We start from the raw sequence: 144179 nt of genomic DNA on the forward strand, positions 1-144179 counted from the left end.
AGAAGAAAGATTGAAAGCTATATGAATGTTGTATGCTCTTGTTGTTATAAATTTGAAGATCTCAATTGGGCTATTTATAGGCATATGTAACTTCATTTTCAAATTTAAAAAGATTCACATGTCAAAGACAATAATATCATTCACCTTTCAAAAAATTCAAATAAAAATTTCTCTTTTTTGCAATTATCAAAGATAACATCATTTACTTTTCAAAATATTCTAACCTAATATTTTTACTTTTCGCATATGATAAAAGGAGTATTATTTACTTTTCAAATTTTTTCAAACAAAATCATCTGTCTTTTGCATATGTCAAAAAGAGCATCGATCACTTTTGAAAATATTCAAACAAAATATGCACATGTTAAGTATGACAATTAAGCATCTTTCAATTTGTTGAACCCAAGGTTTCAAGTTTTGTGTAATTATATATCTACACATGGATTTTGATGATAACAAATGAATTCAAAGAATAAAGGAGTCTCAAGCTCAAGTTGTCTACACAATGGAGTCAAGCACATCAAGGAAACAAGCATGAGCAAGAAGGAAACAAGTTCACATTAAAGTCATAGAGTAATGTTGTAAATCTCTTAAAAATTCAAAATTATGATTAAGTCTCAAAATTAATATTTTATCATAAAGCATTAAAATACATTTTCCACATGTGCATGAATATTTTGAAAATTATATTTGAAAATTTTGAAAGATGATTGATTGTCATCTTTTACATGTGCATGCCTTGATTAAAGGTTTGAACTTTGAAAATATTAAAGATGATTAATTGTCATCTTTCACATGTGCATGTTTTATTTGAATATTTTCAAAAGTGATTGATACTTTTTTTGACTTATGCAAAAGGTAAATGTTTTTGTTTGAAATATTTGAAAAGTAAAGTGTGCTCATTTTGTCATATGCAAAAAGTAAAAAGATTAAATTTGAAAAATTTGAAAAGTAAAGTGTGTTCCTTTTGTCATATGCAAAAAGTAAAAGATTAGGTTTGAAATATTTGAAAAGTAAAGTGTACTCCTTTTGTCATATGTCAAAAGTAAAAGATTAGGTTTGAAATTTTTGAAAAATGAATGATGTTGTCTTTGACAATTGAAAAAGAATAACCTTTTATTTGAATTTTTTGAAAAAGTGAATGATGTTGTCTTTGACATATGAATCTTTTTAAATTTGAATATGAAGTTTCATATGCCTATAAATAGATCATTTGAGAGCTTCACATTCATAACATCCAGAGCATACAACATTCATTCAAAGTTTTCATTCTCTCTTCTCTAAGCATTGATTGAGCCTTAATCCTTATTCATTTTGAGAGATATAGTTTGCGCTGTATTATTCTTATTTCACTCATTGAGGAGTGTTTTTTGATAACATACCCACTATCAGCTCTTGTATCAGTAAAAGGGTGTGTATAACCCTTGTTCGTGTAGAAAGTGTTCTACACAGGGAATAGTTGAATCACCACGTGTAAGGTGATTGCAAGTGTAGAGGGTGTTCTACACTGATCCTTTGTAGCGGTGTTGTTCAAAGGTGTAATAGGTTTCTATCTCCACCTAAAGGAGATTGAATAATGAATTTGGAAATCCTCAAGGGGTAGCTTGAGGCGAGGACGTAGGCAGTGGGGCCGAACATCGTTAACATACTGAGTTTGCTTCTCTCTTACCCTTACTCTTTATATTTATTGCTATTTCGTATTTTGTTTATATTTTATATTGTATATTTGATTTATAATTGTTATTTTTTTTTAATACAACTCAATTCACCCCCCCTCTTGTATTAGTCATCTGGGCAACACAATTTTTCAAAATTCAAACTTTTAATCATGTCATACACATGTAAAAGATGTCAATCAATTATCTTTCAAAAATTTAAATTTAAGTTTTAGAAATATCATGCACATGTGGAAAATGTAATTTAATGTTTTATGAAAAAATATTAATTTTGAATTTTAATCCTAATTTCGAAATTTTCAAGAAATGTACAAAATTACTCTATGAGCTTTAATATGAGTTTGTTCCCTTTCTTGCTCATATTTGGTTTGTTGATGTACTTGACTCCATTATATAAAAAACTTGAATTTGAGACTTCTTTATGCTTGAACTCATCTATTATCATCAAAATTCATATGTACATATATAATTACATGAAACTTGAAACATATCTTAGATTCAACATCATGCCAAGAGCCTAATGACCTTATGACATATGATCCGGTTTTCTAAATGAAAAACTAGAGTTCAAAACCCCCACCCCTTTATCAAAAATAAAAATAAAATAAAATAAAAGACTTCAATATCATTCTTAGTATTATTAAAAGAACTCAAGTAATTAACAAACGGTATCATCATTAATTATTAGAATTAGTTGTGTGATACACTAAAAAAATTATTAATTATGTTTATATTTGATGGTGAAACTCTATGTGCCATTTAAAAAATTAAATATAGAGGAAAGAGGACAAAAAATATAAAAGAATATGAAATGTTTCATCTCTTAAGATTTTGGGTTATTTAATATTTATTTGTATAACCTTTTAAATGTTTATAAACTTAAAATATTCTAAATCAAGATTATTTAATATAAGGCTAGCTAGATGGCATGGCTTAACAAAAACAAAACTCCTACTTCATGTGTTAACATCAAGTTGCAGTTGCTGGATTCTACCCAACTTTGGTTTGGTACCTTTGGAGGTTTTTTTTTTTTTTAAAAAAAAAAAAAGAAAAAAGAAAAATCAGTTTAGCTGCCTAATTGTTGCTTTTATTTAACTATGCTCTATTTGTGGCACATGTGCCATGAAGGTAGAATCCTTCTATACACAATCATGACATTTTCATGTAGAGTTGGTAGGAGTACACCTGACAAGGGCTGCTTTTGGCTCTGTATATAATGTAACATTATGTAAAGATGGTGGATCTAATGACATGATATAGGTCTTAATTTGAATTCAAGTTGATTCAGAGGCAATAACTTCATTCCCCAGACTACAGAGTACTAGGTTATTGGACCTGATTTGTAATTTACTCAATCCACCTTTTTTTCGGCTACTTAAATCCAAGTACTTTTGTGTTTAGTTTTGTGACACAGAATGAAGCCGATATTGAGCATACCAAATCAGTTTGATATTGTTGCAATCAAGAGTGAGAGTGTGTTGTTGAAATCTTTTTAGAAAATAACCTAGCACTCACATTTTTGAAAAATAAAATCGAAATTTTTTTACCTGACCCAAATGGGCCAGGTTGGATCGGTTTGTTTTCAGTATGCATGAGCTGTGGGCCTAGTCAGGTCGGGCCCAAAATTGGCTTGGGTGGGTCATGTTGCAAGCCTATAATTCTTACCATGTACCATTCTTGTTTAGAAAATCCGTGAGCTTAGAATCTTTGATAATTCCTAATAGCTAGTGACATAGAAAATGGGAGAGAATCGCTGAGAACTTATTCTGCTGGAATGGATGTTTTACACCCCTACCGGGTTGGGCCTAATTTACCCAAGAGGCCCAACGACTAAAGTATAATCAGCCCACTAGTTAGAGAAAAGAGAAGGAAGCCGAGTGCCTACATGGGAAAGAAGTAGATGCGGAGTGATGGGACACCGACATTTCTGACACCTTCCTGCACACACACGTAATGATAGGGTCACATCACCCTTAAGGACTAACACGAAGCATGGGCAGGGATCACAATGAGGCACCTTATCCATGACAGTGTGTGTGACACTAACCCTGTCCCAGACAGAATGCACGGAAGCTGGCTGCACTCACCAACCTGCCAAAGAGATGTGACTCGGGAAGGCCACACCACATCAAAGGCGACAGCGTGGGGCCCCCATACCAAAGACTGGCACCTTTGACACGGGATACAAGGACAACCTTAGCAAGCCGTATAAAGCTGAGTACCAGGTTAAAATTACTCTCTAACTTGGTATAAGAATTTTCTCTAAGGAGTAAGAAACTAACTTAGGCATCGGAGGTATTTCATTAATCCCAAGCCCCCCACTTTCCTTGTATTGCTGGTGATTGAGTTCGATAACGAGTGTGCAAAACATCATTAACAATTGCCTTCAGAATAAATTCAGTAGTACTAGTGACTTGAAACTTTCTTGTAAAGAAAATGACTTGCTAAGATTTAGGGCATACAAATCTTATGCAATCCCTTAGTTAAAAACCAAAAAAAAAAAAAAAAAAAAAAAAAAAAAAAAAAAAAAAAAAAATGAGAGAGGAAGACAAACCCTAAGATTGATATTCAACGTCGAAGGTAGGATGGAGGCTTAGGTCAGATTGGAGAAGATTTTTTTTTTTTTTAATGCCATTAGTGCTATAACGCAACTTTAAGAAAATATACTACTTAACTGTTACTATTTATCAGGAAAAAGATTTAAAAAAAAATTATTGAATCCAAGGTTTCAAGATTCATGTAATTATATATCTACACATTGATTTTGATGATAACAAATGAACTCAAAGAATAAAGGAGTCTCAAACTCAAGTTGTCTATACAATAGAGTCAAGCACATCAAGAAATCAAACATGAACAAGAAGGGAACAATCTCACATTAAAACTCATAGAGTAATATTGTACATCTCTTGAAAAATTCGAAATTAGGATTAAGGCTCAAAATTAATATTTTATCATAAAACATCAAAATACATTTTCCACATGTGCATGAATATTTTGAAAATTAAATTTGAAAATTTTGAAAAATGATTGATTGTCATCTTTCACATGTGCATGACATGATTAAAAATTTGAATTTTGAAAATAATAAAGATAATTGATTGTCATCTTTCATATGTGCATGATTTATTTAAATATTTTCAAACGTGATTGATGTTCTTCTTTACTTATGCAAAAGGTAGATGATTTTATTTGAAAATTTTGAAAAGTAAATAATACTCATTTTGTCATATACGAAAAGTAAAAAGATTAGATTTGAAATTTTTGAAAAGTGAATAATGTTATCTTTGACAATTGAAAAAAGAAGAAACTTTTATTTGAATTTTTTTGAAAAAGTGAATGATGTTGTCTTTGACATGTGAATCTTTTTAAATTTGAATATGAAGTCTCATATGCATATAAATAAATCATTTTGAGAATTTCAAATTTACAACACCAAGAGCATACGCATATCATTACAAGTTTTATAACATTCATTCAAAACTTTCAATCTCTTTTCTCTAAACATTGAGCTTTAACCCCTTGTTCATTTTGAGAGAGATATAGTATGCGTTGTATTGTTCTTATTTCACTCATTGAGAAGTGTTCCCTGATAACCTACCCACTATCAACTCTTATATCAGTAAAAAGGTGTGTATAACCATTGTGCGTGTAGAAAGTGTTCTATACAGGGAATAGTTGAATCACCACGTGTAAGGTGATTGCAAGTGTAGATGGTGTTCTACACGGATCTTTTGTAGCGGTGTTATTCAAATGTGTAATAAGTTTCTATCTCCACCTGAAAAAGGTTGAATAGTGAATTTGGAGATTCTTAAGGGGTAGCTTTAGGCGAGGACATAGGCAGTGGGGCCGAACCTCGTTAACATACTGAATTTGCTTCTCTCTTACCCTTACTTTTTATATTTATTGTTACTTCGTATTTTGTTTATATTTTATATTATGTATTTGATTTATAATTGTTAATTTTTAAATGCAACCCAATTCACCCACTCTTGTGTTAGTCATCTGAGTAACAAATACTATGATGAAAATAGATCTTCTTGTGAAGGAAACCATATTAGCAACCTGGTTTGGGAAACATACACCAAATTAAGGGAGTAAAAGGGCATTAAAATTTCTAATTACAATTTTCGTTCAAATTTATTTATAATTTATCAAAACTAATTAGTCATATTTTATTATATAAATATGCGGTCATGTATTCCTAAATTGATAAGATTTTTTATAAAACAATAATTATTTTCATAACCTTTTTGTATTATATAAAACGATATAATTATTTACTGTAATATTTACTCACCCCATTTTAGGATTAAAGTTGCCTCAAATTCGTGTGGAAACAATTCCAATATCAAGTTTGCCAATTTGTTCATGATATGTTGATTGAAGGGCTCAGATTAAACACATTTGCTTCAATGAACTTTTACTAGCAATTGACATACATACATGAGTAATGATACATGTATAATCTTTTTTTTTTTTTTTATAATTCTTTATACAACCATATTTGAATGTTCGGTCTGTAATTACTACTTATGTCGCCTTCATTCAACAAAGTGCCTTTATGAAGACACAAACTTGAGACAAACCGGTTCTAAAGATGGAGTATTAATAAAGTTTAAAATGTCTTCTAAGATGAGGAACAGTGACTTCGAATCTCGTTAAGAAACAGTGGCTCGATTTTTAATACATGTTGAGAAATGATATTATCATATTAGCAGTCTTTAAGTTATCTCATTTGAAAAAAGAAACAACTTTCGAAAATAAATTTTATTTAGGATATTGTTAATAATGTTTTATAAGCAACACATAAATATTTAGATCTCCTTTAAAAATATGTAGAATTTTGATTAAAAAAAAAAAAGTGGAAGTAGAATTGAGAAGCAGGCCTCCTTGGGCCCCCCCAAGTGTGGGGCTAATTGGGCCGCCCACCTTAACTAGAAATCGCAGCAGTAACAAATCACTAATTAGGCCGCGAAGTACATGTCGGCTAAAGGGAGAATAGCAAGATGTGAGAGAGGCCGCGAAGTAACAAATCGCAAACCGCTCTGCGATTTGATGAAGGCCAGCGACAGAGGGCGACCCTCTCACATCTTCAGGCCCGTCTTCTTCTTACTATTCTCCGTAGTACATGGCGGGGTCGCACCTCTCACCAGGAAGCACCTCTCACCAGGTAGTATGAAAGTGGCCGGGGACAAATCATTCTTAACCAAACCCTTGGCTATCAAAATCTGAATAACTGAACATCTAGGCATAATCCTCTTCTCCAAGCTGAAAAATAGAACTGTAGGATTTCTAGCAATGTTTGTTGATGAACAACCCATTTTGTTCACAAGGAAGTCCATTGCTTTTGTGATCTTCTTATCTGATAAAAGCATACAATTTGGATGCCTTTTAAAGGCTAAGAGAGCAACATCTTTTGACCAACCCCATCTCCTATAAAACTCCAACTTCGATTCCAACTCTGGTTCACTCATCCTCAATAAAACTTGGATCGCATAGACAATAACCGTTTTGGAGGTATCATATCCCATTTCCTTCAACTCGTGGATAGCCTCAGCAAACCTAGTATGCTTAACAAACGCTGTAGAAGGAAAATTAGTTACCAAGAAAGAGATTATGGATTGAGGCACTCCAACTTCTCTCAAAAGTGCTATATTGGGAACCATATTATGCATTAAAACAACCCATGGTGAGCGCTTGAAAACGGTAACAACTTTCTCGTCAAGAATAAGCACACTCTTGAGGAAATCATAACAGGGTATAAGATGTTTCTCCAAGCTCCTTCTTAACAGAGAAGGGTTTGAAGAGAGGATCCTAGAGAGGTCGGAGCTTGAAGCCCCCATAGAACGGAAAAACTCAATCTTGGGCAAAAGGGTCTTCTCAGGATTAGATAAAAGCAGCCGCGGTTCTATCTTGACAAGCCGGGAGATTTGGGTATTGGTGAACCCATTCTCTTTGAGGAGATTAAGCACTGAGTCTGGTTTCTCCGGAGTTCGAAATCGTACCCTCTGGGATGCTAAAATAGCAGATTTTGTGGACAACCCACAATAGTTTATGAAGTAAGACACCGCAAAAGAATGCTCTTCTTCTTCTAGTTTTTCATTAGATTCAGATAAACCGACTGAAGCAAATGATTTGCCAATAAAGAAACCATTTTTCGGAAGAAAACCCAAATTGGTCCTCCAGTGTTTGCCTAGTAATAGATGTCTTGAACAGAGGTAACCAAACATTATCGACTCACCTTGTTTTCATCAATCAGCTTCAACTGGGTTCCCTTTATAGTTTGATTAATCCTTCAGAGAAGCCAGGCCTCTGAACTATTCTCCATGCGCTTCGAATCTGCGGGGCGCTAGAGATCCATACAGAAATAAAATTAAAAATAAAAGCAAAAAAACCTATTTAGAGAAGCGTTATAGCATTTCTCAACTAGTTATTGGCAACTGAAATATGTATCTTGCCGGCACCTGACATAAGCATGCCAATGCAGAAAGTAGAGAGTATGTGAGGGTCTGCCTCTTTTTTTTTTTCTTTTTTCTTTTTTAACATTTGAAATCGTGAGGGACTGCTTTGGTTATCGTACAATTGGAGGGAGCAACTTTGATAAACCTAGGGTGCCACTGTGCCGCTTAGGTTGCCATAAAGGAAAAGAGTTTGCTATTTTTCAAAGGGAAGAACAAAGGAAAAGAAATTTATTATTTGCCATTTCCATACTTCACATCTCATATTTATTTTTTTTCAATTCTTTGAGTCTTTGACTAATGAAATGCCCAAATGTGTACCCTTTTTTGTTTTAATTTTTGAAAAAATATAGTTGCAAGTACAATTGTGTACTAATTTGTACATCAATGTGATGTGATTGGTCAAAAAATAGATTTTATTAAAAACAATGTTAATTTAAATTTTAAGTATGAATAAATCAGTATTGGTATACAGATTAGTGCGTAACTGTGCTTATATATAGCAAAACTCTTAATTTTTTACCTGAATTACGGATTTTATAGAAGCTTGTAGCGAATAAAAGGTCAAATGAATTTATTCACTTCTAAACAAAATTGAATTTTTCAAACATGACTCGTTTGACTTATTTAATTATTTTATTTCACATCTAATTATAAAAATGATAGTACAAAAGATTAAACATTTTAATTCTACACTTTATTTGTATATGTTCTTATTTTTGTTTTGATTTTTTTATATTAAACATAGTGCATTGTAACGACTCAATCCAAATAATGAAATGGGTCAAACCAGATTTGTCGAGTCAAGTAGGAAAATAAGCAAATTTGGGTGAATCATCATCCAAACCTAATTAGTTTTATCATGAAAAGAAATGTATAGTGACTTTAAAGAGACAAGAATTATTTAGGGCAGGTTTGATAAAAGCATCTCAATTTAAAATTTTCATCTTATCATTACAATTTTTCTAAATTTTCACACAAAATACTATAAATAATTTAACTTTTTCAAATCCTAAAACAATAATAATACTCAAAAATAATATTTTAAACTTTCATCTCAATTCAAAATTCTCATCTTACTTACCAAAACTCCCCTTAAGCATCTTGCGATATGGATGAATTCATTTATCTATTTATAGAAAAATTAATTTAAGATATAATTGACCGTCAAAAAATTAATAGCATTGTCATTGTGAATTCAAAAATCATCTAAAATGAGTGTGCACCTTTCCAAAAAAAGAAGGGTAGAAAGATCTATAACATTTCTTACCATATGCCATTCTTGTTTAGAAAATTTGTGAGCTTAGAATCTTTAATAATTCTCAATGGCTAGTAACATAGAAAATGAGAAAGAATATATGAGATGTTATTCCGCTTGAACGAATGTTTACACCCCTATTGGGCTGTGCCTAACTTACGCAAGAGGCCCAACAACCAAAGTGTAATTAGCCCACTAGTTAGAAAAAAGAAAAGGAGGCCCCAATGCTTACGCGAGAAAGAAGTAGACGTAGAGTGATGGGACACTGACATTTCTAACACCATCCTGCACATGCACATAATGATAGGGTCACACCGCTCTTAAAGACTGACACGAAGCATGGGCAAGGATCAAAGTGAGGCACCCTATCCCTGACAATGTGTGCAACACTACCCTTATCCCTAACAGAACACGTGGAAGGTGGCCACACTCTACCGCAAGAATTGTGACCTAGGAAGGCCACTCCACATCATTTTTCGTTGTGAATGAAACATACACCAAATTAAGAAAGTAAAAGGGCATTAAAATTTCTAATTACAATTTTCATTCAAATTTTTGTCATATTTATCAAAACTAATTTGTCATATTTTACTATTTTAAATATGCTGCCAGCATTTCCTAAATTGATAAGATTTTATATAAAACAATAATTATTTTCATAACCTCTTTGTTGAAGGGCCCAGGTATGAGACTTCGAGAGCTAGGGCTAATCTGCAAGTCCAATGATTGAACTTACTAATATGTGTTGGATAATATTGACTATAGAGAATAATATATAACACTTATAATTGATTAGAAAACTTACCATCTTTATATTCTTATAAATAATACCTAAACGTAACGTATTTCCTTATCACCAATGTGCGAATGGTTGTGCAAAACACAATATCAATGTTGCGGCATCATCATTGTGAGATTCAAAAGCACCAATTAAAAAAAGGTAGAAGTAGAATTGAGAAGCGGGCCTTCCATAGGTGGTTCCCAAGTGTGTGGGGCTAATTGGGCTGCCCACCTTAACAAGAAATCGCAAGCAGTAACAAATCGCTGCTCTGATAAAGTCAGCGACAGAGGGGGGGAGTACACGATATCCAACCCCCGCAAGGATATCTCATCAGGCCCCTCTTCCTTATGTACCTGGTTCCTTCAACCGACATGTACTCCGCAGCCCTCAATAGTGCAACTTAGGGCCCACCATAGACTCCACCCCTCGATTCTCCCAAATTCCCCTTAATGCCCCCAAACTGGGTCACAGGCCCGCGCTACCCAGGCCCGGCACTACTTTTAGTATTTCTACCGCTATATGGAGCAATATAATCTCATTTCTTTCCGATGTGGGACTCGTTTCCTCAGGTGCCCTCTTCCCCCAAATTCTTTAACCATTCCGTACGTCGAGTCGCGCCGAAGGAGACTGAGCCAGTCACTGAGGATGACGGAAATAATTCCAAAGAACAACCTGATGGTGATTTTGTAATATTCAAACTATTTTTCGTGCGGATTTGGCATTAGAACGATCAAAGAAAATTAATGCATCGGCACGGGGCACCCCAGTTTTCGTTCCATTAATGTGGGGGGATCTATTCTTAGGGAATCTTGCTTCTAATCATGGAATTTATTTTTTAATACCTTCTTTTTACCATAGGTTCCGAATGTGAAGTGGGAATATGTCGGTGGGCTTCTACCGGAGAATAGAGAAATGCAACTACCGGAGAAGGTAGGAGCTTCTGGTATGTTTTTCTGTTCAGCAATTGAAACTGAGTACACTTTTTTTAGTTTTTGTGCATTAACTGAGTCAAACTTTCATAACATATTCGAAACTAATATATTGGATCATGTTAGTTTGTGGGGAACATTCGCAAGCAGATGATGAGCACTATCTTTTTCAATACTTTATTCCAATGGTCAAGTGTAATAGAATTCAATGGATTGAGATTCATTGCTTTCTTGTATCCGTCGTTAATCATGCTTAGGTTATTCTCTTGTAGTCCTACAATTCGTGTACATGGGCTATGGCAATAAAAGTTCTTGCTTATCTATCAAAAAAGAAAAGAAAAGGTTAGTGTGGGAAACATTGACCAAACAGAGTGCAGCACCTCAAAATTTGAATACTTTTATTCACCACCCATTTTTAGGTTAGCCCTTTTTTACCTTACTGCCCTGAAAAAGAGATTGTATCTTTGGGCTTGTGAATTGTCATGGATAGTCTACTTCCACGTGCCTATCAAACTTGGTGGTTTTTCAACAATATCATAAGAATGCTTATTCTCCCTCAATTAGGTTTCTAATGTTCATACTTCAGTGAAAAAGGTTACTCGGTAGTAGAATTCTTCAACACTGACCCTTATAGCTAAGTGGTACCTCCCTTTGCAGCCTACCGCAACAATTGATTAAAAGAAATTAATACAGGTTATTGGATGTCTAATCAAAAAAAATTTATTAGCTCTGGCTCAAATGGAACTTTCTGCACCCATAAGAGTACCCCTAATTAGGTCATGAGTTCCAGACCCATTGGGCATGTGTAATTTACGGGGGGGAAAAAAGACAAAAAGAGAATATTTGATCAGAAGAGGATGATGGATTAGTCTATCGATTGGAATGATGATGAATAAGTTCTGAACAACTTTCTGAGAAATAGGTTTAGAAAACTTTCGGAGAGGCCTTTTTTTTACCTGTTCATTTAGTTTTCTTGACTAAAAAAATCTCCCCGGTTTATGAAAAGACCACATTGAATTTTATAACTAGTATTTCCTATCAAATAGCATCTCTGCGTTTTGCTGGAAATATAATACATCAATATCTTGGACTGATCAACAAATTGTACATGAAGTACATGACTTATCAAAGAAAGTCATGCGTTTGCATGAGACTGACATGTTTCAAGATTTTGATTAGCGTGTAAATATTTTAGCTTCTGCTGCTTGGTTTTCCATCTAAACCATAAAAAAAAGGTTGTAAAACCAGTCTCTGGAATTCAATGTTTGAATGCTTTTGCCATAATTTATCAGGACTTAGAAGAGCTTTCTCCTTCCATCTCCATAGCTGAGCTTAAGAGATTGATATGAGTTGCTACGAGCACAGTTTGAAGGTGCCTCACAACGAAATCCTGATAAAGGGCTACCTCAATTTTCTCTTCATTTGCTCATGTTTTTGCAATAATATATATAAACCTGTGCTTGTGCTTGTTTTTCATACGAGGAGGAACGGTTTTAGTAAATGACTCTTGTTCCAGTACATCATGAATGACTCTCATTATTATTATTTTAGAAACCAGTGATCGCATCTTTTTTGTCACATAGCAATCTCAATATTATTTATTTACGCATGTGCTGAGAATTGATTTCAAGGCTCTAGTAGTGATATGGTTAAAGATTAATTAGAATATTATGTTTGTCAATGAAAAAAATCTATATTTTTCCTTTTTAACTTTTTTAATTCCAAAATACTTATCTTCAAAAAAAAAAAAGTATAATTTATATAAATCTAGAAAAAAAAAAATTATAAACTTTATATTGCAAGTTCATGTCATCACTTTCACAAACGTTACAATCATTTCAATGGAATCTACACACCTCCATAGTTTTTTGTGTACGAGCTATATGGCCCAATCCGCTCTCATTTCGGTTGTGTTTTCGTATAGGAAAATGCTAGTTTTTCTTCTGAATTTATATTTTGGTTTTGATCGTTAGTGTATTTTAATTTTATTTTTTTAAAATATTTTAAAAAATTACTACTAGTGAATTTGCATGTATTTCTTTAATGTTTAAAAATATATATATTTAAAAAAAAAAAAAAAAAAAAAAAAAAAAAAAAAAAAAGAAGCTTGTGTACTCGTGTCTTTTGTGCTCCATTAAAGCTGCAGCCCAAGTAATAGTGGAGCAAGAGTTAAAAGGGAATTCTAAATTTCTAACCCAATGGCCAACATCGTTGATGAAACAATCCAACAAACTCATAATTATATTATTTTTAGAAGAATCGGAAAGCATTAACCTCAAGCAAAATAAGTAGATACACCCACAAAAGTTTCAAGGGAATGAGGTTTGGATAAAGAAATAAATCATCAGCTAGAGGGGAAAACTCCTAGCATATTCTCTCTTTTAGCTTGGAGGATATTCTTAAAGCCCATCACAAAAGATAAGATTAGGCATGGGGGGATCCATCTTCAAAATGGGCTCCACCCATTACTTCTTCATTGATGAAGATTTTTGTTAGTGGATAATAATCATGAATTTCAACAATAAAACATTAAATTAGACCTCAATTACCTCCCTAAATTAATAATTATATCAATTTAATCTTTGATATCTTGAAAATATTACAATGCACGTGGCACACTAGGTGAATTGCTTTAAGAAAAATGATGGATGCAGGAGAGTTTGCACAGGGATTGCGCACGAAAAGTTGATTTTTTTTTTTTTAACGTAGAAAGTGATGCGGTGCGTTTTGGTTTCACATGTTTTGCCTGTCTGTTTCCCTCCTTCATCTTCCTCCTCCATTTTCGTTCAGAAACCCATTAAATGACAAGAGAGGGCTAAAACTAACAAAGAAAAATGGCACACTGTAAAACTACCTTGTCAAGCTCTTCCCGAGAGATAGAGAGGTTCTCACAGTTTTTGTATTGCTTTAATCACGTCTCATGGTACTTATCTCTTGTAAAATTAAGCCTCTCCCACGGTATTTCCTGTATGTCCTTCTCATTTCTAGCCTCCAAAGCAGAAGTATCAGTCTTTGGCTTGCTTTATAGATCCAAAACCAAATCAAGCGTAATCTCTATCATCATCATTCCCACTCTTCAATAAACTAGAACTTGCATACGTAGCAACTAGCAAGTCTCCAACAGGTAAAAAGAAAAAAGAATTTACCGCTTGGAAGTCGTCCTCAAAGTTAGAGTCCAGAGAATCAGCGTCGTGAATTATATACGAGCATGCACAAGAGTATTAACAATGAAGCGATAAAATGTTGAGTTGTTGAACAACTTCAACATTATGCCAGTGGTATAGACGATTAAAATGAAAAACCAAACCAAAAGAAAAATGAAAAGCATCTGATACTTCATTCATAATAAACTCTGTGGGTCATATGAGAAACTACCTCCAAAATTTGGAAAAATCTAGCAAAAAGAGCTAGAGGAATGATAGATCGGGGTTGGAACAAAGACCTCCAAAGCGAAGGACAAAACAGAATGCAACAGCACAACCGGAAAGCGAAGCGGCAAAAGAAAAAAAGAGTTCTGGAAAAAGATTTTCCCTAGAAACAAAGGAGAAACCGTGTTAAATAAGTAAGAGGGTTTAAGGATCTAAAAAGGTAATTACAGAAATTACAATACAAAAAATTAGAAAAAGAAGAAAAGTGAAAGGAAATGGACAAAAAAGGTGAGAAGACGAGGCGAGAGAGATGAGTTTTGTGTTTTTCATTTCATTTTTTTTTTGTTTTAATTTCTTTATTTATAGTTGGCATGGCAGGCGTGCGCAATCCCTGAGCCAAGTCTCCTGCCCATAGAAGAGCTATTGCTTTAAATAGATTGCCGCGTTGGAATCCACTATTTAATGAGTCATAATTAAATATATCATTTCGTCTTTTCATGAATTTGTTTTTTGGTTAAAATATTTAAATAGATAAGAATGTTTTTTGATTTGTCAAATTATAAAATAGATCTGACAAATCACATGAAATCAAATCAATTTTAAAATTATTTTTTTATAATTATTTTGTGGCTCTAGCACTCATTCCCAAAAATGTATTATTGTTCTCTTCTGTAAGGTAGAAAACCAACCAATCTCTACTTTAGAGCCAATAAATTTTGTGTTTCAATTTAACAGGCAGGACGTTACAACGAATATATATTTACTCTATAATAAAAGAGAGAGTTAGATGTTATATTGGACTGAAATATCTTTTCTGTAAGAGTAATATTACATATAGTCATTTTTGTGTACTCCCTGCGCACTCCACTAATATGATTAGTTAGATTATTTTTTTTAATACACAATCAATCATATCACTAGAATGCACAAAAGAGTCCGTAAAAATGATTATACATAAAATTTTTGTTCCTGTAAATGCTGTTTGGATCAAAATGCCTAAATTAGACTAAAATGCCCCTACCACAGAGCCCCCTAAAAGGATTTGGTCACGTCTAGTCAATCGTGTAGAGGTATTGTGGTATATGGTTTATATTAATCGTGAAGGAATTAGAATAATGGGTAAAAATTGACTTACATTGAAAAATAGTAATAATAATAATCATGTGAATCTTGGCCCTATCTTTGAAGATAAGGAAAAATACTGAAAAACAAATACAGAATTTAGACTGCCCCCTCGTCTCCAGAACCACATAAACATAAAAAGGACAGTTCCCAAACAGAAAAGGCAAAATTATAAATGGTATTTGGATCATATGGGAGTTGATATTTCTTTTTTAATTATAGAGATTTCAAAATCATGCAGGAAATATTTTATTTATTTATTTTGAAGGATTATCCAAAAATTTAGAGAGAGTATTTTGAATTAAAAGATATATTCAGCCGTATAATAGATAAGTATTGTATAATTTTTTTAAAAAAGATAAATTTATTATTAAAAAATTAAAATTTTTCATATATTTTATATTTATTTATTTAAAAAAATTGTATAATATTTAATAATTTATTATGAATCAAATTGTGTTGATTTTTTTTTTATATTTTTCTAAAAGAATTAATAAAATTATAGAGGACAACTTTTTTTTGGGGGGGGGGGGGTCGGAATTATCCAAGAATTTTTATAAATAAATGTTGTCGGGTGAGAGATATAACATGATTGCTGGATTCCTCCGCCACCTGATACGTGGGTTTTGTTGAGTTGTTAGTTGGTACACGCGCTCGCTATTGGAGTACGGCTTTTCAATACCAACCTGCACATTAAACTCATGTTCCAAGTGTTGTCAGTAACGACAATCATTTGTTGAAGTGGTTGACTTTTCAAATATCCTACCCAACATAAAATAAAAATTAAAACAAAAACATTCTTATTTTTAGTGCTGTTTAAATAAAATTTTAGGTGCAGATTTAAATTGAAAAAATTATCTCATTTTATTATTTTATTTTTTAAAATATTTTATATAAAATATAATAATTAATTAATTTTTTTAAATTTTAAAATAATAATATTTTATTTAATTTTTATTTCTTCTTATCTGACAATAAAAACAATCTAAGAATAACTTAAACTTTGAAAAAAAATTCAGGACGCCATACCTCTAAAGCATGACATAAGCTTGAAGATAGTTTTTAGAGCTAACAGTTGAGTTAGCTAAGCATTGAAATTGAAAGTACAACCGTTAAAGAACTTGCTAGAGCAGCAAGCAAAGAAACTATTACAACTCCCTGCCATCATCTTCAAGGATCAAACATCATTTACATTACATAATTTAATTAATATTTATTTAATTTTTCTCTGAATTTAAAAATCTCTAAACTCATGAAGTTGGTAAGAGCTCCAAATAATCCGCCAAAAATTACCACCTTTGGGTACTGGAAATCTAACATAGAATCTTGCATTTGTATCAGCATCAACAAATGATAATGGATTAGACTAGAAAAAAACACTGAAAATAGAAGGAAAAAAAAAATACATGTGCGTACGCGCCGAAGAAGGCGGTTGATAATACCATGTCCTTGTACCGTCGAGAGTCTCGAGACAGGCTACTGTAGACATAAAACTAGGGGGGCAAAAATAGTAAATCTGAAAGAAAAAATAGATTCTCGCAGATATGCTTTGGGTTCTTTGTCCTTTCTTTCAATTTCTCTGCTCTGCGTAACATTTTGCCTCAGAGATATAAAAGAGAGGAGAAAATAAATAAAGAAAATTAAAAAAAAAAAAACGCGGCTGCTGTATGCACCAAAAACCAGGGGAAGAGAGAGAGAGAGAGAGAGAGAGAGAGAGTGCTAATGCGATTCCAGCTACAGAAATCGCAGCAAAGCGATTCGGAAGCTCTAAGCATGCGAGGAAAGAAAGAAGGAAAAACACAAAATCAAAGCGGTCTTTTTTGTTTTTGTTTTTTTATTTAATCAAATAGTTTGATATTGAAGACTTGAATTATTCAAGTTGTCAAATTTAGGGGTGTGATTGGTGATCGGGGTTCAGTCTGATGGTTTTAGCTGAAATCCTTGGTAAGTTTTTGGTTCTGTGAAATGGGTTGGCGAGAGTTTTGGATTTGGACGTGGGGTTGTGAAGGTGAACCTTTGGGTTTGAGGGTTTGATTGAAAAAATTTTAGTACTTTTTTTTTTAATGATTTTCGTTGGGGATGCAAGGAAGGGGGGGCTAGGGTTAGGTTTTGAGGGTGGGGGTGGCGGGAGAAGGATGGAAGAGACCGAGCTTGAAGAAGGCGAGGCTTGTTCTTACCCGAACGACAACGGTGATTACGATGCCAGTGTCGACCCCGATATCGCTCTATCTTACATTGTAAGGGTTTTTTAACATGCTCTTTTGCTTTCGGACAAGTATGATGACTTCATGTGAGTTTTGTTGTAGAGATGCTTAATATGGCTTTGTTTGACTTTATTTGGTGAGCTAGATCCGAGATTGGTTCGTGTGTGATCGTTTTACGCGCTTATTCAGAACACCGTATTTGTTACAATAAATTCTTCTCGATTCTTTAATGGGGTTCGATTCAAGAATGTTTGGCCAGGAGAAAAATTTAAAAGAAAAAAAGGAAACTATGTTACACGACCTTCTTATGAAAACTTAACTTTTGTTTGTTGATTCCAAATATGGGTTTGCCAATTCAGCTTGATCAATTATTAAGAGTGCTATCCTCCTATTTAATGACAATGCTGTTTGAGTTGTTAAGTTAATGCAAAGACCTGATTCTGTATAAGTAATTGGTGAGGAAAGGATGATGAATAGTTTAGAAGTAATGGTTTTAAAATCTTTCATTAGGCCGGAATGAAGTGTGTCATCAGAGAACCTATATTTTAAGCTTCTTTAGATTTACCCATGGAAACTTTAAATGCATTATGAGATATTTCTGGAGATGGATTTTGAGTTTGATTGTGATTTAGATACTTGATGTATTGAAGGGTGTTGAAGTGTAATTCTTTAGGAAAGTAATAGCTGCTTGCTTTGGAAACTATCTAAACATCTTATAATGTATTTTTCCCAGTGTTACTCTCATTTTTAGTCATGTATCTTTTTTATGGGTGCTTGTATGATATGAAACTTTTATATCTTCTTAAGGATGAGAAACTTCAAAATGTTTTGGGACACTTTCAGAAAGACTTTGAAGGTGGGGTATCTGCAGAGAATTTGGGTAAGTCAAGAAAAACCATTTAAAAAGTTTGAGGGCCAGATTACTTTGGAGTTTCTGTTAAATTGATGAATTTGGCATTATTTCATTTTGACAGGGGCAAAATTTGGAGGGTATGGCTCATTTTTGCCTGCCTATCCGCGATCTCCAGTTCATCCAAGGACTTCTCCAAAAGTTCAGAATTTCAGCATAGCCGGATCTCCAGACAATAGGTTGTTGGAGGTAGACTATAAAGACTGTGATTCATTTAATTTCCATATACCATTTTTATTATATATTTTTTATCAGTAAGTAAGAGATTTATAAATGAGAAAAGTAGGCAACTATTTTCATTCTATTTAAATGAGAATTCCACAACTCACGAGCAAGGACTCGGTTTCCTTGATCTCTCGTCTTCCCTTGCATACTTGTGTAGTCCCCATTTGCTCATTGATTAAAGAGAACTGCTATAGCCACAAAAGGATTGCACAAAAACAATTTCACAAACTAACATGTCTTCATGTGATCCATTAGATCTACTATACAATAAAAGTAACTTTACAATTTGACGAACCACATCAAGCATGTCAGTTTGTGAGATTATTTTTGCATAATCTCGTTGTACCTAAAGTATTTCTCTTGATTAAAATATCTTGTCAAAGAAATTATACTTTAAGAAGAGATTTGTGAATGGGTATTGTTGATTGGAGAATTTCTAGTTGAGCATTTAATTTTACATTCCTACACAGGGTGGACAGCAAAATTCTTTAGTTTCTTCAAATGCATCTCAGCCAGTGAGAGTTGAACTGACTTCTACTAGTTCCACATCATTGCCTGTATTGAAGGCACCATCCAAGAAGGATTCTTTCAAACTAGATATTGCTGAGGAAGTCACTCCTAGATATGAATCTGAGAACCAGAGACTGACTAATTTATCAGATCAGAAAATGCTGAAGGTTCGAATTAAAGTGGGTTCTGATAACTTGTCAACACGAAAAAACGCTGCAATTTACAGTGGTCTTGGTCTTGATGTCTCACCATCATCATCATTGAATGACAGCCCTTCAGGAAGTGAAGGGATGTCCCGAGAGCCCCAAGATATCCCGTTTGAATCTCCCACAACTATTCTCCAGGTGAAATACATCCTGTATCCATCGCACTCTACTTTCTTGTCCTTATTATGCATGAAAAAAATTATAATGTGTTTGTTTGGATGTGTTGGAGCAGATTATGACATCCTTTCCAGTGCCTGGGGATACACTCTTATCACCTCTTTCCCATAATCTTATTCACTTGACCAAGAAGGAAAAGCTTATGAAAGTTTATACATCTATGCCTGTGTCCAGGGATGGCTTGGAAAGTACTAACACAATACCTTATGGACCTGATTCCAGAAAGGTTGGTGGGAAAGTGGTAGGGGAGAAGAAAATGAAATCTCTGAAGCGAAGTGATGTGATAGCAGAATTGAAGAGTGACAATTGTAAGGATGCACAGAAGGGCAATGGGTTACTATCAAGGAAGGAGCCAGATATTGACATATTGGCTTGTGAGGAGCCTGTTTCTAAGAATCTGAAGCTATCACTTCTATCTAATTCAAATTCTGCTGTTGGGGGCATGGAAAAAGGTAAAGATAAAGCTTCTGATATATCAAGGGAAGCTGATAAGGGTTTACTAAAGGACAAAGACTTCTCTGATCTAGCAGAAGAGGACCATATGGGGCCAACATTCTCTCAAGAGAATGGATTTTTTGAGAAGTCAAAGGCTGGTTCAGCAGGAAAGGTTTCGGAAGATAATAGAGAAAGTTCTCTTGATGATATTCCAGTATTTCCTAGAAAAGCTGCCCAGCCCAATGGAGAGATGAGTAGCAACTCAGTCAAATCCGATTCAAAGGTTTCCAAGGGAACAAAAGCTCTAAACACCGAACTCACAGATCCTTTCAAGGAGAATCCTAATCAGAAAGGTACTGTCTATGAACAAGACAGTATGAGATTGGCGCCTGAGAAAGAACATTCATTTTCTGGGAGTAAGAAGAAATCTAATGGAAGTCAAAGTAATGGCACCCTAGCTGTAGATGTACCAAAAGTAAGCTTGAGGGTTGGTTCTTCTTCAGTTAGCAAAACAAAAAAGAGCACTCATGCAGACCATCATACATCTAAAAGTGAGTTTGAAGACTTCAAAATACAAAAGGATCTTGGAACAGCTGGAGATAGGTATAGAGATTTTTTTGGGGAATTGGAAGAAGAAGAGAACGAAATGGATTCGTTGGAAGTGCCTTCTGAGGATAAGGACTGTGAGGTAGTTGAGAAAAGCATAAGTGCCATTAACAATGCATTGGGTGAAAGATCAAGTGTTAAGAAATTTGATAAACTTTCAGTAACGGATACTTATCCTAAAGCAGAACCAAATATAGGTCCATACTCTGGGAATAGGCCCATTTCTGATGCAGCTCCTGCAATGGGGGCTCCTTCAGTAATGGAACTTGATACTTGGGTCTCGTGTGACAGGTGTCATAAATGGCGGCTTCTTCCATTTCCTAAAGACCTACCTGAGAAGTGGCTATGTAGCATGCTTGACTGGCTGTAAGTCTTCAAGTCTTATTCCAGTAGTATTTCTATGCTCTCTCTCTCTCTCTCTCTCTCTCTCTCTCTCTCTCTCTCGTTTTACCTATCCATAAATGTTTTCAGGCCTGGAATGAACCGTTGTAGTGTTGCTGAGGAAGAAACCACAAAAGCTCTCATCGCCCTTCACCAAATTCCTGCTCCTGAAAGTCAAACTAATTTGCATGGTAATCCTGGTGGGGTTTTAACTGGAGCAATGTTGGCTAATGTTCGGCGTCCTGACCAAAACCACCAAAATATTGGTTCAGACTCTATGCCTTGGGGTGGACAGAAGAAAGATGGGTTAACAGAAGCACCAGATGTATCATATAAAGATGGTCTTTCTCAGTTGTCAAACTCAGTGAAGAAGAACTTGCAGGCATCAGTGAAAGATAGGAGCCTAAATGATGTGAACCAATCTCCTGATTCTCAGCAGCTAAGCAAGTCCAGTGACTTACCTGTTAAAAAACATAAAGAGAAGCAAAAAGTACGTCATAGCTATTCTGAAGGAGGTATTGTATTTGACGTCAGAATTTTTTTCGGTTGTGAAACCTGCTTTTTCTTTATTATGGAGAAATTAATATCTCTATATTTATGAAACATGTGCACAGGTTATGTCAATAATTTAAAGATGAAAAGAATAAGGGATGATAGCGATCTAGATTGTTCTAGAGCTTCCAGGAAAATGAAGACTGAAGGTACTGATGAAGATGGGATGTTGGACCACAGTGAGCCCGCTAGGAAAATAGGTCCAAGCTCAAGTAATGGTTTTCCTGCTGCCTCTGAGAAGGATCAAGCAAGATACAGTGAACGCTTTTCATTTAAGGACTCAAGGAATGGGGTAAACGACGGTCCACATGTTTCTGTTAAGAATGCAAAACACAAATTTCTGGTGTCCTTGGATGGTGGATCTTTGGAAACGGGAAACTCTGATTCTAGAGAAAGTTCTGAAAAGAGGAAAGGGAAGGATGAGTTCAATGATGATGACTACAGGAAGGAAAAAAAAGTGAGGGTATCCAAGTCCGAGGGGAAAGAATCCAGGGCAAGTAGAGATAGTGGTAGAACAGACAAAAAAGGTGGTCAAGCAAAGAACCAGCAACTTGAACAAGATCCAGGGAGCAATCTGTCTCAGCGAAGCTTGGATGGTGTGGATTCTTTGAGAAGGGATTTAGGATCTCTACAGCCTTCCATGGCAGCAACTTCAAGCTCTTCTAAGGTGTCTGGTTCCCATAAAACAAAGGCCAGCTTCCAGGAAGTGAAAGGCTCGCCAGTGGAATCAGTTTCTTCATCACCCATGAGAATTTCTAATACAGATAAGCTTACATCAGAAAGTAGGGACATCCAGGGAAAAGATGACCTTCAGGATGCTGGTCCCTTTGCTCTGGGTAGTCCAAGAAATTGCTCATATGGTGAGGATGATAATGGGAGTGGTCGACCTGGGACAGCAAGGAAGGAAAAAGCATTCAATATAGCTTCTCACAGGTCCTTTGGGTCCACTGGGCCTGATTTTCAGGAGAGGGATTTTTGTCACATATCAGGTGGTAAAGCTAGACCTCATATTGTGCCTTCTCCTGTTGTTGCCAATCCCCATTGTGCAGATGGTGGTGTCTATAATTTTGGCCAGGATACTCCAAATCCCAGTAAACCACCGTCTTCAAATCAATGCCATGATGAAGAAAGAAAGACTGATAGTCCCTGTGCCCATGAGTCTCGTCCAAGGAAGTCTGGAAAGGGGTCCTCTTCACTGTTGAAGGACAAGAACCGAATTATCAGAAATGAATTTGATATCGGTAAGGTCAAGATTCCTCAGTCTCTCAATGATGTTCAAGATGATTCAACTTCGCATGAAGTAAAACCTAGGGATGATAAAAATGACTTTCAAGAGAAGTTTGGAATCAAGTTTAAAGAAGCTCAGAACAAATATGTTGCGAAGAAAGATCCTGCAAAAAAATTGTTGAGTGAGAGTAGCAAAAGAGAGAGCCAATTAAAGTGTGAAGAGCATGATGGTTCACATACCAAAGTGGATTCTATCTGCAGACAGGATGTTGCGTCTACAACAAAGCAAACTCTGCTGCAAGACTCCGATGGTGAAAGGTCTTCAAAAAGGTTCCCTTCTGACAGGACTGATCAAATTGGACTAGTTTCTGGGAGAGAGAAGTCACTACCATTACCACCCTCTAGAGGATCTCAAATTGAGACAGTTAATCGCTGTCCCAGACCTGTTACTGGCTCCCACAATGCAAATGGAATACATAGTCCAGCAGTTGTCGCCTCCGAAAGTGACACTGCATTAATGGCACAAAAGCAGGCAAGAAAGGCCGATCATCAGAATGGAACTCAGCACAATAGTTCAAGAAATCCTGCACCCAATGGGCAGAAAGCCAGGGAACTCAATGCCCCTAGTCCAGCTAGAAGAGATTCCTCCAGCCAGGCTGCTACCAATGCTCTGAAAGAAGCAACAGATCTTAAACATTGTGCTGATCGTCTCAAGGTTTTTACAATCTTTGCTCGATTCAGCTATTGCTGCTATTATTCTGTCCTATTTCTTTGCATTTAGCAGTAGTGGCTATCTTCTGCAGAACTCTGGATCAAGTCATGAGAGCACGGGATTCTATTTTGAGGCAGCCCTCAAGTTTCTTTATGGAGCCTCTCTATTGGAGTCCGGTAGCTGTGAGAGCTCCAAGCACAGTGAGATGATTCAATCAAAGCAAGTGTATAGTAGCACTGCTAAACTATGCGAGTAAGTCAAGGCATAAAGCATTAAATTTGGGGTATACTTGTTCTCTTATTGCTTACCTTTTTCTTGGTTGGGGGGTTTATGATTTTGGTTGTTAGGGTCGCAATTTGGGTAGTCATGATTTAAGGAATAAGCACTGTTCATGGAAGACATAATTCCAGGCACCATCAGGAATGTGAACATGTTTTCCATTCCTAAAAGTAAATTACAATTTCTTATACCAACTTGGGTTAAAGCAGCTGTATTATGCCACCTAACCTGGATTGTAGCATCACTTGATTTTTCCAAAACTGCAGTTCCACGTGATTGTCTATCAGACCATCATGGCCTTCTCCTTGTTAGTCTTGACATTTGTTTATATAAATTTTGGGCAAACTACAAGAACCCGCACAAACTATTATCCCAATCTCACTTGCACACCCAAACTATGACTCTTCACAACTACCCTCCAAATCGTACCTTTTCTTGTGACTTGCCCCCTGGTTTATAATAAAATGACATTATTTTCCTCCATTAAAACAATAAAAGAAATTAATGGCTGTGTGAGCACTGATAGTGGAGGGAAACTATGTTATTTTCGTTATAAATGGGAGATAACGTCATCATTTAACCCCCCCCCCCCCCCCCCCCCCCCCCAAAAAAAAAAAAAAAAAGAAAAAACAAATTTAACACTCCAATTTGACTTGGGGGGGCAAATCACACCAAAAAACTTGATTTAGGGGGTGACTTCATAATCCAGTGTGGTAGTTTGTTTACCATAATTCTGTTATTTCTAAAGATGGATAGAGAGAATATTATTTTGAATCACACCCTTTGCATGTGTGCACCCACTGTGCTAATGGTGGGACCCCTGTTGATTTAAGACCAGACTGAACATGGAAGGAGTCTGATGAGACGATTCAGGGGGTATTTTGGCTTGTAAACTATGAATGCTTTCTCTCATTTATTGTCATGTAAACCATGAATGCTTTCTCTACATGCAACTCACAATAATTTGTTTTTTTGATGGGTAAATGGAAAACCCATCAACCAATTAGCCATCAAAAAATAAAATTGTAAGTTGTATGTAGATGTTTTTCGGGAGATGAGATGGAGAGAAATTTTTCATTCAAATTCTTAAGAGTTTCTATTGGGTTTAGGGATTGTGTGTGTGTGTGTGTGTGTGAGAGAGAGAGAGAGAGAGAGAGAGAGAGAGAGAGAGAGAGAGAGAGAGAGAGAGAGAGAGAGAGAGAGACTTTGGGATTCATCTTTTGTGGTTTTCTTCATTCTTAGTGAAAGCTTTCTTAACCATGTAGGTTCATTTTTCTCCATACCGATCAAAAATAAAAAGTTCTCCCTTCGGTTGTAGCCTTTTAGATTTAATGATAAAGATCCATAGTAATTGTATCTCTTTCTTTGTCTATTTTATCCATCATTAGAACTGGAGTTCAGAAGTTTTTTGATGGACTGGATAATATTGCAGCTATCTGGAACTTATCGTCATTTCTTGAATTTGTTTTAGATGCGTTCAATTTCTTGAAAACCTTATAAGCATTTGGAGCTTTCCTATTCTTGTCCATTTGACCATCTGTTGTATAAAATAGCTTTTGTGCCCATGAATATGAGAAATTGAAAGACATGGCTGCTGCTGCTCTGGCCTACAAATGCATGGAGGTGGCTTATTTGAGGGTAATTTATTTTTCACAAACTAGTGCGAGCAGAGATCGCCATGAGTTGCAGACCGCTCTACAAATGGTTCCTCCTGGTAATTTGAACAATGTCCCCTGTGTACTCAGACTTTGCCCAATTACATGGATCAATAAAATCTCTTCTACTTACCAAAATATTTTTTTTTTAACAATGTCATGATCTGGTAAAAATTTTAACAAATTCTATGATATTTCTTAAAGATATTATGAGCCCTTAGCATGAAATCCACCGAGCTCTCCACAATTTAAAGTTCAGTTGGCATCGATAGAAAAATTTAAGTTCATCTGCACACAACTCAATGGTCACACCTTAAAATCTGATAGTTGTGCAATGATCCCATGGCCAAAATTTGTTGACCCACAGCTGGTCAATCTGTTCTGGCTTTTTGTAGAAAGGGATTTTGTAAATTTGACCTGTCTGAGTGATCGAGTGTCACATGCCTCATTTTACTTGCCTAAAACTCCCACGTTGGAAATGTATGTGTTTTTTCTGTGAGCTAAAAGAAGAGCTTGTGACTGTCCATAAGGGTGCCCTCCTGGTGACTTGGTATCTTTATCAACCTCCTCTCCTCTCTTCCTCCTCTTTAATGATTTTGCTATCTTTTGCTTTAGCTATTACCTTTCTTCATCATTATATATGCTACTGAACTGATGCTAAAGGGAAGTTTAGTAACATTTTTCTTATTATGAGGTGTCATTTTCCTTGTTGCATTATTCAGGTGAGTCTCCTTCTTCATCTGCTTCTGATCTTGACAACTTAAACAACCCTACCACAGTAGACAAGGTTACCTTATGTAAGGGTGTTAGCTCTCCCCAAGTTGCTGGAAGCCATGCGATTGCTGCACGAAGCCGTCCCAACTTTATGCGGTTACTCAATTTTGTAAGTATACCTTGTTAATCCTCTATATAGCTTTAATTGTAGCAAAATATTCGAAAAAGGTTTTTGTATGCAAATTGGGCTTCAGAGGTACATTGTTGGTAGGAGAAGAAAATCATATACATATGGTGTATCTTTCCTCACATACCCTTGGTGCAAAAGCATTCTGCTTATTTTTGCACCAAATGTCTTGCGTCTTGGAACAGTTTTTATGCATGGGTAGCACAATTTGCATCTGAAACACGTCCAGTTTATAATGTGGTCTTGCCATAATAGAATTGTCATCACATCTTACTGGGATGCATTTCTGCAATATTTTGTATTTATATTATTTATACATAAGCATAATCATATGTGACAATATCAGGCACAGGATGTAAATTTTGCAATGGAAGCGTCAAGGAAATCGCGGATTGCTTTTACGGCTGCTAGTGTAAGCTTGGGCGAGACTGAGAGTATCTCTTCTATTAAGAGAGCTCTAGATTTCAACTTCCAAGATGTTGAGGGATTCCTGCGTTTGGTACGGCTTGCAATGGAGGCCATTAGCCGTTAAACAACCGCAAGTGGTTTTGAAGACAATTCAACCCTTGGAAGAAAGTTATTTTGGTTGGTGTATCATGTGCATTAAGCCTTAAAGGAACAAAAGAAAAGAGGCTGAGCTGGATCTCTCTCTTCGACACTGCATATTAGTTTCTTGAGAGACTGATCACCACTAACCTGCGAGGTTGGTGTTCTCTGTACACGTATTTGAGACAAGATGAACGGTGGCAGGCTGTGCCTGCTTTCTGAGTCAGACAAGGAATAAATGAAGTGTGATTCATTATCATTTAAGGTGCTGCCAAAATGATTCCGAGATTTTAGATGTATGTGGGGATATGATGCTTCTGATTGTGGCTGAGGTGTGGGGTATTTGCATCTTGACACTGGAACTTTCTATCATTGGCTTTTTTATTCAAAGGAAGTTCGGGTTTTATTTTAATTTGATATTTACTTCAGAACAAGTGTGGGGAGCTGCCAGTATGTGCTTGAACTTCATAATGTTGGTTTTACAAGCAGAGACACTTCAGGACTTTATCCTATAAAGAGTTGAAGAAATGGCAGTCTCATGCAGGCAGCTTTTTACATAACTCCTTTCTTTTCCATCAATATTTTGTTTTCAATTGTCTTCTATTTTCTGACTTTGTTTCTTATGCATATGTGCAGGTCATAGGCAGGAACAGTTTCTCTTTGTTATTGATGTACACAATCAGAAATATGTCAGCAAAAATTATGTAAGAGAAAGGAGAATTACAGTGATAACCATGTAGCTCTCAGAACTGCATTTGCCAAGTATCTTCCTATAAAAGGTTCGTGGCGGTGGCACTCCGTTGTGAAATTTTTGCTTTGGCTACTGTTCTATATTCACATCATAACTCATTTTATTTCTCTATTGGCAGAGTATGTCTGTAAATATACAAGGCATTGATGTCCGTTTATACCAGGAACAGCTTATGCTTCTTTTTGTTTTTCAAAAGGATTGACAGTGTAATATCATCTCATCAACTAGCACATCTGTATCTAAACAGGTGAAGTTACTCTTTTCACTACTTTAATAAACTTGGAGTATAAAGCTTCACTTATATGTCAATGAAGTGGTAGTTTCCTCCCAATTGATATTGTCAAGACGGTTAAGCATTAGTGATGTTAATATTGCACTTCCAGGCTTTGGTAGTATTCATGAAGGAGCCAGCCACTGTTTTGTGATGTCCCTGGAATAAAACATTGTATGTAACTCTGGACTCATTGAAAGGTTAAGCCTTCCATGAACAAATTCTTCATACTAATAAATCTTGCTCTGTACTGTGTGGGAGAGTTTGAATAAAAAGAAAGAACTAGCGTAGGAACTCACAGCATTCTTACAAACACGGGGTGGTACGGTCCATTGGTCAAGATGGTGAGAGCTTTAGAGAATGTTCAAATTCTCCCTGAGAAGACCACCACTTTAAACCCTTTGGTTAGTATTTACTAGTGATGGATGGTGATGCTTAAATATTGAACTAGCATGTATGGGAATGGGCTGCTGCCTCAACATCTTGGAAGTTGAAGACAGTTTCTTTTATGTATCCAGAGTTTCTTTTTGCGCTTTATATATATATATATATATATATATATATATATATTTAGAGTTATTTCTTTAAAACAAAAAGAAGAGAGCTTTTAAACTGTTAAAAGAACTTGTCAAGCCGTCAAACTCAATCTGATTGCCACTAACTTAATCGCATATGTGGTTGTAGATTGAGCAATTGAGGCAGTTGCAGGCAGCAGGGCTCGCTCGCTTGCTGGTTACTGATTATTTGTATTCTTTCTTTCCTGATGGTTTGTAAACAGCAAGTGAATAATGATGTGATTTTTGACCCCTCCCTTATTCATCTAGTTTTACATAATAAAATCCTCAAGGATGGATGCCCTTTTTTAATCTTTCCCGTCTCAGCCCAAGAAATCGCCTTGGTTAATGCCCCGATTCAGCTATAGGAACAGGCTGTAACAGGCTCATGGTATTGCTCACTGGGACTTTTAGGTACTGTTTGGCCATTGGAATTTTTCATCTCAAATAGAAAATTCTCACCTCATCATTACAACTTTCTCAAATCCTTATATAAAATATAATAAACAATTCAACTTTTTCTTAACTTTTTCAAATCTTAAAATAATAATAATATTAAAATATAATATTTTAATATTTAATTTTAAAATTCAAAATTCTCATCTGAAAATTTTCATCTTAAAGATTGGATTACGAACGTCATCGGGTAATTATTTTTGGATGTTTCAGTTTATCTGTTTGAAACTTATTAGCTGTTCCCACGGTTTTCTTTTATGCTGTCTATAATCTATTCTTTGTTGACCAGAGTTCTTGTGGTTCCAGTAAAAATACAAAGCACCATGGAAGTAGGGTTTTGTTTAGAACGAGTGATGGGTTTTGCATGTGGGAGAATAACAATGCCGGTATTTTGATTTTTGTTACATATCAAAGTTCAACATGCTCAAGGCCACAAAATTCCCATCAGAGTGTCAAGACTCCAATCTCTCTAGATCTCGCCTAAAGTCATCATAATACGTCACTTGCCACAACGTCAAGAACATGAAAGCTCCACAGCTTTCATTTGAAGGTCCCATCACCTCAAATTTGGTCTATTTTGTGCCATTCATCACCATGCAGAATACAAAAGGCAGCAAAATTTTGAATTTACGGATCACAACGTAGTTGTCTTCCACACAGATGAATTAAAAAAAGATCAAAAATTCTATTTGTAATCATTTTTGTGGATTCCTTTGTGCACTCCAATGATATGATTGGTTGTGTATTAAAAAAAAATTAATCCAACCAATTATATCAGTGGAGTGCGCAGGGAATACGCAAAAGTGACTGTATGTAGCATTACTAAAAAAAGATATGAAGAAAAAAAATGTAAAGCTAAGCATGCAACATCAAGATCAACAGCATTTTTTTTTTACCATCCTCGAAATCGGTATTCGTATGATTTTTTTTTTTATTATTATTATTATTTTTTCTTTTTTTATAGAAGTCGTATGGGTTAATCCCAAAGAATACATTTGCTCCTAAAGTTGTAGTACACAAATCCTGTACTGAATTTAACTTCCTAAAGCCACTGAAGCAAGTTGTAATGAAAAAGTACTTACAGAAATTGCGATGTGTGTATATATATTGCTGACCTTTATTCATCAAAAAAAATATATATATTGCTGACCCTACTCCTTTCCAGAACATTACAAGTTCACGCCTAAGCCCCCAAGACGACTACTGTGCTTTAAACATCAGCAGCTCAGACGGTAGTAGCAGTCATGCCAAGTACTTAAAGATGTTTTGATTGTCCTTGTCTCTCTCAAGATAGTCGCGGGTGATTAAATCTTCCATTCTTTTCTTTATTGCTTTGATATCAGGCTGCACGTAGAATGATATCCGGGAAAATAATAGTACAGCAAAAAAGGCATTATCTGACATATATAGAAAACTCCCAACACTTTGGTTTATAACCAATTGCCCCCTAAACCCATTCTCCCCGTATATTATATGAAATCTAAAAAATTAAATAGACTAAACTCATGTAGTTTACAAAATAAGATGCATACTTAAACTCATGATAAAATTAATGGCCAACTAATTAAATTGACCATATATCTAGTGGTCAAGAGTTCAATGGTGGGTCAATCTTTTTACTCAAATATCAATTACAGGAAACCAAAAAATTCAAACTACCTAAATAGCTAATATCTTATGGCTCAAGTTTTAGTGACTGGTGAATCATTCTAATTCATTTCAATATTTCATGGAGGTGTCAAATCAATTAACATCTTAAAAAAGCAGTCTCAAGACAGGAAACAGCCAATGAAGGTGCATCTTCATTAATATATTTTTTAAAGAGAAATACTTTAGGCACACATGGATTATACAAAAGTAATCCCACAAACTTACATGTCTTCATGTGATTTGTCAGATTGTAAAATTATTTTTATTGTAAAGTAAATCTAACAGATCACATGAAACTACGTCAATTTGTGGGATTGTTTTTGTGTAATCTTTTTGTGGCTATAGCAGTCCTCTTTTTTAAATAGTTTCCATGGCCAAACTTTTGGCATTTTTCATATGTAGTATCATAGAGAAAAGATATATATATATAGAGAGAGAGAGAGAGGGAGAGAGACCTTAAACATTCGGCCCAACTGCTCAACACACTCCATAACCAACTGTTGGTGGCCCAAAACTTTACGACTTTTCATAATGCGGACAAGTGCAGCATCAATAGCATATCGCCTGTCCTTGTCAACATCTTCAATTACCCTCTTCCTTTCATCCACTGGCGGTAGAGGTACCTACGATAGAAGAATTCAAAATTTTTTCATCTTTAATACAAAACAAACAGATAAAAGAAAACGTAAAAAGCACTGGGGAAGTAAGGGTAAGCTAAAAGTACGAAAGCTGAAGACCTTAATCCTCCTCATTCTGTCTGTGAACTTGGAGTTAAATTCAAAGTTGTCCGTTTGCAAGATAGTCTTTGTGTTGGGTTCCTTATTCAGGATTTTATACTTTGCACATGATAGAGAATGGAGCAATCTAACTAAGTCATCATGGGTCAAGTTCAACTGGGTCATCATTTCTGAATAGCTCAATCTATCAGCATTATTAAAAAGCAAGAGGGCAGCAGCCTGTAAGATAAAATCAACAGAAGATTACTATACCATACTCAGAATCAATACATGTCAATCTCATAGGCGGGTTCCAACCCCCAAAAAGATGTAGCATGGTTTTTGCGGAATAAAATTACCTGATAGGTTGACACAATCAGTTCAATGGTTTTTGAATCAAACTTTCCAATGACATTGCAACTTCCCAATGAGTAAATCCATGTAAGTTTTCTGTGTTTTGTTTTTGTTTCATAAAATTCCTTGAAGACTTCTACACACCTTACCTGAAACAAACGCTCAAAACGTTTGTTGCAGAACAAACATTAATGGTGGAATATTTACATGCCCACCATCTAAAGAACCAGTAAATCTTACCATTTCCTGTGGGAGGCTAAGATCACAAGATTTATAACTTGGCCAAAACCCAGTAGTTAGAACAGTAACTGTCAAATCAAGCCCAGGATTTACATTCGTGTTATTATGAAGATATTCCTCAAAGCTATTCTGATTTTCCCGTGCCAGTGTCAAATCTGTGACCTGGAGAGGGAAAAAAAAAAAGAATAAAAACATTCCAAGCATAATCTCAACTGACAGCACAATAATATTAACAGATGTAAAACTAATGCCAAATAATCATGGCTAACTCACCATGCCTTCCATCTTCGATGTGAATTGCGCACCACACTGCTGCTTCAGCTTAGTTAGAATACTCTTTTCATGGTCTTCATTAGCACTCCGATCAAAAAGGAGCCGACGAGCAAGCTTTTTCCTGCAGAATCAACATAATATCAGCAGAGACTTTAAAAAAGACAAAGCAAAATTCCAACCAATGATAAAAAATTAATATAAAACCATATCAAAACCAACTTAATTACCGGTAAAATTCTGCAAAGAGGTCTTTGTCGCTAATATATGCAAGCAACTTCACTACCTGCATAAATCAATAACATAGCTTAGTATGACTACTGAAGGCAGTAATATGATATTGACTTTAACATGACATGAAACTTATAATGCCACCTTCTCGAGTGTTTCTTCTATGGCTTCATCACTCAACTTCTCACTCCCCCCCTTCTTGAGGATATTATCACAGAATGTAGCCAGCAGTTCTGCACTTGAACTGCCAGAAACAGCTTTGTTGCAAAATACCTCAAAAGCCTCTTTTAGAGCCTAATGGACAAAGAGATAAAAAAAACTTGATGAAAGCAGAAAGTGAAAAGACAGGTTTAAACAACTAGTATCTTCCAGCACAAACCTTGTGAAACAGACTGTGATTAAGAAAGCAATCGTTCACATATGCCACATACTTGTCATGCAGCTCAATTATTTTCCTCACAAGAACCTGAAGACCACACATCTAAATCAATCTTCAACCTCTTACCATTCCTAAACCTTCAAAAGACACAGGTAGAAGATTTACCAGTTCCTGCATGCCAACCCCCCCATTTGCAGTCTGCAAGAACATGGTAATTATGACTTAGAACCAAAATCAACTAAGAAACAGAGATGAAAAGCTGATAATCTACTAGTGGAATTGTACCAATTACGGTACAAAAATGCATAGAAGAACCGAGATAGCACCATAACTGCTATAAAGAACTTATTCCACAATGACCAGGGAAGGAGAAACAACACAAAAATGATACACTTAAAGCCTGCAACAGCTAGTGTAACATAAATCCATAAAAATATTTCATTTTATTGATGGACCATGTAGTAATAAAATGAACTCAAGACTCCCAATGCAGGATTTAAATTGCATGCTGAAAGAGTTGCCACCAAATCTGAAAAATTGCATGCCGGGCCAGCTTGCGCGTATCTCGATTAATTCCATGGGGCTCTGAAATTAATGGCCAAGTAAACCTCCAGTGGCCCTAAGGGGATTATTTTTTTATTTTTTTATTTTTCTGAAAAATGAATTCATAAGAAAAGAAAATATCACACATAGTTAACATATGATGAAATTATTCTGCTCCAGCTCCCAATTGCTAGAACCAGTTTCTCTTCGTTGTACTTCTGTATGTACAATAAATTGCACATAACACCAATTGATCATACCCCAATACAAGAAAATCTACTCCAATAAGTTGCATGTAAAACCAATCAATTGTACCACAACATATCACAATCTACTCTAACAGAATACAATAACAAATGTAAGCTTAATTTCTAGTGCCAAGATCTTCTGAGAATTAGTGAAGAATTCATATGTAACAAGATTTATATCCAGTCAAACTACACGCCCATAAGGAAACATCTTGTTTGAAACTCACTATTTGCATGGCACTAATGATCTTGTATCTTTGGAAGAATTCAAATATAAGTACCTAAAAGCTAGCCAATCAAGATGGACAGCGAGTAACAGTGATACTTGGGTCTACAGAGCTCCTGAGATCATCGAATCATACTGTATTTGTGCTAAAATACAGAGTATTGATGCAGGACAAAGATAGAAAGAAGACAATGAAGAAAAGAGAGGAAGAAAGGGGAGGAGGCGAACCAAATCACTAGAGTCCAAAGGACGAATAAAGGGAAAAAGGGGACCGTAGCACCACAAAAGGATGCACAACCAGATGGAGCAAAGTAAACTTCATTTGCAAATCTTGTTAATGCTGAACAGTTTCATTTTTACTTATCAAGAAAAAAAAAATCTTGTTAATGCTGACCAATGACAAATCATGTGAACTCTCTTCTTTTTGTAGTTGATGTTGGCCAAAAATAACCATTACTTCCTTTCCTTTTAGGTTAGGCTTTCTCGGCCACACACTCCACTCTAGACAAAATAGCAACACAGACACTAGGGGTGGCATGCAGGTGATACGATGCAAGGGATCTCATGGTTGCAGTTGCAGTGTGTTCTGGGCAGTGGACTAACTACAGGGAGGGCCGTAAGGTGGCTACATGGTGATCTGCGGTCAGTTGTGCCCTCTGGGATATCAGGTCTCAATACAGTCCATGAAAATGGTTCTGCGGCAAAGTGAAGCTTATTTGTTGAGTGGCAATGTGATGGCAGGTGGATACTGGATTCTGATGTGGATGTCCTTGGTGGCAATGCCATTGGTGAAAGAAGGTTAGTGAGAGTTGTCCAATTGGGTTTTTGATGTACCAGTTTTGTTTATCTTTTAAAAAGTTCTCAATGTCTAAAATTAGGGAGGGGGACTGAATCACCAATCCGGAGGAAGAAGAAAGGGAAGGAGGGGGCTGAATCACCACAGTCCAAAGGAAGAATAAGAGCGAGAAGGGAAATGAAAAAAATCACTTTCTCAAATAGTTTTTTATTCCTTTCAAAGTCTGCTTCCAAATGGACTACGAAAGACGTTCCTAAAGAGAGAAAATCTCAACTAACTCCTAATCCTAACTCGACTTTCACTGAAGCCTAATCCCAATAGGACTTTGACTCCATTTATTGTATTACAAAATAACTTTTTAAATAAAACATAAAATGCTATGCTAATAACCTACAGAAACTGAAACTCAATTGATTATCCATTCATCCCATTCCCCATCAAGAAAAATTATTAATTCATCCTGCTTTTTTCCCACAATGACTATATGATAAAGGAATACAAAACATGTGTGTGAATACGTAGTTTACCACATTGGATAAGAATAAATCAGAATACTAAACCTGACTACTCGCAACATCCTCAGCCTGTTGGACCAGGGCCATACCTTCAGCAGTAACATGCTGCAACAGGAAAACCCTCAAAAGTGTCAGTCCCGAGTGTATGTATACTGAATCTGAGAGGTTCCTTTTCATCATGTGAATATACTGTATCTGAGAGGTTCCTTTTCATCATAAAAATGAATACAAACAGGAGACAATTTACCTGCTTAAAAATAGTAGAAACGGGATCCAGGCCCTTAGGTATTTTATGGTAAAGTCTATACATTCTAGAAAGATCCTCCACCTTTAACAGCAAGGTAAACAAAATAGATAAAGCATTAATAACATTGTAAAAGCAAAGAAGAAAAAAATGAATATTGCCAATCACATTATTTGGAGCATAATACCTTATCATCTCTCAGCAAAGCACGACATCCAGAATACTCCTTTTCAAGCAGTTGCATTTCATACACCACCAACAGCTCATGTTGCACTTTCTATAAGATCAAGAATGCAACTATAAATTGAGTGAAAGAGAAATGGCAGAAACTCCTTTCCGAATAGCCAAATAATATTATTATCAATTGATAACCTCCAGAAAATATGAGATGAAATGATACCGAAGCTTCCATGAAAGGGGACACTTGGGTATGAAATTAATTCCACAATTCTCCATAATAATGTTTTTTATTTGGGAAATCAAAAGCACTTGTCAAATAATGAAGAAATCAAAAGTGAAACGCTATCTTCATCGGGAGTCCTCTAAACTTTTTATGTGAGATTGAGTGTTGCCATAAAAATAACACTTCATAGAATCATATAGTCACACAAACTAAGAAACCAGCTATTCAAGGATCTGATATGTATATAGATGAACATTAACAAACCTCCACCAACTTCTGCTCACTGCTTATATGCAAATAATGAGAAACTCTGTCTCTCTCCCTTTTCAAGCACTCCTCAGCCTATACAATTTGATGAGATAATAGATGTTATAATCTCAAAGGTTATTGACATAAAGTACAACGCAATCAAGAAACATCGTGTGCATAGATTTGCCTTCAACATATAATCCGGACAAGAATCATCGGAAATCCAACTTGATGCTTTACGAGAATAGTAAGCACCAGAGTCTTGAAGCATATGCACTTCAAAATCTTGTTCATAAAGCTCCATTTGTCCCATTCCTATTGCAACAAATATATCTATAACATTCTTCAGCAATGCTCTGTCAATCTGCTCTCCTTCACGTTCTTTATCAATCTGTTGGTCCACAAGCATTGGTGCAAACTGTTTTGGACGAAGATTTATATAATCTTAAAGAAATCTAGGGTAAAGAAGCAATGAACTTACCAGAGAAATTACAGCATCTCTGGCATTAGCTTTTACCTCTTGGTAAACCTGAATTTGTAAGGAAATTTACGTTGTTACATGACCCAAAGTAACTTTGAAGCAGATGGCAGACAGAGGAATCATATGGAAAGTAGTAAGATAAGTAGACCAATGGGATGTTAAAGATAATGGAAGACGACACTAGATGGACTTGTAGCAAACCAGGTCACGGAAGCAGGTTAGTCCAACTTCATAAAGAGCGGGAAGTGACCTCCTTGCAACGAAATATCGATCAAGATAATGGAAGAAGCGCGACTGCCACCTCACCATAACCTTGTGGTTTAACCATCTTTGCACAAGCTCACTCAGCATAAATTCATCATGCTTTTCCTTTAGAGAGGGTAAGACCTGACAAATACCAAAAAACAACCAAATAGTGACTCCATAGCCACTGCAATGTTAAGACAAGTAACGAGGCTAGCAAAGATAAATCAGTTTCATAAAGTATAATGTGATAACAGAATTTGTGTGCAAACCAAAGCTCTTGGTACAAATACTAGATTTTGAGCCAAAAGTACCACCTCAGAGAATAATCCTTTATAAAAGCATAGATTTTGCACAAAAAAGAATTTCCAAAAACTCTAGACCTTCCGAGGATAAGTCCTTCCCCACACACAACATGGGGCTTCCTCAAACCATAGCAATCAGAATCAGATTCAAATTAGAGAATATAAATTTCCTATTGGCTAGTAGAGTAGCAATAAATCGACATGGTAACCAACAACTCTGCTCTTTATGTTACTTATTATGACATAACGAAGTAAGCCAACATTCCTCACCATGGAAGCAATATATTCATCAAACACCTCACGGTACATGTCATAAAGCTGTTGAGAGTAATCGTGAGGGGGCTTCTGGGTACACATGTTGTAGATAGTTCTATACTTGGAATTAAAGAAACAGAATCTCAAGCAAACACCAGTTGAACACCAAAAAAAAAAAAAAAAAAACGATACATTCACTAACTAATTGCAAAAGGATACGTGTAGAGGAAAATGTAGTCCTCGGAGCTGAATGGATCCTCCGTCAACCCTTCAAGAATCCTCTTCAGTTTTGTGATCCCCTTCAGCATGTACGCCCAACCTTGGTCCAACTCAATAATCTTGCGCTCCATTGCAATTTGTAGTAAAGGCTGCTTAAAGCCACCCTCACGCCACAAACTATAATAACCTGAAAAAGAAAACACTAGTGTCTGTACCGACACCAATACAATAACTGCTTCATAAAAGGATGCAGCAATAAATAAATAAAAACTAAAATACTCTATATAGACATGCAAACGCATAAACATACATACTTAATACTCTTAATCTATGGTCAAGAATTACATCCAAAACAAACTATATACATTCGCAAGAACTTTAAAGCATTGTTAGTGTAACAAAAAACTTTGAAATTCGAAGAAATAAAAGCGCTCACCGCAAAAACAGAGAAACAGAGACCCTAGAAAACGATTCCAGACGATTCCGCATTGACAAACATTACTATAACAAAATTAGATAATAGTACTGAACAGGATCTAGCTGCAACGCAGAGAATATTGAGGATACTTGATCGGAAACAGTAATCTGAACTAAAAGATCGAGATCATTAGAAACTCGCCTGTGTATTCGGTCGGAGTACGGAGACACCAGCGGAACAAAGTAAAAAAGAATTGAGCAGAAACACAAGAATTAAAAATTCATTTTCCAAATTTATCTATGTGGTTATTCAAGGCACGAGGGGAATAACGCAATATAGTAAATATATTTGGTCGACTGCAATTATAAATGTAAAATAAAAGGTGAAAAATAACATCACTCATGCTAACTTTCAACAAATAAAACTTTGAACTCTTCAAGCAAATTCCTTTGAAAGGTAAGTTTTTAGATAGCTTATAAGAAAGCCATCCTCCATTTATCTTGTTTTAACAATGTCTACGACCAAAAGAATCATTCAGTTTATCTTATTTCAAAACTTTATTTTAATAATATTTTGTTTTTGTTTTAATTAACGACATGGGACTTTTAGGTCAAGGGGCAAGCTATTACGGATTGGGTTTGGGTATTGAAAATTGTTAAGATATATTGTGAATAGTAGTAAAAAAATAAGTGAAAAGTAATAATAGAATATTGAATAGTAATAAAAAGTAATGAATAATAGTAAAAAATAGGTGAAAAGTAATAATAAAGTAATGAATAGTTACGTTTTCAGAACGTTCTAGTAGAATCATATTCCTCGGTAGTTATGAATTGGCTCGCTTCCGAAATTTATCGGCTTTGGTTTCTTTGAGACTTTTGGGAGGAGATAAAAGAGATTGCCATGGAAATTAATGCAAGGTTTAGGCATATTTTTCGAGAAGCAAATATGGTAACTGATTTTTTGGTAAAGGAATGAACATAGGGTGTAAATTCGAATTTTGTTGGCTTGGGAGTTGAGCACACACAGTTGAGAGGTTTGATCCGTATGGATCGGTTGGAGATGGCTTTTATTAGGGAGAAATGATTTTTTGTTCTTTTTTGAGATTCTTTATGGTATTCATCTGCTACAAGTGAGTGTTTATTAATAAACTTGGGACAAGACAGCTATGTGGGTAACTACCAGCTCTTCATTAAAAAAAAAAAAGTAATAAATAGTAATATAATATTTTGAGAAGTGTTGAGATACTCTCAACACCCAAACACATTTTATTAGGTGGCCCGGTAGCATTTCTTTCTCCTTTTAGAAACGTAGAGGAAGGAGAAATTATCCTTGGATCTCCTAATGGTTAATGCTTAATTGAATGCAAACATAGCCAAAGCCTTTGGAGGTAATCACTTTATTGAGTGTTGACTCCCCATTGAAATTCTCATTTTTTATAGTAGCATTCTTTGTTGAGAAGCACTGCGAGACAGTTGAGTTGTTGTTGATAGAAGAGCAGCCTTCCATTGAGACAGTGACACGTAGGAAAAAATACAATAGAATAGTTAGACCTCAACACACAGAATCACCCCATGCAAAAGAGGCATGTTATTTGGACAACACCGTCTAGATCTCTTTGCACTGCCACAGGGCCTGCCGCCCTAGACCGGATGTGGAAAACTCTAGTCAAACTCAAAACCCTTACATTGGCGTTCACTCTCCCCTTCTCTCAATGGAAACCCACAAATAACAGACTACAACCCACAACGGAAACCCACAAATAACAGACCACAACCCACGGCAACGCCCCCCTCTCCACTTACAAAATCCAAATCGATTCAGCCCCCTCACACATAAAGAAATCTCTTCTAGACTAAATGATCCAACGAGACCTTCACGGCCATGGAGTGAACTAACCGTCAGAAGCCTTTCCACCTAGTGAGACCAAGTTGAGAGAGTTTTGGATATTCTTCATGGCGGGAAGGGGCTAAGATCTTGGATGCTTGTATGTGTAATCTTTTTCATTTTCAGATTTATAGATCATGAATGTATCTATAGGCTTTCATGTTTGAAATGTAAAACACTGGTTTGAAAAAGAAATAAAAAACTCGTGAAATCACCAAGAAATATTGCAAACCATAACCCACTCTCGCACAACCACCATCTAACCAAAACCCAACAATGCCCCAGCCTACACGGTCTCGCCTAGAAAGCCCCCATGCTCTCTATGAAAGCCAAACTCGTCGTCCTCCATGGGTATGGATATTGATGAGCATTGCTTGGGTTTTTTTCCCCCCTGCAACATTTGATGACAAATCAAAGAAAACATGGCGGGCGATGGAAGTTTTGGGCGACGGAGATGGTGGGCAAAAGAATGGTGGTAGTGGAACTGGGTCGAGCTCCGTCCTTGCCACCATCTAGGTCAAGCATCGTCGGGGATGAGTGTGGGGTGGGATTTCATTTGGGTTGGGATGGCATGGAAGACAAATGAGTGAGGGAAGGGCTGTATGGGTCTCTAATCAGGTGTATGCAAGTGTAAACTAAACACTATAAAATGCTTACGTGGCACACAACCATTAGAGGGCTGCTTAATGAGGGGGAGTAGCTTGACCGTTCTCTAGGTTTTCTCTTCCTTGTTTAGGTGGAAGCATTAGGAAAATCCATCATGTGGAAAAATTTGAGGAGGTGACAAGTTATTATGGATCATCTATTACTCCATTAACATGTAGTTAGTGTTTTATAGCAACTATTCTTTAGCCTCTTTAGTTGAAGTTGGGTGCTGCCTTATATTTAAATCAGACTCTTAAAATCAAAATGTACTAAAAACACGAGCAGTTTGTCCTTATTTCCTTGGTAATTATGCAAAATACATACCAACTATTAAATGAAGCAGTTATGAAAAGTAAACCTTGTGATAGATGGCATTGTTATAGATGACATGCATTTGAGCAGATATCATAACCAACTTGATAACATGTCTTGTTATTATGGTTTTCTTTCACTATTCTTATTTTTATAGTTTGGGTCAATAACAATATAGTTGGTTGCTTGTCCTATTGTATGTATTTAGTGAAATTTGATTTGTTTTGTGGAAATTTGCTATTGTAAATAGTGATATAAGTTTGGTCTTACTATATGAAGTATACTAAGTATAAGAGGTTTAAGGTGCATAGAAGGAATTCTAAGCAGTGTGAAGATGAGAAGCTTAGATGGTTTACCTTGATCTATGAATGACAAGACACATAAAAGAATCAGGCTACCAATGTTCTCAAGCTAAGATAAACAGATCAATTCTGCTACAGGTACACGTCCCTGTGTACCTTTTGCAGACTCGCTGAAGTGGGTTAGCCGATATATTATTTAAAAAAAAAAAAAAAAAAAAAAAATTGAAAATAGATTTCTTTTCCTGAAAGAGAAGCATATCAAACTAGGGAGTGCCAAAATCCATCCTGCTTTGAAGAATCGATTTGGTTTCTAGGTTTCTATGCTTTTGTTGGAGAAAACGAGATCATCGACTAGAACTTGTTGTCCTTCTCCCTTCGCTTTTGCTCCTGAGAAAGTCTTTTAAGAAAACACACCTCTTTGAGCTCCTTCCAGTCGAAGAAGATCGAAGCAGAGACTGAAGGAGTAGTTGTCTCTGAACAGAACCCTTTGATCTTTTCCCTCTCATTCTCTTCTACTTCCAAACAACCATTATTGTTTTCAAAGCTTGTATTTTTATCTCTATCCTCGTCCTTTATTTTTGCATTTCTACCATTCATCAGTTTTACAATCACATTTAGAGAGGGAGGGGGTTTTGAAAGTTGAAACTAGAGAGAGTGACAGAAAGGGAAGGGAGAGAGTCTTCGAGACATTGAACCCCCATCGTGCCATTGTCTGAAATAACTCCTATCGTGCCGTCGAACCCCATCTGCGTAGGTGGTTTTTTGTTTCCATTTTTCTATATCTTTGGCTTCTTTGTAATGAAGTTTCTTGTTGTATCCCTCGAAGGCCAATCTTGTTTTTATAAAGTATCTTGTAACTCACAGTTGACTTATTGTTTAATTTTTTCCTGCTAAACATTTCAAGTTGTTTTAAACATATTTTTCTTGCTCACTCCATGACAGGGAGCTATTGTATTCTCTTTGATGCAGTGGCAGAAGTTGAAGCCACACTGTTGATGGCTAATTATTATTGCATTTTTGGCATAAGGTGACTGGAGTACATGCATACATTCCATGCATACATACTTGGAAGACTATGTTTCATTCCTTTTTTCTGAGGAACAAAACGGTGTGTTTCAATATTATCCCTCTCCTTCTCTCTCTCTCTCTCTCTCTCTCTCTCTCTCTCTCTAAATATATATATATATATATATATATATATAAAAGCTGCAAACCTTTGAAGATTGACTTATGGAGCTGCTAGACTTAAAAGGAAAAAGACCCAGATCCATGTCTCTAATTTTCTGGGTAATATTATTCAATTACTATCTTGGTGTGCTTTGTTCTTTTTTCCCCTTATTTCACACAGATTTGCAAAATTTGGAAGTTGTTTCGGTCAATTCTTAATATGTTTATTTCATAAATCTGTTTTGTAGTTTTTTTCTTCCTGTATCTTCTGGGTATGATGATTTTTAAGGATATGGGGCTTTATTCGAGGATATGGGCCTTTGTTTAGATATGGATTTCATATCTGCATTGATTGGGGGAGGAGAGGTGGCTGTCCTACCACCTGAACTTGAAGCAATGATGGAGGATGATTATATTGATGAAGAGGTAGATGTAGATTAGCTTGAGAGAAGGATATGGAGGGATAAAATGCGCCTCAATCAGCTCAAAGAACAGAATAAATGTAAGGAAGGAATTGATATGGCAAACGGTCCTAAGAATAGGCAAGGAGGAAGATGATGTCGAGGGTACAAGATGGAATCTTGAAATGCATGTTGAAGATGATGGAAGTTTGTAAATCTCACGGCTTTGTAAAACGATTGTGTTTCATCCCATTTTGGGTTTGGGAGTGCTCACAACCCACCAACATCAGCAAAAAGAGAAATCTATTATCTGGAAAGATTAACAAGCAATAATAGAAATGGATTTGGAGAAAATCGTGGAAATGAGTTTGGGAAAAATCTAGGAAATGGGTTTGGGAGAAATGTGTTAGTCATGGAATCTAAGAGATGTGTTTGTTTTTCTTGGTGGAGAAATGCTTCAACGTCCCATTTTGTTGGTTGTGCTCTGGCTCGCCGGCCGGCTTTCTTTTCATTGGTTATGCTCTAGTTTGGTCTGTTTCTCGCCTTTCACTTTTTGATTTTTGTTTTTAGTATCCTTACATAAGTTGTGCCACATCTCCCGGTTACTAGGAGTGTTAAAATAAATCTAAAAATCGATTGAACTGGACCGGATCGAACCCACCAATGTGGTCCGGTTTGTAAGCAGTCAAGTGCAGTACTGGTTCTTAAGAATCGAAATCGATCATACACCGGGACGGTACCGGTTTTCATATTTTGAAAACCAGTTTAAACCGAACCGGACATGTATATATTTATAATTTATTATATTATGTATAATTTCTTGTATTATATTATACATATTATATACTAAATTTTTAATTAATATAACATGGAATTCTATTCTTATTATTTAAGTCTATTATTCTTATAACATAAAATTAATATAATATGTCACGTAACATAAAATTAATTTAATAAATTTAAATATAACATTTGATATAACATATAAATTTCAATCTTATAATATAAAATTAATAAAACAAAAAATTTAATCTTAAACATAAACATTAATATTAAGTTATTAACATAAACTTATTTTTGATATATATATATATAATGTATTTATACTATAATATAAATAGACTAATAATTTAGTATATATAAACACATATTATTACTAAAATAGATAATTCGTAAAATAGGAAAGACCGAACTGAAATCTAAAAAACTAGAAGTTTTGGTTTCGACTGTGAATTAATCCAGTATCGATTTTTAAATTTTTAAAATCAATATAAACCGGTTTAGTTCTAAAAATTGAACAAAATTAGACCGAACGCTACTGGTTACATCTCGTTTGTGCAGCGGTGCTTGTCCTTAGTAGAATTAATCAAATAATCCATGACAAATAATATTAATAAAAATATATATAAAATTGACCAATGTAAATTTGTCTTAAAATTATTTCATGTATTTGTAAATAAACTTGAAATTCTTATAATTTTAAAAACGATTAAATGAGTTTCTGTCCCAATTTTGTTAATAAATCGTTAAAAGTTTATAGCCTTTTGTTATTAATGACGTGCTTAGGGAAAAAAAAAAGATTGGCAGGCGAGAAATCGATTCAATCGGGGGTGAATTTATGACGATTCGGATGTGCCAGGATGAAAACCCGCCAACATTAGTTAGCGCTCGTTGCGATTTTATCCACGTGCGAGTGCGTCTGGGCTTTACTTTCCTGCGTCGCTCGCACCTTTTTCCCAACACTTCTTATTTTGGTTGTGTGATTATCAAACCCTAACCCTAAATTTTGAATATTTTTCTATAGCCACAGTTTAATCCTTGGATTCAGGTCCTTAATGCTTATTTCTTACCATTTTGATACACTGAGCTTCGAGGTCGATAATGGAGGTCTTGAAGGACGAATTCTCGGAGCTAGAGATTGGGAACTCCGTCGACTCGTTCCAGAGGTTTATGGACTCGCAGAGGGAGCTCTTCCACAGCCAGATCGACCAGCTCCAGAAAATCGTTGTCACGCAATGCAAACTCACCGGCGTTAATCCTCTCTCTCAAGAGATGGTGAGCTTTCGATGATTCAACTCGTGTCTTGTATTTTGGTTGCACGAGGAAATAAAGGATCATTAATCTTAATTGGAGTTTCTCCTGCTTCTCAGCAACCAAACGTTGGGACAAAATAGAAGTATATATGTGTCTATATATAATTCGCAAAAGCTATTATTCAGTTAACAATTTAGGTTACGGTTTTACATTTTATGTTGGTAGGTACATTAGCCCTTAATTTTGGACATTTGCTAAAGAACTTTTCACTTTTTTTTTTTCCTTTTTGCTGTGAAAGAGTTGAGGTTAGGTTACCAAATGTCTACTAGATGCTATTCTAAGTTTCATTGTCACATTGTGCGTTGGGACTTCTTGTTTTGTACAATTCGTGTTGTAAGTAAATATGCTTGGTGGTACATATTCTAATATACCGTGACTGATTATTTGTTTCATATCATTCTTACTGGTTTTCTTCAGGAACAAACTTGTAGTTGCATTTTTTTTTTTTTTTCCATTTGCTCATAAATGTTTTTTTCCTTTTTACAGGCAGCTGGTGCTTTGTCAATAAAAATTGGTAAGTAATCATTGTGGGATTGATAATAGTGCACTACAAATTTGAGTCCTTTAATGTTTGAGCTACTGGTAATTTTCTCTTGAAATTTTGAGGCAGATATGCCGAGAATGTATCCTAATTCTGACCTAATTCTTGTACTTATGATTGACATGATACCTTTCATTTTACAAGGGCTTCAATGAATGCTTGTTTATATTTGTACGATCTTGTACATATGCCTTATGCGTGCATGCTGGTTGCAGTCTATTTATCCTTTGATTCAATAAATGAGAGAATTATCCAGTTTGTACACCCAATTTTCAGTGAAATAAATTCTTTTTTTTTTTATAAGAAAATTAATTCACAAGAAAAGTAACAGTGGAGGACTCAAACTAGTGCCCTCCCTTCTGCAAGGGAGGCGCCTATCCATTTGACTAGGCATGCCCTTTAAAATATTTGAAACACAACCAGCATCAAAATATTGAAACAGGAACTTTATTTATACCTTTTTAATTTGATTTTTTTGTTCTCTCCTATTAGATAAAAGACTTTAGACCAAAAGGCATCATTTATTGCTGATTTCGGGTTAATTTTTTCCCTAGATGCATTAAGATATCTGAAATGGATTTTATTGAATATTGATCTCTGCTGGGTGTTGAGCTTGCCTTATTTGATCAATGGGTTAAACAATTATTGGAGTGTTTCAAAATGTATTGTTGTTACAATGGGTTATCATTATTTTCTTTTATCATAGGAGGTGAATGAGCTATAAAAGTTAGGTTTGTGCTCATTGATTTTTCCTATTAATTGAATTTGCTTTTTTTGCTTATGAATTATTGTTTTCCTGGCACATATATGGTTGCTGTTCGACTAAAAAATTGTTGATTTTGCAGGAAAAAGGCCTAGGGATTTGCTAAACCCTAAGGCTGTAAAGTATATGCAATCGGTTTTCTCTATTAAAGATGCTATTAGTAAGAAGGAATCCCGCGAGATCAGTGCTCTTTTTGGAGTCACAGTCACACAGGTTTTTTTAGTTCTAATTTTCATGCTTTGGTTTTGCATTTAAATGCTTTCTGAACAGCATGTGTGGATATTGAACTTCCCATACCTGTCCTGAACTCTGCCTGATATTAATATATTTCATTGATGGATTTTCTTTCCGAATATAACCATCTTTCAAAGGAGCTGATCTAGCAACTTATTTATGAATGAAAATGTTTTTGTTTGAATCCCTCCATTTTTGAAAGTCATTTCTTTGCACCTGGGTGTTGTGTTGATTTATAGGTACGTGATTTTTTTAATAGTCAACGGTCAAGGGTAAGGAAATTAGTCCGGTTGTCAAGGGAGAAGGCCATGAGATCCGGCGCATGTAAAGAACCACATGATGGTGCCCTAATAAGTTCTGATCCTACGATACCTATTGATTTGGTTCCCTTAGACTCTGTTGGTCCTGCTCGTGTCGAAGAAGCCCCATCTTGTTCAACACAGGATGATGCTTTACCAGGCTTAGATGACGAAGACAAACATTTTGTTGAAAATATTTTCATTTTAATGCGGAAAGAAGAAACTTTTTCCGGGCAGGTGAAACTGATGGAGTGGATCTTGCAGATACAAAATTCTTCAGTATTATGTTGGTACTCGTCGAATCAATTTTTGAGGCTGTTGGTATATTTGTTATATTTTGTCTTGCTTGCTTGATCCAACCATCCTCTACTATATTTACAGGTTTTTAAGTAAAGGTGGTGTTATGATTTTGGCTACTTGGTTGAGTCAAGCAGCTGTCGAAGAGCAAACAAGTGTTCTTCTTGTAATTCTTAAGGTAGACACATATTTGTGCTGTTAATCAACTGTCTGTACTTATTTATTTACTTATCAAAAAAAAAATTAACTGTGTGTACTTGCTTTATATACATTTCTCAGGATTTCAATGGTTACTTTTTTTCTAGGTTCTTTGTCATATGCCTCTCCATAAAGCTCTTCCTGTACATATGTCAGCCATTCTGCAAAGTGTTAACAGACTGCGATTTTATAGGACATCAGGTGTGTTCTTTTTGCAGTAACTATTCTGCACCCATACTCTCCTCCGTCGCCAATTATTTTTCTGCTGCTTACCTCATATGATTGAACTGCTGCTTGATAATTAAATCCAGTATCATGTTTGATACTTAATAGAGTTAACCATGTTGATAAGCTTGCTACTCTGGTGGAATGGAGAATGCATCAAGTATATGAATTTTGAAGTCTTCTTTTCCCTTTTATATGATAACTCAGGGTTTGTTAATGCCAGAACAAGGCACTGACTTCATAATTCTTTCTAAATAATTTTTTTTGATATAATTATCTTTATTGAATCGAAAGAAACTAGGAAATGCCCAAGTACACAGGAAGTATACAAAGTGAGACACCTAGTTACATTCTAGTAGCAGAAAACCATTGGAAAAGAGAGAATACAAAAAAATTCCAGATTTCCCCCACTACACACTCGTTGTTAAAGCACCTATCATTCCTTTCCGACTATAGACACCACATTAAGCACAAAGGTATCATCCGCCACTCTGCTACCAGTTGAGTGCTATTGTGAGGCCTATTCCAGCATGCTAGTAGATCCGCCACACTCTTAGGCATAACCCAATTCAGCCTGGCTCTACTAAGGATACCAGCCCATAACTCCCCAGCCACCTCACAATGTAAAAGCAAATGATCTATCGATTCCCTACTCCTTTTACACATATAGCACCACTCCATGACAATCATACCTCCCTTTCTTAGATTATCAAACGTTAAAATCTTCCCATGTGCAGCTGTCCAGGTAAAAAAAGCAACTTTAGACGGTACTAAAACCTTCCATATACTCTTCCACGGAAAGAAAGTGGGCTGTTGGATTGTCAAAACCTTGTAAAAAGATTTAACAGTAAGCTTTTTTCTCCCCGTGTGAGTCCACAACATACGGTCACCCCCATTGCTTTTGGATATATATATATATATTTATATATAAATATATATATATACACATGTGAAGTCTTGTGTGCTTTTGGATGCTAGATGATTAGGAGGTAAATTTATTGAAAAATGTACAGGTGGAAATATCATCAAAGCATTGGTTTTTCCATTTTCTTTGTAGATGATTTTAACCTTTCGAAGCATTGAAGACTGTTTTTTAGGATGCTGCTGTTGTATTTCTTTTTGCACCTTGTGATACTTTTGAATCTCATTTATCTGATTTGAAGATCAGACATATCAAACAGGGCAAGAGTTTTGTTATCAAGATGGAGCAAATTATTAGCAAGAAGCCAAGCATTGAAGAAACCTAATGGCATGAAATCTTCCAGTGACATTCATAATGATATAATGCTGAAGCAGAGGCAAGTCATATCTTCACCTCTTATCCTTGGAAGATTTGTAAAATTAGTTTTTAATAATTGCACTCTATTTTTTGCAGTATTGAGGATATAGTGGTTGAAGAATCATGGCACTCCGGTCTCGATATTCCTGTAAGCGCTACTAAGGATTTACTACCTATTTTCTAAATGGGGGTTTTTGTTGTGCAATGTTTCAACTCTTATTTTAAAAAAATGTTTCAACTCTTATTTTCTTTCTTTTTTTTGGGCTGTACAGGAAGACATTCTTGCTCCCCCTTATGGAAATTTAGAGAATTCAAGGTGGGTTTTTTTTTTTTTTTTTTTTTTTTTCTGTGACATAATTTTGGTCAGTTGGCCATTTTTTGGTAGTTGTGGAACTATTAAGCACAGATTGCTTTTCAGAAAATTGGAATCTCCACAAGCACTGAAACTTTTACCAGCATCTTCAGATGACTCAAATAGGAAGCAAATTCTCGGCGTGTCTTCATCTCGTATCCTTGGTGTTGCTAATTTCTCTCTCTCATTCTCTCTCTCTAAATTTTAATTTGTAAAAAAAGCAATGACTTTAACATATTTGGAGGGCTTACAAGAGAATACTCAAAAACAAAATCATTAGTATAGGAATGACATCTCTTATTAATATTGACTTCTAACTTTATATGAAGTCTGGTTACTCAGGCTGTTTTACCTTTTATATCTTTGCATCAGCATCTATTTAGTCTGTGTTTTTTTCTGCTGAAAATATTTTCTGGGAAAACATTTTCATCTCTTTGCCCTTTTGGAAAGGGCGGAAAAAAGAGGTTGATGGAAAATGGCTAGTGAGTCAATGGGAAAATCATGTGCATGTGGTGGAAAATGACTTCTTACCCCTCTTCAGGGCAGCAAGTCATTTTCCACCCCTTGCTTTACACATTTTTCTTCACGTAGGTAATAAATAGACTTTTTTGCTCAAATAAAAAACAAAGAATCTTCTGCTGAAAGAATTTTATTATTGCAAATAATCTTAAAGATTATTAGGTATGATGTTTTCTCCCTATACATTCTCTCTCTCTCTCTCTCTCTCTCTCTCTCTCTCTCTCTCTCTCTCTCACTTTGCATTTATAGTGAATCTAAAAAATTATAATTGCAAATAAATAATTATAAAAATCATTAGATTGATTTTCTATTTTTCTAGAGTAAATTAATATTATGATTAAAAATTATTAATATGACAGTCATAAATACAGTCATGTTTTCAATGCAACCAAACACCAAACATTATTTTCTGTATCTTTTTCAGGGTGTCAACTAAACATCGGAAAATTAGTTGTTCTTCCCGAAAATATTTTCATCTGAACTCATTTTCCTATTTTCCTCATTTTATATTGAAACAAATGTAGCAGTGATAGTTATAATTATATATATATATTTATATCAGTGGATCTTTTTCATGAAGTAGTAGTCATTGCATAAAAAATGCATATTCTACATACAACGAGCTGTGTACAAGAAAGCCATCTTTCTGGAAATAAAAAGGATACAGGAAAATCATGTAGACTATGCCTGTTAGATCCTTAGCTGCTAACAGAAACCAGAGAACGCAGAAAAGTTCAGATGGTGGAACAGCCGGTTCAAAAAATGGGAGGCAGAAGCCAACAGGCCACAAGAGCAGCACCTGTAAGTCAAGGCCGTCCAATGTCTGCCGATGACATTCAAAAGGCAAAAATGCGTGCTCTATTCATGCAAAGCAAGTATGGGAAAACCGGTTCTTCTAATGATAGTAAAGAAGCAAAAACTGAAGGTCTTAACAAACCTTCAAACACTCAGCCCAACACTTCAAATCCAGTATCTAAAGTTGCTCTTCGACCTAAAACTGAGGAAGAAAAGAAACCAGTCATACACCCATTGAAAATTTCTAAGAGGTCAGAAACTCCTCTTGATACAATGCTGAAAATGAATTCAAAGGAGCCTTTATGGGAGAAGTGCGGGAGGGTTCAGATCCCATGGCAGATGCCACCAGGTAGATCTGCTTTTAGTGCTTTATTGGTTTCTTAAATGTTTGCCAATAATATTATTTGTTGAAAGAATAGCTGTCTTGACAGCAAAATTAACTGAGCAGTTGAAAAGTTCCCTGAGTCTTATGCTATAGAGAGGAAAAACTTGAGTGGTCCCACATTTTTCATTGGAGGGAGATTCATATGGTCATTGTCAACTGCAGATGTTAAGTCCATATCCTCTCTCCTTTCCGCTTTCCCCTTCAACTATTTTCATTTTTACTTTTATGATTTGGATTGGAATTTGTGTATAGAACTTGGGTGTTGGACATTGTTTCAGTTGTATAGCTTTCTTTTGTTCCCTTGTTCGTCTTAGGTAATTATTGAAATTACTCGCAAGAAAAGTTATTGTAGAAAGCAAATGATATTATTTAACTGTGTCTTGATATCAATGAAATTAGAGTATTAGGACCATTTGGGGGCTGGACGCTAGGTTGTTCACAAATTTGATGACACCCTGTACCCCCTTCTTAATTTTTTGGCAATGGTGATTCTGTTGTTTATTCACTGTGGCTTTCACTTTGGGTAGCCTTTTCAATGCTTGTGCTTGTCTACCATTATATAGGACTTTGCAAATTGTTTCCCAGGAATCATAATGACTGTGCATCTGACGATTTTGGTAGAATGGATGAGATATCATTAATACTTTCAAGCTGATGTATCATCCAAGATTTAATAAATCATTGTAATTTTTTTGGATTCTTATACAAAAGATTTTCATTTGTATAGCAATTGAATATGGCCCTTAAACTTTGCCTTAGATCTTCAGCATGAGTATCATTTGTACATTGCAATTGGAGTGGGAATTCTGCCCCTTCAGTACATTATTCACTGCTGCAACCCTTTTTATGGAGCAAACTCTATTGGGAGCATGCCTTTTCTTCAATGAGTCATTACCAGGAGTTCGATTGGAGAAGATGCGTTGACTGGAGGCAGAAATTTGTAAAAGGATCTTCATATGCTGTTGAAAATAAAATCATTCTGTTCTGTTTGTCCTGGTATATATAACAGCATTTAATTAACAGACATTATGAGCTTATTTTCACATCTTCAGGGCCTCATTCCCACCTTATTCATTATCCCTTCTTATCATTGATCTGGTTATATCCACGGGGATTTTTGTTTTAACTCGGGATCAAATAATTCAAAGCTATGGAATTTGAAAATTTTCAATTTTCCTTTTCAATGTGGTGTTTGAATGCCTTCTCAATCACTTTGCTGCCCAATAATGAGCGTGCCTTCTATTTTCGTTAATTTTAAACACATTATTGTATGTGAGCAGCTAAATCACGTGGCTGCTGTATATAAAGTGGTGAAAAACTAGAAGCCTGCATGACTAGTAGGCACAAAGTAATGATTAGAGAGTTTGGTATGGATGTCTTTGGATTTCTAGTAGATTGTAAGATTGATCGCACTCAAAATAGAATTGACTTACCACTTTCTCCTATGTGGTGAAATTACTATTGAATTTATATGGCTTGCTTGCAGCTCAGAATCAATTTGTTAGATTCTAAAGGCAGTTTTGAAAGTGAACTTTTATCTGGCTGGCAATCTTCAGTTTGTCAAATATATTTGTTAGGCCATTTATCACCATTGTATGCCAGGTATACTGTGGGAAGCAGTCATTTGATTCTGGTCGTGGAACTTCTATGGGGTGCAAGTGGTTAATTGACTGACTGCAGAAATAAGTCAACCCCCTTTAATCTTCATTTGATTTTATTGTTTTTCTTCCAAACATTGTAGGAAAAAGGGGTCTGATCACCTGATTATCAATTTAGTATATAGCGAACTCCAAGATGCTCCACATGTATGTTGTGCAGTAATAATGAACCGCAACACTTGCAATATTTGAAATTAGCTTGGTTTTTCTCGCCCTCTCCTGGATTCCTTTGAAAGTTCTTAAGTTTTTCTTAGTGGAGGACTCTTTTCTGTGTTTCAATAAACTTTCTGCCGACTGCAGCCATTTATGCCCTCTTCCTTTCTGCAGAAATGATACATGATGATGTTTGGAGAGTCGGTGCCGGTGAGAATAGCAAAGAGGTAGAATTCCAGAAAAACAGAAACCGCCGTGAGAAGGAAACTATTTACCAGACAGTCTTGGAGATCCCATCCAATCCCAAGGAACCATGGGACATTGAAATTGACTATGATGACACACTGACCCCAGAAATCCCAACTGAACAGCTGCCCGATGCTGATGGTTCAGAACCACAGGTTGCTTCTAATCAAGATGTAAACAATGTTGTTTCTTTGGAACCCACCTCGTCTCAAGTTGGTAATGCAAGCACAGCCGAACCAGATCTTGAGTTGCTTGCAGTTCTGCTGAAAAACCCTGAATTGGTATATGCGTTGACTTCTGGGCAAGCTGGAAATTTATCAGGTGAACAAACAGTGAAACTGCTCGATATGATCAAGGCTGGTGGGGCCGGTTTTAACATATTAGGTGGAAAAGCGGAGGAGCAGGTCCAAGTTTCACTTCCATCCCCGACTCCCTCCAGCAATCCTGGAACGGTGTGTTACTTTGGGTCCATGCCTGCAACTTTTGCCTGATATCTCACGTATTTACTCCAAAGTTGCGAGGGTGTCTCCATTTGCCCTCCACTTTGCCATTCATTACCAAGGATAGTAAATAATGCACCTCTTTCAAGCTACTAATTTAAAATTTAAAAAAAAATTGAAAACCCATGCATTTGGTGATCATCCCCACAGCAGAAGGTTATTTCACGGTCTCTTTCGCTGGTGGGAGTCTATACACGTCCGTCCATACATACATACATACATACATACATACATATATATATATTAAATATTTTAAACAACCAAAAATGTCATTGCCACTCGGACGTGTCTTTAGAATATGAATCTGACGTCAGATTTCTAGTGCCATGGAAGATTCTTGTGTCCTATGCATAGCTTCGAAACCAGTGCCCGACTAACAATTTGTCCGTCCTTGGTAATGCTATTTGGTAAATAATATACTTTCTTGGTACAAAAATTAAACGGTTATTATTGAAGAACTACTCTTGGTTTTGTGTTTTTTCTTTCTTTGACCTCTTTTCTAATCTGCCTTTCCCTGATAAATTTTACAGAGTGGATGGGGACCAGAAGTTGCAAAGAATCCATTCTCGCAACAAACGTCAATGGCTAACAGAGCTGCCTACACTTCGCCAGGATTAGCTACCACCGGCTTGGTGTTCTCTCAAGCCACAACATCTAACCTTGTTCAACCACAGCAGCAGCCCGCAATAATGACTACTTATTCATTGCCTCAGACTGCTACAACCATACCCGAAAACCAGCTGCCTTCAATTGTTCACCACAATCTACCTACCAATTCTCCAATATTGCAAACACCATCCTCAGAAGTAGTCGTAACCACAAAGAATGTGTCTGCCATGGGCGTTTCCTTGCATAACTTGTCAACTGCAGCTGTCACACCAAATGCACCCGCTTCCTTCCCATCACTTCCTCTAATGCGAACTCCAGCACGGCCCCAAACAGTATCTCAATCACTGCATCCATCACCCCTCTTGTCTGAGGCTCGGATACCTGCAGCTCAATACTCTAGACCGCCAATTGGAAAACTAGACCCCGTTTCTGACTCTTGGAGAGCAAGCCAGGGTCTGCCTCCAAATTATCATTCTCAAGCTAATCAAAATAACTATAATGCAATGATTGGAGGATCTAGGCAGCCTCCGTTGCAGCCAGGTCCTTCTTGGGAGAGAAATGAATATGTTGTTGGAGAAGAATTTGAATCATGGAGTCCAGAGAATAGCCCTTCTCGAACCACAGACTACATGTCGGGACGGAATTTTCCTGAACCTAGAACGAACCCGGGGTGGAATTATAGGCCTGACCGGTCTAGACAAAGGAATTTTTCTGGTTACCGGGACCATAATAGGTATGGAGACAGAAAGTGGCGTGACCGGAGGCACTGAATTTGTACTTAAATTTGGCTTCATCTTGCACTGCCCGACTGGCAATTTTCCTGATATAGAGGGATTTGTGAATAACGGAGTTTTACATGGGAGTTGGGAGGTTTCAGGCTTACAATGGGTTTTGGTACGAGGACAATATTAGAATTCAGTTGACTTTATTGACGCCATTGCAGCAATTCCAGAGAAGTTCATAACTTTCCATTATTAATCGGATTAAAATGGCTCTAAAAGCTTGCTAATTTTGTTTTTCTTCTAGACCGTCCTTCCTCACAAAAAGCAACTTAAAAGCCTGGCTGACCCATGAAGTGGAATAATGGGCTTCATGAATAATTGACGAGTTTGCTCATCTGAAAAACCATACAGTTTCCCCAATGGCTAACCTACAAAAACAGGATCGTATGATTTGTATGCGTATATATTTAACTTCTAAGCTTAACGGGTTCCGTTGGCAGAATTATATTACCCAGTTTTTGTGATTTGAAGGGCTTCATCGACAAGTTGGCTCATCTAGAATTATTCCAACCGGTATTTTATTTTTTTGAAAAAAAAAAAAAAAGAAGGCTTGAGGGTGATTTCCATTAGGACTCTTAGCTCTATTCGATTTAAAACACTTCTTTTCCTTCCGATTTATTTTTTTCGAACGTTTTTGCTGCTATGGCTGCTAAGGTGGTATAGGTGGTACTGTAATATGAGATTCTCCACTTAATTTGTTCATTTTAAATTAATATAAAGTGCTTCCAACTTTTTATTTAGGTAAAATTACTATTTAAGTTTATCATTAAGAATGACAATATGTGATATGACTCGTAAATTCAATACGAATACAACTCGACACAATACGAAATTAACGGATTTGAATTTGATATAAATGAATTTGGGTTAAAATTAGTTTACTCGTTAAGACACGAGTAATAAATGGGTCAATAACGGGTTAATCTACTTAATCAAAAATTAATCCATAATAACCTGTTTAAATTTTATTTCAAAATTATAATTTTATTATTGTTGAGTTGTAATATTGGTATTTATTAATATGCTTATATTTTTATTGTAGAGATTGTAATTTTGGACCAGTGCTCATATTTGTTATTGTATAGTTTGTAATATTAGTTTTATTATAGGTTATTATTTAGAAAATATTGATAGTTTTTGTTGGTACGTAGTCTTGTTTTTTTTGAGATATTATAGCTACTAATAAATATAGATTTTAACTTTTTATGTGAAATTATGTTAACCATATCAAATGAATTATGCGTGTTAGTTCAACCCATTTACATAAAATAAGTTGAAATGAGTTATGTCATATTGACCTATTTTTAATTAATTATTAAATGAGTTAAGACTAGTTACATAACGCGACTTGTTATTTAAATGAGGCTCATTATTTAAATGAGTCGGATTATAACTTAAAAGTTTGATATGTTTAATTTAATGGGTTAGGTTCAGATTAAACATGGTATAAACATGATCTATAAACACAAATTGTCATCCGTACAGTTTATGAGACCTGCATTTATTCAAAACTAATACATTTGGTTTAAAAAATTTAGAATTAGCACCTTTTGTATTAGTCACACTCATGACGAGAATTGATAGATGACGTGGTCAACTGCCACCGACAAAGGGTATCAAGAAATGGTACCAACTAAAGTGGCATGCGCTATTAATTAAAGGAAACTTATATACATCAGATTATTATTATTTTCGTCTTATTATATAAAATATGATAAATTTATCATAATTAAATAATTTTTTATTAGTTGATTATATCTTATATAGTAAAATAAAAATAAGACAAGAATATGAAATATATCATTACTTTTAATTTAAAAAAAAAAAAAAAAAAAAGACAAACAGAAACCCAATCATCCCCTTTCCTCAATCCTCCCTCTCGATACCTTTTTCTCTAGCTACATTTTATAATTAGAAAATGACTAGTTGAGTAATTTACAATTAATAATTAAATAAAAGTAACATATTTCACAAAAAATATAATAAAATAAGAGTATTTTTATAAAATAATATTATTTTTATAAAAATATTATTCTTTTAAAATATTATTACATAAAGTGTTGTGAAAAGTCAAGTGTATTTATATTTTTTAAAAAATAAAAACAAACATATTAAATAAGAGAAATGCTACTCATCATTTCACATATACACTTTACATATTTTAAAGTTCTTTTTTATTTTTTATTATTTTATTTTATTTTTATTATACTAATTAAATTGTTTTGCTTATCATCCATATACTACATACTTATTATAGGAAAATGAAAAAAAAATTAAAATAAATGATGTGTGAAGATGATAAGTAGAATTATTTATTAAATAAAGGATGAAAAGATGGGTAAATTTTGTTAGGTTGAGTCATTTTCTCATACGGTACAAAGCATAGGGCCTCGTATCCAATTCTATTTCCTCCATCTTTCAATAGGGGTGAAAAAAAACTGGTGAACCGAATCAAACTAGTGGATTCAATCTAGTATTGGTTTTATTTTTCTCAAAATTGATCGAAATCAGTCTAATTCTAGTTTCTTTTTTCTAAGCCCGGACCAGACCGGTTTATATATAGATTTAACTTTTTATATTATATAAAATACTTTTATTTGGTTTTTTATATTATATATAATTTATATAATTATATGTAAAATAATTTTATATTATATGCTAAATTGTTAATTAATATAACATTAAATTTTAAAATCCTATTATTTAATAATAATCTAATAACATAAAATTAATCTTATAAATCTTAATATAACATCTGATATAACATTACCATTAAAAGTTTTTATTTTATAACATAAAATTTTTATATTAAACATGAACATTTGATCATATACTATTACTATTAATATAAACTATATATATAAATGTATTAGAGATAAATACATTTTAAGGCATAATAAATTATAATATATATTCTTTTTGATAAGTACATTTTTATACATTTGATTATAAATACTTATATAAAAAGTATATATAACCATTATATTATCACTAACATATATAATCAAATATATAAATATTTGAGACACTAACATATTATCACTAACATAGGTAATTAAATACTATATTAATATATGATACAATTATATATATATATATGTACTAATACTAACACTAATACTATTAATAATCTACTATATATAAATAACTGAATAAATCACTATAGTATTAAGAGTTATACTATATTATATTTAATCTGAATTAGACTGTTATACCCTATCTCTCAAGAATAATGATACACTAATCATTATTTCACCACTACTTTATCATTTTTTTTAATTTTTTAATTTTTTTTTACTTAATGATTAAGCAAGTGACTATTATAAAAATGATATATTTTTAAAATTTTTTTTAATGGTTAAGGATGTTAAAAAAGTATTTGAAAAAAAAAAAAAAATACACTATAAATGATAAAGTAATAATGAAAGAGTAATAAGTGTATCATTACCCATCTCAAGTTTGGTTTATGTACTGTTTGGCCATAAAGAATTTTCATCTCAAATACAAAATTCTCATCTCATCATTATAACTTTTTCAAATCTTCATATAAAATATAATAAATAATTTAACATTTTTTCTACTTTTTCAAATCTTAAAATAATAATAATATTAAAATATAATATTTTAATATTTAATTTTAAAATTTAAAATTCTCATTGAAAAATTTGAATGACTAAGCAGAACTTTTTTAAAATAAAAATAATGTTAAAATAAAAATCTTTATTTTTATAACTTTTATGCACTTAATTCACTGTCCAAAACTTTCGTATCAGTGATTTAACTGCGCGGCACTCTGTTCGGTATGATTGTTACTATATAATGAGAAAAATATTTTTATTTCTTTTCAATGTGGGATAAAAGAAAAACAAAGGTGATTAGAGAAACTTCGTCGACTGATAAACTGCGTCTCCTCTGGCTACTTCCCTTCTGCAACTAAAACCGACAGTTTCCTCCACCCAAGAACTCGCACACTAATGGGATTTAGATTCCAGAATCTCTATCTCCTATACAGAAGCTGCATCTCAAAACTTTCGCACGTCAATAAGGATTTTCACCCTAACCCCATGATCCAAACCCTCAATTCCCATCTCCAAGACCCTTCACTAACTCTCTCTGACAGACCCATTTACAAAGTCTCCAGAAGGTGGCATATGGGCCATTTCGACCAGGATCGTGGCATTGATCAGCACCACCAGCATCACCTTCCTGGCAAGGACGGCGAGAACATTTTCAGGCTGGGTCTCGCTGCTGACATTTTTTTGGCTAGCGGGAAGGTCCTGACGGGTTATCTTTCCGGCAGCACCGCAATTATTGCCGATGCGGCGCACTCAGTTTCCGACGTGGTAACAAAATTTTCCCTTTTTCTTTTTTCTTTCTTAAACAATTACGTGTCCATGCTGTGTGTTCTGTTGAATTGTGCGCATTGTTATATTTCTTGCTTGCCCATGTTGTGTCTTTTGGTGAATTATTGCCATTATCGTTGTTTTGGTTCACGATAAGAGCTATGGACTTGCATAAGAAAAAATAAAATTGCGGTTGTGGTGGTTCCAACTTTAGAAGTACACGTCCTGGCCAAAAAGAAAGAAAAAGAGAAATGGGTGAACATTAATAGGCGCTAGTAGTTCTCAATAAGCTTTAGCTCTATTCCATCTTTCTAGTTTCTATTACATGAGATTGATGCAGTATACAGATCAAATTTGATGCTACAAAGACAGTGGTATTGTAGAAATGTAATCTGTTGTACTAAAATCACACAACTGTTCCAAGATCTCAAAAGAAATCCACTCTGAGATCACAGGGAATGGAGAAAAACTATCTTAGAAAGTATTCCGTAGTTTAATTTCAAATAATAATGATCAAGTACCCATCTTAGTTCCCACAAATTGCCTTATATATAGAGGCTTACAAATAATGGACTCCAAAATAAAATAAAGTCTCAAAACTAATCATAGAAAAACTTGAAAACCGTACTATTCTACCATACATTTGATCAGTTGAAAAAGAAAAGTTAAACATTGTACGTAAACTCTCAAAACTAAGGTAGGTTTGAATTGGTAATCTTGGAATTTGCAGAAACAGGACAACCATGTATTTACTGATTAGTCCACCAGGTGGGATGTGTTGTTGAAATCCGTACCGTGTAATGCAAAGTAGAAACTTAATACCTTTCATAAGTGGTGGTTTGATTGATAGTTTTATACCCCTGGAAATAGACTTATCCGAATGATATTTTATCTTCCTTTATAAATGATCACTATTTGTTCGCTCCTATCTTTGTGCATGTCCATTATGGTGTTCTTATGTTGTCATCAATGTTATATTCCTTCATGTTAATGACCAGTTCTGATGTTGCCATTAATTTTAGAGCAATATTCCATCATGTTAATGTGCAAGTCTATTTTTAATAACTAATGTGCCTCTTGTATTTTGTAGATTTTTGGTTTCAAGAAAAATTGATGCATGAATATCTCTTTGTAACTTGGGTTCTGTTTTCAGATAATGATATCTACCTTAGTAATTCTGGATACAGTTTTGGGGTGAGCAAGCCTTACGTACTCTCCTTTTAGAAAAAAATTGGGACCCATCATTAAAAAGTGGGTTTTTTCATGTAGGTCCCAGATTTACTCACTTTTTTCAAAGGGAGTGTGTGAGGATTGCACACCCTAGGACCATATAAATCATTTCCCACTTCTAAATTGTTGATTCTCTTCTATGCTTCCTTTGTACCAGGGTTATGCATTTTGTGCTTTGTAATAAAATCTTCGATTACTTATAAAAAAACTACTCTGTTCATTTTTTGGTAGCCATTTACATATCTTTCTATCTTGTAGGTTCTTAGTGGCGTCGCACTATGGTCATTTAAAGCTGCAAAGGCTCCTAAAGACAAAGAACACCCATATGGTCACTCTTGATTTGTACCTACATCCTACTCCATTGATCTCAATTTACACATAATATAGGCAAATTATTTTAATTGCTGTGTGCTATTGGTTTCTATCCTTGTAGCTAAATGTGATCTAGACCTTTTCTTTTGGAGTAGTGCTAGATATAGTCCTAGGGTGTGCAAGCTTGGTGCACTCCCTTTATTTTTTTCATGTGGATCTTAGATTTATCCACTTTTTTCAAACGGAGTGCACAGGGCTTGCACACCTTAGTACTACAAATATCATTTCTCTCTTTGGCCATGCTTATGCAATTACACAATTGTTTTTTTCTTGTTTTTCTTTCAGGACATGGTAAATTTGAGACTCTAGGAGCCCTTGGAATCTCTTCTATGCTTTTGGTTACTGCGGGTGGTATTGCATGGCATGCTTTAGATCTTTTGCTAGTATGACTGCTTTACTCTCTTCCCCCTCTGATTTAGTTCTTTTGAGATTTAAACATAAATCTCAGCAGGAGTTAAAGAAACTTCTAAAAGTATCTAATTGTAAAATTTGAATGTTGGAAATAAAATTATAATATTATAATCTGCTTCGTATCTTTACTTACTTGGAAATTGCCATTCACACATGCAGGGGGTGTTATCATCACATCCTGAAATAGTTGATCAGCCATTAAGACATGAGCATGTGGATGGCCATAATCATAGGGGGCATCACCATGGAATTGACATGGATCACCCCATCCTGGCTTTGAATATGACCATTGTATCAATATGTGTTAAAGAAGGGTACAAAAGTTTTTTATATCTGTACATTGGGTCAACAATTTTTTATTATTCTTTTTTATTTGATCTGTTTTGTATTCATGCTTGTATTTCATCACTTATAATTATCTGAAGACTTGTGCACAAGACCGGCGTTTACTCTGTAGGGGTGGGTCCAAAGGGCCCTACCTTGGAGAGGTTCCCCGACATAAAAAAAAAAAAAAAATCTGAACAACTTTATTTTTTGGTGGAAGTCTTACAAAACTATTTGGGCTGCTGAGATGAATATTATCTTGTGTTTGGCACTTTTTAAGGCCATATTTTCTATTAAGCTACACGCCATTAATTTTTTTCACTCTAGATTTCTGCATCTTTGACCCTTGTTGGCCTTGTCCTTGTTGAGCTTCAACATCAACTGTATTACCTGATGTTGATGCAATTACTGGTCCTCACCCACGCCCTAGTGAATTATATCAACTAATGTTCTCTTGTCCTTCCACCTGTTGATGCACATTTGTGCTTTGACAGATCATTTCTAACTTCATTCCTTGTCTTATAATGTTAAATATTAAATTAATTCCAATAAACTATTTATGTCTAAATTTATTTTTTGCATTCTTTCTCAGCATAAAACATTCATTTTTATTCCCACAGGCTTTATTGGATAACAAAACAAGCTGGGGAAAGACAAGGCAGTGGGCTGATGAAAGCAAATGCATGGCATCATCGTGCAGATGCTATTTCATCTGTAGTAGCTCTCATTGGTGTTGGTAAGGAGTGCTGCTTCTTCTGAGGAATATTCAGTTGGTTTGAGAAAAATATAAATCTGATATTTTGGTTCTTATTACGTAGCTAGTCCTTTAAATTTGTTTATGTTTTATAAGTCTTCAATAACTACATAAATAGTTTGGGCAATGTCTAATTGAGTGGAGTTGGGAGTATACAGTGTATACTTGCTGTGAACCAATTACAATATTTAGTTTAAGACACTGCTTGTTAGTATGTGGTTTAATGGTCTAACCATTTCATAGGGTACGCTTTGAATGGAGTATAGAATATTATGAAACAGCAGAGACCGGTAACTCTGAACCAGGTCTGGTGTTTGAGTTGCGGTAATGCTACACTGAAATGTAAAAGAAAGTTTCACTCATTGATTAAGATGCACAATGTAATGTTTTTGTAAACACACATGGAGAGAATTCTTACTTCATTCATTGATGTACAACAATATATATGCTACATACAATTGACAATTATACCCTCACAAGTTACACTAATCTAACATGGTCTATTTTCAGAACTCGCTGAAGTGTTTGGTCATATCAACTTAACCCTCCATGTTCTTGAAATCTTGCTGTCCTTGTGTATGGACTAGCCAGAATCTTCTGTTTCTACATGGGAAAAATTTGTTTTTCAATGGTTAAAACTTGGGAGGGACTGAAAGTTGTGGAGACAAGGAATACCATACCTCATGATAGATAGTGACATTTCTGATTAAACCTTCATCGGTGTAGGTTATATATCTCCAAAATTAATTCAGAGAGATTATGTCTAAAGTTCTTTTTCCATTGCTTAATCAGTCAAGGAAGGTAACCTTTTCATTGCACTTCCTGTGATTCAATATGTCATGTACTTGGTGATGCTATCCCAAAACATTTTGTTCAACTTCTCTTTTTTGGGTTTGCTTTAATTGGGTACTAATTGTTTCATCATACTTTTCCATTTGTCATCAAAGATATTTTTCAATACGGATATTGTATCTTGCTTTTCAAAATCCATCTGTGTTTGATTATTCTTTGGAGAGATGATGAGCGATGCATATCGACTATTTCATCTTACCTCGTCTCCAACACTGATTGTGGTTCTCAGTTGAGTGTCGCATTGACATTGTCTGGTTATTCAACCTTTTCTTATTCATCTTCTAGGAAACCTAGTGCTGTTCAATTGTGTGAAAGATTTCTGACCTTTATCATTCATCTCAACCTTAGGAGGCTCTATTCTTGGAGTTAAGTTTTTAGATCCACTTGCTGGACTTATAGTCTCGGGCATGATCCTAAAAGCTGGACTTGAAAGTGGGTATCAGAGGTACATTGTCTGTTCTACTTTATACCTGTATAACTCACATCATTTCTTGTTTGATTAGTGGTGCCTCACTGGGCTCTCAAGACGAGTTTCGGGGAACTGTAGTTGAACCTTGAAGAAGTTATACTGCCTCAGCTAATATAAGATTTTATTTATCAGCCAAAACATGCTTTAAGTCTTGAATATCTGCATTAGCATATTTTCGTCAAAACTTTTGTATGGTTGCATTATTTTCCTGTAGGGTCAGTCCCCCCTTGTACTAATATGAGGCCTTATTGATTGGATAAAGAAGCTTGTTTGTTCTAGCTAAAAATCCCCACGCTACAGTTATCTTGTAACTTATGGATTTCATTTGAGGGTGTAATGGCTGACAAACCATTTAACACACTGTTGACTTATTGCTTGTATCAGAGTTTGGTATACTGTCTTATCAAACCTCCATGGCCTTTTAAAGTGTTGAAAGATGGTAGATTGTGTTTGACCTTAGTGTAAGAGATATTATTGTTTTAAGTTCAGCATGAATGTACCAGTTCAAAAAAAAAAAAGAAAAAAAAAAAAGAAGGTTCAACATGAATGTGATGTGTTTCTTTTGGTCCAATTTTAGTGTTTTGGAACTAGTGGATGCTGCGATCCCAGCAGAACAATTGGAGCCTATTAAACAAACAATACTACAAACTGAGGGTGTCAAGGTAAGTTTCTAGTATTTTTTTTTCTTTTCCTTTTTTTTCTCGCATGGAGTTATTTATACAGTTGCTGGAAAAGTTGTTGATACTTCTGCTTCATGTGGGGGCTATCAGTGTACATTTGTGGATTTATCTATGAAGAAAAATCATCCACTCTTCACGCAATTAGTTTTTGTTACTTGACTAGTGGTGAGACTCTTAATGATAGGAATTGCATAAAATTTGTAGGCCGCCTTGGAATGAAATTGGGAATAATTTATAGCAAAGAAAAACTTTGTGAGTCTTCAGATGTCACTTCAGAACCTTTTAAGCATGCATACACTCATAGATTGCAAGTTTACAAGTTTTATGTATAAAAATATGTATGAAGGTCCTGGGAATTAATCAAACTCCTTTAGCTGAGTAGCTGACTACTAGTTTCATACAACTGTGCTAGAGATTTGTTGTCCAGCTTAAAGAAATTAATATTTGAAAAAAGTACACTTTGCTCCTCAAACTGCCAAAATTGACATATTGCACCCTCCAACTACCACTACCTGAAAATAGCCCCCTCATCCAATTCTAACCATTGAGATGGATAAAAAATAGGTGATGTGACACAACCTTGACTGCTAGATCTTAACAGAGGGTGCTCATTGCAAGTTTTTGTTTTGAGTTTGCAATGTGTCGGTTTTGTAGTTTTAGGTGCAAAGTGTAAAACAAGGTGCATGATGTATTTTTGCTTCATATTTATTGAAGTTAAAATTGGAATAGACATGGTGCTGTCAAAATTCTAGAACTCATATCATATCAGATGCAGCTTCCAGCAAGGAGTAATTTTTTTGACTATTGAACATACTTTTGCTATCAGTAAGAAGTGCTTGCTGATTTTTTTAGTTAGTATAATGCTTTTCTGAATGGCCTCTGAAGTTGTCTACAGGGATGCCATCGGATGAGGGGAAGGAGAGCTGGTTCATCTCTGTATCTTGATGTACATATTGAGGTTGGTTGTCCTGATTATTCAATCTTTCATGGTTTATAAACTTTAGGTTTCACCATGAAACTGCAGCTGTGTGATATTGATGAGCCTCTTAGGCCCTATTTTCACTTGCAGGTTGATCCTCTATGTAGTGTTAGTGCAGCTCATTACATTGGTGAAAAGGTTCGTCATCAAATTCACAAATCCCATCCTGAAGTAGCTGAAGTTTTCATACACATAGGTACACTACTCAGTTTGTACATTCTCCTAAACTCTTCAAGACAAATAACATAGAGGCTGGTGTCAGAGTTAGTGTATGTTCTTCAGTGGCACAAAGAGATTTTGGAATGAACAGAGATGGATATTAATACGTTACAGCCAATCATTCTTAATAGAAAAAGTATTCTAGCCTGGTGGTGACCCAAGTTTTTCTTTCCCTCTTATGCCAAATGATTAAAGTGGTCTATGACGATCAAACTGCTGCAAAAATTTCTGCCTTTCTCATTATAGGCTCCACTCTTCTTGAAATCGAAGTGCTTGTGTCTCTTCTGATATATATGCCAAGATGACTGTCTTGACCATCTTACCATGTTGGCTCTGCTGTAAATATCTTATAGCAACCAACCGATCAAAAAAAAAAAAAAAAAAAAAAATCTTATAGTAACCTGAAAAATGTGTCAAGATGAAAATTGTACAATTAAGAGCAACGTCTAGTGTTCAGTTACTACCATGTGCAGTGACCAATAAGGATAGACTTTTTGGAAAGTTGAAAAAATGGTTACACATTTTTATTGTTAGTCCTATTTCCTACCTATAAAAAAATAAATTGTTATTCCTATTTCGTTCTTCTCGTCTGCCAACTATTGCTTAGTTATCTGGCTAACAGGAGTTTTTCATTTTCTTAATTTTTTTCATTTTATTCTGATTCTGCCTTCTTATCATATATTTTCACCCTTCCGTGTCTTTCTTATTCATCTTAATATCTTGTAGATCCTGCGATTTCACAAATCTCCTCTAGTGTAGCTAACCAGCAAGAAAGTATGAAGGTGACCATGTACCAAAATAGAAATATTCCTGCCGTGGATAAAGATTTTGAAGCAGTTGTTTCTGATGTCATCTTGGCAAAGTTTCCCGAGGTTTGTTCCTTTTAAAGTCCATTTATGAGTTTATTGTCAGCTATGCTTTACTTTGAAATTATGTGATACAAAAAGTCAATGGAGACCTGCTCCACTCTCCATAGCTTTTGAGCACTGAAGTATGGCACGTGCTATTTCTATAAAAATTTAAACCAGAGCTGAAACCAAGGGGTGGTCTTTTAAGTTTTTATCTGTTTGTTGTTTTCTGTTAAAAGAGCCAGCAACCAGGTGTGGAATCAGTAAGTTCAATTTTTCTTTTGTTTTTTTGTTTTTTTTTTGGGGGGGGGGGGAGTAGTTCTACCCCTGGCACCCTGCTGGCAACACTCTTAAAATAGTTTGAATTAAGCTGGAATTGAGAAATGTTTTGCAAGTATGGTGACTTATGAGGTTTTTTTTTTCCCATACAACCTTTTTCCGATGAGGTTAGTTGGGTTTCAACGGTGAGATTACGTCTGAATATTAACTTGAGCACAAGCACGATGTGGAACTTGCGGGTGGATTCCAAACTGTCTTTTCTAATGAGGATCAGGGACTGTTTAGAATTACAGAGGAGGGTAAACGAGGGACAAAGCACATTTCTTTTAGAAATGGGGTGGCTGGTTGGTTGGCCAAAACAGTGGATGCATGCGTCTTGTTGGGGGGCCATAAGGAGTTTCTTAAAACCACTCGGGAAGGCCATCATATCTTCTTACTCCAGCGTTGTGCCAATTCTTGTTTTTATTTATTTTTGATAAGTAAGCGATTGTATTAATAGAATAGGTGTATCCCAAGTACACAAGATGGTATACAAGAGGAAACACCTATCTAGGATGAAGAAAAGGAAACAAGAAAATCATGCAGGTCGTGCCAATTCTTTCGGCCACTTTTTGTCGTTTGAGGTTTATGGACGTGGTGGTAGACGTGTCATTTTGGTTATACCCGAAGGAGTGCATGGCAGAGGGTGGGTTGGTTTTGAGAAAACGCTCAGGGACTTCTGTCGTTTGCCTTCCCCTGTTATGGTGAATGGTAAGAGAGGAGTCGCACTACCCATTGGAGGGACCACTGATGGGAGAGGGAAGCATTCCCAGAATTTGAGGCCTGCTGATGGGAGAGGGACTGCTGCAGTGTCGTATAGGGCAACACTGGTAAAGCCAGTGTCTTTATTGGCTTTGCAAGGAAATTCTGGCAGTAATGGAGGTTCTGGCATGGCTAGTGTGCCGCCTTCTGGTATTGGGTTTGGGTTACCAACCACTTTGACTGGTGGTCTGGTTCACAAGCGAAGGTCGGCTGCTGTCTCCTTCCCGTGGGAGCTGTGCCAACGTGTTCTGAGGAGAGTGTACTGTGGGCGGTGAAAGCTGAGTTAACCAGCATGAAGGAGAAGATCGACCATTTAATTTTAAAAGTAGATTTGGGTCTAGGCCTGACTTTGGACTCATCTTTTTATGACCCGAGTCTATTAGCTTCTGTTGGGACGAGTTGTGTGGGCCTATCTCCTAGGCCTTCTGCTAAGGGGTTCAAGAGTGATGAAAAAGGCAAGGAAAAGGTTGGATTTGGCCGCAAAAGAAGATCAGGCTTGTGCAGCGAGCTAGGCATCATTTGGGGGGGCTCCAACGGAGGCGAATCTTCATCAACAAGGCCTAGCCCGATGGTGGGTAGCTTGCCTGAGCCAGGACCAGCTCAGAACAGGTCATCGGAAGCTTCTACTTCCTTCGCGGAAGCTATCCTGCCAATAATGTCTCTGGTGGCAGTGGTTGAGATTATATCGACGAGGTCTCTCTGTTCTCCTGGCTCCCATTTCTCGAAACTAACAGAGGGTGTGCCAACATAGACTTCTTTGCCGATGACGTTTGGGCAGCCACATACTTCTTCACTAGTGGCTAGTGATCCCATGAATTATGTGCTAGCATTGGTAATCATGTTAGAGAGTGAGGAAGTGGGCTCCCAAGGTTGATATGCATCGCAAATTATGGTGGTTGGGAAGGACGACAACTCTGGATTGTCCATAGTCTCCTCTCAAGTTCATTATTTTTATTTTGCTAAATGTCTAAGGACAGAGGTGCCATGGGCTACGAAAGTTAAGGATTTTCGTCCTATAAGTCTTGTGAGTGGGGTCTACAAGATTATTTCAAAGGTTTTGGCAAATCGTTTAAGCAGGTTATGGAAGAGGTTATTTCTAAGCTTCAAAACACCTTTGTTCGGGGGAGACAAATCCTTGACTTGGTTCTCGTTGCCAATGAGTGCTTGGAAAGTAGATTGAGGGAGGGAGTTACAGGCATCCTATGCAAGCTTGACATGGAAAAGACATGCGATCATGTGAATTGGGAATTCCTCTTTTATATGCTTGGGAGATGTGGCTTTGGTGAAAGGTGGATTTTGTGAATACGGCATTGTGTCTCTACCGCTCGTTTTTCTATGCTAGTTAATGGCACCGCTGCTGGATTTTTTAACAGTTCTCGTAGCCTAAGGTGAGAGGATCCGTTGTCTCCCTTTCTCTTTGTTATTGTTATGGAGGCACTTGGTTGGATGGTGGAGGCTGCCGTTGGGGGAGGCTTCTTATCCGGATTCTCGGTGGGAAATGGTATTAATGGTTTTATCATAATTTCCCACCTCCTTTTTGTAGATGATACTCTTCTTTTTTGTGAGGCAGGTCGTGGCTAGATTCAAGCTTTAAGGGCACATTGGTTATGTTTTGAAGCTGTGTTGGGCCTCAAGATGAACCTTGGTGAGTCTGAGATGGTTCTGGTGGGTCTGGTGGATAGTATTAATAGCTTGGCAAATTTGTTGGGTTGTAAAGTGGCTTCTTTGCCTATGAAATACTTGGATCTTCCATTGGGAGCGACTTTTAAGGCTAAAACCATTTGGAATGGTGTTGTTGAGAATGTTGAGAAAATGTTGGCTGGGTGGAAACAAATGTATTTATCGAAAGGGGTAGACTCAATTTAATTAAAAGTACTTTATCCAACCTCCCCACTTATTTTTTATCCTTATTTCCTTTGCTTGTAGGGGTGTGGCTAATAGGATTGAGAAGTTATTTTAGGCTTTCTTGTGGGGTGGAGTGGGGAAGGAAATTAAGGCCTCATTTTGTTTCACAGACCATTTAATCCCATCTCATCTCAATATCCAAATACTATGCAAACATAAACACTTCTCAATTTCAAATTTTCAAATTTTCAACTTTTTCATCTAATCATTACCTAATTATCACAACTTTCCAAAACTTTTCAATAAAACACAAAAAACAATTCAAGTTTTTCAAATCCCAAAATAAAAATAATATTAAAAAAATATATTCTAACAATATTTTAACTTTATAATGTTTTTATTCAACTTTTTCTTTCTCATTTCCCAAAACCCCATTAAACATTTTAACTCAATCCATTTCAGTACTATTCACAAACTATCTCTCTACTATTCATATATTTCTCATCTCATCTGGAGACCTAAGTTCCTTCTTGTTTATTGGAATAAAGTTTGTTCTCCAAATTCCAATGGAGGCTTGGGGTTTGTAACTTGAGGACATTTTTTTTTTTTTTTGAGGACATTCAATACAGCTCTATTGGGGAAATGGTTATGGAGATACCAATTGGAGGGGGATTCACTTTGGAATGAGGTTATTGATCATAGATTTGGAAGTGTTGGGGGGGGGGGGTGGTTTGGTGTTCTAACGAAGTGAGGGGGGTGTATGGTGTGGGCTTATGGAAATTTCTTAGGAGGGCTTGGAAGAGTTTGGCATTTTCCCATGGTTCTCACCAGTGGAATGTTCAAGTTAATAGAGATATTCATGAATGGGAAATGGATACTGTTTCTGAATTTTTCGGTCTTACATATTCTATGAGAGGCCTATCAGTACATGGGGATAGGATGCAGTGGAGGCCTAACGGGAGCAAATAGTTTACAGTGAGATCTTATTACAAGCTGTCGGCATCACATGGTAATGTTCCTTTTCCACGGAAGAATATGTGGAGGTCTCTTGTGCCTTCCAAACTTTCTTCTATGGACTGCCTCTCTTAGAAATATTTTGACCACAGACAATTTGACGAAGTGGGGTCTCATTGTTATGGATTGGTGTTATTTGTGCAAGAAGAATGGGGAAATAAGTGCATCATTTATTACTGCATTGTAAGGTGACAAGAGTGTTGTGGGATGAGATCTTTAGAAGAATTGGTGTGGCTTGGGCTATGCCTTTGAGGGTGGTGGATTTACTAGCTTGCTGGAAGGATATTCAAGGCTGTCCCCAAGTGGCTGCAGTTTGGAGGATGATTCCTTTGTGCATTATATTTGGATGGAAATGAATGATCAGCACTTTGAACTTAGGGAGCACCCCTTCGGAACTTTTTTGTGCACACCTGATTACTCTGGTTTTTAGCTATTGTGCTTAACGGAACTAGTGTTCATGATTTTTGTTTTTAATTTCTGGTTCCTAGAATGTACTTAAGTGTTCTTTTGTGTACTTTGCGTGTACATGGGCTTTGCCTACTTCATTCGTATCAATACAATTTTCATACTTATAAAAAAAATTAAGCTGGAATTGAATTGCACACTTAACTTACAATGCCAAGGAATTATTTGAGAGCCTTATCCACTAGGTTATACATTTAGTTATGCTGCTTTAGCCATTATTTGAGCTAGAGGCTCTGAGGCAGTTGGGCATTGGCGCTGTGACAATTGGGGTCATCATGATTTTGTTCTGAGAGCTAAATTACGAATAATTCTATTTGAAGATAAATTTGATTTGGTTTGGAAGATAAATTTTAAAATTTGGTTCTATTTTGGTTCACCCAATCAAGCTGGCTTTAAGCATGGAAAATTATTGCTAATTAGACTACCAGATGTGAAGCTACACCAAACGTTTTCTTAAATGGAGCGTATCTTCAGCCTTTTAATTATGTGAAAATGATTTGTGAATGGGTTTCAGATCATGTTTGTTGAGCGCATTACCCGCCATTTGTTGCAAGGCAAGGTTTTACTCCAAATTGAGGTGTCTATGCCCCCAAAAATGTTGATAAGGTAAAAGCTAATAATCCAACCTTTGTGATTTTGTTAATGTTTGCCAAAAGTTCGTCTCCAAAAGCTTTGGTCTTTTCTTTTTCCTGATCCCAGAGAGGCAATGGAGTTGGCGGTAGAAGCAGAAAAGGAGATTCAGAAGGCAGCCTCAAATATCATTCATGTCAGCATTCAGCTACGCTTGGGGCATCCAATGCCACAGTTGAACCATGAATAGCATACTGACCAAGAGAGAAAATAATACAGAACGTACAGGTTATACATATGTTGTTTCAAGTTGGGGAAGAGTAATAAATAGGATTGCTGAAGCACTGACATAATACTACAGACATCTACTGTGCACAAGGGGCAGGGAAATTGCGTCTTTAACACTCCAAAGTTTCATTGGAGCCACCTTTTTATCATGATTACATTGCTTAGGGAACGAGTTTTTCGTGTAATCTTTTAGTTCCATCCACATTCATTTGAGATCCATGTCCTGGACTGAGGGGACTCGGATGAGATCCAGAGTTGTTCCCCTCCTAAGCCTTTTCGAATAGTTTGTTACAGAATCTATGATGCTGAAGTTTGTTCATATTGTGATGCATTTTATGTCTGATCCCATGATGCTTGTGAATTTGAGGCTGTGTTTGGGACCTTCTCAGATCTTCTCAACTACTTCATTACTCTTTACAATTAATTCACTATTATTTCACTATTAGTAACAAATTATTTCACTATCATTCACAGGGATGATTTGAGATACTCTTAAAAGAACCTTATTCATTACTTTCTCATTATAAACAACACTGCACATTGAAGGTTCCTAGAAAATGCATCACAATATCATTGGAAGGAATTCTTGCAGTTGGGTAATTTATGCACTTCCTTTCTGCAACTGGGCTGCTGCAGGTTCCTAAAATAAATAAATAGTATTATAATTTATAAACATGAAATACTTTAATAAGAGATATTTTAATAATATAACCAAAGTACTTGAGAACTTTTCATTTTACTTTAATATTTCAATCTGATTGGCGAATGGAATTAAAAAAACAGAAGCAAAATCTAAAATCCGATTAGACTTCCAATTGAAGCGATTCTTACCAAAATATTTATAACACAAATGTTTTTTAAAAAAATAAATTTTACTATTTAAGTAAGGAGTAATGAGGTACAATCTCAAATATACAACTACAAATCTTTGGTAAAAATGTAAATTCTATTAAGAAAAAAAAAAAAAATTTCCCATTTTTTTTAATAGTGGGGTCTACTTGAATTTTTTTTAAAGGGACTTGGCACAATCTGGTGCATTAAGAGCTTTATATATAATTTCTCATGTAAGATAGGCTCTAACTGATTTAAGAATTTAAGAATATAATAAATGTTCTTTTTCATATATATATAATCTTGCGTAAGTTCTGAGATGATAAGCCAGTTCATATTTCAATTTCAGAGGCATGCTTTGTCTTGTATCATCCTTTATTATATTTCAATTGCAGAGGCATGCTTTGTCTTGTATCATCCTTTATTAACAAAACATCACATGTAAATCTGGAAATCATGCAACAATGACAAATGCTAAACTCTATAGCTAACTTCCGAAAATTCATGCACATATTTTTCTGCCAACAAAAGCTCAGACGATTGAACTATTGTAAAGAGTGTACTTGTGTGATAAAATGAAGAAAAACAAAAAATCCAATTAGAAATAATGAACCAAATACAATAAAATAAAATAATAAGAGGACAAGAGAGGAAAAGCAAAGAGCCATTAATCAGATAATTGTAGTCTGATTATGATTTAGTCCACATAATGTATTTTCAGAAATGTGTATCATCAAGCCGATGGCTCCGAATCAGACTTAACACAAATCGAAGAAACCCAAAACCATGAAAGCAAAAACGTTTGAATGACAGACCCAAAATAGATAAGAAGAGTGAAAAGAAGAGTGAGGGCTCAAAGGATCCATTGGTTTTTCATAATCATTAAGGAAATTTATTCCCTCAGGAAATAGGTAGTTTTCAGCATCATTGCCCCCGAACATCTTCCAACATATCGTCACAAGTATTTGTGTGAGAGAGAGAGAGAGAGAGAGAGAGAGAGAGAGAGAGAGAATTTATGAATTAGGGTTTGGTTTGAGACGGTAGCCGCAAGCTTTGTGAGAGAACAGAGAAGGTTTTAGTTGCTGCGTATAAATAGAAGCAAATTTTCAATTAGGGTTAGGTTTGAGGACTACGAAAATGCCACTGGGCTTGAGTGTGGGCCTCTTGGCTCCGTAAAGCTTTCCTCAAATCCATTTAAATAAGGCTAACGTTAAATACAAGTTTTAGGTGTTGAGTTTTGTCTATGGTAAGACCTTTAAATTTTATTTATTTTTATTTTTTAATCAAATATAATTCATTCATAAAGAAGGTACATAGTAGCACAACAAACTACATTACAATGAAGCATCTAATAGAACTTGAGCTCGGATGAAATTTGGACATTGATGTCATCATTGTATAGTGTTCTCCACAAAATCTTGCAAGTGAATGAGTAGCTTCATTTCCTTGTTGAACAACACATATTACGTTATACCTTTCAAACCCAAGAAGGTTCCGAATGTTTGCAATTATTGATCCCTCCGTGTCTAGATAAATTTGGTATATTCGAATGGATAGCTTTAATTGTAGTTAAGGAATCCTCTCTCAAAATCAGATTAGATATACCCAATTACGTTATGAATTGTAAGCCTCGTAGTGTTGAAAATGATTCAATATCACCTATCTCATATTCTCCTTGTTCCTTTCAACTCGAAGCCATGATAACATCACCTTTATGATCTCTCATAATAACACCAACACCAGCTAGTTTTGAAGATTGAAATAAGGCACCATCAAAATTATGTTTAAACATGCATTGAGGGAGCTTTCCATAGAGCAAGTACTCCTTACACACCACGAAATGCAAGTTCTTTACATAATTATAGCTCTCAACATACATTTATTAACAATCTATTGTATAACACAATCAGAATTTTGAAATATCTTAAGATTTATATATTTCCAAATACCACATGCAATAGAAGGGAAATAGGAACTTAGTGCAAATCAAACTTCATCAATGCACAAGCCAAATTATAAAACCGATCTACCATTCCCACCAAAGAACAAATCTGTGGACATCTAGCAACCCATATTGGTTGAACAAATGAGCATCCACAAAAAGCATGAATACAATCTTCCATTCTAACCTGACAATGTGCACACAATCCACATTAAATAATCTCTTTTAACAACAAATTCTTTTTGTAGGAAGACTTTCTGTACATGCTCTCTACCCAAAATTTTTAACCTTATTTGGCAGCTTCAAATTCCAAAATTGATACCAAAACAGTTTGGTTTTTGTTGTATTTGAACTTTCAGCATTATCCCCATGTCGAAATAGCGCCAAAGCTGTATGGTAACCTGACTTTATAGAATAATATTCACTCTTTGTACCTTGCCACACAATGCGATCTTCAACCTCTCTTGAAAGCCAAGGAAGTGTATAAATTATTTCAACCACAAAAGGAGGGATAATTGATTTCACCAAGTCATGGTTCCAAGAATTGGAACCATAGATCAGCAAAGTATCAATTGTACTATCAGGACATACAAACTAATTAGGAAGTAAGAAATGAGGTTGCCAAGACAATGGAAGCATCTATCTCGAATTATATTAACTCTATTACCCTTTCCTATTTTCCAAATACGCCTAGATAGCAAAACATTCTTGGCTGCAAAACAACTACTCCACACATATGAAGGCTTTCGACCCAAACTTGACTGCAAAAACCCCACATGAGGAAAATATTTGGTTTTAAAAACCTTATACATTAGTGATTGAGTATCATATAATAATTGCCACCCTTGTTTTGCAAGTAAAGCTAAATTATATAACTCCAAATGCTTAAAACCTATACCCCCTTGAAGTTTTGATAGACACATAAGTTGCCAACTCACCGAATGTAACTTGCGCTCTAAATTATGCTGACCCCATTGAAACCGTGCAAACATCCCTTTTGACTCCCTGATGAAACTTTTTGGTAATAAAAAATAGTTCATGGAATATGCTGACAAAGTTACAACAACTTCAATCAAAATCTCTCTCTCGGCTTGAGAAAGTAGTTGTTCATTCCACCCTTGTAATTTACTTCACACCGTTTATATCAAATCATGGAAAGTAGCATTCGTAAAACACCCAACAAAAGAAGGGGAGTGATGGGCTCCAAGGTGGACCAAGTCTTAAAGATCCCTTACAAGTTTCAAATGGAGCAATCATAAGATCGAAAGCTAAGAAGAGCAAGGAAGTAATGCAAGGATTGATGCAATCCATTTGAGACGAGTCTAGCAAGAACCCAATATTCGAGATAGGCTTGAGAGAAGGAGATTCAGTTTTCATCCAAGTGATACAAGCTATGGAAGACATGACTTAGGATTTGTTGAATATTTGAGTTTGACTATGTTTGGCCTAAATATGTTTTATGTTTTATGAACTAGGCTTTCAAGAGAAGTTTTTAAGGGTAGTTTAGGGATTGTGTTCATTTTCAGCTAGGGTTTCTTTTGGGAAGACCTTGTATTTCGCCTAGGGGTATTTTGGAAAAAATTATTAAATTTTTAGTTTAGGGTTTTATCTTGTTTAGTGGAAGGGTATTAAAGCGCGTCACTGTTTACTGTACTGTAGCGTCGCATTGTTCACTCAAGGGTATTTTTGGGAATTGGGCCTTATTTTGGCCTAATGTTATTTTTGTTGGAAAGTACTTAAACATCTTTGGCTGCCCACTTCATGGTTAGACAATATTAAATTTTCATTGTGAGTTGAGTTTACTCCTCTTGTTCTTAATTAAACTTTGAATTTATCAAACGTAAATCATAACCTCTGTGGCATTCCTCCTTGTAATCTAGGTTATTGAGACTAGTTTTTCAACGAGTCTAGATTTTAATATAATCCAGATTCTTGAAATGAGTTCTCAATGGGTCTAGATCCTCCTTCTATTGGCTTGATTTTGACTTTGTTGGGTGAGTTTTCAAATTGATTGTGGGTTCAAGGGATTCTAATTCTGCGGGTTCACATCAGGGAGTCCCAAATATCGAGTATGATGCTGCAAAGAAGATACATTCCAAATGGCCATAGTATCATTAACCTTATCCATACCCATATTTGGACTAATAATCAACTCCTTATTTTCAAAATTAATCTATTGTCTGGATACTAACTCATAAATATCTAGTATTATTTGTAAAGATTCATATTTTCAGCTTGAGTAGCATTAGCATGATGAAATAGCATGCTATCATCCGCAAAAAATAAATGAGTTATTGCACAAGCCCATGGACACACTTTCACACAATTAATCAAATGTAGTCATTCAACATTTTGAAGAAGAGATCATAAATTCTCAACACATAGCACAAATAAATATGGTGATAAAAGATTACATTGTCTCAAGCCTCTTGATGGAACAAAAGAAGATGTAGGCTTCCCATTAAGAAGAACTCTATATGACACTGAATTAAGACATGATAAAACCAAATTCAACCACCGCTAATCGAAGCCAAGTTTCAACATAACTTGTTCAAGGAAACACCACTCAACCCTGTCATACGCCTTACTCATCAAGTTTCCAAGACATCACACCCCGATGACCCTTTTGCTTTTTATAAATAGCATGAACTGTCTCAAAAGCCACAAGCACATTATCCTTGATAAGATGACGCAAAACAAAAGCACACCAACTAGAAGGGACCACTTGCGGTAAAATGAGTTTAAGCCTATTATCTATAACCTTAGCAATAATCTTGTAAATAACATTGTAAAGACTAATAGGCCTAAACTCTGTAATTTTCTTAGGTTTAATCTTCTTTAGAATAAGTACAACAAAAGTCTCATTTAGCTCTGTAGGAATACAACCATGGTTCAAACAAGGTAAAACTGACCTGGCTACCAAGCTACCCGCAATGTACTAATACTTTTGAAAAAAGATAGGAGACATACCATTTGGCCTAGGTGCCTTTAAATGTTGCGTTTGAAATAAAGGATATTTGATCTCCTCCTTAGAGTATGGCTTTAATAAATCAACATTAATAGAGTTAGTTACTTTGGATTGAATGGTATCAAGAATACCCTCCATAATACCCAACTATGATGTGGCAAACAACAAAGCAAAATAATTCGTAACAACCGATTCCATTGCCCTCCCTTTTTGCCAAACACCATCATCATATAATAACTTACTGATGCAATTTCTGGTCTTCCTTTATGATTCTTTCATACGAAAAAATTTTGAATTTTGATCACCTGAAGACAACCACAAAACCTTCTATCTTTGTTTCCATATTTATTCATTTCTTTCCAATAACAAGTTAATGTCATATCTAAGATAGTTAATAAGAGGCAAAGACAACATTGCTTAAGAGCCACTTGAAAATCTAGATGACTCCTTCCTTTTATACCTAAATTGATTTAATGTTACCAAATTGAGTTGAATTCCAAACTGTTAAATTACGGCTACAAGGAGAAAGTGCACTACGTACAAGCTCAATAGAATTAGAACTATCTCCTCCCCTACAGGAATCTGATATAACCACTTCACATCCTCTACTACCCACCCACATTGCTTCAAAACGAAATGGTTTTCTCCCTTTCCATTGAGGAGCAACATAATCAATCATGTTTAATAAAATACAATGATGATTAGAGAGTGTGAAGTAAGAAAATTATTAACCTTGACATTTAGAAACATAGACAACCAATCAGGATTTGCAAGGAATAGATCTAGAAGTTCTTGAATATGTGCATTCCCGTATCTCATATTAGACCAAGTAAATAAAGGTGCTTAGAATCTAAACCTTTCAACCAACAAAAATCAAGTGCGTCTTGAAAGTCTTGCATCTATCCATCTAATCTAACTCAACCTTCTCTTTTTCTCCGAATTGAAAATGATCTCATTAAAATTCCCAAAACATAACCAAGGACCTTGTACCCAAGTTGAAAGAAACTTCATTAATCTCCACACATCACGTCATTTACTCGCCTCAAGATATCAATAATGTGGAATCTCAAATCATTATGTATACCATACACCCAAGCATCAAAATGATTTTTTGAATAAGACAATATGTCCAAATTAGATTCCCTACACAAAAATAAAACCAGACCCCCACTACGTCCCTCACAATCTACAACAAGACAACCAGAAAATCCCAAAGTAAACTTCAACCTCTTCGTACGACTTGACACAATTTTGATTTCCATGAGGAAAACCACATTAGGGCCATCACTCTAGACTAAGTCCCAAAGTGCAAAGTGCACGAACACCTCGTGAGTTCCTAAGCCCATGGGAGTTTCAGCTGAGGATTTGCATGATTGGCGGTGGGGATGAACCTCAGCCTTTGCTGATAACACCTCAATGTCAACCAATTAGCCATCACAAGAGGATTTAACCTGGCCTATTCAAATTATGGACATTAGATGGTTACAGTAAGGGGAAAAACCTTTGCAAGTCGTTTTGTGGGTATTAAATTCTAAGACTCACCTACCTAGCCTAAAGAAGACCTGAACCCTTCCTATGCCATTATCCCTTCTGTGAAGATGGATCCCTTCATCGTCCCTGGGATGAATTTCTCTTGTTGGTTACAAGAACAAGACTTAGCCTATGGGAGACTTGTTCCTTAGCAATTGTCAACCTAGTAGCTAAATTACTCGTCTTTCAGCCTACTAGATCCACCCTCATTAGTTACCCACCCATCAGAGTAAATATCCTGCTTTTTCGGCCCATCAGAGAATAATATGATATTTGGCAAACCATGCCCAGAAAATCTCACTTCTTTTTCTGAAATTTGCAATGACATCGTTTGCTTCATCTTTTACCTCTGCACTAGAGAATCATCAACAGTAACCGTTGTCTCCTTCTTTTCCATTATTGGAGCAGTATTATGTAGAATAGAAGGATTTGAAACTAATGCCACCGTTTTCGAAAGCAAAGAATTACCGCCCTCCCTATGTTCAAGCGTTGGTGAAGGATCAGAAAAAACCATGTTATGCTTACGGTTTTGAATAGCAGTACCATTCCCTCCATCCGCCCTTAACCAAGCACCATAAGGGAACCCATCTTTTTCAAACACCTCCCGAGACTCTAGCCACAGTTCATAATCTTTATTGCCATATCCCAACTTACCATAACAATAAGAAAAAATAGGTTGGCGTTCATATAAGACATTTAATGCGTGGTAGTTGTTTAGTGATATCTAGTTGAACTCAAACCTTTGAGAAAGCACTCCACCCAGGAGAATAATCAAATAAATCTATGTCTTCTACCACTCCAATAGATTCACCAATACATTTGATTTTTACCCCATTAACCCCTTTCAAAGGTAAATCATATAAATGAACCCAAAATGAAGCGTAAGACATGACAATATTTGATGGTTGAATATTACCATCACATTCCTTCAAAAGCACCAAGTTCTTATCAAATGGCCACGGGCTATATCGAATAGCCCTGTCTTTATCACTTTGCTCGGAGAATTATTGCGCCGAGAAAAAATTATCATCCAAGTAAAAAAACTTAACTCCCTTACTCGGATTCTACACATTATGCATCATTGCCTTAAATGCTTCCTTATTGAAGAATTTCCTTGTGAAAAGCCTGAAAATAAGACAATGATCGGAATAATCCTTTGTTATTACATTTTAATAAAAATTATTGATTTTGTAATGATTAATTTTTTTAACTTGACCTTTTGGGTTATAACACTTATGCGGAGTTTTATTTGATTTTATAGTTGTAGATTTTATCGTAATAATATATTTAGTAATTATGACTTGAAATCCATTTGAGTGGCTTGTGATAAAGGTAACTGATTTAGTGTAGTAAGTTGTCATTCAATAGGCATGCATTGCATTTATGGCCATTTGAGGTGTTGTATGTTATCCCTCTATTTTCTGACGGAAATATATCTCTAGCTTGAGAAACACGTCATTGCAGCATCTAACATTTCATTCATTATAATTTTTGACGGTTTTTTCTTTTATGGACTAGCCGTTTCAGATCTTTATTTCGTGCATTCTCTTGGCAGAGTTCAATTCTTCGGTTACTTCATGAATTAATGTGCCGTTACATGACTATGTTTATTATTAGCAAGTCTTACCAACCTATAAATAAGTCCTTTTGGTTCAGTCAGACGGGGTGTGGAAGAAACTCGTACTAATTCATCTGCTAGCTTTTCTGATATTCAAGAGATTCCAAGTAAAAGAGAGGTTTCTCTTTGTGGAGCTTGGGCTTAACAACTTGTGCAGGGTTGGTTTGAGTCATACAACGAACTGTTGGGATGTTGTATCCTAGAGGATACAATCTAAGAGAAGGTCTACTGCATCACTGTATAAACATTGTCTACCGTAAAGGAATTGAATCTCCTTAAAGAGAACGAGATTTCCATGCCTCAGTCCAACCGGTTTCCCTATTTTTTTTGTTATTTATTATTTAATTTTATTATAATTTCTTTGTTATTGTGATTTTTCACTAACAATTTAAGGAGATTTAGATGGTATCTACAGTTGAAAAACCCAATGATAACGTCGGAGATTTCAACAAGCCCTTCCGCTTCAAGGGAACCCATTTCAAGCGATGGAAGTGTAAAGTACTCTTTTATCTCAGCCTACTCAATGTCTCTTATGAGCTCACAGAGAAGAATCCAAACAAGACCTTCACCAAAAATATGACTGAAGAGCAACACAAAGCTCATCAAGAGAAGGTAGATAAATACAAAAATGATGAGTATACATGTTGTTACTATCTTTTGAATTTTGTTGTGGATAATTTCTATAATTATTACAATACTACTTACTCTATTGCAAAGAAAATATGAAAAGTTTTATAGAGTAAATATGATATTGAAGAGGCAGGTGCAAAGAAGTACATAGCTAGCCTCTTCTTTCGATATCAGATGGTAGACAAATAGTCCATTACGGAGCAAGCGCAAGATTTCCAAATCATAGGGGTGGAGGTTAGATCCGAAGGCATCAAAATTGGAGAGAACTTGGTCGTTTGCGGCATCATTGACAAGCTACCACCATCATGGAGGGAGTTCCAAAAATCAATGCACCATAAGCAAAAGAAGATGTCCTTGGAGACTTTGATCACACGGATTCATGTAGAGGATGAAGCTAGAGGCCAAGATGCTTTAATGACACAAAGTGGTAATGAACATACTATAACGAAGGTAAATTTAACTTTTGAAAATAGTAGCTTGCCCAAATGTTAGATTTCCAAAAATGGTCATTTGAAGCCTCAGAAAAAGTTTTTAAAAAAATTTAGTACACCTCACAACAAGGGTAATCTGAGCCAAAAGAATAAGAAACACGGACCCCCTTCATAACATCAAGCTTGTTTTGTCTGTGGCAAAAATGGGCATTTTGCTCGAACTTGTAAATTTTAGAAGCGGTAAAATGTTCCTCGAGCTAATCTAACTGAGAAGGCTTTTGTAGCGATGATTATAGACATATACATATGCCAGTATGTTGAAGGGTGGTGGGTAGACTCTAGTGCCAATAGGCATGTTAGCTATGATAAAAATTGGTTCCAGAAATATACTCATTTTGATGAAGAGAAATCAATAATACTTGGTGACTCAAGTAAAACCAAGGTTCTTGGGAGTGATGAGATTGAGTTGAATTCTACCTTTGGACGTGTACTTATTCTTAAAGATGTGCTTTTTACACTGTCTATGAGAAAGAATTTAATGTCAAGTTTTTTGCTTAACAAGGCTGGCTTCAAAAGACTATGGAATTTGATCAATATGTAATCACTAAAAAAGAAATATTTGTGGGCAAGAGGTATGCTTGTGATGAAATGTTTAAGTTGAATGTTGAGAATAAAGCATCGAATGGTTCTATTTGTATGCTTTCTTCTGTGAATTTTTGGCATACTCGTTTATGTCATATTCCTAGTAGATACATTGCGTTCATGAGTAGTTTAGGATTTATTCTCAAAATGACAAAAGATTTTCAAAAATATGAAATTTGTAGTCAAGCAAAAATTACAAAAAGGCCTCATAAAAGTGTTGAAAGAAATACCAATTTAACTCGTGGAAGAAATAGATATTTTATCACTTTTATTGATGATTTTTCAAAATATAATTATATTTATTTATTAAAAAATAAAAATATTTTTGAAAAATTTAAAGATTTCCTTCATGAGGTTGAAAATCAATTTGGTAGAAAGATAAAAAGATTTAGAAGTGATAGAGGCTGAGAGTAGGTTTCAAATCAATTCAACAGTTTTGTTCAGTCTTTGGGAATAATCCATGAAACTACTCCACCATTAACCTGCATCTAATGGTGTAGCTGAAAGGCAAAATAGAACTTTGATTGAGTTGATGATGCCATGCATATTGTGACGCTCTCAGATTCCGCTTGGGATTAGACAGACATATGAAGTATTGGAACATGTAACATAAGGTTACCTGACGTCATTCATAACATATAAGATACAATATTCCTAACATACATTTAGCATTATACAATATTCGTAGTGGATAATTTTCTTTAAGCAATAATATACATCAAACTTATAGTATCCCAAATAGTTAAAGCATAATCCATGTATACTTAACAAAATAGACATCCATGATTACAGTACGGTTCTCAGAAGACTATAATATCAAAACATGAGAGACCGAACTACATATTGACATTACCAAAATACACTATTGAGCCAGTTTGTCCAGTAACTCGTGTAACTCACGTAACTCGACTAACGAGACAGAATATTGTCCAAAAACTTAATTATGGAAGCTTCGCGTCTCGTTTGCGTCGTCTAGTCAACCTTCTCTATTCTGCCAGCGTTTTCTCCCTGCTTTGATATTGACACACCGCTTACCATTTGGGGAGAATGGTAGTTGGGATTACTACGGTGAAATTTGATTACAAATTTCAGTAAGTTAACAGGAAATCCACACACAGGTTAATAATGCATGCATGTCAGTAAATGTATGAATGCATAATCAAAGTCAATAGTAAGTATGATTTAACTTGACATAACATGACATTAAATAATAAGCATAACGTAACTTGACATAACATGGCATAAAATGATGAGCATAATGTGACTTGACATAACATGGTATGAGCTGATATAACTTGAACTGAAACTGAACTTGAACTTGACTTGACATGACATGACATGAATGTGAACTTAAAACATAATATAGACTTGCAATATAGCATGAACGTGAACTTGAAACATAGCATGAATGTGAACGTACATAATATGGAAAACATGAACATAAACTTGAACATAACATGAAACTGAGCATAACATGATATAAACGTAAACTTGAAACATAACATGAATGTGAACATAACATGAATGTGAACATAACATGACTTAAATGTAAGTTTGAAACATAACGTGAATGTGAACATAGCATAACATGAACGTGAATTTAAACTTAATTTGACATGAACTTGAACTTAACATAACGACAGATTATACTTTTTCACCATAGTACTCGGCAACGCATAGCTTTGACCGCAGTACCAAGCAGTACGTATTATCCTTGACCTAATATAACTTAACTCATTTATCCATATGTAGTAGGACATATTATACTCCTTTACCTTAGTACTTGACATCGTATAGCTTTGACCACAATACTAAGCAGCGCGTATTATCCTTGATCGTAGTACACATTAACTGATAACTAGAACTTAACTGGTTTCAAAATACACAATTGTATTCAAGATGAAACGTGACTGGGATATGAAAGGACAGAAGTCTTGACGTCATATAACATGACTTGAATGTAACTCGAGAGACATGACTTACTTGAGATAGAAATATTTTGTATCATGACATAACATGTAATAGACAATATTTCATAATATGGCATACATGTAACAAACAACATGGCATGACATGACATATAAGACAATATATGAACAAAAATTGTAGTTCATTTACCCATCACAAATACATAGTAAACTAATAGTAATTAAGAGCTAACTTACCTCGATCGTCGCGTTCTACAAGAATAAAGTGCAAAATACGAGAAACTATAAGAGGGTATTTTAAAAGTTAGAAATTTAATTACTAACAATTAGAAATATGAAAAAATGCTAACTTAGAGTAAAATTACCATTTACCCTCTATATGTGAGAAAATGATTATTTTACCAATAACTTAAGGATTTCACATATTAACTCAAAATTTTTTCAAAATTTACATTAGGAATGTAAATTTTGTCCTAAACTCAAATATCAACTCAAAAAAATTTAAAACATTTCCCAACTATGAAAAACTCACTATGGCCGAAATATTTATAGGCCATTTCTCTTATTTTTTTTGCAATTTCTTCCAACTTTAAAACTCATGATTAAACCAAAATTTTGTAACAAAGATCTTCCTATCCTAAGTTTAAAAACATACTTAAAAAATCCATTAAGAAAAAGCAAATCATCAACACAAAACTTTTTATAAAAAGTCCCAAACTTTTTAACAAAAAGCAAACCATTGAATTACAAGTTTTGACCTTAATCAAAACATCTCCAAAAATTTTAAAAAAATAAAATCTTACTTCTAACATATTTATAACATCATTTTAAGATCAATCATGCTTTAAATCATCAAACAAAAGTTACCAAAAATCACAAAATAACACTTGGAGTTTTTGGTTTTACACTTAACTAAAACAAAAACTTTTTCTTAACTAATTTTTAATCAATTACTTGATCTATATTTTAAAAAGATGAGATCTTCAAACTAAAACATTACATAGTTTAAAAGTGTGTCATAAAGAAGATTTAACCATCAAACTTAAAATCACATGGCTAAAAATCAACAAAACATAGATCTAACCCAAAAATATCAAATCTTAGGCCTAACTGAAATCATTTAAAATCATATTTTTGAAATTAATACTAAATATTTTCAAACTAACATCCTAACATGCATATAAGAGGCTTAAGATCATCATATAAAAATATCAAAACTTTTGGAGTAAGATTAAATCACGAAATTGTAACGCCTCGGTCCCGAGGGTCTGGAGAGTTATATCTTATTATTGAAAATCAACTCCAATATCACAATTATAAAATTCAAAAAACTCCATAAAATATTTAATTTATTTGCTCAACCTAAATATCTATGTTCATCTACAAAAATACTAACCAAAACCCTCAATAAAATAGAGTAATAACTCCACAAAGACTCGAACTACCCATAACTCGATGTACCAAAATAATCGCCAAAGGTAAACTTACAAAACATGATCCTCCAAAAAATACTTGTACCCTTAGCAGCTATTCATATATGATTATCAAACTTTTCCAATGCATTCTACTCATGTTCTCTAGTTGAACCATGATAATATTTGAAAAATGTTATGGAGATAAGGGGTGAGTTATCAACAATTCAATAAGTAGAAAACATATACTAGTATGCAAATATAAGCATTTACAGAGTTTAGAATGCAGAATAAGACACTTTTTACTTTTAGAATGCAGAGTCAGAACATGTTATCCAAAAATAATATAGCAAAAGTTAAAAAAAAAAATTCTTATTCAAAATTCCTTTGGCATAGCATAATTGACCACCATCATACCAGAATATCATATTATATCAGATGCCATGTTTAACCCTCGTGGTAGGGTTGTGCAAACTCCAGTAGCTAACTGAGCATAAACAAAATGTGAAATTTTCCCTTATTCATTATAGGAGCCCTGAGTGTGCACATAGGAAAAACCACCAGAAAAAACCACTTTGTATCCAAAGTGGGTGCACCAGAAATAGAATAGTTGATACCAACCCAAACAGAAGCCACTATTAGCACCCGTGGTAGGTCAAACAGATCACTATCCACAAACAATATCCCGATTCAGAATGTCATGCCAAAAGTTTTCAGAAATCACATCATATCATATCAGAGTACATAACATTTTTGAAACATTACAGAATCAGATCACAAAAACATAATTTATGCACAATCTTTCATATTTGCTCTCTTTTGCATAGTTCAAAAAATTGAATGCCAGAAAAATAAGCATATGTCTACACCAGTCATGACAAAAATGTTTTCTCTTTTATTAAAATTCACGAATGATGTCAAACAAATAGCTAAGGTTGTTTTCATAAGTCTTTTCATAACATATAATGCACATTTTCATAAATCAACCTCAGTTCATTTTATTTTTATGTAAAATCTAGCATAGGAACTTCGCTTATATGAACTTCTTAGCTTTTTAGAAATTTACGAGAATTACACGATTATTTTATAGGTACTCACAATTTTCTAGAAAATGGCCTATTAACCCATTAGCACTTTAGACATGAATCGTAGGCAGGACTCTATCACCATCCCTACCTCGTGCATTGTATGCGGGAATAACAAGTGGGACTACCACCATCCCTACAGCTCCCATTGTAGGTGAGAATCGCAGACGTGACTACCACCATTCCTACTGTGTGCACCATAGGCGAGAATCACCATCCCTACAGGTCGTGAACCTTAAAATCTTCATGAAATTTAAGGTTTTAGATCTAGTAGGCTTATTTTATGGAGAAAATGATTTTGATAAGATTTAAGATTTAGATTTATAGGTGAGCTTCCTTCCCTCTCATGCCATGCTCTCTCTCTCTCTCTCTCTCTCTCTCTCTCTCTCTCTTCATGTTCAGTTTTCTCTCCTAGCACTTTCTCTCACTGTATCTCAACCTCACCACACTTTTGCACCGCCAACATGCATGTTGATTGTTGACCCAACTTTAGCCATCATCAGGTAGCCTAACTCTGTTGCACCTCGCTCTCACTGTTGATGTCTTTGGCCTTTGTCTTTGGGTAAGTTGCTGCCACCCTCTAGTTGAAGGATAATTTTGGTTGCTTTGAGTATGATTTCAAGTTTTATGTGTAAGTGGTAGTAATTTATGGGCATGCCCTCATGCAATTCATGGAAAATCTAATGTTTAGGATGGGCCTAAGTTTTATGGTGGTTTGATCTTATATTAGGCTTGAGGTAAGTTGGACTTGTTTTTGAGTTGGGTTTGTTTTGTGGGAGATTTTGATGATATAAATTTATGAGGAACTTGATTTCTTAGGCGGGTTTGGATTTAACTAATTCTTGAAATTAGTATGTTATTTTGTTTAGAGAATTTTGTGCAAATCAAAGTATTTGGGAAATAATGATATTTTAGGGTTAAGGGAAATTTTTAGGTTTTCGAGGTATTAGAATGGGTGATTTAAGTATTTTAGGTGTAAATACAAGATAAATGTTCAAATTGGAGATTTACTCAAGTTACATGATTTTCTATAGGTGTCGATTGATTTTTTGTTCAGTATTGTTGTGAAGAAATTTTGAAAAGTTAAGAAGTTTAGGTAATCCGGGTTCCTATGCTTAACTTTGCATAAAAATAAAATGAACTGAGATTAATTTATGAAAATGTGCATTATATGTTATGAAAAGAATTGTGAAACAATCTTAGTTATTTGTATTGCATTACTCATGAAATTCTGTATAAAAATAAAGTATTTTTCATCATGACTAGTGTAGACATGAGCTTATTTTTTTAGCATTTAGTTTTCAAACTATGCAAAAGAGAGCGAATATGAAATTTTGTGCGTATATTATGTTTTTGTGATCTGATTATGTTTTATTTTGATAGATGTTCTGTACTCTAATATGATATCATGTGTTTTCTGAAAATTTTTGGCATGACATTCTGAATCTGAATATGGTTTGTGAATGGTGATCTGTTTAACCTATCACTGGTGTTAATAATGGCTTCCATTTAGGTTGGTATCAACTGTTTTGTCTCTGATGCATCCACTTTGGAAACAAAATGATTTTTTTGGTGGTCTTTCCTGTGTGCGCACTAGGAGTTTCGAGAATAAATAAGAGGAAGATTCACATTTTGTTTTTATTTTGTTAGCTACCAAGGTTTGCACAATCCTACCATGGGGGTTAGACATGGTCTTTGATGTAATATGATATTCTAGTATGATGGCAGTCAGTTATGCTATGCCAAAAAAATTTTGAATAAGAATATTTTTCAACTTTCGCTCTGACATTTTTGATAGCATGTTTTGATTCTCAATTTTTTTACTATAAAATATTTTGTTCTGCATTTGAAACTCTGTAAATGCTCATGTTTGCACACTAGTATATGTTCTCTGGTTACTGAGTTGTTGATAACTCATCCTTATCTCCACAATATGTTTTTCAGATATTTTTTATAGTTTATTAAATTTGGAGAACACGAGTAGGAAGTATTGGAAAATTTTGATGATCATTTATGAATAAGTGTTAAGGGTACAAGTATTTTTGGAGGATCATATTTTGTAGGTTTACCTTTGTTGATTATTTTGGTACGTTGAGTTATGGGTAGTTCGAGTTTTTGTGGAGTTGTTATTCTATTCTATTAAGGGTTTCAATTAATATTTCTGTGGAGAGACAGAGATATTTGTATTGAACAAATAAGTTAATATTTTATGGATTTTTTTTTTCAGATTTTACAGTTGTTAGAGTTGATATTAAGTAATAAAAACTAACTCTCTGAACCTTCGGGATCAGGGTGTTACAGTTGGTATCAAAGCTAGGTTTATTTGATGGAAAAAATAATTTTGATAAGATTTAAGGTTTAGATTTTATAGGTGTAAATAAGATTGATTAAAAGCCAGGTTTGAGATTCTGCAGACTTTATGGATTGGTATTTGGGAATTTGAGATCTTAGATTTGATTGGCTTATTCTAAAACCTAAAAAATAGGACTGGCTTTGATACCAGTTGATAGTTTATAAGTGACAAGTAATTTTTGTTCGACATTATTAAGGAAAATTTCTGAAAAATTAAGAAGTTCATGTAAGCGGGGTTCTTATGCTAGATTTTGCTTAAAAATAAAATGAACTGATATTGATTTATGAAAATATGCATTATATGTTATGAAAATAATTATGAAAACAACATCACTTATTTATTTGACATCATTCATGAAGTTTGATGAAAGAGAAATCATTTTTCTCTTGATTGGTATAGACATGAGCTTATTTTTCTGATATTTAATTTTCTGAATTGTGCAAAAGAGAGCCAATATGAAAATTTGTGGATAAATTATGTTTTTGTGATTTCATTTTGTTACGTTCCAAAAATGTTATGTACTTTGATATGATATGATGTGATTTCTGAAAACTTTTGACATGACATTTTGAATTGGGATATGGTTTGTGGATGGTGATCTGTTTGACCTACCACATGTGCTAATAGTGACTTCTGTTTGGGTTGGTACCAATTGTTCAATTTCTAGTGCACCCACTTTTGAAATAAAGTGATTTTTTTGGTGGTTTTTCATGTGTGCACACTCGGGGCTCCAACAATGAGTAAGGGGAAGATTCGTATTCTGTTTCTGCTTGTTAGCTGCCGAGGTTTGCACAACCCTACTAAGGGGTTAAACTTGGCCTCTGATGTGATATAATATTCTGGTATGATGGTGATCAGTTATGTTATGCCAAAGGGATTTTAAATAGGAATATTTTCTTGAACTTTCGCTCTGTTATTTTTGGAAAACATGTTCTGACTCTGCACTTCGAAAATAAAAAGTGTTTTGTTCTGCATTCTGAATTCTATAAATGCTTATGTTTGCATACTAGTATATGTTCTTTACTTACTGAGTTGTTGATAACTCACCCCTTATCCCCATAACATTTTTCAGATATTATGATGGTTCAATTGGAGAACATGAGTATGATGTATTGGAAAAGTTCGATGATCATATATGAATAGGTGCAAGGGTAAAAGTATTTTCGGAGGATCATGTTTTGTCAGTTTACCTTTGGTGGTTATTTTGGTACGTCGAGTTATGGGTAGTTCGAGTCTTTGTAGAGTTATTATTATAGTTTATTAAGGGTTTTGGTTAGTATTTCTGTAAAGGAACATGGATATTTGACTTGAGAAAATGAATTAAATATTTTAAGGAGTTTTACGAATTTTATAGTTGTAATATTGGAGTTGATGTTCAGTAATAAGAGCTAACTCTCTGGACCCCCGGGACCGAGGCGTTACAGAAATATTCAAACATTCTAAAAACATGAACTGTTTTTCCACTTCTAGTTTTCAAATTTCTTGATCTAAGGAAATCTATCAAAAGCTTTAGTCATGCAACAAAACCTCAATGAAAATTCATAAAAACATACTAACAACACTCCATAAAACTTTTTGGACTAAGATATGTCCATTATCTTGTTCAAAAATGCCAAAACATAGCATACTCTCCAGTTTAACGCCTAGAATAAGCTTTCCATGGTTAAAAATACTTTTGACTGATTAAATGACTATTAAATGAGACGAATAAGATATCCATGAACACTAAACTCAAAGAAGAACAACTTTCATGGAGGAGAAAGTGTGAGAAAATACTTACAAAGGGTTGAAAATCTCCACTCAAAAAGACCCAGAAATCTGTCTGCAATGGCTCTTTTGGATTTCTCTTTAAGAAAGGGGGGAAGAAGTAATGAAATGAAGTGAAGTGTGTCTTGCATGACTTTAGACATCTGGAGGGGGAATGTATGGGCTTGAATGACCCTTGATTGAAGATGGCTATGTCACATAAAATGGAGAATAGTGAGGGGTAAGGATTGCCTGCAGTAGTTGTTAGGTATAAAGGGTGATGAGGTGGATTTCTACTTCATATCAAGGCACTATTGTGTGCAGCCAAGGGCAGATGATGGCCTGCCATGTGGGGGAGGAAAGTTCTTCAAGAAGTTTTGCCAAGGTAGCCAAATTCATGGGTCTTGGTGGATCTTAACCAAGTAGGCTTCAATTTGGGGCTTAAAAGGGGTTTGGTTAGGGTTTGAGATGCTATCAAACCTAAATCCAATTTTTCTTAACCTAATCAAAATTTCAAGATTTAAAAGGTTGGATAATGATGTCATAACAAGAATTTGATGAATTAATAGTAGCATGTGAAAGTGATTTAATCAAGTGATTAAACCAATATTTCAAATACCGTACCGGTCGGTACGACTAGTATATTCAGTACCGGCTACTGGTCCGGTACAGGTATTACATTTGTTTTGTATCACCACAAATACCGGCCGTACCAACCGATATTTTGGTTTGTACCGACCTATATTTCGATCCGTACTGGTCTATATTTCGGCCCTTACTTTTTTTTTTTTCATTTCTTCAAACTATGAACTCATTTTTTGACCTCAATTCAAACCAAAATAATTATAATTTATACATATATGTATTTATATATAATTTATTCATATATAAAATATTATTTTGGAATATAATTTATATATATTTATATATAATTTATTCATATATCGACTATTCTGAAACGGTACACGAAACAGTATCAGTACCAAAATATTTCGTTTCAGTGCCTTGACTGGTACGGTATTCAAAACTTTAGATTAAACATAATGTTAGAAATTGGATAAAAAAGGATTTGGAGGCCAATTTTAGGGTTTGGAGAAATCGTTTGAGGTTTCAGTTTTAACTAAGTTTTTGGGGTTTCAATTGGATTCCAACTATGTAGGGTTCCACTAGGGTTGGAACCTTCTTTATAGTCTGGCAGAATTTGGTTGATTAGATGAAAGAATAGGATTTTTCTTAGGTGGCATGATCTCACACCTTAATTCCTTCACAGTCTATCACATGGTTACTCTTTGCTCAAAGTGTCCAAAACTATTCACCAAGTGTGGATAAGATCTTCCTAAGTGTCCAAATAAAACTTTCTTAACCTAATTTGGACATTTTATATTGTGATTTTTAAAAACACTACACTAGGTGCTACTATTGAGATTACTATTCACTGAGGGAAAGTGAAAAATAAACTTTACACTATAAAATTTTAAATATTCATACAAACCTAACTGTACAGTTTGTTTATCAAAACTCAACCCTGAAATGCCTCAAAAAAAGCAAAACGCGTTTTTGAACAAGTGTATCATCCGAAAACTGAAAATGTGATAATTGCTCTATAAAATCCTAAATAATAAACTGAATCAATTGGCATAGACCATAACATATTTTGACACTTCCAACTATCACAAATAAATAAAATCGTACTTCTGACACCATAGTGAGTGATAACACTGACTATGTTGACAGACTAAAACTTATGTAATTAGTCAATTTGTGAAAACTTATGTGGTTTTCAGAGATTCTTAAAGCCTATAAAAATTTCACTATTGACTTTTTAACAGGCCGTTACACTTATAGATTCAAGTGCTCCCCCAAGTTTTTGGGGTGAAGAAGTTTTGACTGTTTGCCATGTGTTAAATAGGGTGCCTTATAAAAATTCAAAATCTACACCTTTTGAGTTGTGGAAAGGTTATAAGCCAAAATTGCGATATTTTAAAGTTTGGGATTGTCTAGCTTTTATAAGGATAAGAGATTCTAAAAGACCCAAACTAGGTGTAAGAACTATCGCTTGTGTTTTTCTTGGATATGCGATACACAATACAGCCTATAGATTTTTTGACTTTGAAAATAATGTGATTTTTGAATTGGGTGATGCAATTTTTCATGAAGAAAAATTTCATTTTAAATAAAAAAATAGCGGGGGTCAATAATCTAGACATGATACATTTTATGAACCAAGTTCTTCCATTCCTTCACAAAATCAAGAAAACTTTGAACTAAGAAGGAGTAAAAAAGCGAGAACTGAAAAAGGTTTTGGCCTTGACTATTACATCTACAATATCGAGGAAAGTCCAAATACTTTACAAGAAGCTTTATCGTCACCTCATACTAATTCATCTGCTAGCTTTTGTGATATTCGAGAGATTCCAAGCAAAAGAGAAATGTTTCTTTTTGTAGAGTTTTGAGCTCAACTACTTGTGTAGGGTTGTTTGGAATCACAAAATGAACCGTTGAGCTGTTGTATACTGGAGGGGACAAGTCAAGAGAAGGTTTGTTGCACTGATGTTTAAACATTGTTTACTGCAAAGGGCTTGAATATCTTTAAAGAGAGCGAGATCTTCATGCCTCAGTTCAACTGACTTCCTTTTATTTTTGGTTATTTCTTATTGAATTTTATTATAATTTCTTTCTTATTATGATTTTTCACCAACATCCACCATAGGGTCCGAAACCTGGGTTGGTAATGGCACTTCAGCATTTTCAACATCAGACAAAGACAACCTACCCCATCGTCAGAAAGGTCCTCATCCATTATGAAGGTATTCCCCACCTGATCATTAATCTGGGGCGTTTTCTATTTTTTAGTTATAGTTTTATTTAAAAGAACAAGCTTGTGCAAATAATTTTCCCGTTAAATATAAGGACATCAACGAGTTGCAACTGATATCTTCTTGTACATCTTCTTTATGTTGTTCTTTGATCTTCTTTTTTAACTAATTCGAGCAAATTAAAGCATATAAGAAAGTGACATCCTCAGAGTCCAATGTTGCAATATCGATCCTACCGGAAAATGGCCAAAAATTTAAGATCATCGAGCCAAGTCCATTTAAGATTATCATTTACGAAACGCCTAGCCTATTAACTAGTTTTTGTAAATCATTCATTCAACAGTACTGAATCTCGTTTTAGATGCCCGCTAGAACTCACCCTTTTCTTAGCTAGTTGTTCCGATCCGCTAAGCACACTCAAGCTAGTTATGAACATTCAATTAAGTTGTAACGATGGAATTCATGTTTTCTTTTTTCTTTTTGAAGCCTGATCATAAACAAGCATATTAATCAAGATACAAGAAAAATAGAGCCATCTAGTCGGATCGTACGTGCTGGAGAGCCACACAGAGTTCAAGAGTACTGAGGCTCATGTGTGACGATGGCTGAGTTGGGTATAGCCAAATCATAACCCATTACGTGCCCTTAGATTACTACGGCTCATGGCCAATCAAAATGTGAAAGATCGAAACCCACTATATGTTTTTCCTCTAATCAGGGCTCCACTCATACAGAAATCTCCAAACATATATACCAAATGACAACTTCAATCCCTGAATCCCCAAGTGGGATCTATTGCTGGAAAGGTATCGTAATTGGCAACCTTGGCTGGCTCGATCATTGCCTCCAATTCCAACCTTTGTTGTTGCCGCTGCTGCTGCTGCTGTTCTTGCCAACTTACAGGCCTTGACCCTCCAATCCCCAAGATTAGATCAAGTGTCATACTATTTTGTGCCGCACTTCCTCCAGAGCTTGACGGCACTGTCGTGTTCCTATCTGGAACCACCTTAGTTCTCCCATGTATCAAACTAGAACTACCACTTTCCTCTTGTTCCGTGTTCTTGATGAAGCCTTGGTTTTGATCACCTCCCATGAGCATTTGGCTAAACAACATATTTTGTATTGTAGAGCCACCAATAGTATCAAAAATCTGTGAGATATCTTGACGAGGGCCTCTCTGCGAAAGCTGATTGGTGAATTCACTGCCATTTATCCCAGCCGTGTTTGATTGATGATTAGGCTGTGGTCGGAAGTGATCATATGAGGAGTTAAGCTGCTGAACGTTACCTGTGTATGGTGGTCTAATCGAAGAAAGCTGGTCAGGACCAGCCATGCTACTAACAAAGCTCTTTTGGATCATGGCAGAGTTTGTAGTGTTGCTTGCAGTGGCACCCATTTGGGCTGCTTTCTGTAATAAAGCTGTTGCTGACATGTGAGCAGACCCGGATATTTGGCAACCATTTTTGCTGTCGTGTAGGTAATTCAAGCCAGAGGAGCTGTTGGAACTGAGCTGAAGGCTTGATGAAGAGGAGGTTCTTGGACCACCAAAGAGAGTACCGGAGCTGGTTGAGAACATGCCTCCTGTCATGTTCATAGGTTTGAAAGGCATTGGGACTGGTTCTTGAGGGAGGGAGTTAAGGGGGTTCTTGGGGTCTAACTTGTTGAATTCGGATGTTCCAATGGATGTATTGGTGGTCGTATTCATGGGCATGGATGACATAAGCTCCTGCATTTGTGTCTGAAAGTTTGATCCAACATTATTCATCAGTTCCTGGTTTACTTTGTTGTTTTCTTCCGCTAATGCATCACAGAAGGCCCGGTGGGTGATAAAACTATCTCTCCTGCACGCACGTGAAGAAGTGAGCTGCATTAGATTTTGGTTGCTAGTTTAAAAATCTTAATTCAAATAATTGAGTACAGTAGACTATAATATTTGTATGAGAAGAAAAAATTCAAAACTTGAACCATAAAAAGAAGCACCAAAAGGGTTATCTAAAAGAGTCCATCAATTTGTCGGCCATTTCCAAATTATTTCCTTTAATTGGGAAGCTTGAAACTGTGATAGTTTAACCTAAGTGAAAACAGCTCATTTATATATACCAATTGGGGAAGATTTTCATCAACAGGCTCTGCGAACTTAGAAATTAACCCACAAAAACTACTTAATTAATCATCAAAATTCCATGCAGATGAAGTACTATATCATGCTTAGTCTATATATATACTTGAGGAAATTAAATATTCAATGAGAACCTGGAAAAGATAGTTCCACAATCACATTTGTATTCCCTAGTACCACAGCTCTTTTGATGAGCCTTCCAATCCGATTGCACGGCATATTTCTTTGAGCACTTGTCACATTTCCATTTCTTTTCTCCATGTTTCCGGCTGTAGTGTTTTTTAATGCCTGTAAGGTCTCCTAGTGCACGAGAAGGGTTGTTGTGGACGCATGTGGGCTCAGGGCATATGTAGACCCGTTTCCTGATCTCGGTGCTCGTTCTTTGCTTGAGCTTCCATGGAAGATTATGACCTCTTCGGTGCAACTGAAGGTTTTGGTCCCTCTGGAACCCTTTATTGCAAATCTCACATACAAACCTGTTTGTTGCCATTAGTGTTGTTGGTGATAGAGCAATAACTTCAGCATTTGGATCTATTAGTCCATAAAAATTCCATAATTAGCATATATAGCCTTGTTGAATTCATCCACAAGGTAAGGAACGATATTATAGGATTGCTAATTCTCTAAGCGAGAGCATGATCTAATATTAGAAATATTCACTTATAGAGAAGAAAAATGTCATCCATATATATTATGTAAGTTGGAGTTTCATAATTAATATCATTAGATCCATGTACAGTGATTCCATGACCCCCATAGCACCCACAACAGTTAGAAGCAAAAAGAGAGATACAAAATGCAATCAAGCTAACAGTTGTCAACAATTATTGTAATCTGATCTCTAGGCAATAATTGAACTTTTATCATAATAATTATTCTTTTCACAAAATGGCTATCAGCTTTGATGTTTTTCGAGACGATAACCACAAAATGGCTATCAGCTTTTATCATAATAATTAAAACTTTTCTTTGTAATTCTCTTGACCTAAATCGTATACTTTTTAACATGTATGCTCAAACATGACTGATCAAACATGTAAAATTCAGTGGTAAAATCGCCTTTTATATATGTTCAAGAACGTAAATGCATGCCAAGAGAATTTACGTGTTTTAATTTCAAAATTAACTTCAGCAAGACTTCTTTCGGGATCACAAAGTTCAATATTTAACCTAAGGAACTAGCTAGCTAGCTAGCTAGATGTTTTAACGGAAAAAACATGACTAAGATTCGAGGGTGGTTGAATTTGCCTGGAGTTCCCGGAAGATTCCTTTTCTTCTTAAGTGGCTGTGGTTGTTTCTGTTGGGAGATAGAGCTATTGCTGTTAGAGATACCGGAGGGTCCTGAGCTTGAGCCTTGGAAGTTTTGTGGAAGGTGCTTTTCCTGATGAACTTCCTGATCCCCAGTATTTCCTGAAGAGAAACTCCCTTCATCACCTGTAATATTTGACATTCGAAAGGGATCAGAAGATTGATATAGTTCTAGATACTTGTCTTCCTGTTCTTTCTTTTTATTTTTTTCTTCCTTTCCAAACACTCCTTTGTTTCTTTCTTCCTTTCTTGTTGCCGGCGCTCTCACTAAAAGGAAGGGCTTGTCTTTCGGTAAACACAAAATCAGGAGTTTTCTTTCATAAGAGGAAGACAAAAACAAGGGAATTCTCATTCATTTCTGGTGAAGAAGTTGAAGTGAACTATTGCTGCCACAAGAGTAACTTTGGAACCTGGTCTTCTTTGGCCTTACATAAGCATTATATATAGTATTCATAAGAGACAATCGCTTAGCAAATGCCCTCAACTTCTTGGTTATTATAGACAATGATCTTGGCCATTCCATTTCACCTTTTCTTTATTCATTTTCAATATCTTTATTTTTTTCCATTTTTTTTAAATTTCTTTTTTTATCTGCATCTATTATGCAGCTAGGAAGCTGGATGGGTGTCATTATAAATTATCTGTACGCTGATAAATATTAGCAGAACTTCAATTGGATTATCAGTAAACTAGCAATCACGTACATCAGCTAAATATGAAGCCAAAGATAGCCTGTAAACATTATGTATTGGCAATGAAGAAAGTATATATATAATATTTTTCATTAACAATGGCTAAACATATAAATATATATATATATAAAGAGAAATGATATTTGTAGTCGTGGTTATGCAAGTGGCGTGCAGTCATTTTGAAAAAAATAAATTAATATGAAGCTAAGACTAACTTTTTAATCGTGAACCTTACTCTTTTTTAAAATATTTGTGCAGTATTTATAATTTCACGATTGTATATAACATTGCTCATATATAAATACAACCAGGAGAAGCACAACAACATGGATATCAAACCTAGCTTGCTTAAGTACTAATTAATTAAGTAGGTCAATAGCTATGCTGGCCTCAAAGTAACCAATGGGCCTTAACTAGCTGCCGCCAGCCTTTTTAGTGAAATGATGCCACTGATATGCTTTCACGGTAAAAGCTAGCATAGGATTCAACCGCTTTTTAAGATATATAATTAGTTTATAAAGAGTTGGCGCTCGATCTATAGAAAATAAATAAATAATTATGGCCTTCGCTTTTTTCTTTTTGAGTAATTTCTTTTCTCTAATCATTGCAATTCAATTTATAATGTCTGATTCATAATGATTATAATTTAAAGGAAGGTAATTAAGTTCTAATTAGCTTCTGCAACAGTCATTTTGGCATCCAATCATTCAAGTTTTTTATTCATTTTATTTTTTATTTTTTAAATTAGCCGTTGTAATACTAGCCAGCTAGCTAGCTAGCTAGATCAATCAATATATATATATATATATATATACCAGCATTAAATATTATTAAGCAATATAAAATATAATCATTATGAAAATCATTGCATAAATATATATATATATATATATATATATATATATATATATATATATATATATCCTAGCTAATACATGATGCATGCATGCAGTAGATCACACGGTTGTTATCGATCTGTTAATATATATAAACAGTGCCGAAACGTATTGTCTTATATATATGATCCATTGTAGGAACCAATTAAACAAGTGAATATCGCTACATAAATCTTAAAACTAATTAAGCAAATTAAGACATAGAAAGATGATATTGCCTTTGTTTTCTAGGTTTGTGACCAGCTAATTAAGCATATTCCAACCAATTATATAATATATACTTAATTATATATGTCATGACTATATATATATGTATATATATATACAAGATACTCATATATAATTATTATATAAAGTGCATGGCATTTGACGTCTTGGAAACCTTTAAATCATTTGGAAAGTACTGATCACATTTATGCAATATTTAAGTTGCTAATAATTACAAGCCACTAGCCTAAAAGACAACCAACAATTGAGGAAGTATTGACAATCTGTTTCACACAATTATATGTACCACATGAGCTAGCTTAGGAATGAACAAATTGACCTCCACTTTGAATTCTAAACTAATGATCAGTTCATATAAAAACAAAAGGGAATACCTTGTTGAGAGATTGATGCTCCTGTTCATCAAATCCGTTACCGCCCATATATTGCTCAATTTAAACATCAATTTTAATGAAATTAAGTATATATATAATGGTGATATTATATATCGTGCATGATTCTTGCAGCAACTAATATTTTACATAGCCATGTTATTTTTCATCTTAATTTTTATCATTCTTAATCAAACTTGTTGATGTAGCGCATTCGAAAATTAAAGTGGTGGATCGAGAGCAAATTACATTGAAAATTATGTGAAAACTAATTAAATCTAAAGCAAAATAGATTGAGTACTATTAATCTACCAAAAACCTAATTATAACGTTGTTTTTACTACTTATTGTTTTAATGTTGCACTCTTTCAACGCGTATTAGCTAGAGAAAACAAACTAGATCTCTACATTAATTAATGACGCGCGCATTTTTCATATTTTTGTTGTCACGGACATGATCCATTTATAAGCAAATTTCATTGTATTTTGATAACATTATCATGGGAACAACAACGTGACAGGAATTAGAATATATATATATATATATATATTTGATCATCCGATCCGATCCATGGGCCAATTACGTTTTAATTAGTCTCAAGTCAAAAAAATTCTTGGGGCATTTTCATGCATGTAGATGCCCCCTTGATGATCATCAATTCCATCACAATATTATAATTAACGATCGATCCTTGTAACTAATAACGCCAAAAGAAGGTTGCTTAGTAATTATCTATGAAGTTCGATGTATTTGAGGGACCAAATTTCTTTTGTATATTATGATAAAACCGGATACCAAACGTTTGAAATGGCATTTGGATGCCGGTAAAACATAATTAATTCAGGCCGATCCAGTTGCTAATTGACATAAGCAAAGTAACCGAATGGATACAACCAATGGAAAAGACAGCCATGGCCATTATATTCCATTCTAATTAATAATATTTTTATAAATAATTATATTGTATTTCTTTCATGAAAAGATATGTGAACGGTAGGAAAAAAACAAACGGATAGTCTCTTTTTTTCTTGATATAGACATGTTTTGATATTAATGAAAAGAAATTGATCAGGAGATCGAATATGTTTTAGCATTTTACAGTCGTCCATCAAACATGCACCTCGTCAATTTGATGTAAAATGATGCTTTAAAAATTAATATTGATTTGATCAGCACATTATTTTTATTTTTATTTTGTAAAATCTTCTGTCTTGAGCAAATTAATAATCAAGTGCATGCCTACCATTAGGATCGATCTCTTTAATGAATGTGCTTATAAATGATACTACGCTGCCCCATTTTATATATTGCTCACTTTGTATTGTATTATTGATGTGGCACCATGTCACGTAGTTTATTAAAAAAATAATATAAATATAAAATTAGTAAAAAGAATCTAGAGTTTCAGTCATACTTTTTTTGTGTCTTCGGAAGTCACTACAAGAAAAGCGAGCTGTTACGACCAATTTATAGCAACGAAAAGACTATTAACAATCAAAATTAGTTGTAAATACTCTTTTTGTTACTATTAATTGGTCGTAAAAGTGAGTCATTTTGTTTTCAATACATTTTTTGTGTTTTATTTTTATGTGGTGCCACGTCAATGGGGCAAATTGAGTGGTATAACTAGAACATCATAACAGATTACTCAACAAAGATTAACGGTTTATTTAATCATGAATTTGTGTTTTTCGTGTGGGCTGTTTTTGTACGTAGTAATCTATTGTAAGTCAGAAAGACAACCTTTTTAGTACATAACTAAAAACAGTTGCTCTTGACTTTTGCTTTCTTGTCTTCTTTTAAAAGCAGAAAGGCTACTTATCATGCCCTTATTGACCCTACCAAAAGAAAATGCAAAAATAATTTAGTGTAATTTTGTAAAATCCAGTTCATGTTGGATTCTAACATATATAATTGGACTCCAATATGATTAAAAATAAAAAAAAAATAAAAAAAGGACCCCAATCCTTCAAACAAATCTTTTCAAATCCAGAACCCTTTTAATTCAAAAACCAAAATAGTGTACCTTAATAAACAATAGTATATTTTTTCTCTTTAGATTGTTTGTCATAAATTTCCAATATCAACCTGCCCGGCCCATAGGGTCGAGGCCTGCAGTGAAATGGGTCAAGGTTGGGCATTTGCTTGAATAATGTAAAACGATTATGGAATGATAAGTCCAAACAAGAGTCTATAGCAAATTGCAGCCCATCATGTAAGGAGGAAGGAATAAGAGATTTGCTATGAGAGGTGAGATGGGTTGGACAAAACATAAAAAAATTGTGGATTTCACATCCAAGCTTGTGGATGTACATTTCAGTGTTTGAATCATGTAAATCTCTATACCTCATTTATTTATATATGCAAGTAATAGATTCTCATACAAGCACAAAGAGCCATATCAAGGCATGGGTGATCATCTATGACCATGAAAGAGCAAGTTTTGGTGGATTTCATCGTCAAGTTCACCAACTTTTTATATGAGATCCGAGTAGTACCGAAATGAAGCCCCCAGTGAGTTTATGTCGACGGTTCCTCCTACCGCTCTAGTGGAGGCAGGGGGCATATGCCTTGTAACTAAGACCAGCAAAGAACTCCATTATGTGATAAGGCTTGCATTTAAAACCACTAACAATGATGTGGAATACAAGGCAATATTGGCAGGACTCGTTGTAGCAGAAAGACTAGGAGAGGGAGAAGTTGATGTACATGTTGATTCGTAAGTAGTGGTAAACTAGGCGAGGAGAGAATACCAGTTGAAGGGAGAAAAGCTCAAAATGTATCTACAACAGGTGTGGGAACTATAAGTTCGTTTCCATTACTTTGACATCAAACAATACCTCGGGAGGACAACTGGAAAGCAGACAAATTAGCATGGTCTGCTTCAGGGATGGATGATGCACTTCTACCATTGTGATTAAAGTGTTGGAAGCTCCTTTAGTTAGAAATGAAGTATCAGAGATAGGATAAGGGGGCCTAGAATAGGCACGCGATGTGATGAGATATATAACCACTGGGAACTTCTTAGCAAGAAGTGGTAAATGAGGAAAGTGGAGAACAAGCTACCTAGGTTCACCCTCGTGGAAGGAATACGACACAAGCGAGGCTTCACCAACCCATTCCTAAGATGTGTTCCACTAGAAGAGGCGTAGTATGTGATGGCATAAATATACCAAGGAGTGTGCATAAACCATTATGGTGAGAGAGCTTTTGCGGGAAGGGTCTTGAGAGTGGGCTACTATTGGTTGCATGCATTGAAGGACACAAAGGAGTTCGTTATGAAATCCACGAAGTGCAAATTACATGCTCTTGTACCTTATAACCCACCTGAAGAACTAATGTCAATCACCACGCCATGACCCTTTGCACAATGGGGGATTAATATTGTGGGACCCATGCCATCGAGTAAGGGAGGCACCAAGTTTGCTATTATCGCCTTGGACTATATCACAAAGTGGGTAGAAGTAGAGGCATTGGCAACAATTACAGACCATCATCAAATTTTTTTGGAAGACCGTCGTATGCAAGTTTAGCATACCTCAGGGCATTATTTTAAACAACAGGCGATTCAATTGTGACCAATATTGCGATTGGTGCACAAAGCTGGGAATAAAAGTCAAGTACTCCTCATCAGGGCACCCTTAGGGCAACAGGCAAGTTGAGGTGACCAATAAGACTATGTTCAACATAAGAAAGAAAATGATGGCAAACAAAAATGGAGTATGTACTGAAGAACTCCCACAAATCATATCGGTGTACAAGACAAATGTAAAAATTTCGATCGGGAAAACTCCATTCGTAATGACATATGGGAGCGAAGCAATAATACTGTTGGAACCTGGCGTACCAAGTCATAGAATCTAACACTATTGCGAGGAAGTGAATAATAGGTGATTAGAGGAGAATTTGATTTGCTGGATGAAAGAAGAAGGTAGAGGTTAGAGCTGCAACTTAAAAAATGAGGATTGAGCATTATTTCAATTGGAAAGTCAAGCCTAGGTCATTCCAGATTGGGGACTTCATGCAAAGGGAAATGGGAACAACGATGCAAGGAGAGGGAAACTCAACCCTTGATGGGAGGGACCATATGTGGTCTTAGCTAGTCATAGGTCGGGTTCATATCACCTCAAATATATGAACAGAAAAGAATTATTCCACCCTTGCAATGCCGAGCATCTAAGAAAGTACTTTGCCTAAATTGTTTCGTGTAACATAAGAATGCAATAAATTGGTTTTCCTTCAAATGTTATCTTTCACTTAGCATCCTAATTCACTAGGCAGCCAAAGGCTAATCGCATGCATGATGAAGGTTAGCCTTCGTCCCACAGGCAATCGAACATCTCTCCCGCCACCTCGTAAGGCGGGTGTTAGCAACGAGCATGTGATTGAGCCAACACTCACATTAGCTGACAAATGGCTAATTGCACTTGTATAAATGTGCTAGTTATCGCCCCAATGGCGGTCTAACATCTCTCCACCCACCTATTAAGCAAGGTTTAGTAACGCGCATGTGATCGAGGCCAACACTTGCATTAGCCAACAAATGACTAACTGCACTTGTATAAGTGTGCTAGTCATCATCACCCAAATCGTGATCGAACATCTCTCATGCCACCTCGTAGGCCTAGTGTTAGTAATGCACATGCGATTTGGGCTAACACTCGCACTAGGCTACAAAAGGCTAATTGCACTCAAGTGCATTAGCCATCACCCCAATCGTGGTCCAGAATCTCTCATTTCATCTCGTAAGTAGAGTGTTAGCAATACGCACGTGATTGGGGCTAACACTCACATCAGGCAACAAATGACTAATTGCACTTGTATAAGTGTGTTAGTCATCGCCCTTATCGCGGTCCAACATCTCTCCCACCACCTCGTAAGCCATGTTAGCAATGTGCATGTGATTGTGGCTAACACTCTCATTAGACAACAAATGAGTAACTAGACTTGTGTAAGTGTGTTAGTCATCACCCTAATTGTGATTGATCATTTCTCCTGCCACCTTGTAAGCCTAGTGTTAGCAATGCACATGGGATTGGGGCCACTTGCATTAGACAAAAAATAGCTAACTGCACTTGTATAAGTGTATTAGTCATTGCCCTAATCGTGGTCGAGCATCTCTACCACCACCTTGTAAGCCAAGTGTTAGCACAGAGCATGCGATTGGGGTTAACACTCACATTAGGTAACAAATGGCTAACTAGACTTGTAGAAGTGTGTTAGTCATCACACTTGTAAGCCGAGTGTTAGCAACGGGCATGTGATTGGGGTTAACACTTGCTTTAGGTGAAAAATGGCTAACTACACTTGTATAAGCGTGTTAGCAATGCGCATGCGATTGGGGCTAACACTTGCACTAGGCAACCAATGGCTAACTGCTCTTGTATAAATGTGTTAGTCATCGTCCCAATTGTGATCAAGCATCCCTCCCACCACCTTGTAAGCTGGGTGTTAGCAATGCACATGTGATTAGGGCTAAACACTCGCACTTGAAAAAAGAAAAAGCTAAAACCCACACCAAAAAATTTCGAGTATAACCTTTGCGTAGGAATAAGTTTACGTGCAATTGAACAGTGAGTATGGGAATATGCAAGACGGGGTTCAATCAAATGCTTAGGTAAAGACTGAACTAAAAGCATAATAGAGTTGTCTTGGGAATAAAAACATTACAACATTCAGAAGAAAAACAGAGAATAGAGATAAATATAGCAATATACAAATTTAAGGCTCGGGTTCGCTTGTTGGAGGAGAAGGAGGAGGAAAATCATCTAGCATCATATTTGTGTCCAATGAGTCAAGGATTTGGAAAACAATGGGGTTAGGGCGCATGGTCTTCTCATTAGTACTCCACATGACCTTAACCTCTCATTAGTCCTTGACTCATACTTCTTTCACTTAGACTAGTCATCGCCCAATTTAATCTCCTTCAATCACTTGCATACTCCTTCATGACATCCCTAGTTATACAAACTTACACCTCTAGGTATTCCAAATACCCATTCATTTTACATACACATGTCATCTTCCAATCCTTAAAGTATAATCCTTGTCAAAAATCTTAGTCCTAGACTATGAATCTAAAAATTCCAACTTCATCTTTTGACTAACAAAGTGAGCTTTCATGCTTCACTTTAAATCTCTACCCATTTATTCATGGGTCTACAACTTAGTTCCAACTCACCTTACAACCCAATTGCAATTACAACACTCGTTTTTCAAATAACATCATTCCCCCATACATAATCCAAGCCAACACTAACCCTACGTCCCAATTCATTTCCTCACATCCAAATGTATAACACAAGTCAACCCAAACATACATATATGATCCGCCAAACATACACATGTCATACCCCTTTATCACCTAAGATCAACATATAATCCATTACACCATCAAATAGCTATACAAACTTCATGTTACATCCAACATGCATAAAATTAATCCACTCAACCTTTATAAACACTTAACTCAATTACAAGCCTCTCGGCAATATGTACGTACTTCCCAATTACAACCCACATAATCAAGAGTCCAATTTAAACTCCACTTAGGACAAACCAACATAAACCCGTACTTCATAATCTCCATGCTTCGTTTACAACTTCATTTCAATTCCAACCCTAAAAATCCCTATGTTCAATCAATAATCCTATTAACACTAAACATAACACATATTTAATTCGTCATCCCATTAAACTCAATGTACATCAGCCAAATAATCACATAGCTTCACAAATCTCAAGCCGATGCGATAATCATGTTGTCCACAATTTTTTAGCCTAAACATTCTTGATTGTGATACCCCGTATTTACGTGTATTTAACTTGATAATCATGCTCTCCACAATTTTTTAGCCTAAACATTCCCGACTGTGATACTTCGTATTTACTTGTATTTTAATTAAATAATTATTTTATTTATTAAGATTATGAGTTTCCTTATTTTAAATTTTATATGATTTACGTGGTATTATTTTACGATTTCTAGCTGTGAAATTTAATTCAATGTGTTTTATTGTTATTAATTATTGTTCATTTTTTAAAATACTCTTTATTTTAAATTAGTTTATTGTTGGATTTTATTGTTTTATTTTACTTCGTCATTGCGTTTAAATTATTTTATTTAAATTGTCATTTTGAAATCATTTTTCGTTGGATTAGTTTTGAGACCCCAAGTTGAAAATACTGGATTTTATTTCTTTCCTTTCCTTTTTCCTTTTTCCTTTCTTCTTTTTTCCCTTTTCTCTTTTTCTTCTTTTCTTTTTCCTTCTTCTCTTTTCCTCCCCTGCTTTCTTCCTGCGCGAACCCCCTCCCCTTCTTTCCCCCTTGTTTCAGTTTTCTCATCCCAGCCCCACCATGAGTGGCCATCCTTCCTCACTGCCCAGTTCATCCTTTTCCCCACTGGCCGGCGACCACTCCCCTCCATTTTCAGCTTCAACCATGCCGCCGTTCCTCCCCACACCCCGCTTCAATGCCACAGCTTCTTTGAGTTCCACCATCACTTACCACCATCTCTTCACCACATCATTGGCGATCCTCCAGCTACCTAACCCATACATCCTCAGCCCTGATCCATCCCCTTTGAATCCCCTCTATCTTCATTTTCGATTTGTTCATTTTGGTCTCCAATTGCCGCTCATGCCGTCACCCACGGCCACCAACAACCACTATTAGCTTTTCTAACATCCCTAAGCTCTTCCGTAGTCAGCTCAAGCCCTCGTTTGTTCCCATTCAAAATTTGGCATTTTGAGATCCATGGATTTGTTTAAAAAAATACCATTCTATCATTGCATCGCCACCTTTAGCACCACCTTGATCCTTTAACAATTATATTTCATCAATGTAAGTAATTTTTCAAAGAGGTTTATTGAGATTTAAATATATTTTTACGCTAAGATATTTTCTGCAGTCTGGTTGGTTGTGCCGGACCTTGAGTTCGAGGAGTATGGGGGTTGGATCGAATTGGAGGATGAGATTGTTTGTGAAATTGGATTGTGTTTGGATATTTTATATGTTGTGTTGGTGTCATGACATTCATCATACGTGCATGCATGCTAGTGTTGTAAATGAAAAATGTGTTTTCATGTAAGAAAGGATTTTGGGAATGTTTATAATGAATGATTTGAAAGGAATGAAAGAGAGGAAAAATGAACTGTAGGGATGGTAGTAAGTCCCGCCTATGATTTTCGCTTACAGTGCTAGCTATAGAAATGGTGGTAAGTAGTGATGGTGGTAAATTCTGCCTATAGTGCTATTGGTAGAGATGGTGGTAAGTAGGGATAGTGGTAGAGTCCAGCTTGTGAGTTCCCGCCTACAGTGCTAGTAGTAGGGATGATGATGAATAGGGACAGTGGTAGAGTTCTGCTTGCGATTCCCGCCTGTAGTGATTGATAAATGTATATATTGCGAATTTTCTAGAAAAATTACGGTTTATGATTAGATGGATACGAGTACCATTTTCTAGAAAAATGATGGACTTATGTTTGGGTCATTTTCTGGGAAAATATCAGATGGTATTTAATGTCGTATTTTGGGCTAAATGAGATTTTTGGTGTGCGTTGGAAAAATGTTCATTTAAAAAAAATGATAATTTTGGTCACATGCATGTTTCATCATGTGCATGCAAATATGTTGGTTGCATTAATGTATTTTTATCTCGTAGGTTGTTTGATTGGTTGCTTTTTGAGATTCACAATCTCACGGGATATTCTTCCATACGGTTCCATTTTATGGAATTGTAGATTTTGATGCAGATGAGGACGTTGAGCATGAGGGTCGCTTTTAGTGTTTTGGGATTTGTTTCCCACTTTTGTTATGTAATTTGGGTTGTATTATATTTGTATCGGATTACTGTATAACTTTTAAGGGCATTTTTATTTTAGGAAATATGTATTTAAAATTCTGGTACTTAGTTAACTAACTTTTAATTATCTGCTGTGACTTTTGTTGTACATTTTTTGCATTTACACACACACTTAGCACTTGTCGTTTGGGGTATGTAACCTGTGTTGTCATCATCCTGATGTTAAGATTCTTGCATTTCTGTACGTGGGAGTCAGGGCATCACATCGACACTACACCATGCAATCATATAGTCTCCCTATACCCTTTACACACAAATCCCAACATAACCAAATTGCAAAGCCTTATAGGCTTTTATATGCACCAATAGAAATCCCAACAATTTACAAATTAAACAGTCAACTTATCACTTCACACAATACAACCACATCACAACTACATCCCGTATATACACAATTGCTCTCCAATCACAACCCAAGCACAACTTCACAACACACAATCTACCTCGCACTACACCGTATACATCCACCACAATCAATACAACCATACACACCACAAATATGCCAAGTACTCAACATAGCATAGAAATAATATTTTCTCAATAAAAAGGGGTATAAAATATACCCTAGGTGGAAGAGCTGAGTTGGGCAATGGTGGCTTTCGGCAGTGCAGGTGATAGAGGCAGTGGCTAGGGAAGATGGAGCTTGATGCATGGGCCATGCGTTGAGGAGATAGTGGTGGTGGCAAGGCCATGCATGGTGGGAAAACAGGGGCAATTTCAGTTCGAGGCTGGCCTTGGTAAGGGATAGGGGTTGGGCTTGGTTTCGTAGTGGTGAAGCATGGGGTGGACTGGTGGCTCGAGGTGCGGCTTGTGATGGTGGTGGCAGTGGCTTGGGGTGGCACACAGTGCTGAGTACATGGATCTACCCAAATCTGAGAGAAAGAGGAGCTTTGGCTTGGAGGTGAATGGGGCTAAACGACCACTGGGGGGAAAGGTGGCTATGCTAGTGGTTGGAGGTGCGGCGGCACTAGGTGGCTCATGGAGAGAAGCTAAGGGAACTGGAGAGAGAGAAGGTTGTGGGTGTATTAGGAAGGAGATCTACAGTGGGGATCACCAGTGACTAGAGTGAAGGCTTCATAAATGCTAGAGGGGCTAGCAACGCAGGGGAAGAAAGGAAGAACATAAAGAACATGCCTCGGTAGATAGTGAGATCTGGGAGGAACAAGTGCTCAGGAAGGTGGAGCTAGACGAGCCACTAGAGTTGATCCATTTAGACCCGAGTCGCCTAGAAGCCACCAAGGAGACTCTCGAATGAAGGGTGCCCGCACCAGGTCCTTATGGAACACCGGGATGTCTTTATCTTAAGTCATGAGGACATGCTCATAATTGACCTGGAGGTCATGCAACACCACCTGAGTGTGGACCCAAAGGCCAAGGGGTAAAACACAAATGCTGAAGCTTTCACATCGAGAAGAACACCACCATTGCCGTAGAAGCTGACCAGTTACTCGCAACAGAATTCATACAAGAGGCCCATTGGCCAAACTGGCTGTCTAACGTAGTGTTGGTGGAAAAAGAAAAATGGAAAATAAAGGATGTGTGTAGACTTCACTAACCTTAATAAGGCTTGCCCGAAGGACAACTTCCCGTTTCCCCATATCGACTTGATAGTTGACTTCACGATGGATCATTGTATGCCGAGCTTCATGGACGCCTACTATGGGTACAACTAAATCTGTATGAACTCGGAAGACGAGGAGAAAGACATCGTTTATCACCAACCGAGGGCTATACTACTATTCAGTCATGTCGTTTGGGTTGAAGAATGTAGGAGCCACCTACTAACGGTTGGTCAATCACATGATCAAAATCAGATCGGGAGAAACATGGAAGTCTACATAGATGATCTGTTGGTCAAGAGTGGAACTCCCAAGTAGCACCTAGATGACCTTTGTGAAGCCTTTGCAGTGTTGAGGCAATACCAGATGAAGTTGAACATGGCCAAATGTGCTTTCTAGGGGTGTAAAAAAAAACAATGAACTGGTAAACAGACCAAATTGGTGGGTTTGGTCTGGTACCGAGTTTGGTTTGGTTTGGTACTGGTTTTATTTTTCTTAAATCCGGTCAAAATCAGTCTGGTTCTGATTTTTCTTCTTCTATAACCGGACTGGACCGGACCAGACCGATTCATATATATATATATATATTTAATTTTTTATATTGTATATAATTGTTATATATAATTATAATTATATTATAAAATAGTTTTGTATTATCTGATAAATTATTAAATAAGATAATATTAAATTTTAAAATCTTATATCACTATAGTTGATTATAATAATTATACTAATACTATATCACTATATATTTTAATATACTAAGTCTATAATACAATTATAATATATATTATAATATATTAGAATCGAAAAATTGGACTGAACTAGTAAAATTGGAAGAACCAGTTTGAGGGGGTAATCGATGCGAAATTGGTTCTTGAAAATACAAAATTGGTTCATACCGGTTCAGTCCCAAATTTTATCCAAAATTAAACTAAATCGGATTGGTTACACCCCTAGTGCTTTCGGTGTAGGCTCCAAGAAATTCTTGGATTTCGTGGTATTGGAAAGAGGGATTGAGGCCAACCTAAAGAAAGTGGAACCTATACTTGAAATGCATTCCCCTCGAAGTATAAATGAAGTACAAAAACTTAGAGGTCGAGTAGCAGCCCTTCAATGCCCTCAAAAAGTACCTTACCAGCCCTCCACTGCTTAGTTAGCCCAGATGTGGAGAAGTTCTTTCTTGTACTTATCAGTCTCCCTGCAAGCGGCCTTCTCAACCTTGGTAAGAGATGAAGGAAGGCTCTAGAGAGACCCATGTACTACACTAGTCGAGCCTATCAAAGAGCAGAGGCCAGATACCAGTGCATAGAGTAGCTCGCCTTTCTCTTGGTGGTAACCACTTAGAAGCTTTGCTCTTATTTTCAAGCTCACCCTCATCAAACCCCCTGAAGATCCTGCAAAGACCAGATGCCTCAGGCCGCCTCACAAACTGGATCGTGGCATTGAGCAAATTCGACATCAAGTACATGCCACAGACTTTAGTCAATGGGAAAGTGTTGGCGAACTTCATAGCAGAATTCACTGGCTTCCTGAAAAGAGGTTGAACATGCACCTCCCATGAAACCCTGGCAAGTTTTTGTTGACGACTTGTCTTGTTGGGCTAGGGAGGAGTAGGGGTGTATATTGTTACAAACCAAGGTGAAAAACATGATTACGCCATTATGCTAGCATTCAAAACTACGAATAAGAAGGCGGAGTACGAGTCGTCGTTCTTTGGCCTAACGATCGCCAAGTCTTTGGGCACTTATGAAGTAGAGGTACGAGTTGATTACCAAATAGTGGTCAAACAAGTACGAGGGGAGTTTGCAGCAAAGAGCAAAAAATTGAAAAAATATTTAACACTGATAGAGGCTAAGATACCCACTTTAGATACTTCTAGATTCAACAATTTTCAAGGGCTGAGAATAAAAAAGCAGACAAGTTAGAAAGGCAGCATCCGATCAAGAAAGTTCTCCCCTCCCAGAGCAAAGGGTGTTTAGGACCGTCGAGATACCTATAGTGAGGATTGAGATAGTGGAAGCCAAACTGAGAGCCTTGGAGTGGGCGATGGATATTATTAGATACATAGATGCCAATGAGGTACCCAATGATAGGTGGGAAGCTAGGAAAACAACATCTTGTATCGAAGGGGGTACTTCACACCCCTCTTGATGTGCATCTCAGTAGAGGAAGCCCAATACGTGTTGGCAGAGTTACATGAACGAATATGTGGCGACCACTCAGAAGGGAAGCTGTTGGCAGGCAAAGTGATGAGGGCAGGGTACTACTGGTCGCATGCCCTTCAGGATGCTAAGTAGTACGTACGGAAGTGCAAGAAATGACAAGAGTACTCCAGAGTGCCCTATCAGATTTAAGGTGGCACAACCTACGTCACGGTGAATTGCGAGTTCAGTTTCTAGATTACCTTATGTTGTTGGGGTGAGTCCAGCCTTATTGTGTTGCTCAGCCCCCCTTGCCAAGTATAAGGGTGAATGAGGTGAGTCCTGCCTGAATGCGTCATTTGACCTCCTCTAAAGACCTAAGGCAAGCCCAGTCTTATGAACTGCTCGACTCTGTCATGCCAAAGAAGTGGGTCCAGTCCTTCAACTACTTGGCTTGTCACCAGCCATATAACAAATTAACAAGCGGAAAAGGTTAGGGACTGTCGACTTTCCAAGTGCCCGAGTAGCTGGCTTGCCCGACCACGTTCGTACATGCTCTACACAGTTGAGACCACCTCCCACCTAACTTCAGCTATGTGTTAAACTTCTCAGTTGTGTGACAACTTAACCTCCGGGGAGACCAAAGAGGGATTAGCCCAAGGCATCTCAACCCCTCTCCCCACAGAATGTGGGCCTAGTCTTTCCATGGCATGGCTTAACTCCTTAAGAGTTCCACCAGATTCGGGTTACACTTAACTACATAAAGGGAGCCAATTTCGCTTACGAATTATCTGTTATGTAGATAATGTTGTCCCTCACCTATTACATTCCCCCAATGCACACAAAATGTGCATATAAAGTGCAGACGAAGCAAAATCGAAGAAAGCAAACTCAAAAAGGGCCGACTAGGGGAGCCAAGTACCATGTCTCCACAGACTTGCCTCAACCCTTGTCTCTACGGACTAGGCTGATGAGGAGATCAGGGGCCCATCAGACCCATCAAGCTGACTAGTGAAAAAGTGAAAGAAAAGTAGTAAGTTAATGTGCACGACAGAATAATGAAGAAAAATGCATGTTTATTTACGATTGAAGTCTTAACAAAAAAGAAAGGAAAATTATTACATCTTTACAATGAACTTTACAACAAAAGAAAGCAAATGTATACATCCGAAAAGGAGAACATTTAGTTGATGGGTTTGGAGTTGGCGGGGTCGTCCTAGAGTGCGCTTAAGATCAACTCCTTCCTTATCAAAGCACCTAGCTTTGGGGCCACTGGATCAAGAGGAAGGTCTCATAGTTTCAACAACCTCAGATTACTTCAGGGGGTCCATGAGCACGTGATCCCTCATTCTCTCCAAGATCTCCAGATAATAGTAATTCCAAGCGCCATCACAGACCAAACAAATGTGACACAACTTCTAGTGCAGTTGGGGTAAGACAGCTTCAGCGCTGTCAAGGTGAGAGCGCAGGTCCCAAATGGTTGCTTCATGAGTTACTATCACCCGGTCGACCTCACCCCGACAAGAGTTCCCCTAGCCTCTGAGCCATCGCCTGGACAAGGTCTGTGTGGGTCTCATCGGTGGCCAGTTGAGGAACAGTGCTGCTCTCCTCCTCAAGAGGGATCCCAATCACAGCTCCATCGCCCACCGAGGCCTCAAGACTTGCCGCAACACCAAGGATGGGCCTCCCGCACTTTTGCCTTCAACTGCAAGTTTGAGAATCTTCTCGACCCTTGCGTCCTTAGAAACTGCTAGCATCCTAATGGCTGCCAAAGCTATATACACAAGCTGAGAGAGACTCCCTCGAGTTCCCATGTAGCATTTGTTCTCTCCCTCGCTTCAACACTGGCCTCAGTCAACACCAAGGCCGGGATGGCGTTAGTGAAAGGCAAGGAAGCGCCAGTGCTCACCAAAGTGGCTAGGGCCTCACCACCGCCACCAACTCCGACTCTAGCTCCAGCCTCTACCGACGCCAAAGCCGGGATGGTGAAAGTGAGGGTCAAGGAAGCACCAGCACTCACCAAAGTGGCCGGGGCCTCACCACCCTCACCAACTTCGACTCTAGCTCCAGCCTCTGCCAAAGTCGAAGTCAGGATGGCGTAAGTGAAGGGCAGTGAAGCCACGACATATTCTAGTTTCGGCTTATGCCATTGTGGCCTAACTTCTGGGCCTTCATTAACCCATACCAATGTCACCACGACATCAGTCTCAGGAACGTCCGCTAGGATATTCTTGGCCCATGACAAGGCCTATGCTACCTCCCTTTCGATCCCCGCATTGTTGCCCCCAAAATTGGGCTGGGTCGACATGATCTCGACTCTCGGCGAGTAAGGAATGTGAGAGTTCGGGATAGACACATGGTCAAGAAGATCCTCAACATTGATGGAGATTCAAGATGAGCCATTTGTAATGCCACTAGGAGGGCTAGGCGTGCTGAGATTGGGAGGGTTACATTGGGTAGCATGCATGGCTCGAGTGGTGATGCGTTAGGTGTCCAAGGTAAGTGCAACTAGAGGAGTTTTATGTGTGGCCAATTCATTGATTTTAGGGGTTGGATGACAAGATAACAAGATCCTAAAAAATAGGGGTGGAGATGCCAATCATGGTGGTGGCAGGCCATGATCCTTATATTTAGGGATTTATTTAATTTTAATATGTTTTATTATTTCATATTTTAATTCTTAGTTGATTTCCTAGTTAATTTCCTTTATTTTAGGCATTTGATGTTGTTTCTCTAAAGTTAGGATTCCTAAAACTAAGGAGTGGATCAAGAGTGAGATCTAAATCTAAATCTAGATCTAGGAAAGAGATGGGAAGACATGTGGCGCCAACCCTAGGGGGGAATTCCTATTTATAGTTTGCTTTGCATTTTTATTTCATCAATTATGTTATGCTATTCAATGAATGAGAATTTTCTCTTCAATTTTTTTGAGAGTTAAGTGCTAGCACGAGCTAGTCTTGATTTTCATCAATAAACAAACTTGGATATTTGTGTTAACTTGAGGTAACCTTAGATCTAATCACCCAACACGCCAATTACAAGTAAGTGAGAGTGAGGCTTCCATCACCCTGATAGGATGCTCCTCGAGCAAGGGCGAAAGGACCCTTTTGAGGTCAACGTTAGGTGACAGGGGCACAACCTGCAACTCTAGGAGAGGGCGATCCAGAAGAACTCAATGGAATCAAATGAAGAGAAATTCCTCATCCCATGAAATCTCCCCGATCCCCTCGTTGCCTGGTGGGGTTAGGGAGGAAGCCTTTCCTCTTGAGGTCAACATTAGGTGACGGGGGCACAACCTGCAACTCCAGAAGAGGGCGATCCAGAAGAACTCAATGGAATCAAATGAAGAGAAATTAATTATCCGATGAAAGCTTCACGACCCCCTCTTTGCCTGGTGGGCTTAGGGAGGAAGCCTTTAAAGTCGTAGGGAGCGTCTTCCTGAGCTTATTCAGACTAGCCATTGGATGGTCAACACGGACTTGCTGAAGGGAGGCAACCTTGCCTTGGTCATGGAAAGGAATGGGGGAAGGCGCAGCCCAGGGAGGCGGTACAGACACCACCACCTTCTTTGGCGAAGGTAGCTTAGGTCGCTGGATGAGTACCCTAGTAGAAGTTTGCCCTAGGATGGGGAAGGTGGGCACTTCATTATATTCAGAGCAGGTTGGTAAACATGTTTCATCCCAAAATTCTCATCTCAACTCAAAATTCTCATCTCATCATTACAACTTTCCCAAATCCCTACACAAAATATAATAAACAATTCAACTTTTTTAAATTCCAATACAACCTTTTCAAATCTCAAAACAATAATAATACTAAAAATAATATTTTAAACTTTCATCTCAAAATCAAAATTCTCATCTCTACCCCCAAACCTCCCATCAACCTTGGCGGGAGGCCCCCTCCTAGGTTCTTTCCCCTTCCTTTCCATAGGTGGGCTCGGAGAATGCTTTCAAACCAGAGGAGCAGCCTCCCATATCAGGATGGCCCGGTTTGCAAAACGTGAGTTGGCAGGGGGAGACAGGTACTGTCATATGCTGTCATCGTACAGCAAGGCCTCTAAGAGGATATCATTCGGATAGGCCCTCACCCAAGCTTGAAAAATCTTGATACGATTCACTTCTTTGGGCTGACACTTTTCTCATCCTTCACGACTCCCTAGATGGCTCAAATGAGGTATTATCGCTAGTTGGCTACCTCACGGAAATTCCCACACCTTGTCGGACACAAAGAAGAAGCGTCGGCTCTATCCCTTTACCCTATTGTATTGCAGCTCTAGATGAGCCAACACCTGGATAGAGCGAAAACTGCAGGTGGTCCTGCTTTGCCTCAAAAGGTTATGGATGAGGAGGAACTCATGGGCGGTGAGGTCAAGGTGATCAGACCCAACCTCCTCTAGAGCATGCTGCCATATAACACAACATCACACTATGATCCTCCACACATTTGGGTGGAGTTGGTTAGGAGCCAAGCCCAGAAAGTCTAGCACATCACGGACTAGAAGGTAACAAGGCAGCTTGAGGCCACTAGAGAACATCCCGGATATATGGCCACCTTTGATGTGAACCCTTCAAAGTCCACGACACCTTCATCGAGTGACATCACCTCCAATTCAATGATACCCGACACCTTATATTGCATCTTCAGCGAGTCCAACTCGTTAGGAGTCACCACCAACTGCCATGAGAAGCCATTGAACCTCTGAGCTTCAATATGGATTCAGGTGTGGGTCCAGGTCCCTGAGTACTTGAGGGGAACTGGAATTGGAAGACTTAGGGTGGACTTTTTGGGGCAAGACGCAAAGAAATCTCAGGAGCCATGAGAATGTAGGGACGAAAGAAAGAGCACACACAGAAGAGTGTGAAGGGGGAAGGGAAGAGACTCAAAGTGCTCTGAGAAGGGAATAAGAGATAAAGAAGGCACCAGCTATGAAGATATGGGGCTTAACTAGACTTAGGCGACGGTTGGTATCCTAGAGTCATGGGAACACGCTTACCCCACAAAGCCAACGAGCCCAACGCAAATCCTGAAGCATGTACTGCATGATGCTATGTGAAAGGAGCCACCTAACACCATCAATTCTGAGGGGACAAAATGAGTACAATCAAGAACTGGAGTTCAACTGTCCGAAAACGTGCCAAGAAAGTTGGAAGGGGAATTTTCGCATGACGCAATAAATGAAAAAGGCCAAACGGGGACACCCAAGGACTTGACTCGTGGAAGATCTAGGAAGTAAAATGGTCGTCCCCTTCAAGAAGAGAGGATATCAAATGGCAAGGCACGAAGACAAAGGCAAGAAAAAATAGGAATTGGCAGGGTAATTGTAAGAGGATTTTTTCCCTTAGAAGACAGGCCTAAGTATAGGGAGCCCAAGACTGCCGGATGACTTCTCAGCCCATTATGGGCCCCTAGCCACAAAGCTGAAGTCGGCCTATGGCCATAATCATGCAGGAAATCCTGAAATGTGAGGAAAGAGGGGACACATCACCCCATCTTCCCCCTACAATGCCTAGCCTCAGAGAACCTATGCAGACAGGCAGGCAGGTAGGAAGCGAGGAGTGTGACGCCCCTAAATTCCGTTTGGGATCGAACGGAAATTTGAAGCGTCGAGACATGCAACACAAGGTTACCTGCCCCCGTTCATGACATATAAGATGCAATGTTCCTAACATGCATCTAACAATATGCAATATTCGCAGCGGATAATTTTTTTTTTCTTTAGCAATACTATGCACCAAATTGAAAATATCCCAAATACTTAAAAGATACTCCATACATAAAAACCTATTGAACAACTAAAATCGCAACACTAGTCCAAAATAGTTATGATCCAAAAGTACTGGAGATGCAACTCCATCGTACAAGTAGTAATTTAACTACTATATTAACATTAACGACGCACCGTCGTTCAATCGACTGAGTCTAGTTGGTCAGCTCCTGATCCTCCTTTAGGTCCTGTAACAAGATCTACCATTCGGGGGAAATGGTAGTTGGGACTACCACAGTGAGATTTGATTTCAAATCTCAGCAAGTTAACAAAAAAACTTCCACACATGCTAAAGATGCATGGATGACAGTAAAAGCATAAATGCACAATCAAATTCATAAATAATTAAAGCATAACTTAGCATACAACATAGCATAATTGACATAACTTAAATTGAAACATGAACTGAACTTGACTTGACATGAACTTGATCTGAAACTTGACTTAGTATGAACTTACTCTGAAACTTGAATTAACATGAAAAATACATACTCCACAGTTGTTGTGGCCCCATGTATTCTACGTGTAAATACATACTCCACAGTTGTTGTGGCCCCATGTATTCTACGCAAACTTGACTTAACATGAAAAATACATACTCCACAGTTGTTGTGGCCCCATGTATTCTACGTGTAAATACATACTCCACAGTTGTTGTGGCCCCATGTATTCTACACAAACTGAATGTACTCAAGATGAAACGTGACTGAAAAAACGAAAGGATTGGAGCCCTGACGTAACATAACGTGATTTGAACATAACTTGAAATACATGACCAACTTGAGATAGAAACATTTCGTAACATGGCATAACATATAATAGACAACATATTTAACATGACATACTTGTAATGTACAGTAATACATGACAGAATATATTATGTAACAGATAAAAATTGATGACAGAATAAATTCTGTATAATAGACAATTACGTGATAACTTGGCATGGCATGACATATATGATAACATACATACATACACTGTAGTTCCTTTACTTAGCACACATACACAGTAGACTGCTAGTAAGTTAAAAGCTAACTTACCTCGATCTCCGCGTTTCTTATAAAACTTCAAGTGCGATCACGAGGAACTGTAATTAGTGATTCTAAAAGTTAGAACTAAATCACTAATAATTTGAAATATGGAAAATAATAACTTAAAGAGTAAAATTTTCATTTTACTCTCTACATGTGGGAAAATGACCGTTTTACCCATAACTTAAGGATTTTGCATACTAACTCCAAAAGTTTCCAAAATTTACATTCCTCATGTAAATTTTATCCTAAACTTAAATATCAACTCAGAAAAATTTAAAACAAAACACAACTATGGAAAACACACTACGGTCGAAACATCCATAGGCCATTTCCTTTGATTTTTTTGTTGCAATTCTTTTCAACTTCAAAACTCATGCTTAAACCAAAATTTTGCAACAAACATCTTCCAATCCTAAGTTCAAAACCATACTTAAAACATCCATTTAGAAAAAGCTAATAATCAACACCAAACTTTTTTGTAAAAAGATCCAAGCACTTGAATTACAAGTTTTGACCTTAAATCAAAACATCTCCAAGAGTTTCAAAAATCAAATCTTACTTCTAACATATTCATAATATCATCCCAACATCAGCCATGCTTTAAATTATCAAACCAAAGTCACCAAAATCACAAAATAACATTTGGAGTTTTTGGTTTTACACTTAGTCTAAAAACAGAAACTTTTTCCTCAACTAGTTTTGATAAATCTCTTGATCTATGACTTATAAATATATGATCTTCAAATGGGGCAAATAAGATATCCATGTAAACTAGACTCAAAAAGGAACAACTTATATGAAGGGGACTTTATGATAAAACACTTACAACAACTTCGAAATGGGCGTGCAAAAGAACTCCTAAAAGCTGTCCGAGAGAGAGTGTTTGATAATCTTTTATTGGAAGGTGTAATTGAAGATAAGTTCATGGGTGCTGGCTGGACATATTTATGGACGAAATAAGGGAGGTGATAAGGCTGGAGTTGAGAGTTGAGTGTGGTTTTCTCCTACCCAAAATATCTATAAAAGATTATCTCATAATATTCTATCCAATAATATCTACAAAAAATCAACTTAAGATATTTTTATCTAATAATATCTATAAAAATCAACTCAAAATATTTTTACCCAATAATATTCACGAAAATTACCTCAAGATATTTCTTTTTATCCAATAATATCTACAGTTTTGAACAGACGTTTTGTCCGAAAATATGAAAAAATGTTATTGCGCCATAAGACTTTAAATAACCCTCCGAGTCTAATGGCACAAATCATAATACATTTTGACACTTCTAACTATCTCCAATAATCAAAAACACACTTCTGATACCATAGTAAATAATAACACTAACTATGTAGTTAGACAAAAACCTATATGATTAATGGATTCGTGAAAACTTATGGGGTTTTCACGAGGTTCCTAAAGTTAATAGAAATTTCACAATTGAATTTCTAGCGGGCTGTTACAAGGAGAGCCTTTGATCTTCTAAATGCAAGTAAAGAGGAGTCTGACGAAGTGCACTAGCAGGACAGATGGGACAGGAAGCCACGCTGTATTAATTATGCCATCCCAGAAGCCACGCCACATAAAAAGAATCTGATGAAATGAATTGTTGAGGGTACATATCCCCCTAACACAAGGTCTGGGCAGTCGTAGCCCAAAAAACTTAGTATAAAAGCTAACTCTCAGGTACGGAGAACTCTATATGATCCCTCTACTCTCTTGCACAAACTACTAACGCAATATTACCTTAAGCATTGAAGACTCCAAGGCCTCTACCTAGGCCCTCAACTCTGTGTTTTCTCTAAGTGTGTGACCAAACCCAAAAACCTGAGTCACTGGAGTCTAGCCCAAAGGTATACGAAACACGACATTAGCAACGTTTATATAGCATATAATACATGCATGGAGATGAGTGGTTCAACAGCTTGTTCTAGTTTTCTTCTCAAAGAGCAGAAGATAGATCAATAAAAAGAACCTCACTACGTTTACCTCGCTCCATAAAATACATACACATACCTAGTATTTCCTTAGGTAAAATACCACAATTAGCTTGTGATGCAAGGCGATCCAAGACAGATGATGCTGAGCTGTCAGATTGCACCTTGATAGCGTTGAGATACCATGAGTTGGCAGATCAGCACAAAGACGGGAATTGATTGTGATATATTCCTAATTGGGGCCGTTTTGAGTTCATTTCAGTCTTCTGGCCATAACTTTGGCTACGGGCGTCGGAATCGCGCATAAGATCCCAATTCGGAAAGCTCTTTTCGGCGCGCACTCTGTCCACATTGAACTTGGCTCCATGTGCCCTTTTTTTGACCTCAAATTCTGCTGTTTTCTCATATGAATCATTGTTTTAATTATTTTTTACTATTTATGGTAATATTTCGATTGTTAGTTTGGAAGTCATTTTAAACCCGATTTGGGCCAAATTTTTTGCAGATTGCTTATTTTATTTTGAATTTCAATTTGGAGTGATTGTTGGTATTTTTATATTTTTGGAAAAATTCGGATAAACACGATTTTTGGCTATAACAATCCGGCTTATGGACTGGTTTTCGACATTGCTTGATTTGATAATATTCAGTTAAACCCTAGAGATTTTTCTCTCTGTGTTTTTGGATGATTTTCTCCTGTTCTTCCCTGTGAATCATCTGCTGGAACTAGCCTCCAGGATAATTGCTATTCTGTCTGGCATCAGTTGGCATAATATAGTTGTTGAAAGCTATCAGTGTAACCTGTGTAACTATCCTTCATCATCACATAATATATTTCATTAGATAAAAAATGATATAACAAAATTTATCCTATAATCTGACAACAAACTATTTACTTTAATCAAGTCACATCAAACCAAAAATAATAATTTTTAAAAGTATACAACATACAAATAGTATATCTAAGAGAAAAAAAATTTAGAATATTAAGAGATGATTAGAGTAGGAGGAAAAGAGGATGCAACAACAGGAACAATGAAGGGTGCAAGAGAAAAGGACATGATTAAGAGGAAGATAGGGAGAGATGAGGAAGAGTGGAGGAGATGTCTGAGATAAGGGAGAGTACATGGACGAAGAAAGGAGGAAAAGTTCAAGAGAGGAGGAAGAGAGGAGAGGATGAGAGGTGGAAGAAACGAGGAGAGAATCAAGAGGATAGGAAGAGAGGAGTAAGAGTGGAGGAGATGAGGAGAGGAGTAAATGAAAAGTGGAGGAGAAGAGGAAAGAGAAGGAGGAGGGAGCGAGAAGGAGATGAGGAAGAGTGGAGAGGAAGTGAGGGGTTGGAGGAAATGAGGAGTAGAGGAGGAAGAGAGAAATGGAAGAGGGGATGGAGGAAGAGTGCAGGGAGGATGAGAGATGAAGATGAAGATGATGATAGGAAGAGATGAGTAAGAGTGGAGGAAGAATAGAGAAGATGAGGACAAGACAAAGAGGAGGAGGAAGAGATGATGTTGGAAAAAGCTAGTATTAAAAAAATATAGGAAAGCTTCTACCATGATTTTAGTTTTACCAATAATGAGTGTTAAGAAAAGTTTCAAAATGTAAGAATAATGTCACAAAGAGCAGAAAATAGATCAATAAAAAAAATTCAGACTACATTTACTAGGCTCGATAAAATACATGCCAATAAGAGACACTTCCAACAAAACATACCTGGTGTTTCCTTGGGAAGAATACCACAGTTAGCTTGTCATAATATTGTTGTTGAAAGTTATCAGTGTAACCTGTGTAACTATCCTTCATCATCACAGAATACATTTCATCAAATAAAAAATGATAGAATAGAATTTATCTTGTAATCTGCCAACAAACTATTTACCTAAGTCTAATCACATCAAACGAAAAATAATATAATTTTTAAAAGTATATAACATACAAATAGTATATCTAAGATGAAAAAATATTAAATATTAAGAGAGTATTAGAGGAGAAGGAAAAGATGATGAGAGGAGAGGAAAAGTGGAGGGTTGAAGAGAGAGACAAAATTAGGAGGAAGTTAGGGAGAGAGGAGGCAGAGTGGAGGGCGGAAGAGAGGAGAAGAGGGTGAAGATGAGGATTGGAGAAGAGGAGAAAGAGAGGGATGATGAGAGGTGGAAGAAACAAGGACAGAACGAAGAGGAGGATAGGAAGAAAGGAGAGAGAGATAAGGAGATGAGGAGGGGAGTAAAGGAAGAATGGAGGAGAAGAACAAAGAGAAGGAGGAGGAAGCAAGGAGGAGAGGAGGAAGAGTGGGGAGGAAGTGAGGAAGAGTGGATGGAGGAAGTGGGCAGGGAGGATGAGAGATAAGGATGAAGAGGAGGATAGGAAGAGAGGAGCAAGAGTGGAGAAAGAATGGAGAAGATGAGGATAGGATAGAGGAGGAGGAAGAGAGAAAATGATGAGAGGTGAAAGAAACAAGGAGAGAATGAAGAGGGGAATAGGAAGAGAGGAGAAAGAGTGGAGGAGATGAGGAGAAGAGTAAAGGAAGAGTGAATGAGAAGAGGAAAGAGGAGGAGGATGAGCGAGGAGAAGGAGCAAGCAAGGAAGATGAAGCACAGAGGAAAGGGGGAAGAGTGGAGAGGAAGAGTGGAGGGGGGATAGAAAGAGAGGAGGAAGAGTAGAGGAAGAATGGAGGAGATGAGCTAAGGACAAAGAAGCGGAGGAAGAGATGATGACGGAAAAAACTAGTAATAAAAAATATAGGAAATCTTCTACTGCGAGTTTAGTTTTAGCAATAAAGAGTGTTAAAAAAAGTTTCTAAAAATATGCATCTCAAGAATAATGTCTCAAAGAGTAGAAAATATATCAATAAAAAAAAAACCTGACTACGTTTACTTGGCTTTATAAAATACAGACACATGGTAAGTACATTCCTTCATCAATCTATACAAAGCTAAAGCTCAACAACATTGCTAAAACAGGATCAGCTGGAATAGAAAACCTGCACTATTCGACAATCTAAGAGAACTAAAAATTTTGCAACTAATGAAAGAGTATGATTAATATATAAGGAAATATAACAAACCTAGAGTTAATGAAGGACAATAATTGAACTTCCACATTATTAAGACATTATAATTTAAAATAAAATGTAAAGTTTTTTAAAACATGCCAATAAGAGACATAAAGCTTCTAACATAATATACCTAGTGTTACCTTGGGCAGAATACCACAATTAGCTTGCCATAATAGTTTTGAAAGCTATCAGTGTAACATGTCTAACTACCCTTCATCATCGCAGAATGTATTTTATCAGATAAAAAGAATGATAGAATAGAATTTGTCTTGTAATCTACCAAGAAACTATTTACCTAAGTCTAAATCACATCAAACCAAAAATAATATAATTTTTGAAAGTATATAACATACAAATAGCATATATAAGAGGAAAAAATGTTGAATATTAAGAGAGGATTAGAGGAGGAATAGAGGATGATATTAGAGGAAGAGTGGAGGGTGAAAGAGAAAAGGACAAGATTAAGAGGAAGAGTGAAGGGGATGAGGAAGAGTGAAGGGGATGAGGAAGAGGGGAGAAGAGGGTGAGGATGAGGACTGGAGGAGAGGAGGAAGAGTACATGAGAGGAGGATGAGAGGTGGAAGAAACAAAGACAGAATGAAGAGGAGGATATGAAGAAAGGAGAGAGAGTGGAGGAGATGAGGAAATGAGTAAACGAATAATGGAGGTGAGGAGGAAAGAGTTGGACGATGAACTGAGGAGGAGAGAGGAGAGGAAGCGATGAGGATGTGCAAGCGAGGAGGAGTGCAGGAGAGGAGGATGAGAGGTGGAAGAAATGAAGAGATAAGGAAGAGGAGGATAGGAAGAAAGTAGAAAGAGTGGAGGAGATGAGCAAAGGAAGCGGGGAGGAGAGGAGGAAGAGTAGAGGGGAATTGAAGAAAAGAAGGAAGCGAGGTGGAGAGCAAGTGTGGATGGAAGAAAACTGCAGGGAGGATGAAGAGGAGATGAGGACAGGACAAAGAGGAGGTGAAAGAGAGGAGAGGATGGGATGTAGAAGAAACGAGGAGAGAATGAAGAGGAGGACATGGTGAGAGGAGAAAGAGTGGAGGAGATGAAAAGAGGAGTAAATGAAGAGTGAAAGAGAAGGGGCAGGAGGAGGAGAAGGAGGAAGCCAGAATGAGAGGAGGAAAAATGGAGAGGAAGTAAGGAGGAGGAGGAGAGGAGAAGGAAGTGTGCATGAGAGGAAGAAGAGAGGAGAGGATAAGAGGTGGAAGAAATAAGGATAGAATGAAGAGGAGGATAGGAAGAAAGTAGATAGTGTGGAGGAGATGAGGAGAGGAGTAAAAGAAGAGTAGAGGAGAATAGGAGAGAGGAGGAGGGGGAAGAGAGGAGGAGAGGAGGAAGAGTAGGGAGGAAATAAGAAGGATAAGGAAGAAGAAACGAGGAGAGAATTAAGAGGAGGATAGGAAGAGAGGAGAAAGAGTGGAGAAGATGAGGAGATGAGTAAAGTAATAGTGAAAGAGAATAGGAAAGAGGAAGAGGAGGAGGAGGAGGAGGAGGAGGAGGAAGCGAGGAGGAGGAAGAGTGGAGAGGAAGCGAGGAGGAGAAGGAGGAAGTGAGAAGGATTAGGAGAAGGAAGCAAGGAAAGGGAGCAAGTGAGGAAGAGTGGAGGAAGGATCGGAAGAGAGGAGGAAGAGATGATGACAGAAAAAAACTAGTAATAAAAAAAATATAGGAAATATTCTACTATAAGTTTAGTTTTAGCAATAATTTGTTAAAAAAAGTTTTTAAAAATACGCGTTACAAGAATAATGTCTCAAAGAACAGAAAATAGACTAAAAAAAAACTGACTACATTTACCTGGCTCCATAAAATACATACACATAGTAAGTACCTTCCTTCATCAATCTATACAAAGTTCGTTGCTATATTGCTAATACCGTATCAACTGGAATGGAAATCCTGCACTATTAGACAAGAGAACTACAAATTTTGCAACTAATGAAAGATTATGATTAAGCTACAAGGAAATAAAACAAACCCTAGAGATAATGAAGGACAATAATCGAACTTCCACATTATTAAGACAATATATTGTAAAATTAAATCTAAAGTTCTTGAAAATATGCTAATAGGAGACATAAATCTTCTAACATAATATACCTGGTATCTCCTTAGGCCAGAATATCATAGTTAGCTTGTCATAATATAGTTTTTGAAAGCTATCAGTGTGACCTGTGTAACTACCCTTCATCATCATAAAATATATTTAATCAGATAAAATATGCAAGACCATAATTTATCCTGTAATCTACACACAAACTATTTACCTAAGTCTAATCACATCAAACCAAAAATAATATAATTTTTGAAAGTATATAATATACAAATAGTATATCTAAGAGGAAAAAATGTTGAATCTTAAGAGAGGATTAGAGGAGAAAAAAAGATGAGAAGAGAGGAAGAGTGAAGGGTGGAAGAGAGCAGGACAGGAATAAGAGGAACACAAGGAGAGAGGAGGAAGAGTGGAGGCGATGAGAGTGGAGAAGAGGGTAAAGATGAAGACTTGAATAGAGGAGGAAGAGTGTAGGAGAGAAGGAAGAGAGGAGAGGAGGAGAGATGTGAAAGAAACGAGGAGAGAAGGAAGAGGAGGATAGAAAGAAATGAGAAAGTGTGGAGGAGGAGATAGGGAGATGGGTAAAGGTAGCAAGGAGGAAAAGTGAAAGAGTGGAGAAGAATAGTGGATGGAGGAAGAGTGCAGGGAGGATCAGAGATGAAGATCAAGAGGAGATGAGGACTGGACAAAGAGGATGAGGAAGAAATGAAAAAACGAGAGGTAGAAGAAATGAGGAGAGAATGAAAATGAGGATATGAAGAGAGGACACGAGTGGAGGAGATGAGGAGAGGAGTAAAGGAAGAATGAAGGAGAAGATGAAAGAGGAGGAGGAGGAAGCAAGGTGGAGAGGAGGAAAAGTGGAGAGGAAGTGAGGAGGTGGAGGAGGAGGGAAGGGGGAAAGTGTATGGGTGGAGGAGTAGAGGAAAGAGGAGGGGGAGGAAGCGAGGATGAGAGGAGATATAATGGGCAAGAAGCAAGGAGGAGAAAGAAGAGAGAAGGAGGTGCAAGTGGGGAGAAGGAAATGAGAAGGAGTAGAGGAAGTGTGAAGAGTAACTGTGGATGGAGGAAGAGAGTAGGGAGGATGAGAGATAAAGATGAAGAGGAGGATAGGAAGAGATAAGGAAGAGTGGAGGAAGAATGGTGGAGATTAGGACAAGACAGATGAGGAGAAGGAAGCAAGGAGGAGATGAGGAAGAGTGGAGATGAAGCGAGGAAGAGGAGCAAGCAAGGAGGAGGAGAAAGCGAGGAGGATGAGGGGGAGGAAGAGAGGAGAAGGAACAAGTTAGAAGGAGGAGGAAGCGAGAAGAAGATGACGAATAGTGTAAAGGAAGAGTGGAGGAGATGAGAAGAGGACAAAGAGGAGGAGGACTAGGTGATGACAGAAAAAACTTACATTAAAAAAATATAGAAAATCTTCTACTATGAGTTTAGTTTTAGCACTAATGAGTGTTAAAAAAAAGTTTCTAAAAATATGCATTGCAAGAATAATGTCTCAAACAACTGAAAATAGATCAATAAAAAAAACCTGACTACGTTTACTGGCTTCGTAAAATACATACACAAAGTAAGTACCATTCTTCATCAATCTGTACAAAGTTCGTTGGTGGATTGCTAAAGTCGGATCAACTGGAATGGAAAACCTGCACTATTAGACAATTCAAGAGAACTACAAATTTTGCAACTAATGAAAGTGTATGATTAATCTACAAGGAAATATAACAATCCTAGAGTTAATGAAGGACAATAATTGAACTTCCACATTATTAAGATAATATAATTAAAAATAAAATGGAAAGTTCATAAAAACATGCTAATTAGAAACATAAAGCATCTAACATAATATATCTAGTATTTCCTTGGGCAGAATACCACAATTTGCCATAATATAGCTGTTGAAAGCTATTAGTGTAACTTCCTTTCATCATTGCAGAATATATTTTATCAGATAAAAAATGATAGAACAAAATTTATCCTGTAATCTGCCAACAAACTATTTACCTAAGTCTAATCACACGAAACCAAAAATAATATAATTTTTAAATGTATATAACATACAAATAGTATATATAAGAGGAAAACATGTTTAATATTAAGATGGAATTAGAGGAGGAATAGAGGATGAGAGGAGAGGAAGAGAGGAGGACTGGAATAGAGGATGAAGAGTGCAGGGAGGATGAGAGATGAGAATGAAGAGGAGATGAAGACAAGACAAAGAGGAGGACGAAGAGGGGTGAAAATGAGAGGTAGAAGAAAAAAGGAGAAAATGAATAGGAGGATACCAAGAGTGGAGGAGTTGAGATGAGGACTAAAGGAAGAGTGAATGAGAAGAGGAAAGAGGAGGAGGAAGCGAGGAAGAAGAACAAGCTAGGAGAAAGAGGAAGTGAGGAAAAGGAGCAAGCGAGGAGAAGGAGGAAGCGAGAGGGAAAGGCGGAAGAGTGGAGGGAGTATAGGAAGAGAGGAGGAAGGGTGGAGGAAGAATCGGGTAATGAGGAGAGTGCAAAGAGGAGGAGGAATAGATGATGACGAAAAAAACTTATAGTAAAAAAATATAGGAAATCTTCTACTATGAGTTTGGTTTTAGCAATAATGAGAGTTAAAAAAAGTTTCTAAAGATATGCATTGCAAAATAATGTCCCAAAGAGCAAAAAATAGATCAATAGCAAAAACTTGACCACGTTTACCTGGCTCCATAAAATACATACCCAAAGTAAGTACCTTTCTTTATCAATCTGTACAAAGTTCGTTGATGCATTGCTAAAACTGGATCAACTGGAATGGAAAACCTGCACTATTAGATAAACCAAGAGAACTAAAAATTTTGCAACTAATGGAAGAGTATGATCCATCAATGAAATATAACAAACCAAGAGTTAATGAAGGACAATAATTGAACTTCTACATTATTAAGACAATATAATGTAAAATAAAATGGAAAGTTTCTGAAACATGCCAATAAGAGACATAAAGTGTCAAAGATAATATACCTGGTGTTTCCTTGGGTTGAATACCACAGTTAGCTTGTCATAATATAGTTGTTGAAAGCTATCAGTGTAACCTGTGAAACTACCCTTCATCATCACAGAATATATTTTATTAGATAAAAAATGATAGAGCAAAATTTATCTTGTAATCTACCAGCAAACTATTTACCTTAGTCTAAGATGTAAAAATGTTGAATATTAATTGAGGATTAGAGGAGTAGAAAAAGTGGATGAGGGGAGAGGAAGAGCGAAGGGTGGAAGAAAGAAATACAGGATTAAGAGGAAGACAAAGAGAGAGGACGAATAGTGGAAGTGATGAGAAAGAGTGGAGGGAGGAAGAGATGAGAAGAGGGTGAAGATTAGGACTGGAACAGAGGAAGAAGAGTGCAGGAGAGGAGGATGAGAGGAGAGGATGAGAGGTGGAAGAAATGAGGAGAAAATGAAGAAAAAAGAAAAAGTGGAGGAGATGAAGAGAGGAGTAAAGAAAGCGAGGACGAGAGGAGGAAGAGTGGAAAGGAATAGTTGTTAGAGGAAGAGTGCAGGGAGGATGAGAGATGAGAATGAAGAGGAGATGAGGATAGGACAAAGAGGAGGAGGAAGAGATGGGAAAATGAGAGGTAGAAGAAACGAGGAGATAATGAAGAGGAGGATAGGAAGAGAGGACAAAGAGTGGAGGAGATGAGGAGAAAAGTAAAGGAAGAGTGAAGAAGAAGAGGGAGGAAGAATGGACGAGATGAGAATAGGACAGAGGTGGAGGAAGAGAGGAGAGGATGAGACGTGGAAGAAATGAGGAAAGAATGAAGAGGAGGATAGAAAGAGAGGAGAAAGAGTGGAGGAGATGAAGAGAGGAGTAAAAGAAGAGTGAAGGAGAAGAGGAAAGAGGGGGAGGATGAAGCGAGTAGGAGATGAGGAAGAGTGAAGAGGAAGCAAGGAGTAGGAGGTGTAGGAAGTAAGGAGGAGGAGGAAGCGATGAAGAAGAGCAAGTGAAAACGAGGATGTAGCGAGGAGGAGGAGCAAGCAAGGAGGAGGAAGTGAGGATGAGAGGAGGAAGAGTGAAGGGAGGATAGGAAGAGAGGAGGAAGAATGGAAGAGACGAGGATAGGGCAAAGAGGAGGAAAAGATAATGATGGAAAAAACTTATATTAAAAAATATAGGAAATCTTCAACTATGAGTTTAGTTTGAGCAATAATGAGTGTTAAAAAAAAGTTTTTAAAAATATGCGTTGCAAGAATAATGTCTCAAAGAGCAGAAAACAGACCACTAAAAAACAACCTGTCTACATTTACCGGGCTCTATAAAATACATACACATAGTAAGTACCTTCCTCCATCAATTTGTACAAAGTTTGTTGCTGCATTGCTAAAGTCGAAACAACTAGAATGGAAAACCTGCACTATTAGACAATCCAAGAGAACTACAAATTTTGCAACCTATGGAAGAGTATGATTAATCTACAAGAAAATATAACAAACCTAGAGTTAATGAAGGACAATAATTGAACTTCCACATTATTAAGATAATATAATGTAAAATAAAATGGAAAGTTCATGAAAACATGCCAATAAGAGACACAAAGCGTCTAACACAATATACCTGGTGTTTCCTTGGATAGAATACTACAGTTAGCTTGTCATAATATAGTTGTTGAAAGCTATCAGTGTAACCTGTGTAACTACCCTTCATCTTCGCAGAATATATTTCATCAGATAAAAAATGATAGAACATAATTTATCTTGTAATCTACAAACAAACTATTTACCTTAGTCTAATCACATCAAACCAAAATTAAAAGTATATTTCATACAAATAGCATATCTAAGATGTAAAAATGTTAAATATTAATTGAAGATTAGAGGAGTAGGAAAAGAGGATGAGGGGGGGAGAGGAAGAGTGAAAGGTGGAAGAAAGAAGTATAGGATTAAAAGCAAGACAAGGAGAGAGGACGAAGAGTGGAGGGAGGAAGAAAGGAGAAGAGGGTGAAGATGAGGACTGGAAGAGATGAGGAAGAGTGCAGGAAAGGAGGAAGAGAGGTGGAAGAAACAATGAGAGAATGAAGAAGATAGGAAGAAAGGAGAAAGAGTGGAGGAGAAGAAGAAAGATTGGATGGAGGAAGAGTGTAGGGAGGATGAGAGATGAAGATGAAGAGAAGGATAGGAAGAGTGGATGAAGAATAAAGGAGATGAGGACAAGACAAAGAGGAGGAGGAAGAGAGGTCGAAAAAACGAGGAGAGAATGGAGAGGAGGACAGGAAGAGAGGACAAAGAGTGGTAGAGATGAGGAGAAGAGTAAAGGAAGAGTGAATGAGAAGAGGAAAGAGAAGGAGGAGGAAGTGAGGAGGAGAGGTGGAAGAGTGGATAGGAAGCAAGGGGGAGGAGGAGGAGGCGGAGTAAGAGGAAGTGAGGAGGAGATGAGGAAGAGTGGAGGGAGGATGAGAGGTGAGGATGAAGATGAGGATTGAAAAAGAGGAGGAAGAATTGAGGAGATGTGGAGAGGACAAAGAGGAGGAGGAAGCAATGATGACGGAAAAAACTAGTAATAAAAAATACGGGGAATCTTCTACTATGAGTTTAGTTTTTGCAATAATGAGTCTATAAAATACATATACATAGCAAGTACCTTCCATCAATTAAAACCAGAGCATCTCGCATGGAAAACCTACACTATTATACAATCTTATAGAACAAAAAATTTTACAACTAATGGAAGGGCATGATTAATATATAAGGAAATATAATAAACCTAGAGTTAATGAAGGACAACATTTGAACTTTCACATTATCTAGACAATATAATGTAAAATAAAATGGAATGTTCATGAAAACATGGCAATAAGAGACATAAAGTTCATGAAATTTTTTTTGAAAGGTAAGATTTGTTTGATTGGAGAATCAACATGTAAAACCTGAAATTGGCAACTGTGTCCGGTGCATGTTCAGAAGATTCCTTATGTGGACTTGGCGGCAAGTTCTGCAGCTTCTTTGTACTTCGTTTGGGCAAATAGTTCTTGTAAACGTTGGACAATCTGAGACCCAAAATTGAGCATCCTCGGATTTTCAGTATTATAAGGAGGCACACAACAATAAATAATTTGAACTCTAACCATTTATTCACATACAAGCAGTTAAAGAATAAAAACATGTAATTAAAAAACATATTACCATTCAAACTATGCAACACTAACATTAGTTATTATATCATTGTGAGACCCAAGGTTCTAAAACGCAATGGCAATAATACACGTCCATATTCCCAAGAATAGGGGTTCACTAACCTCAGCACCCACAACCTGAAACATCATCTTTTTCATTCTTGGGATCTAATCATACTATACTTGTTAAATGTAACAAAAAGGGGGTCAACTGTAAACATCATTAATACACTCTTATAAAAGGCTAGGCAGCACTGGTATGCTTAGAAAATCTACAAAAATACTTTAAACTGTTCATTACTTTGCAGTGAAGGAGTCTCTTTTAGGAGAAACATGTATAAACAGAGTGCCTTGATAAAAAATAATAATAATAAAAAATAAAAAAAACCAATCTTTCAAAGCATTATCAAATCACAAACTGCAACATGGCTGCATAACTGCGTTTAATAACCACTGATTGATTTTAATTTTTATCTGTTAAAAATTTTCAAACTAGTAGAATGGGTACCATAGGGTGGAAAAAGAATTAGCTGACAAGCTGCTCGGCTCCAGGTTGATTCCCTCTTTTTGCAAGATTGACAGCAAGCTCCAAATTGTTCACCTGTAAATGTAAAAAGAATAGGGGTTCACTAACCTCAGCACCCACAGCCCAAAACATCATCTTTTTCATTCTTGGGATCTAATCATACTACACTTGTTAAATGTAACAAAAAGGGCGTCAACTGTAAACATCATTAATATACTCTTATAAAAGGCTAGGCAGCACTGGTATGCTTAGAAAATCTACAAAAATACTTTAAACTGTTCAATACTTTGCAGTGAAGGAGTCTCTTTTAGGAGAAACATGTATAAACAGAGTGCCTTGATAAAAAAAAAAATAATAATAATAAATAAAAAAACCCAATCTTTCAAAGCATTATCAAATCACAAACTGCAACATGGCTGCATAACTGATTTTAATAACTATTGATTGATTTTAATTTTTATCTGTTAAAAATTTTCAAACTAGTAGAATGGGTACCATAGAGTGGAAAAAGAATCAGCTGACAAGCTGCTTGGCTCCAGAAAGATTCCCTCTTTTGGCAAGATTGACAGCAAGCTCTAAATTATTCACTTGTAAATGTAAATAGACCCCATTTGTAAACAAAATAATTACTTTTCCATAATAAAACCAACAAAAATGCATGCTTGTGAGTATACCTAGCCACTGACAAATGGTACAATTGTTTGATCATTTACAGTAGACACAACAACACCTGTCCATGCCTATTGATAGCATAAAAACCTCCACTGATGAAGCTTCTGCTGTCAAAAATATTGGATATGGACTGATTCTATTTCTATAAACTACAGTAGCGGTCTCCAAGTGATAAACAAATAATAGCCCAAGCTTGGTGATCACGTAGATCCAACTGTATTTGTGGGATATCTGTGAATTAAAAAAATTCATGACTATCAATTTTGCAGCGGTTTACTGAAACAAGTACCAAAAAGTAGCAACTTTGATACCTGCATTGCAACTGGAAGGTTATGAAAAGATCTACTTGTTTCTTTGTAAAAGAAGGCTTCCCTACCATGATACCATCAAAAATGCAAATTCATATAGTTTATTAAGGATGCAAGGAAAAAAAAATTGGTTGGCAGGATGCAAGAAAGTTGCAGAAGTAGAAAAAGTGAATACATATTAATGATAACCATAACTTCTGTAAACTAATACTCTGCCTCCAGGGTTCCCTATAGATTCTGTAAATTAATAGTCTACTTCTAGGATTCCCACTTGATACCAGAAATGCTTATGAATCTCAAGCTAATAGTCTACTTCCAGGATTCCCACTTGGTACCAGAAATGTTTATGAATCTCAAGCTCTCACATCCTATAGCCATAAATTCGAATACGCATCTTGATAAGCCGAAAACATAGCGAAAACCGACTACTTGCTCCAAGTCCAACTTATACAAAACTTCTAAACAATAGCTTTGAAAGTACAACCATGGGAAACCAGTATTCGTTTATATTTTCCATAATTTTTTTCATCTCCACTAAGGTTTCAGTAATTCGCAACACAAAGCCACACCTGCCCTGACTATTTTATTTTTTTATTTTTTTTTCAAGTTGTCTAGGCGTTTTTTTCTTTTCTTTTTTACCATTGATCTTTTAGTGTAGGGCCTAGGTGAGGTGTGGAGACCCTGTCCATCAGATTTTATGCAATTTATAATGAGTTGTACAACCAAGATACCTATTATCAGCTTGCATGACAGAAAACCAAATCCATAACTGAATTTACATGCATACATATATAAAGAACAAGAATTTCTTTGGAACAGGGAAACCTGTAGGTATGTGTATGGAATTTGGAATGTGGAAGTTAAAACCTATTTCAACCCATGGATACATTCGGTTACAGTAATGTTCCTTTCTAAACATAGCTCTTCAATACTCCATGGAACAACACACGAAGAACATATCACAAATCATTTTATGGAAACCAGAACATTGAATAGACAGAGAAAATGAAGGCATTACTAGACAATTCTACCTATGTCAGTAAAAAAAAAAAAGGAAGAGCAAACAACCAAAAGGTGTTATAAGAACGATAGGCAAGAGCGATTAAATTCATAAAGAACTCAGGTCCAATTGTGAATCTCTTAGCCGAATCAATGAAAATACCTTCGGCGAAGAATATGAATCGGACCGGCAATAGATTTACTGCAATGCTTAGAGTTCGGATGCGTCTTGATCGCCGCGAAAACCACCATTCTCTCCATTGATGTCACGTGCTGGGCTTGTTGTGGGTTATGGTGTTGCTTTGTGTCGGTTGATATTTGTTGGCTTTGTTTAATTTCAGTCTCGTTTCAATTATTTAATATTATAGAGTCCATTATTATTCAGTTGTTGTAGTTAATAGGTTGACCGAGTCTTATGCCTTCAAACTGGGTTCACGATGGAATCTAGATTGTATGGTTGTAGTGGCTAATTTCCAGCTAGTAGTGGAAGTTAGTGGAGTCCCTGTGTTTAGGTGTCAATTATTTATTGAGTTGTATTTAATTGTAGTTGATGAATGAAAATGGGAGTTGAATTTGGCAGAATATTTTACGGAGGTTGGGTTCCCTCGAAGCATCCCGTATCTTAAAGTTCTTTCATTTTATCAATATACATAACAGTGGTATCTTAGAGCCAGGTCGTTCAATGGTAGAAGGTACATGCTATTCTCAGTTGGCTGATGCTTTGGCAGGAGTTAAGCAAGCCCAGGAAATTCAGCAACAAAACCAAGCATCCTTGCAGCAAGTTGTGGAAGGCTTAGCTCAACAACTCCAAATGGTGGCAGCTCATGTGGAGTGGTTGGTGCGCAGCAGTGGCAAAAGACCTGAGGATAATGAAGGAAAGTCAGGGCATAAAGTGACTAATCCTTTGTATGAAGAACATGGGGGGGGGGGGGGGAATTCAAACTCGTTCAATAAGTTTGGACTTCCCTAAGTTTTCTGGAGATGACCCCCAAGGATGGATCTATCAGGCTAATCATTTTTTCTCATATCATCAGACCAATCCACACCACATAATTTTATTGGCTTCTTTTCACATGGAAGGCAAGGCATTAGTGTGGTTTCAGGATTTGGAGGCTTCAGGAGGCATTACAAGTTGGGATTCATTTGTTAGGGCTCTACAAACACGGTTTGGACCTACGGCTTATGAAGACCCTATGGAAGCTCTCACTAAACTCAAACAATCTACGATGGTGGAAGCTTGTAAAGGAGAATTTGAAGTCTTATCAAATCAACTAAGGGGATTAGCTGAGCAATACAAGCTTAGTTGTTTTCTTAGTGGCCTAAGGGAAGACATCAGATTTATGGTACATATGCTTAATCCCCAAACCTTGACTGTTGCATTTGGATTGGCTAAGATGCAGGAAGAAAATGTAGCAGCCCTGAGAAAGGGGACTAGACTAGGGCCACCTCCACAAAGGTTGGCCATTGGTCCTCCCCCTTCACAGGAAAGGATGGCTATTGTTCTATTTCAAAGGTTGTCCCCTACTCAAATGAAGGAAAGGCGCGAGAAGGGTCTTTGTTACAATTATGATGAGAAGTGGGGACCAGATCATAAATGTAAGGCGGCAAAATTAGTCATCATGGAGTGTGATGATTCTAGTGAAGATGATGAGCCAATATCAATGAAGGGAATCACAGAAAAAGGAGAACCCAGCTCTAAGAGGGAACCAAAAATTGTAGAAATCGAGCCAGGAATCTCAATCCATGCACTCTCGGGCTCACCTAACTCGAGAACAATGAGGCTGCTTGGTAAGGTTCAGGGGTGTGTGGTAGTTATCCTAATCGACACAGGTAGCACACATAACTTCTTGGATCCCTCCGTTGCTAAGAAAACACAACTGCTGGTACAGCCCACTGAGGGGCTAACAGTGAAGGTAGCAAGTGGAGATGCATTAAGCAGTGAAGGAAGATGCTCAGGGGTGTCACTCCAAATGCAAGGTAATTCGTATCCCACTGAATTCTATTTGTTAACCTTGGGAGTGTGTGACATTGTTTTGGGAATCCAATGGTTGAGGTCCTTGGGACCTATACTATGGGATTTTTCAAGACTTCGTATGGAGTTCTCTTATGGGGGAACTAGTAGAACACTTCAAGGCATCTCACCCACTGGCATTTCTTTGATAGAAGGTGAGAAATTTGGTAGAGCTACTAAGAGTGACCAAAGGGGACTAGTTATCCAACTTATTGAACCTAAAGGACCTTCTATTTTGTCTACTGAAATTGATCCAGCCTTAAGCAACTTAATTGACCAATACCAAGTCGTGTTTGATGAACATAGAGGGCTACCCCCACCAAGAGACCATGACCACCACATTGCACTTCAAAAAGACACTAAACCTGTGTGTGTAGCTCCCTATAGGTATCCCTATTTCCAGAAAACAGAAATAGAAAAATTGGTAAAGGAAATGTTGTCCACTAGAATAATGTTGTCCACTAGAAAAATAGGTATCCTTATTTTCAGACCATCCCACAGTCCATTCTCTTCCCCCGTCCTTTTGGTACGAAAACATGATGGGAGTTGGAGACTCTGTGTTGATTACAGAGCCCTCAACAAAGAAACCATCAAAATGAAGTTTCCCATACCCATTGTGGATGAACTCCATGGTGCTACCATATTCAGCAAGCTTGACCTACAGTCAGGTTACCATCAAATTAGAGTTCACCCGGAAGACATTCAAAAGATGGCTTTTAGGATCTACGAAGGCCATTACGAATTTTTAGTGATGCCTTTTGGGCTTACCAATGCTCCAGCCACCTTTCAAGGCCTTATGAATGACATCTTCAAGCCTTACTTAAGGAAATTTATTCTGATTTTTTTTATGATATATTCATCTACAGTAAAACATTTTATGATATATTCTCAAACACCACCAATTATTTGCCAAGAAATCTAATGCAGTTTTGGGAATCCTAACGTAAGCTATCTTGGTCATTTAATTTCTAAAGAAGGAGTCAAAGCAGACCCTACAGAAATTGATGCAATGCTCAGTTGGCCTTTTCCAAATAGTGTGAAGTCTCTTAGAGGGTTCTTAGGACTCACGGGATATTATAGAAAATTTATAAAGGGATATGGACTCATAACAGCTCCCTTAACTTCCCTTTTAAAAAGAAACTCCTTTATCTTGACAGAAATAGCCAAAGCAGCCTTTGATAACCTCAAAAAAGCTGTGACTAACCCCCCAGTACTAGCACTACTAGATTTTACTCAACCTTTTATTATTCAATGTGATGCTTCTAGGTTTGGTGTTGGAGCTGTTTTGATGCAACAGGGAAGGCCAATCGCATTTATGAGTCAGGCAATACATGGGAAGGCCTTACAAATGTCTACATATGAAAAATAGTTGATGGCTCTAGTGTTAGCTGTGAAGAAGTGGTGATCCTACTTGTTGGGCCAAAAATTCAAGGTGCAAACAGATCAACAAAGCCTAAAGTATTTGCTAGAACAGAAGGTCGGAACTCCACTTCAGCAAAGATGGATCACCAAACTATTAGGCTTTGATTTTTCAGTGGAATACAAGCAGGGAAGGGAGAACAAAGTGGTTGACACTTTATCTAGAAAAATTGAGAAGCAAGGCAATGGAGAGCTGGCAGCAATCACTACTCCAATAGCAACATGGTTGGACTCCCTTAAGGCTTCCTACGAGACTAACTTAGAATTGCAAAAATTACTACAAAAAATGGAGCAAGGGATTTTGGACCCTAGCAAGTACAAAACCCATGATGGGTTACTATACTACAAGGAGAGGCTCTACATCAGTAACACACCAGAATTGAAGTCACATATTTTGAAGGCTCTGCACAATAGCTCTCAGGGAGGTCATGCAGGACACCACAAAACAATCCATAGAGCTTGGTCAGAATTTTATTGGGTAGGAATGAGGAGTGACATCAAGAGGTTTATTAAGGAATGTGATGTCTGTCAACGGAACAAGTCAGAAAATGTGCACCCAGCTGGTCTTCTTCAACCAGTGCCTATTCCTATGAAGGTTTGGATTGATATATCTCTTGACTTTATTGAAGGGTTGCCTTATTCTAGTGGATATACCGTGATCTTGGTTGTAGTTGATAGGCTGTCAAAATATGCTGATTTTATACCAGTTTCTCATCCATACACAGCTTCCAAAATTGCCCAAACTTTTATTGCTCATATCTTTAAACTACATGACATGCCTAGCTCCATTGTGACTGATAGGGATCCTACCTTCACTAGCACCTTTTGGAAGGAGCTTTTTAAATTACAAGGTACTGAGTTGAAATTTAGCTCAGCCTATCACCCGCAAACTGACGGGCAAACTGAGATAGTGAACAAATGTGTAGAGCAATACCTAAGGTGTTTTTCTGGTGAAAAACCCAAAGAATGAGCAAAGTGGCTTCCTTTAGCCCAATATTGGTACAATACCAATGTTCATACTTCCACTCAATTAACTCCTTTTGAAGCTGTATATGGGTACCCTCCCCTGAAGCTCTTATCCTATTTTCCCAGCACTACTCAAAATCAAGCTGTAGAAGATACCTTGAAGACAATAGATAAGATCCTAAGCATACTTCGAGATAACCTACAGACAGCACAAGCTCGAATGAAGAAATTTGCTGATTTGAAGCATACTGAAAGGAATTTCGAGATAGGAGATTGGGTTTACCTTCGGCTTCAACCTTACAAACAACAATAAGTGGTTCAAAGACGTAATTTGAAGCTTTCCCCAAGGTTTTATGGACCTTACTAGGTCATTGGGAAGCTGGGCTCTGTTGCATACAAGCAAGAACTACCTCCAACAGCGCAAGTGCATCCAGTCTTTCATGTGTCTTGCTTGAAGAAGAAATTAGGGGCTTGTAATAAGCACATGGGATCTTTACCTCCTACCACTTCTGAAGGAGTTTTTCGATTGGAACCAGAGGAGATTTTGCAAAGAAGGATGAAGAAGCAAAAAGATCGTGCCATAACAGAATTGTTGGTAAAGTGGAGGGGACTCAGTTCAGAAGAGGCGACTTGGATGGACTATCCAAAGTTGGTCAATGACTTTCCTGACCTTGTGCGCAAGGTCTTTTGAGGAGGGAGCATTGTCACGTGCTGGGCTTGTTATGGGTTATGGTGTTGCTTTGTGTCAGTTGATATTTGTTGGCTTTGTTTAATTTCAGTCTCGTTTCAATTATTTAATATTATAGAGTCCATTATTATTCAGTTGTTGTAGTTAATAGTTGACCGAGTCTTATGTCTTCAAACTGGGTTCACGATGGAATCTAGATTGTATGATTGTAGTGGCTAATTTCCAGCTAGTAGTGGAAGTTAGTAGAGTCCCTGAATTTAGGTGTCAGTTATTTATTGAGTTGTATTTAATTGTAGTTGATGAATGAAAAGGGGAGTTGAATTTGGCAGAATATTTTATGGAGGTTGGGTTCCCTCGAAGCATCCCGTATCTTAAAGTTCTTTCATTTTATCAATATACATAACAATTGAAGCATGAGCCACAATAAACCACCCCTCTCTCGAATGGCTACCTGTTTGTGTGGGGAATCCTATAACAGTAAATATACAGGCGTGCATATATATATGTGTGTGAGTGAACGTAGGGGAGGGGAAAGGGAGGGACGTCTGTATGTTCTTGAGTTATTTCATCACTGGAAGATTAGAAACGGCCATTTTTTGGATTTTGTTTAAAATTCAAATTAAAACTACGGTAACTAGCTTTATTATTCAGCCTCCAAAGAGGGTGATTTAGGTGAATAAGTTATTTGAATAAAAACGTCGGCGATCGGCCAATTGGAGTATCGGTTTTTGTCTTGAGAATTTCTTTTAACTCTTTTCTCTTAAAAACAAGTATAAATCATCAACAACGTAATATTCACAGCCTTTTGAAAAGATTTTACGGTTAAAGATTTTGAAAAATGCAATTGATTTTACAATCTTTTAACAACATAAATGCCAAATCATTTAAATTATTTATTTTTCATTAGATGTTTCTCACAAAATATAAATTTCTGTTTTTCTCTCTATTGTAATATCAACATAGTAAATTCTTACTTTTTTGAGATAACAAAAAATAATCCATCATTTCAAATTAATATCAATGCCATAATATGAATTTTCAGGTTTTTTTTAATTTTATTTGTTGCCGATTCATCGTGTAATTTCACTTACGCTAACATTGATAACATTGATGACACCCGACGCTATTATGGTTTCATGACATGGGTATGTGAACACTAGAGTATTTTGTCCCTCATTTGCTCTACTTCCCGTTTATTTCCCGTAAATGTAATAACTAGTTAAGTAACCAATTATTATGACCTTATGTTATAAAGGGACAGAAAGGCTATCTCACTAGTTCGCAAGTTCCTTTAGGATCTTCGGACTAATCTTTGTAACAAATAGTGAAAGAGAGTCCTTCGTTGGGCCAACATTAAGCTTACAAGAAGCATGATTAGCATTAGCCTTTCTTTTTTTAAGAGATTTGTTAATTGGATTCTTTAGGTTGTGTTTGATTATTGAATCGAACTCAATTCATTTTAAATTAATTTATTGATGAGACTCACTATTTTTTTAACTTCTCATAAAAAAGTTAAACTCATTTTACTTATTTCATACATTTTTAACATAAAAATTTAAATTTATCTCAACTTAAAAAAGTTAAACTCATAGTTTAAAGCTTACGCGAACCCAGATTTCTAAGCATATAAAATTTGTTTCTACAAAATAAGATTTGTTTGGATAAAATTTGGGTCAAATTCACAATCCGAACACGAATTTTAAAATTAGGATTATGGATTTTTTTTCTTCTACATGTGAAGAAACTTAAATTTAAGGGATATATTTTTGCTATTATAAAGAATCCTTTCATGTAGAGAATTCAACCTTAAACATATCATATTATAGCCTTTAATGAAAAGGCCAAAACACAAGAAATCATAGGATATTATTAATTATATGCTTTTAAACTCATTCTAGATTATCAAACAACATATAATCATATTCATATAGGCGAAAACAAGCAGCATAAACTCTGATACTAATGTTAAATAGGTTAATTTGAATTACATCAAGGAGCGGAATTCACACAAGCCCAGATCTTTGCTTGTCTTACAGCTAGCCCACTTCACTTTGTTATTTGCACCTCCACGTCACTTTATTGTTTACACATTTACATCACTTAAGATGCTATTAGAGTCTTTTAAATAATTTCACATTTTAAGATCAAGAGCTAATTAAGATAGTTGCTCTAAAAAATTGTAGAGAGATGAGAGTTTTTCTTTTGTATAGTCACTTTTCACTCTTATGATCTTTTTAACGTACGTAAAACTCTTATTTAAAAAGTTTTCTCATTCGTGGTTGGTTAACTTTCCTAAAATTAAGTAGTAGTGGTAGAGAGTTAATTAATTTTTAGTGGTAATGAGTTAAATAATAACTTTTTCACCCATGTAAACACAACATGATCATGGTGCATGGAGTATCCACCACCAACACAATGTAATTTAAATCCAGTACCAATCTCTTGACCTTATTTTATGGATTTTCTTTTGGATCTCTTTAAATGTACGTAATTTTTCATGGGCTTTGGATCTTTAGGTAATAGGTATATGACCCCTATCTGACCTAGATAACTGCCTGGATGAATCTGTACGTCCAGATTCCAGCCGGGCCGGATCAATCAATATAGAGCTGTTAAATCTTGGAAACTAATCATTATTATAGATATTTTTTAGATTTTAATTGGGGAATATTGGATAAAAATACTTTTTTTTTTCTTAATAGAAATCAGAATTATATTAATCAATGGAAAAACGATTACAAGACTCGAGCGTGAAATTATGCAGACCCCAACCCAAGTAATTAGTCCGCTTTCGGAGGGCCACAAAAGGAGGAGGCCCTGGAAAGAATACTGTACCCTTTAGAAGGGAGCTAGCCTTTTCTATATACATATGGGCTTAGTTTATTATTATCCCTACATCTCAACGTGGCAACTGGAGCCTCCATGATCAGTTGTCTTCTTGTCTGAGTTCAGCGATTTGATGCACGTGGAATAAGGATTTGTGTGGGGGCAGAGGCATCGGTCGAGAACGACGATTACACGAAATTGAAGTCTATATATATAGAATAATACTATGTATAATTATTTTTACGTATTTTTTATACACTCTATTAATATAATTAGTTGGATTAATTTTTTTTAATACACAACCAATCATATCACTAGAATGTATAAAGAAATCTACAAAAATGACTGCACATAAAATTTTTGATATATATAATTATACAGATGTTTTAGTGATTAAGTATTACACCACATATATTCATTTAATTAATATGTGATTTGTTACTTTTATCATTCTATTAAAATACACATATTTAAATATTATGACAAATCACAAGTTGATTAGATAGAAATATATAATGTAAAACTTTCATATAAAATGTTATATATATATATATATATTTATTTAATTATTTACAGAAGCGAAACTACATTTAAGGGTGAGCCCCGTCCCCCTCCCCCCAAAAGAAAAAAAGTTTTCAAAACCCTTTTTTAATAGATAATTTTTTTAAGATGTCCTCAATATAAAAACTATTTAACCCCTACAAAAATTTTCCAAAATCTTACTTAGCACTTTAGTTTTCCAAGTTCCTTTTATTTTCTCAATAATTTTTTCATACTTGCACTTATTTTTTGTCACTAATAAAATCTCCCATGCTAATCACACTAAATGTTTTACTTTTTTATCACGTCTCATAATAAGTAAGAAAATTTCTGTTTTTTTTTTTTTTATAAGCTATTTGATATATTTAAAACCTTATTTTTCTTATTTTCCTACTAGCTAGTTTATTTTAATTAATGGGTTTTGTTAATATCTATGCTACCATCGAGTTAACAATTAGGAATGAAGGCAACATATATTCCATGGTTATTCCTATTTACGTAATAGAGGCTTTACAACATTCAATTTTTGATTCAACAATGAAGTTTATTTTTTATTTTCTTCATTTTTATCCTCTATTTGTACTTTTGTGATGGATTTATAGAACAATGTTGGATTTTTTATTATTTAATCAATTTTGAGTGATTACGATATTGATTATTTACTTCAAGTCTTTAAATATATATTTAGGAATGCACGCATACTCATATAGAGGGGAACTATAAGAACTTACATGCTTTTATATTTATTTCTATCCCCTGTTTAAAACAACGCACACCTAACGTGGCCAACCAATTTGGTCGCCCACATCACGGTTCACCTAGGACTGCCCTCACCCGACGGAATGCTTCTCCCAGTCCCTCACCCCCTCAGTTGATTTCTTTTCCTCACCTTGAACTCCCTCACCAGTGACGACCCCTTCAATCGGACAAGATTTTTAGAAAATACCATGATCAGAAGCTAGTGAGGGAGTCGTCGTTGCTATAAATTGATTGCAAAAATCTATTTTTCTTGTAGTATTTTTTCTCAAAGGCTTTCAATGTTAAAAACATCCATCTGTTGATTATTACTGCTAGCTTTGGAAGCTTTGGAAAAGTTCAAGACCCCAACTGACACATGAAGACTGTTTCAAGTTCTGGGTATATGTTTCTAAGCACTCGAGTGGAAAGACTGAGAGAACTCTCATTGATAAGTAGGAGAAATTACCGAATATTGTTTCAAATTCAGATGGAATTTTTCTATCCAATAGCCATGATGTTTTCATTATCGATGATGTTCGGTTGAAGGATCATTTTGAATAGGTTTCTCCACAACCAATATTTGTCTCGTACCCTAAGCAGGCTTTTATGGACCGGAGGGGGAACACGGGGCATGGGAAATTTGGATCCCAAATCTCTAAAATGCACATTTAAAATTTTTTATTTTTTATTTTTAAAATGACAAGTATGTAGAGGTTGCGGAATAGGAGGCGGTTGTGTATAAGTACTCATATATATATATATATATATATATATATGTATACACATATATTCGTTTTGAGTGTTATGAAGAACGTACGTGCGTAGAGTTAGCTACATACCTTTAAAAGGGAGAAATTGCTTGTTGGAGT

The 144179-nt window shown here is 36.2% G+C and overlaps 6 protein-coding genes, 1 long non-coding RNA gene and 1 other non-coding gene across 19 annotated transcripts; 4 read left to right on the forward strand and 4 right to left on the reverse strand.

Moving 5' to 3' along the window:
- Positions 1 to 6527: 6527 nt before the first annotated feature.
- On the reverse strand, positions 6528 to 8241 carry LOC122314986. The gene has a single exon (XM_043130650.1). It carries the CDS (start codon positions 7907 to 7909, stop codon positions 6764 to 6766), a length of 1146 nt encoding a protein of 381 aa, XP_042986584.1. The 5' UTR covers positions 7910 to 8241; the 3' UTR covers positions 6528 to 6763.
- Positions 8242 to 17154: 8913 nt separating this feature from the next.
- LOC122317354 (cysteine-tryptophan domain-containing zinc finger protein 7) lies at positions 17155 to 29009 on the forward strand. Of its 9 annotated transcripts, XM_043134397.1 has the most exons (15): positions 17161 to 17832; positions 18607 to 18679; positions 18774 to 18898; positions 19405 to 19788; positions 19883 to 21234; positions 21340 to 21764; positions 21864 to 23743; positions 23832 to 23992; positions 25573 to 25733; positions 26397 to 26557; positions 26922 to 27460; positions 27758 to 27900; positions 27991 to 28119; positions 28256 to 28317; positions 28828 to 29009. In XM_043134397.1, the coding sequence occupies exons 1-11, from the start codon at positions 17659 to 17661 to the stop codon at positions 27105 to 27107; spliced, it is 5082 nt and encodes a 1693-aa protein (XP_042990331.1). In that variant the 5' UTR covers positions 17161 to 17658; the 3' UTR covers positions 27108 to 27460; positions 27758 to 27900; positions 27991 to 28119; positions 28256 to 28317; positions 28828 to 29009. The 9 variants fall into 9 exon arrangements, with proteins under 9 accessions (XP_042990333.1, XP_042990331.1, XP_042990328.1 ...); XM_043134394.1 differs by having other exon boundaries at positions 27991 to 28547; XM_043134396.1 differs by having other exon boundaries at positions 27991 to 28317.
- Positions 29010 to 30125: 1116 nt separating this feature from the next.
- LOC122316494 (cullin-1) lies at positions 30126 to 38610 on the reverse strand. 4 transcript variants are annotated; one of them, XM_043133062.1, is made up of 20 exons: positions 38340 to 38607; positions 37721 to 37907; positions 37517 to 37616; positions 36900 to 37085; positions 36699 to 36746; positions 36405 to 36608; positions 36233 to 36310; positions 35753 to 35842; positions 35569 to 35649; positions 35367 to 35426; positions 33159 to 33191; positions 32994 to 33080; positions 32759 to 32908; positions 32614 to 32669; positions 32387 to 32507; positions 32114 to 32275; positions 31879 to 32022; positions 31541 to 31759; positions 31259 to 31426; positions 30126 to 30497 (listed from the first exon to the last, which is right to left on the reverse strand). In XM_043133062.1, exons 2-20 carry the CDS (start codon positions 37849 to 37851, stop codon positions 30396 to 30398), a joined length of 2220 nt encoding a protein of 739 aa, XP_042988996.1. In that variant the 5' UTR covers positions 37852 to 37907; positions 38340 to 38607; the 3' UTR covers positions 30126 to 30395. The 4 variants fall into 4 exon arrangements, with proteins under 4 accessions (XP_042988996.1, XP_042988994.1, XP_042988995.1 ...); XM_043133060.1 differs by having other exon boundaries at positions 37721 to 37929; positions 38340 to 38606; XM_043133061.1 differs by lacking the exon at positions 38340 to 38607 and adding an exon at positions 38157 to 38325 and having other exon boundaries at positions 37721 to 37929.
- On the forward strand, positions 34190 to 34807 carry LOC122316496. Its single transcript, XR_006244262.1, has 3 exons — positions 34190 to 34321; positions 34483 to 34652; positions 34752 to 34807. It is a non-coding gene; the product is annotated as an uncharacterized LOC122316496 (long non-coding RNA).
- A 5802-nt stretch (positions 38611 to 44412) lies between the features above and the next one.
- Positions 44413 to 55005, forward strand: LOC122315940 (homeobox protein LUMINIDEPENDENS). Its single transcript, XM_043132303.1, has 13 exons — positions 44413 to 44904; positions 45430 to 45457; positions 46330 to 46460; positions 46721 to 47070; positions 47162 to 47255; positions 47383 to 47476; positions 48669 to 48798; positions 48876 to 48927; positions 49052 to 49095; positions 49198 to 49286; positions 50363 to 50794; positions 52816 to 53339; positions 53918 to 55005. Exons 1-13 carry the CDS (start codon positions 44731 to 44733, stop codon positions 54764 to 54766), a joined length of 2991 nt encoding a protein of 996 aa, XP_042988237.1. The 5' UTR covers positions 44413 to 44730; the 3' UTR covers positions 54767 to 55005.
- Positions 55006 to 58616: 3611 nt separating this feature from the next.
- LOC122316079 (metal tolerance protein 2) lies at positions 58617 to 71867 on the forward strand. Its single transcript, XM_043132600.1, has 12 exons — positions 58617 to 59121; positions 60610 to 60679; positions 61009 to 61106; positions 61294 to 61448; positions 62079 to 62194; positions 63413 to 63509; positions 64111 to 64195; positions 65109 to 65171; positions 65283 to 65388; positions 66138 to 66283; positions 71178 to 71269; positions 71363 to 71867. Exons 1-12 carry the CDS (start codon positions 58753 to 58755, stop codon positions 71481 to 71483), a joined length of 1518 nt encoding a protein of 505 aa, XP_042988534.1. The 5' UTR covers positions 58617 to 58752; the 3' UTR covers positions 71484 to 71867.
- A 1331-nt stretch (positions 71868 to 73198) lies between these two features.
- LOC122317648 lies at positions 73199 to 73289 on the reverse strand. The gene has a single exon (XR_006244571.1). It is a non-coding gene; the product is annotated as a small nucleolar RNA R41 (small nucleolar RNA).
- Positions 73290 to 93893: 20604 nt separating this feature from the next.
- On the reverse strand, positions 93894 to 97317 carry LOC122316963 (zinc finger protein GAI-ASSOCIATED FACTOR 1-like). The gene is made up of 3 exons (XM_043133836.1): positions 96821 to 97317; positions 95707 to 96103; positions 93894 to 95294 (listed from the first exon to the last, which is right to left on the reverse strand). The coding sequence occupies exons 1-3, from the start codon at positions 97230 to 97232 to the stop codon at positions 94220 to 94222; spliced, it is 1884 nt and encodes a 627-aa protein (XP_042989770.1). The 5' UTR covers positions 97233 to 97317; the 3' UTR covers positions 93894 to 94219.
- Between the last annotated feature and the right edge of the window lie 46862 nt (positions 97318 to 144179).

Source organism: Carya illinoinensis, chromosome 7 (genome assembly GCF_018687715.1).
Source record: "Carya illinoinensis cultivar Pawnee chromosome 7, C.illinoinensisPawnee_v1, whole genome shotgun sequence".
NCBI lineage: Eukaryota > Viridiplantae > Streptophyta > Magnoliopsida > Fagales > Juglandaceae > Carya > Carya illinoinensis.

Bases quoted from the DNA above. Each gene is read 5' to 3' on its own strand.
- LOC122315940 (XM_043132303.1), top strand. From the start codon at position 44,731: ATGGAGGTCTTGAAGGACGAATTCTCGGAGCTAGAGATTGGGAACTCC. The intron at 46,461-46,720 runs GTTTTTTTAGTT...GTTGATTTATAG, and splicing joins TTGGAGTCACAGTCACACAG to GTACGTGATTTTTTTAATAG. The intron at 47,256-47,382 runs GTAGACACATAT...CTTTTTTTCTAG, and splicing joins TTCTTCTTGTAATTCTTAAG to GTTCTTTGTCATATGCCTCT.
- LOC122317354 (XM_043134394.1), top strand. From the start codon at position 17,659: ATGATTTTCGTTGGGGATGCAAGGAAGGGGGGGCTAGGGTTAGGTTTT. The intron at 19,789-19,882 runs GTGAAATACATC...GTGTTGGAGCAG, and splicing joins CTCCCACAACTATTCTCCAG to ATTATGACATCCTTTCCAGT. The intron at 21,235-21,339 runs GTAAGTCTTCAA...AAATGTTTTCAG, and splicing joins TGTAGCATGCTTGACTGGCT to GCCTGGAATGAACCGTTGTA.
- LOC122316079 (XM_043132600.1), top strand. From the start codon at position 58,753: ATGGGATTTAGATTCCAGAATCTCTATCTCCTATACAGAAGCTGCATC. The intron at 61,107-61,293 runs GTATGACTGCTT...TCACACATGCAG, and splicing joins ATGCTTTAGATCTTTTGCTA to GGGGTGTTATCATCACATCC. The intron at 71,270-71,362 runs GTAAAAGCTAAT...TCCTGATCCCAG, and splicing joins CCCCCAAAAATGTTGATAAG to AGAGGCAATGGAGTTGGCGG.
- LOC122316963 (XM_043133836.1), bottom strand. From the start codon at position 97,232: ATGAGAATTCCCTTGTTTTTGTCTTCCTCTTATGAAAGAAAACTCCTG. The intron at 96,104-96,820 runs GCAAATTCAACC...ATGGACTAATAG, and splicing joins GAATCTTCCGGGAACTCCAG to ATCCAAATGCTGAAGTTATT. The intron at 95,295-95,706 runs GTTCTCATTGAA...ACGTGCGTGCAG, and splicing joins TGTGGAACTATCTTTTCCAG to GAGAGATAGTTTTATCACCC.
- LOC122314986 (XM_043130650.1), bottom strand. From the start codon at position 7,909: ATGTTTGGTTACCTCTGTTCAAGACATCTATTACTAGGCAAACACTGG.
- LOC122316494 (XM_043133062.1), bottom strand. From the start codon at position 37,851: ATGGAGCGCAAGATTATTGAGTTGGACCAAGGTTGGGCGTACATGCTG. The intron at 35,843-36,232 runs GTTTGTTAATGT...TTGATCTTATAG, and splicing joins GTGAGCAGAAGTTGGTGGAG to AAAGTGCAACATGAGCTGTT. The intron at 32,670-32,758 runs GTGGCATTATAA...TGATTTATGCAG, and splicing joins TAGAAGAAACACTCGAGAAG to GTAGTGAAGTTGCTTGCATA.